We start from the raw sequence: 144,179 nt of genomic DNA on the forward strand, positions 1-144,179 counted from the left end.
AACATCTCTGTAACCGACGATATGTTCCAATAGCCGTAACTACGTGCGCAATCCTGTACTCTATTCTTCGATTATTACATTATCGAGTGCAACTTATCACAATATTAACTTATAGTGAGTAAAATCAGATCAAAGGTACCAGGGTTACAATTGTGTACGCCACACGCACGTTTGTCTACATACGACTCATCAGTAGAGCTCAAATAAAAAATTGGAAAGCCAAATCAAATACGAAGTTGAGGGGCATCAAAAACCGAAAGTTCCAAAAAGTTGTGCTAAATAAGACTAAGGCAATCAAGACCAAGCGGATAGATAATTCTTCGTTTATCAAATAATTAAACATCCTATCAACAGTTAACGATCGGTTTACCAAGTAACACGACCGAAATTCCCAGTGAAAGAAAAACTGCTTATCCATCAGAAGCACCAGAGTTCATCCCCGGTTTATGATGTGGTTCATGTTGATCAATCCAGATTTTTTGTGTAATGATTGTTCATTGTTGCTTGTCGTTTTGTCGTTTTGCTTCTTGTCCATGGTGTTGTGTGGAGTTTGTTTACGATTTTTGATTGCCTCTTTGGTATCTTCTTTCTGTTTTTGTAAACAAATAACTTCCCTGAAAACATATATCCAGTGAATGATTAAGCTTTGTCACTTCATAAAGTACTTTTCAAACAGATTAAAAGTAGTATAACTGATTGTTTATCAAATTTATTTTTCCATTAGCACCAAATTCACTAAAACAAGTTTGCAATTATTGCGGAAGAAATATATATAAAAAGAATTATCTTAACATTTGTATATTAATGGCATTGTATGAGGATACATAACCCCATTTCCTTTTGAGACTGCAATACTTATTGTTAAATTTATGTCATAAGATTATTGTTTCAATCTTTACTCCCACATCTTCGTTATTTTATGTGATTTATTATATATATCGCCGTCCGGAAAGAATTTATTCCCAACCGTAACAATAACAGAAGCACCTCGAAAAGGAGTTAAATGAATTAATGTATCAATATTTTTTTCAAAACAGTTCCTTTTAAAAAAAAGGCGCTTGATTTTTGGATAATGGAATTCTATTAACACATCATTTATCAAAATACATCAAATCATTTGCATCATATTAAATCCAATTAAATTTAACATCATACACTAAAATACAGTGAGTTAGGGGTCATACAATATGATTAAATCTCATCGGACTTCTTCAACCTTTTACAAGCATTCTGTCACTTTAGTCAAAGACTTATTGTTTTTAATTGTAGCTACAAATACCTTATTGATGAAGAAGGGACGTGTACTTTGTATGTGATTCTACAAAAAAGAAAAACAGGGCCTTCAAATATAACAAGTCGAAGAAATACAGACAACACCATTGTCAAAAGAAAAACGACTAAAACACTTATTTACGTATTTACTCATTTTTTTGATCAGCATAAAATTCGCTGAAAAGTTTGCAATTATTGCAGGAGAAATATATAAAAAGAAGGATCTTAACATTTGTATAAATGACTTGTACGAGGAAATATAATCCCATATCCTAATCAGAGTGTAATATGTATTGTTTTAGTTAATATCATAGGATTATTGTTTCAATCTTTACTCCCACTTTTTCGTAACTGTACTTGATTGATTTTATATACCGACGTCCAAAAAGAAGTTCTCCCTAAGAAAACATATAAAAAGTAAAAAGGTGTGATATTTCAAGGAGAAAAAAATCCGTAGAAGCTAGTAACTATATGTCATCGTACGGCCTTCAACAATGAACAAACACATGTTGCATAACTACGTATAAATGAATTTATTTATCAATATTTTGAAATTTGATTAATATTTTCTGTCAACACAAGGATATGACTACTGAGTAGGTGATACCCCCAGTATGAGACGTTTATTGCCAGTGGTATTGACACAGTGGTTGTAAAAATCATCAAAGATTCCAGGCTTTTAATAAGGTACCGGGGCCTTGGTGGCCGAATGGTCTACGTAGTCCAACTACTGTGTCACTAGCCTGTCAACACTGGGGTTGTGAGTTCGAGCCCCTCACGTGGCAAGTGCACTCTTAATTGTCTAGGTTTATCAGTTTTCCTGCCAAAGGTCGGTGGTTCTCTCCAGGCACTCCTGGCTTCCTCTATCAAAGAAAACTGACACGAAATAGCCAATAGTGCTAAAAGTGGCATCAAAGACCAATCAATCAATCAATAAATACCAAAGAAGCGCGTTTTGTTTAATTCAGACTCATTAATGGCATAAAAACAGATAGAACATCAATTTAAGTACGAACTTCCATAAAAATGATAACCAAATATTTCATACAATAATGCCAAATCAAGTTTCGGCCATCTATGTCTTGGGTTCGAATTAATTAAAGACTTTCTAATAATTCAACATTTAGTTAACAGCTAATTTACATAGATTGACCATTTTAATAAATTAACGGTACCAAATTTACTGCACCAGGTGCCCATTTAGACAATAAAAGTATCTTCAATGATGCTCGAGATAAATCAAATTGAAAATTCAATTCCTTAAACAAAGCAAAAAAAAAAAGACTCCAAAGATGTGAAAATTTTATAACGGGAAATTTCAATCGAACAATATCCGTATTTTTATGTAACTACCGAGGTTCTGGCTACTGGGCTTGTGATAGCTTAGCAGACAAACAGTCCACCAACGCAGTGATATGTCATGTCATCACAGGAGTGATGGCTTTTGAACTGATGATACCACCAGGTTCAAAACGTCTACCAACAATGACATCAACCCAGTGGTTGTGAAAACTCGCCAAAGATATCAGGCTTATAATTTGGTACACAGACACACTTTTAAATTACGTCTCCATCAGACTAGTCAGTGGTGCCAAAATGAAAACTGATTAAAAGCCAAATCAATATAGCTGTTGTGGATAAATGAAAACGAAAAATCGAAAAGGTTTTTCCAAATCTAACAAAACACATCTTTACCTTAAGGAAGAAAGGAAGAAAGGAGTTATGACTATAAACAATCATCAAATATTTCTGGCATTTGTGACGTTAGATGACATTTCCGTCTACATAAAACTCACCAGTGGCACTCGAATCAAAACAGTTAAGAGTCCAAATCAAATACCAAGTTAAAAAGCATTGAAAAAAAAACCAAAAGTTATATCAATCTTGCTAGGGCCATCTTAAGTTAGATGTAGAAAGACCTAAGTTTCACCAATAATTTAACAGGAAAGACAGTTGTTGCTACCTAGGAAAGGATTTTTAATATTTTAGTTGAAATCATTCCCTCAAAAGCTTTACGGACTCCAGCTTGATTTAGATAATTGATAGAAATATCTTTGCAACAAGATGACAATAGATAACTTCCGCTTGTCGCTCCATTTTCCTGAAACCAAATATAACTTACCATCGCAATTGTATTGCCACAGGTAAACGCTAAGTGGCAATAGTGGAACAGAATCAGTTTACCATTGGTAACCTGGGTTCACCAACGGTTTTTTGCTTGTATTTGTGTTTGTCTTTCCTGAGTTTTCTGTAGACAGTGTTTTGTGAACTGTTTTTATATTTTTTTCCTTTTTTAAACTTCATGTCAAAGAGTGTTTTGGCTCTGCTTTTATCAGTGACATCTGTCGTGTTACTCATATTAACGTCTGATCATAAATCATAATTAACAAAATAACAAAACCCGTGTAAACCCTCTTGGCTGCATATTACTTTTAACTTGACTGAGAGACATATATAGTCATATTGAAAGTACATTAGCACCAAAGTAAGTTTTACAAAACATTCTTGACGTAAAGAACATGTACTAAAGAACATAAGAATTAATTTCATTATTCTTTGCATTAGACTAATCAAAGTTATTTTTAATTAATGTAGAGCTTTTATTTCAAGGATAATTAGTTCTTATAGTTTGAGTTGTTTGTTATGCATGAGATAATTTAACCATTTCAACAAATAAAAGTATGTAAAGCCAGAGCCAATCTTTATAAAATGAATGAAGAAATAATCAGATAAGATACTTTATTACTACAAACATGTTGATTTTACCTCCTGAATGGTATACCAATTAAGTCAATAAATAATGATTAAGTACCAAAATGACATAAAAAAGGGCACACTGAAATGTGAGAAAGTCATGGACAATACATGATTTTTTAACAGCCTAGAAAAATAGTTCCGCATTTTTTATGAAAGGAATAGGTTTACGAAGGATTAAAATTGTCCCTAAGATTTTGATGTTTTTTCTTAAACGGACCAAAATGCTACCTTTTTCACAAAGATTTGATATAATAGAGATTATCAAAATTTTATATTTTCAATAATCTGGTTTAATTCAATCAAATATTTGTGTGGGTGTGTAGGTGTTGCAGCCTTTAGCTCATTGCCATATTTGGCATGGCCATAGATGGCGCTCACAGGTGTAGGGTAGGCTCTATATTGACTTGCTCAATCGTTCGTTTTATATGATTGTTAAATGGACTGTTGATGTATGTTCTATAAAACCAGGTTAGATCCACCATTTTCTACATAAGAAAATGACTGTATCAAGTCAGGAATATGACAGTTGTTTTCCATTCGTTTGATTGTTTGAGCTTTTGATATTGCCAATTGATGCGGGACTTTCCGTTTTGAATTTTCCTTGGAGTTCGGTATTTATGTTGTTTTACTTTTCACACAGTTTTAGCTGCTGAATCCCAATTATTGTCACATTAACCTATTGTGTTTGTTTGGGTTGCTCACCTAATTTTGTCAATATAACGGAACCATAAATGAATGTCATACAAAGTGGAGGTTAAGCTATAAAACCAGATTTAACCGACCATTTTTTTTAAATTCCTGTATAAAGTCAGGAATACGACAGTTGTTTTCCATTCGTTCCGTTGGTTGATAAAGTCTAACGTTTAATTTTGTCAGTTTTTCCTGTACTTCCTCTTTCTCTTTTTTACTTGTAGTTCGGAAATTTTTAAATACTTTTTTTGGTTTTTTTTGTATTTTTTCATCAGACTGGTATTTGTAATTTCTTGACATATGGTTTTTGACTGTTCCCTTGTTACATGTTACTTTTTGAACTTAGAAATTGTAATTTGGGGTCAATTTAGAACTCATTTTCAGAACAAGTGACTATTTGAATCCTTCCCATTGTTAATTTTCAATACACATGTAGTGTGTAAAAGCATTCCAATAGTACTTGCATGTGGAGTATATGTCTCTCAGCTGATACGATGTTACTGTGTTACTGTTTGCATAAATGGGTCGTATACAACCAACCTCTGGCATCGATGCTATTTTGTATGTACAATAGGCTTTATTATTTCACAAGTAGATCAGTAGTGAAATAGTAATGGTTACTTGTTTAACGTACCTTAACTCCTAATATTTTATTTCTCCTTTGCCTCCTTAATTTTGACTCATGAAGCGTTTTCAAAAATTGAAACTCAGTGAAATCTAATAATCACCTTTCATTTACTACTTTTTGACATTGATTGTCAATGGTGGTCTACGAATTCTTTCAGGGGTATAGTTAAGACAAGCTTACATAGTAAAGTGTTACATTAAAGAGTTCAGAACGGACAACACATGTTTATTGTATAACCTCTCTTAGGTACGCTCGTTACCAAAAGTTTTGAAAGTAAGAAATGTAAAGCGTTTAAGGGCATAAAAAAATGATTCTAAAAAGAACAGACGGACATAAACCATCAACGGTCAACTTCGCTTGAGGATAGTGAAATATAAAAAAAGGAGATGTGGTTTGATTTCCGGTGAGACAGCTATTCACCAGGGTCAAAATGACCTGGATGATATAAACTATATATCACCACTCTACTGATTTAAAAACTACCAAAACCTGCAAAAACTTGTGCCAACTCTGGCTAATGTCACCATGCCCGTAACGCACATTAGACATAGAAAGTCACAGAAAAATAAGGAAAACATAGAAACTTGTAATTCAGATCCTAATTCCACATACATTAATATTTGTCATATATATAAATAAAGAAAAATATATCAACTGTACGTATTGTTTCTTAAGTTGGCAATGACTTTCAAAAAAGAGGCGGAATTAACCAAAATAGTACTAATTTTGAAATGGTGGGTTTAACCTGGTTTTATTGCTAGCTAAACCTCCTACTAGTATACATGATAAAAATCGTGTGAGCTACCAAAGCTAAGACACATTGTTGAACGTGACAATAAATGGGATTCATCAGCCAAAATTGTGTAATCATACATCATAGATGTACAACACAACTGACTTAACAAATCTAAAAAAAAACAAAAAAACACTATAGATATACACAACAACTGACTTTAAAATTCCAAAAAAATAAAAAAATAAATATGACAAAGGCAAGGGATATTAAAAATAAAAAGTCGAAGATATACTGACAACGCCATAAAAAACGTAAAACGACAAAAAGACAAACAGTCTTAACTTGTGAATGTTTGCCATAACGTCGATGTCACTGCTGGAATGGATTATGACTTGGGCCGATTCGAAGCTTAAGATATTGATTCGACACTTGTAAAGGATCAGATGTTTACTTCTGTTTTTCTTTTTTTTTTATGTCGACGGGTTGCTGTTTCATTCGCATATACCAAACATCTCCATTTATAAATATTATCCGCGTGTACAATGTTGTGCGTTTAATGATTGCCGATGTTAAAACTGTAATCTATTTAAAATGATTATATTATGATAAAAGCTTGTGGTTGTTATGTTGAAAGGAAATTAATTTGTCGTTGTTAATAGAATTCGCAAAACCTGTCTTTTTCGGCTGTTGGTCCATTGAAGTGTAAATATACTTTATGTCTTTTTTTTCTGACCATACAATACAATAGTGGGGATGTCATTATTTATTTTGAATGACAAAGTTAGCTCTGCATTCATAATTACATCAGAATTACAAATCGCTACATTTACCGATATTATTCCGTTGCTAAGCAAAACAATTAATTTCATTACATATTAGCAATTTATTGCTAATGAAGTTGTTTTCAAAACATTCCAAAACTATCATCTTCTTAATCTGATCAACTAAACTTAAATAACCATAAAGTGACAAATAAAAAAGATTTTCTTTCACACATTTTGATCACATCACTGTTTGTTAGACATCAGAAATAACGTTATAAGAATTATAGTTACGCTCCATCTGTTCAATACGTAAAGCGTCTATTTGATCCTGATCGTAATTTCCGGAATGATAATCGTCATAATCACTTTTGAGCGTAGTGGAAGATACCTCCTTTGAGTTCGGTGTACCTCCATTTGAATATTGGTACAAATTAACCATTTCGTCGCCCTTGCTTAATTCCATATCATTTTTGTTATAGTGGTTAACATTTTGATGTCTAGGAGAACCATGAAATGATCCTTTGAGCTCCGAGAAAGACGTATTCATCGAACACTGTCGTCGATGTCCAAAGTGTCGTCGTCTCTGTCGGCACTGACACTTTATTATTCTACAATATGCATTTTTAAATTCTTTGCTTGAACAAGCGTATATAATCGGATTTATCATAGAATTACAATACCCAAGCCAGAAAGCCACTTTAAACAAAATCTCCGGAATATAGCAGAATTGACATAAGGCACCTGAAAGAACAATATATGAAAAATCATTAATTAGCTGAAATCAATCAACTTCAATATAAAGTAGATAAATGGGTTTTCAGTGCCATTTTAAAATATCAAAATTGTTTAATGTAGGGCACGTGCGCATGTAATACATCTAAACACTAAGTAATATTTTCTATGCAAAAGCTCAACAGACTTATCAGGCTTATAATTTTATACGCATGACGAGCATTTCTTCTACATCAGACTTATCGGTGACGCTCGATTTAAAAAGATTGTCAGCAACATCAAAAACGAAGTTGTAGAGATTTAAAACCGAAAATTCCTGTTAATGACATAAATGATGTTTCAAATTGTTGAAAAATATCTAAATTTACTCAGAATGATATTTGAAATTGAAATGTCTTTTAAAATGATATAAAAAAATTGACTAATCTACAGAAAGGAAAAAAAATCGATAGGAAAAAAAACCCCAACATTATTCATGATACACAAACGACACGATTTTTTTCTGGTAAACTCTTCATTCATGACATTAGACACTAACCAGGGGGAAAAATGCATGAAAATTGTTGAATAGTACGAAATTACGAAATGGAATTGAATATGACTTGAAAAACAGATTTTATAACGATCAAAGGAAAATAACGACGAAAAGACAAACAACAGGATAGGAAACTACATGGAAAACTAAAGAATGAGCAAATTGATACCAAAGATAAAATCTTGAGAATAACAAATTTGTGCTCCAATTTTGGAACCGGTCTTATTATTCCTGGCAATTAGACATTTGATAAATTGCAATTGGGGATGTTATAAAAAAAGAAAGGAGAAATGTTTGAAGAAACAAAAACAGAAAACGTATATATCTGTGGTCGTCTGTGATACAGAATATCCTGAATGGTCAACAGAGTCAGATGACATCGGTTTAAACGTTTGAGCGTTTCGTCTACAAAGGCTCACCAGTTGCGTTCGAATGAATAATGTTAAAGACGAAGTTGAAGTGCATTGAGGACCCAAAATTCAAAAAGATTTTACCAAATAAATCTAAGATAATCTATTCCGTAATTATTTTTATTGCACAAAATGATGTACAAATATTCTGAATCCTCAAGTACATACAAATGTATCAAATACAGGTATATCATGATTTCATTATTTTTATTTGCATAATCAGTTAACTAAAATAAAATATTCTTCCCACGCATTTCTATTATAATGCTTTTTCTTCCCACGTATTTCGTCAACACAGCTTTATATATTGTTATGCTTAAGAATCAGAAAAAGATAATTCTTCAAACATGACTGCAAAATCTCACTAAGAATGAAAAGATATTAAATTACAAAGCGTGATTATATATCGATCATAATTACAACAACAGCTGAATATCATCTCTAATGGTAAAGTCGATCCACTACGAATTAGCGAATGTTGTAATGACTGTATAGGAATACATTTTCTTAAATGTTCATTTTACTCAAATCTGAGTTCATTCATTAGTTCTTCAAAGTAACCAAATATACTAATCCATAATGTGGCATTACTTCGTTATTTATTTGGCCTTTTTAACTTTTTTTATTCGAGCGTCACTGATGAGTCTTTTGTAAGGGAAACGGGCGTCTGGCGTACACAAGTTTATGCCTTGTATCTATGATGAGTTCGTATGGAATTTAGGCAACAGTAGTTTACCGATGTTCAAATCTCATAAAACTATTTAAAAGACAAATCAAGGATACAAACAAAAACTCGTATGAACTGTAAAAGGAGCGAAACCGAATGCATTGATAAAACTATTAAAACTAAAATAAATTTCACTTTGCAAACATAAAAAATAAGTAAAAGGCTGGTCAATGGAAAGGTTTTCTATGAAATGTATGACAGGGGTTCTCTTCAGACCACTTAACTTCATGATCAAAATTTTTCTATTGACTAACAAATTTTATACATATTCACAATCCTAGTCATGTTACATTTACTCTATTGATAGGAACCGATAAAAAGAAGAGTGTGTTTAGATTTCAGTAATTGTAAACTAGTTTTGATTGCTACTCACTAGTTTCATAGCTTATATATTGGTTCAATTCAATTGCATGATGCTTGACATTGATTTTCAAGGTCATAAATGTAAATGCTGCAGTCATAGATTAAGAACTCGACTATTAAAGCATATCCCATTCAATTTTTTTTAAGTTAATCTATAGTTATGTGAAGTTATCAAAATAATGATATTTGGGCCTAATTCGCTGCAGAAATTACTGTTGAGTCATTTATATCTAAGAACTTTCCTGACCTTAACCTCCAGCAAATCCTTTGGTTTGTATAACAAATTTCTTTAAAAGAATATGAATAACAAAGATTTGGGATAAACGTTGAAGTAAAGTAATTCAACATCACTAGGAATGTTGAAAAAAAAAAGTTTTCAGCAATGGACAAGTCTATACAATATGTCTAAAAGTAAGCAAGTGTTTTTCTTATTAAAGCTTGCTTTTTTTTAAAATTAATAACAAAAAGTGAGTCAGATAGCATTATACGGTAACGTTAATGGCATTAATGAAAAGCAACAGTATTTTACCGAAATAAAACTCAAAGTGATCATTTGATGTTCTTTATTCTTGGGTTGGTTCAAAATAAAATGTCCCTTTTAAATATAGTTGAGTTTATCGTAGGGTAAGATGTACTTTCCTTTTCCAACGGTCGTAAGACGAGGAAAAGAAAATAATTGATATGGATGACAAGTTAATTGAAGGTAGATAATACAAAGACTGCAAACCGTGAGTCGAAGAACGACACCATAAATGTTCAAATTGATGACTTCAACTTTACAAATTTGCAGCTTTTGGTATTCTCCTTAGCGTACTCAAACGCACCATGTTTTTCCTTTTGATTTTAACACAAATACGTAGTTTGTTATCCATTAAACACATTATTTGTCAAATTAAGTATAAAAATTCAATCATATAACGTTACGTAATGTATCTCTTTTCCCTCATCATAGTATAATTATACAATATTTTACACCCACACTTCTCAGTACAGTGGGTAATTTGCTTTATGGATGCTGTCGTCTTAAGAAGGAAGCAGTCTCAGACAAAGTTTCCTGTTAAATACCGAGGTAATGTTCAGAAGTGGAATAGAAATTTATTTCCTAGTTGTCAGAAAAAGGCATTAGTAATATCAATAAAGTTGGCAGCATGGATTCTGTTAGGTCATAATGTATCTAGTGAATCACACTTGATATTTGATAATTCGTGTTTTATTTCACTTAAGTCATTTACTCTTCACGCGTTACTTATACAAACATGGCTTTAAACATTTTGGCTTTGAGCGTTCCTAATAAATTTAAATCGAGGAAAGCGCTTCTAACACATAAAATTTATAATAGAAAGTGTTACTTTCAGTTTTTGTCTCTCACAAACAAAAATTGATTTTGATCCCCGGTGTTTTGAAGTGCTCATGTCATACAATCTTTTTCTGTGTGATGTATTGCAGATGATTACTTGTCTTAAATCTCATTCATGTTGCCATACTGGATTCTATTTGACATGTTATTGTTTAAACGTGACAAGTTTTAAGAAGGTGAATAAGTATTTACTTAAGGATGTTGTCAGGTCAGGTTTAGGAATTGTTGTCAGGTGTTCGAACTCCTTGAATTTTTTCCTGAGATACAGGGTAAATTATTTTGCCCCATATCACCCACTTTTCCTTTCATAGAAGACTTCAATAGCTCATAAAAAGAATTATTTTTTCTTATGATTTGAGAACCAAATAATGCCAATGCTAAATATAAGGCAAAGGTCCGAGTCGTTTTGATCCGTCATTTTTTAAAAATCAAATATCTCAAAAAAGTGTTCCATAACCTATCAATATTTTTTAAACTTATTTTGTTCCTTTACTAATGCTTTTCTGACTTATAGTATCAATTTTAAATTCAAGATTTTTTTAATTTCACCTAACTACATCCTTAACATGTCCTTAGAAACAATAAAATACTTGAAAACCTCAAATATCATATAGTTAAAAATAAGGAAATGTGATATGATTGCCAATGTTCAAATTAAGTGGATGTAAGCAATTACAGGCAACCGTAAGGCCTTCAACATAGAGAAAACTCATACCGTTTAGTCGGCTATTAAAGGCCCGACCTAAAAAATATGAAACAATTCAATTGAGAAAACTAACGGCATAATTTATAACAAAACAATTTACGAAAAACAAATATGACAGACATGAACCAACGAAAACCACCGAACTACATGCTCCTGACTTGGGACAGGTACACAAAGAATGTCGTCGGGTTAAATATGTTTGTAAACGCCCAACCCTCCCCTAACCTGGGACAGTAGGGTTATAGCACAACATAAGAACACAGTATAAAAATCAGTTGAAAAGGGCTTAACTCGATACAAAGCAGAAAAAAAACATCTAAAAAAAACACACACCAGACGTGGCAGGGTATTTAGACATCATTGACAACAAAAAAGACACAGAAACAGATCTGAGCGTACTAGCAGTTACTGACAGCTATTTCAAAGCCAATGAGAACTAATAAAAAATCATGTATCTAAGACTTAAATATCAATCAGTACACATCCAACATCTAAAGAGAATAGTTTAGATTACTGTTCCGCTCCTTAACAGTTGTTCAATTCTTTATTTTTCTTCTATAATAACAATAATTTGAAAACAAAAGTGTTGATTCTTTTTTTAGATAACATTCTAAATGCTAGCTTAGGACTTGCTAACCACAGATTCTATTTAACAATAACTCTCTGGGACTTATGCAAAACTTATGAAAGCGGATTATCAATCTAAAAATCAGTAAGATGTGGTGTTTTATCTTTTGAACCAACCAGATGTAGTAATTTCTTCGTACAAATAGTTATCAAAGGTACCAGGATTATAATTTAAAAAGCCAGACGTGCGTTTCGTCTACATAAGACTCATCAGTGACGCTCAGATCAAAATAATTATAAAGCCAAACAAGTACAAAGTTGAAGAGCATTGACGACCCAAAATTCCAAAAAAGTTGTGCCAAATACGGCTAAGGTAATCTATTCCTGGGATAAGAAAATCCTTAGTTTTTCGAAAAATTCAAAGTTCTGTAACAGGAAATTTATAAGAATAACCATATAATTGATATTCATGTCAACACCGAAGTGCTGACTACTGGGCTGGTGATACCCTCGGGGACGAAACGTTCACCAGCAGTGGCATCGACCCAGTGGTGTAAATAGTTACCAGGATTATAATTTAATACGCCAGACGCGCGTTTTGTCTACATCATACAAATATCAATAAAATAATAAAGAAAGGCGGGAAAAAGGAAAAAAGAGGATACCTTGACCAAAATGCTTGCTTATGGACGTGCATTCATATAATCAAGTCATAATTCAGACTGAAATAGATCATTTCTATTCATTTTTCCTGTGGTCATTATCTTTGGTGAATGTCGTATCAGGGATAATGTGAATGTTATATCTGAAGCTATTTAAATTGCATGGAAGCGCAAAAGATCAACAAATACTTACAAAATTTCAATTGTATTCTTTCAATCAAAACAAGTTTAAAGATGAATTGTGTTTATGGTACATGTATGTATGAATATCTGCAATGTTTGAATGTGAAAAAAAATATATATAAATTTCTTGCCGTAGGTTAATTTATATTTTTCGTTTTTTTTTACAGCAGTTTAACGAACAGTCATTAGTGTTGGAAAAGGTTTTTATTAAAATATGTAGCTGTTCAAGGAAAAATAAACTGTGAACAAAATAGGCATGGGGCTAACGTAGGAAGAGTACGAAAGTTGCAAATGTAGACGTTGTCAAAACAATGTGATGCACGAGTTAATACAGTAGCATTTTATCATTGTAGCTGTAACCATGCCTTTTATTTACCATCAATGTATCTATAAAAAAAGTAAAATCTGTTCAAAAAGATAGTTTAAACATGATATTATATATTCAAAAAATACAATTCTAATACAGTTTTGACATTCATATGGTGTAAAAAACTAATTGCGTATTTACAAAATCCAGAGCGAAATTTTCAGTGGTTTTATAAAATTCTTAACAATTTTAGGGATAACCCAAATTAATAAAACTGCTAATTACTTAACAAAATCTCTGAATATTTTTATGGATTTAACCAAATTGATTTTTTTAAAAACTTGATTTTACAAATTCACTGTAACTTATACACATGGTAACCTCACGGCTTATAATAATTGATCCACACCATATATGACATTCTTTAAATCTTTTGAATAGAACAAAATAACAATAATATAGATATAAGTGATGTTAATGATGTTAATTCTTTAAATCCAAAACATCTACTCTAAAATCATCAATCATTATCATTACAAAATGTTGCACTAATATTAAAAAAGTTCCTGATAGCTACAAAGATATAACAAATATAGTCATGTTGGTCATTAATACCGGGTACCTTAGAATCGTTTATAATTAACAACTTAAGAGAAGTGTTAGCAAAATCCAAAAATGTCGCATTTCCCAGCTCGTCCACTGGGAGAAACACTTAATGTTTCTGATGGACATGGTAAAAAACTATTCTAGAAAAAAGGTTCAGCGAAAACAAGATGAACCAAAACTTGACACTTTATCAGAACGGATAAAACAATGCTCGGTTATACATTCAGAAGCTCATTGAAAAAACTACGATGTACCATAAGCACACCTTTTCCTAATCCTTTCGAGGAACAAAAAAATCTTTTTTTGGAATGCTAAATAACGTGTAATTTATCTGGGTATCTAACATATATCGTTACAGTACTCACGACATTTCAAATATAAAAAAATTACAAATCCGTTAACGTTATTTTGTCATTTTGGTATTAACATAAAGAAGGACGATGAAAATCATTTATTTATTCGATTGTCACTGCAGAGTCTTTTGTAGATGAAAAGCGCGTCTTGCGTGCAAAATTATAAGCCTGGTATATATGATGTGTTTTTTCATATAACCAAAACTGCTTCTTATCTTGATCCTCTTCTTTGATATGGACAAAGATGAACGGCTTAAAACTAAATTCAATGGCAAAGAAATAACTTGGCAATACATAATTAGTTTCCTTTAGTTTTGACACGTCTCCAATGTTTGTTTTAAGTAAAGACAAAAGAATTATCGAAATCCGTGTCTGATGCAGTAAAATTGATACCGATAATGTTACTTACTGTATCCTATTCCCGATTTTGAGTAGGTGTGAATTCGCATGGTGGGTAAAACACAGACGAAAGATACCAAAAGGGCATTCAAACTCGTAAGTCGGAAATAAACTGACAACGCCATGGCAAAAATACGAAAAAAGACCAAAAGACAAACAACAGTATAGAAAACACAACACAGAAATGAGGGTAATGAAAGCAAAGCAGGAGAAGTTTACTCTTTCGACGCAACCGGTCTAGCTTTTTTTTTGAGTTTAAGAGATTCACGCATTGTTTTTTCACCTGTATCTCAATATTCTAAATGGATTTATGAAACTTGAAAAACGGTAAATAAGTATAACAAAAGTACCAAACTCCAAGGTAAATTCAAAAAGCGGAAGTTCATAAAAACTGACTGTTGTTGCTTCTTACATATTGGTATTCCAATGACAAATACATATAAAGCAGTGATTTTCATTGCATTTGCATAATTTGGAAGAACGATTATTGTTAATGAAAGAACGCTGGGAAGTAGATATTGAATACAAAATACAGAAAAAGAAATCCGTATTTATCTATTTCATTTACTCGTATCAGTTATTTTAGGTCCTTTTATTGATAAAGTGCATTTATTTTTATATTCAAACAGAGTAAGCTTCGAAACAATTGTTTCGAAAACAAGTTTTTTTAAACAAGATATCGAAGATTATATGTACTCTAACAGATCTTTGGAATTTCTTAGTATCCACAACTGATTCACGCCGCCCCAAGAGTAGGAAGTTCCACAATAACTTTATAGCCCGGCTTTGATTGCTAACAAAATTGATATAAGTAATTTAGAAAGAGGTTTCGTGAAGCACTTACAAGACCCAACACTATAATGTTGTCTGTATGGAAGGACAATTATGAAATTTGGGTATCCAATACAGTGAAGCAAGATTCTGATCTTCATCTTTGGTTGCAATAGCAAAGGAACATAGAACAGACCCATGATTATTCAGGATTTCCTTCTTGGTAAGTGTCGTGGGGAAGTACGTTATGTTTCAAAGATAATTGTTAATACTTTCCTCGTTTATCAAGCAGTTTTTGTAATGTGATTTACACACATAAATTATGTTGTTTGGGTTTTTTTCTACGGGGTCAACAACATATTTGCTATGGATATAGTACAGGTGCTTAGCAACTTTTGGGTCTGTGAAGTTCGATGTAGCATGTGTCTCCATAGACCCATTAAGTTGTTTAATTTTGATTTGTATCAATGACCTCTTATCCTTAATCCATTTGGAAGCGTATCTACGTCTCCTTTTTCGCGTTTAGTCAGTTGCCAGGCATTTTTTATCCTCGGCTGAATCCATCAGTATTTTGAAGCTGTATTTTCAATTTGCGGACTAAGGCCCACGATATTTCGGGCCTTTGGATTACACATTTATCAGAAAAGTATTCAATAACCTACGTTGTCTGGACAGAAACCATATTGCATCTGCAAACTATAGACGCAGCATTGTGATAACCTCCTTCAACAACCGACCGAAACCTTAGTGTATTATATCATATATTTTTTTATGTTCTGCAAACAATATCAGATACGTCAAGGTCATTCTAACACTCTTTATTAAAGAGTCGACAGAAACCCCTTGAGTTATCTATAATATAATCTTTTCTGTTTTGTAAAATGTGTGTTTTCTTTCAAATCGTTTTTACTCTTATTAAAATATGATTGTTTACTGACCAGTAAATCGGAATGAAAAATCACCATGAATTTCTTTCGGGTGTCTAGTTTAAACATTTTGATACTGAGACAAAATCGTTGGAGCCATTAACATTATATTTAACAAATCTGAATACATTGAAAATAACATTTTATAAATTAGGTGCGTCCAAGGCTCCTTACTTGATTGACTTTCATTAGGAACGCACAAACCAAAAGTATTGAAAGCCAAAGATGTATAAGACTTAAACACATGAACAACTATATATGATTAAAAAAGTATTACAAAAATACCGAGCCCCAATGCAAATTAAAAAGGTGGAAGTCAATGAAACCTGACAAAATCAAATGCTATCAATCAACGGAACATGTGAAAAACATCTACCATGTTCCTGACTTGGTACATATCAGATACAAAGTACGATAATTTGGCAACATCTATCACTATTTACTCAGCGGTAGTACAATCAATGAAGACTGAATTGAAAATGCCATAAAATCAAGGTTAGAAATTCCGCTAATGAAGACCCAAAAATTCTAACGAATAAAAATTTGTTGATTAGAAAAAGCAAAACTCAACACAATACATCATGTAACCACAAATACAAGCTGCCGATTTAACTAACAAGATGAAATGTAAAAAGACAAAATGTCATTTTGTCTTTTAGCATATTACAACAATATATTTGATTATCAGACTTGAAACATTGACACTTAGACTACTATGTTTGTTTTTTACGTGTTTAATTTACAACTGCCATTAGATTCCATTATTTTATTATGAGTCCACGTGAAATTTCAGATTATTTGCAGACCCCGTAAAACTACATCAATTAAATCTAATTAAATAGTTTTAGTACGGAAATTACAAAAAATATCTAAACTATCTAATTAGTAAGATAAATTTTCATCCATTTCTAGACTATTTCATCAAATTCCACCACTCCATTGAGGTGCGGTTTCATTTAATTATTGGTTAGTTTTAGTAATTTATACATTGCACGAGTGATTTTGTTTATAATGAATATTCTACACATTTTTCTGCTACCGACATTAACTTAAAGGAAATTGTTTTTTGAAATAAAACAAAGACAAAATGCACAGTAAATAAATGGTCAAAGTAAATAGATGATAACGAATTACTACTGTCCTAGAATTTATCTTGTACTTTGCAAAGCCGATTAATAATCATGGTGATCATTTTACTTGTTTTTGCTATTGTAAGAGTACAAAAAAGGTGTTTACAAGTATTTGTTGTTACAAAAGAAATTCAATTTACAAAATAATAGTTCACAGCAATGCGTGTAGGTTTAACAACAAAAGTGTAATAGAATTGATAAAGGCAGACATTAAGTAGACAACTATGTATACCACGTTTTTATTCACTTTAAGCACTGTAATAACCTGTTATGCTACAAAATACTGTCTCATTTTTTTTTCAAGATTGAATTTCTTTGTGATATTAGAAAATATGATGGGTTTTGTTTCATGATAAATGTTTTCACAACTTAAACGGCAATTTCACATGAACTTGCTTCTGATAAAACAATGTTATACTGATAAGAAGCTACAACAATTCGCCAATAAAGTCAGAAATGATTTTACAGAGATACCTGGCTTATTGTTTTGTAGAAAAGACACACGTTTTGTCTAAATGCACTCGAATAAAAAAAGCTTAAATTAAAAACCAATGCAATGTCGAAAAGTGTTGTCAACAAACAATCAAAACAATATATAACCAACTTGGGTTGAAACAGTTTTGGCTTTGATTACCCTATGAACCAAATAATAGGAAATAATTGGCTAAAATAGAATTTGAATACGCTGAACAATTATTATTTCATGATGTAAAAGGTTATTCGTCATGAGAGTATTCTTTATGTAAAAGCATACGAAGTTCTTCTTTTTTCAAGACCTCCATAAATCAATAGTATCATCATATTTCAGCTTACGGCCATCTTTGAACATGTAAAGGTTCCTAATATGTATTGGCTACATAAATCTTTATACTACAAAAACAACCAAGTTTAAAATATCGTATCAAAGCGGATTTTAAGTGATCTACATATTCCTGCCGTTTTAACTATGTAAATTATGAGATCTTAGACCATTAAGATAATATGATGTTATGACCTTTTCCCTAAATCATAATTTGATCATATGTTTATTATGACGGGTTCATATTTTGATTGAATTGCTAAATTTTTACAAGTGTTTGCATCTTCAAAGCATGTACATAAAAGTAAAGGCAATTATAAATACCAGGAGATCCGTAATTGAATAAGGCAATCTATTGGTTGCTATCTGTTGTCCTCCATTTTGTTTTCCTTTTATTACTTTTATATAAATTAGGACGTGTTTATTTTTGTGTGTTAAATTCTTTAAGATTTTGTAGTCCTAAGGCCTTTTATAGCTTACTATACTGTACGAGTTTTGCTCGTTTTCAAAGACCGTACGGTGACATATTTAATTTAAGTGCCCATTTGTCTAAGAATCAGGCAGTGGTGAAAACATGACAAACAAAACCCAACTCAAATTTACATTAATTTAAGTTCAAAATTTAACGAGCAATACGACGGATACCACATGTGGAGCAGGATCTGCTTACCCTTCCGGAGCACCTGAGATCATCCCCAGTTTTTGTTGGGGTTCGTGTTGCTCAGTCTTCAGTTTTCTTTGTTGGTTTTTTGTGTGCTTTTGTTTGTTTGTCTTTTTTTTTAGCCATGGCGTTGTCAGTTTATTTTCGACTTATGAGTTTGAATGTTTCTTTTGTATCCTTCGCCTCTCTTTTTCTTGTTTCCTGTTCTGGTATTTAAAGATATAATTTGGTTGAAATGTACTAGAAATTAACAATTAAGGGGAGCTAACTCCATAATTTGCTATCTTTTAACCAAAAGTTATCTAGAGATTTCTCGTATTACCAGACTAGCAGATACGAAAAACCTACAATTACTAACTCAGGACAATGTTAACTTCAAAATATGACGGTAAGGTCAGCGGGTTTTTTTCAGCCATGTTTTGAAATTCTTCTAAATTGCCTTCATCTTACAAAGACTGACACGTAATCGAACATAAGATTCATTGGGACAATACTTTTATCAACATCAGCATTGGTCTTGATTCGTCACTTTGATTATAAAAAAATGATTCTTTTTCTTCTTCAGTTCAAGTTATTATTAAATGTATTGAATGAAAAATGATAAATGGTGTCAAATCAATGTCATGAATATTGACAGTGTAATTTCTACAAGTACATTGTATTATTGTGATGATTATCAGTGTCTATAAAATTCAATCAAGTCGCTAGTCAAAAAGTAAACATCTAACATTAGATTATGATAACATTACTTCACACTACATTTCTAGCAAAAATACGGATTGATTAGAAATTATTTATATCTGATGTCTCTGTAAAGCCGGATCGTTTTTATGTCATGAGCATAGAAATTTTTCAAAAATTTTCCTTATTGATAAAATATTTTAAACTGTACGATGACATGTTTTATATAAACAATGGAAAAAGAAGTGATTAATGGGTAAAATATTAAAAATTAGAAAGAAAACATTTGACCAAATAAAAGGATTATGAAATGAAATTACTCGTGTTATCAATAAAACCGGAACATGTGACCAGCTAGGTTTTATTTGTATTATTTTTCCAAAATCAACTGCTCGTTCACGTTTTAAGTCAGCTGCATATATTTGGAAGCATGTTGATAATGTATTTATATGACCTTCCTTACAGAAACAACTGACGATAATTTGTTACAGTCCTGTTTGGTCATTTTCGACATTGATGGGTAGAATAATGATATATGGACGTGAAATCTACAACTTGTACGACAGTATTATCAACTTCAAAGGCATTCTAAAAGAAATTGTATACGAATGCTTCAACAAAATATAAAGATTTACTCTGTGTTCAGGCTTTTTCTTTCAATATAATTAAACTTATGGGTCACGGAACCTTTTTTCAAGCTACATGCTGTGCAAATTTGAACGGATTATACATGTGTAAATTGAAGGAAAACTCATAACTCTTATAGCATTAACGGTACCAATTTTAGTCCACCAAATACGCATTTTGCCAATAAAGCTACGTGCTGTGCACGACTGTAGGGATTATTTATGGAAATACGACTTGTGTGTGAATGGAAGGAAAACTCATAGCTCTCATAATATGAATGGAACTGATTTAACTGTACCAGATGCGCATTTCAACAATTAATGTCTCTTCAGTGACGCTCGAGGCCAAATATTTGAAAAATGCAAAATAAAGGCAACAGTAGTATACCGCTGTTCGAAATTCATAAATCGATTGAGAAAAAACAAATCCGGGTTACAAACTAAAACTGAGCGAAACACATCAAATATAAGAGGAGAACGAAGACACAACAGAAACACTAAAATGCAACACACACAGAAACGAACTATAAGATAACAATAGTCATTTTCCTGACTTGGTACAGGACATTTTAAGAAAAAATGGTGGGTTGAACCTGGTTTTGTGGCTAGCCAAACCTCCCGCTGTAATGGCAATGTTAAATATAACACTAAAAAGACAACATTTCATGACAGGACTACAATACAAATAAATGGAAGAACATACAGGACAGGGAAACACACAAATAAACAATACAATAGAACATTACGACAAGCTAATAGTTAACAAAGGTGCCAGGTCTAAAGATGAAGAGCATTGATGACCCAAAATTCCAAAAAGTTTTGCCAAATACGGCTAGGTTATCTGCCTGGGATAAGAAAATATTTAGTATTTAGAATAATTCATATTTTTGCAAACAGTAAATTTATAAAATAAAAAAATGATCATATTATTGATATGCATGTTAACACCGAAGTGGTGACTAACTACAGAATAAAAACGAATACGTAAAACAACCTAGATCAGCAAATACAATCAGCATAGCCGACCAACGCATTGTATGTCAGCTGAAAAGATCGACGCACAAAAGTGACGTCACAGGTAAATTTCTAAAAATTTCCAAAAAATAGGATAGAGTTCAAGATTAGGTTTGTAATACTGATATTACATGTATTTAATAACAATGAAAATAACAATACTTATTTATATAAAATTGTGTTAGTAATTAGATAATTAATTGTATTATCTAGCTATGTCGGCGTTTCTTCTATTTCAAACTGAAAACCAAAAACATAGTGTAAGTTTAGTTGACCCAAACTAAAATATTATAAATGAACTAGGTGATAAATTATCTGTACACTCACACACGAATAGAACAGAAAAAAGTAAGAATTACAACTACAAACAATAAGACATTTGACAATAACAAATATAACATCAAAACTAAATACAAGAATTTTGGATAGCAAAATACCGTGACACGAATTCACACTCAGCAAAACAGTCACAATCGGGAATAGGTCACGTTCGGTACTTAAAAGATCAGACGACGTAATGGCAAACCACAATCTAAGACAAAACCATTAAACAATGAAGAGCATATAAACCAAGAAGAAGAACAACAATGAATCAATGATTTGCATGAGGAGATATACTCCTCAATTCAAAATAATTTCCAAAACTTTGTAACAGAAAAATTCTAATAACACAATATCGGTATTTTTTTGCCAGTACTAAAATACAGGCTACTGGGCTCGTTATACCCTCGAGGACAAACAGTTCACTAGCAGAGGCATCGACCTAGTGATACTAATAACATTTGTGGTACATATTTTACTGCACCAGATGCGCATTTCGACAATTCTCGTGGATAAATATTTAAAATCGAATGTTATCAAGATATGAAGAGCTTATGAACCAAAACGGACAAAAAGTAAAGTCAAAGCCGGGGAATGACTCAGAGCATTGCATGAGGAAGATGTATACCTCAATTAAAAATAATTTTCTAAATCTAACAGCAAATTTTAATAACGCAATATCCGTATGTTCAGACCTACCAAAGTACTGGCTACTGGGCTAGTGATACGCAGGGAATTACAGTCCACGAGCAGAGATATCGACCCGGTGATAGTTATAACATTAACGATACCACTTTTACTGCATTAGATGAGCATTTCGACAATATTTTTTTTCAATGATGCTCGGGATAATCTTTTAATGTGCTTTCAGAATAAGAATGTTTTCGTTTTCTGCCACGAAACATACTAGGCAAATTTCCTTAACATTGCGTTATAGAATTTAATTATCTGAGTTATCTCCCCATGTATAGTCAAGCTTATCTTTTTTTCACTGTTATATTTATTATTTGATTCGCAATGATAAAATGAATAACACAATTGTCCTCGAATTCGATTTGTTTTCTGCTTTTTTAAACACAAAGATGACAGAAGACACCCGATCTTCATTTAATTACTCTTGTAATTTTAAGTGAATATTTGGAACATGATGCTTTCCCGAGATACACTTGCTCAGAAATTAATCCTACTGAGATAATTCTGAGTGAGATAAGTAAACAGCTCAAATTAAAGCAGCACGTTCACGCAGGTAGTCAGCTTCCTAAATGAAAAAGTATATATATGAACTACTTATTCACTCTGAAAAAATATATTTCTTCTTTTAGTTATTATAACAATGATATGTGTTAGCTTGCAGAAGACTGAAAAGATATACAACTTAAGTCATTAGATGTTCAGGACAACGTACATAACAGATATATAAATGGGCACAGACTTTTTAAAAGGATTTTTGCATGCAACTTGAGCAAAATGAGGGTTCTGTGGTATTGGCATACAATTAAAATGGGTAACAGAATTCGTTCAATGAGTATAAACAAGGGAATCTTCAGCACTTCATGAAAAATTCACCAAAAAGGCAAAACTAAGCGTAACATTGTGACGGCATTGTGCATTTTGCGTCAAAACCCTATTATTCGACGGTTTTTTCAGAAAATTTAATTTGCTATTTCTACGAATGTAAAAAAGTTACTGTTAAGTTCCACATGTTCTAGTTGCTTGTTAAATCGCCAATTGCATACATGTTATCTCAAATTAAGGCAACTGTAGTTAACCGATGTCAAATCTCATTAATCGATTAAGAAGCCATATCAAGAAACCACACAACATCTGATGTATTTCACGAACTTCAAAAAGAACGAGACCTGATGCGTAAACCGGGATAACGGCTCATGCTATGCATACAACACCCGCTATGCGAATCCTCAATAGATCAAATTGTCACATTCGGGAATTAAAAAGTTTGATTAAATTTAGTCTGCACCGTGTTTTGAAATTGGAAACGCTATATTAATGTAGATTGTTAATATGGTTTCTGTACAAATATCTAAATGATTTGGCCGTGTATTTTTTTCCCTTGAAATTAGTCTTTCATGATTTTTTAACGTTGTTTCAAATATCCATTACATAAAAATGTGATGTCGCCTTTTAAACTGCTTTTATAGACAGAATTACTGTGAAGTGATTGAATATGAACATATTTGTTTTTTTATGGAATTTCAATGGTATTGAAGTAAAATTTGAACGTTTTTATAAAACTCATCAAAGATACTTATAATTTAGCTAGATTTAATCATAATTCAACTGTAAGTTACCAAAAGGATTATTTTATTTGACAAACATGGCGAGAATAGCAGTTTTGACAAGAATAATCCCCATACTCCAGTCATTCTATTAGCGCATTACAATTGCTTCAAGAACCCTTGCTTAAATAAAAACCCAGTTGACTATAAAATGCAAGAATGTTTAATTGTAACAAATACAATACATTTCCTGGTGTTAATGTTTTGTTCACCCACCGTAGCACCATCTATAAAAAAAAACATCATTTACTTCGTTGCAGAGTCGTTCTACTTAATCTTTATTGTAAACTGACACATTAGACAAAAATGAACAATGTTGTTTTTGTAAAGTTCTAATTCACCGGTCAACATGAGCAGATTGCCAAAGACATACGATAGAGAAATATTTTGTAATGATAAAAACGATAAAGTGATGCTGTCTATCTCAATATAAAACTCTTCTTATCACGACTGATTTAATTTGTTCTTAAATAAGATAAGAATAATTCCTTTCATCTAAATATATTCGCCTATAAAACTGTCATTTGTCAGACCCCGATAAGTTCAAACTTATGGTCATTTCCCATTTATATTCTTAGGTCATATATTTAAAGAGACGTTTTGTCAGAAATCAAATAAAAAGTAACTATTTACGGTCAGACTTTTTATCGCACAAATGATTTCTGAAGCAAGACTGATTTATATCATAGCAATTTCAAGCATTTCTTTTGTAAAACTTTCTAAAGGAATCCAAGTTTATGAGCAGTGTCAAAATGAAAAAAAAGATGTCATGGATTTTACTCAGTAATGTAATCAATGTTAAACATTCCTAAAAAAAACAGACAATATGTTTTTTTTTTTCTCAAAGAAATAGTTGTTAATTTTGTCAAAACAGATAAAAAAAAATCGTATATGAAACTAAAGCTGAATGAGATAAGTAATTCATATAGTGTCTTCAAATGATAGGGCATTCGGACAATCAAAAGTCACAAGTCAAATGTCAGACGAGATAATGGGAATGAAATAACCCCAAAGAAAACCGACAAACACCAGAAAACTAATGGCGAAGCAACTCGAATTCATCCTAAGCCAGTGGTGATCTCACTTAAATTGATTGAAAAAAATAATAACAAATTACGTTCCTCATGATGTTCTAAAGTGAGAATCATTTTTAAGGCGGTTTACGTTAGACTTTTTTCTAGTGTTAATAAATCTTAATGGAAAATATGAACTTGACACAAACATTGAACAAGGGGCAGGACAGAATTGTTAAGCAAGTCAAACGATCTAAACATTATATAATAACTATACAAAGCCAAAAACTTAATACCTCTTATTGAAAAGTGTGTATGTCATATTGCATATGATAATAATCAGATTTAGTTTTTATTATGAAGTTTTCATGTTATAGGATTATCTTTCCTAATCAAAAGAACTTTAACGAATCTAAAACAAGAAAATGCAGATAAGAATTGCCCGTCGTTTGATAATTGGTATCATTTGCTTGCTGCCTCACTGATGTATACCCCACATCTTATTTTACCCCAGCCAGTTTTATCAAAGGAGGTTATTAGAATTTTTTCTACGTGATCATTTATGTGATACTTTGTTTTTCAAAATGTTTCAGACCGAATCTGCTTTCAATCATCACAATGAATTGATATCAAAATATCGTAACGAAACTGAACGACGAAAAATCAGAAGTGATAGTAAAAGAGAGGCGATAGATACCCAAAGGACATTCAAACTCATAAGTCGAAATTAAACTGACAACGCCATGGCAAAAAAAAAAGAAAAAGACCAAAACACAAACAACAGTGTACAAAACACAACATAGAAAACCGAAGACTGAGCAACACGAATTAATATTTCAATTGGTCTTTCGGGTCATTTAAGCTAGGAGACATCGTTCTACAACTAAAGGGAAATGCTATTTATTTAAACATACATGCCTGAGGCTGTCAATAGAATAACCATCTTACACTAGTAAATACAGTATAATATTTCCCCGTAACGTTACGAAATTCAATACCATATAAATACAAGTTTGGATTCAACCTAATAAATCACTCGTATCTTCTCGAAAAAGAGAGACAGAAGATATCAAAGGGATATTCAAACTCATAAGTCGATGAAAAAACTAAAAACGCCATGGAAAAACACCAAAAGAGACCAAAATGACAAACACCATTATATGAACCGCTTTCTTTATTATACAGATCTTTTTATTTTATCTGATAAATTATATTATGTTTCCTGTTTAATTCTTACACTCAAATACATGCATCGATGAACCTTAGATTATTTCAAAGCTCGTCAGGTCGCTGATAATAAAGCATCCTATAAATGTATGTACAAGACAACAAGCTCTCGTCTACTATCCAAAAGAAGACCAACTAAATTTAATGTAATCAAAATACTATATATGAAAAGCCACATTAACTGTTTTACTAAAAATTAATGAATGTGACCTACCGAATTAGACTTATTACCGGGTTTGTACTAATATGAGCAACACGACGGGTTGCCACATGTGGATCAAGATCTGCTTACCTTTCCGGAGCAACTGAGATCACCCCAGTTTTTGGTGGGGTTCGTATTGCTCAGTCTTTAGTTTTCTATGTTGTGTTTTGTGTACTGTTGTTTGTCCGTTGGTCTTTTTCTTTTTTGGCCATGGCGTTGTCAGTTTGTTTTCGACTTATGAGTTTGAATGTCCCTTTTGTATCTTTCGCCTCTCTTTTAAAGGCTTTTTTTCTTGTTATTGAACCAATGTTTTGTTTCTCCTTGATTTACTTTTGCTTGCCGATTAATTTTTGATGTTCGGAGGTCACAATCAAACCAAAAATATTTCAGAAAATATTTCAAAACCGAGAACTATTTTTAAGAGTGATTTTGCTTTAATTAATCTGTATATTATAAATACTTCTTCAATACAAAATAAAAACATAATCATAATTGATGTGCTTTTTTTGATGGATAACATTGTTGAGCAAGAATAATTTGGATATTGAACATGGTGTAAAACTGCATTTAATTATAATTGTATTGTGCGTGTGCTTCTTTATGTGTGTTTCTCATCTTTTCTGGCTTGAAGATTGTGAAAATTTGTCATGACGCAAAGCAAGTTCAAAACTAGATATGGTCTTGGAAAACACAGTTCAAGAAACGTCATTCATGTATTTGGCTTCAATAATGTCGTTAAAATCTGGAAAAATCTGTCGTGCAAAGCTCTTTCCAATAAATACAGCCAATTATTAATTTTGTGTACAAGATAGTTTTGTTTCCTAAACAAAATACCTGTCCCAACTTAAATGCCTTTTGGTTTTTTATTGTATGTACACATTTTGAATATCTTAAGATTCCATTTGAACTAGTCATTTTCATTTTTTTTACACTTATATTAATAAGAAGATCGACAAAACTCAATTTGTTTTTTACTGGAACAAAACAGATAAACGTTTAAAGTTTAAAACAACGTTCATTAGAACATAATATTGAAATTTGACACTTACGGAACAACTTTTTATTTCTACTCTTGAGACTCAGTTGATGCTACCAAAATTATGATTTTGATAACCCATTTCAATTAGAATAAAAAATAAAAAGTGTTCATTTGCAAAGCCGGTTTAAAGGCGAATAAACCTTACTTCCAGAATATCTTATTTTCATACGTTGTCATTCGTTTAATTATGTTTATCTATGCCTAGTAATTTTCAAGTTTCTTAACATTTCAAACAGGCACTTAACTGTGAACATTTGTCAATAGTGATATCTCAAACTTTATCCTCAAGATCCTGATTAAATGCTATTTTGTCAATAACGTTATTTGAAAAGCATAAGCCTAGCAGTTATTCCGAAATTTAAATTACAATTGTCCTAATGATATTAAAGACCTTTCTAAAAATAATTTTCAATTTTCAGTGTTCAATCCTTAGTAGTCCTATATGTTTACAACCTTCAATGTAAGTTTTATGCTGAGCGTACAACAAATTTAGCATTAAAATTCATCTGAGAGGTCCGTTCTATTTTGTTGAATAATATTCATTTGAATATTTTCATAGTACAGAAATCACTTAATTGTACTGTGCGGTTTTGAACTGTTACAGATACAAACAGGGTTGATAAGGAACATATAAAAATGCACTTTGTCATAATGTTGCATTCAATAACAACAATGTCATTAAATCTAACGTTTGTACACGATACTTTAAAGGAGTAGATCAACTTGATATGAGATGGACAGGGATTGGGCTTTCTTATTCACATCAGACAGGAATTTGAGTGCTTGTCAACATTAGACATGAAGGTATTAGACGTTCTTTTTAATGCTACACAAAGTGCAAACGTTATTCAAGAAATACAAATTATGTTGTTCGACTCCAAATAACTTGTAAGTGAATAATTGTCGCAAGGGTAGTGTGCCAATGGTGTATATAGCTCATATAGAGTGCAATGATAAATAATAAACTTCAATGAAGTTTGAAAAACTGTGTTTGGTATCTGGACCGGCCTTTTCATTAGAGAAACATTTTTTTACTATCAATTGTATTTATTTCCTGTCAATTTACGTATCCTAGAAGCGTTATTTCATATTCTAGACAAAATAGTTTATTTCAATTAAAGATAATAGGAAAAGTTGATATAGTCAGCAAACATACGTAGTAGATACATAAACTAATACGAGGTTGTCACAGATAATATTTCAATAATAATTGTAGAAAGGAATTGATTCAGTTTAAGCATAAGGAGATATGGTATGATTGCCAATGAGACAAGTATCCACCAGAGTTCACATGACTCAGATATAAGCAATAATAGGTCCCCCTACAGTCCTCAACAATATAGTAATATAAATTTGACCAAAGCTTTTAAAAATAAATTTAAGATTGATTCCTGAAAAATCAACCTAACCTAATACGATACAATGTCACATCAGCATCAAATGAAGTTGAATTACTTAACAAAGAGACCAAATACGATTTCATAATAATTTTGTTTTATCTTATTGATAGGTGATTAATGATTTCTAAAATGGACAAGTTTTATCTTTGCAATGCCTGTCTCATTATCTATACGAATTTCCTTTTTAGATTTATCACCTTCAATTTATAACATTTGCTCACGCATATCTTGACTTACATCTAGAAATTGACAATGCGGTTCGGTTGAGAACAAAACTTTACGACAAAAGAGATGTATTCAGCTTCCCAATGTAACTTTCTATTTCTATGTAGCAACATTTCAGCAGCGCCTGCATATGGAGTATATATCTCCAAGTTGATACGATATTCAAGGGCTTGCATTTCCGATCATGATTGGCTTGATAGATAGTTACTGCTCACAAGGAAGCTATTAAACCAAGTGATACCAGTGGTGAAGTTGAAATCATCCCTTCGTAAATTTTATGAACGCCATCACGAGTTGGTTGACCGTTATGTTTTATCTTTTTCACATATGACGACGGATATGTTCTAATTGTCGTAACCACAATCCCGTCCTCTTTTCACCGAATGTGACCTACCGATTAAGATTTATTACCGGATTTGTTCCTACACGAGCAAAACGATAAGTGTCACATCTGAGATCACCCCGTTGGTGGGGTTTGGTGTTACTCAGTCTTTGGTGTTCTATGTTGTGTTTTGTATACTGTTGTTTGTCTTTTAGTCCTTTTGGTTTTTTTTTCTGTCATGGCGTTGTCAGCTTATTTTCTACTTATGAGATTAAATGTCCCTTTGGTATCTTTCGCCTCTCTTTTAACATATTGTTGTAGATGTCGTATCTAGTACATAATCAGCTTCACATAATTAATACTTATTGATAAAAAAAATTACAAATGTAAAGACTACGGTTACATTTTCGACCGTGTTTTACCATGGTCTCGGCAGTTCCTTGTCAATTAAATAAAGAACGATTATGTAAAGTGACAATTATTTACAGCAACAAGATGACTGTTATTACCAATTAGTATACCTTAGTCTGTTATTGGTAATACTAGCTTTTGATTCTTGTCAAAGTCATCTACCTACATAATGTTTCGGTAGATTTTATGCGATTTACAATAAATGATTTGATCATTTGTCTTAATGTTTGCATTAATTTGCAGGTTGTAATGGATTGGCAATAGATGATGTAAAGGTCTAAAATTCGACATTACGATCCCAATGATATACATGATATAACAGAGAAATTCTTTACGCATTTGATTAAAAATATAGAGTTCCTATTTTCGAAGAATATGTCGTTTAAAATTATATGGAATTTGTAACAGAAGGGTCAGTGCTTCAATGTGTCATAAAATTGAGAATGGAAATGGGGAATGTGTCAAAGAGACAACAACCCGACCATAGAGCAGACAACAGCCGACGGCCACCAATGGGTCTTCATTGCAGCGAGAAACTCCCGCACCCGGAGGCGTCCTTCAGCTGGCCCCTAAACAAATATGTATACTAGTTCAGTGATAATGGACGTCATACTAAACTCCAAATTATACACAAGAAACTAAAATTAAAAATGATACAAGACTAACAAAGGCCAGAGGCTCCTGACTTGGGACAGGCGCAAGAATCCGTGTACATCAAATAATAAAGATCTTTTTAATACCACCATGTTAGAAATAAGTGTCTCTCCTGCGTTTAATATAGTATCTATTTTTTATTTAACTAGAAATTACTTTGTAGGAATGATGAATTGGGGCAGCTTTTCAACTAAATATTTCATCTAAAGGTAACACAATATCATATGACATATCTCCGGATTTATTAAATTTTTGGCACACTGTACTTTGGTTCTAGTTACATCGAAATATAACATATAAAATGGGGGTCACCATTTTTGGTTTTTGTTTTCTAATTTTGATAGGTAAATTTCAATTTTGTCACCAAATTTACATAGATAAATAAGAAACATACCTTTGTTTAGCTTATATTTTTAGATTTTTTAATGGACGATTATGTTCTTATAGGTTGCACTTTGTAAATACAGCTGTTTCACAAGCCACGCCTATGTTGGTGAGATATATAATATTCATAGATATTTAATTTTGGTTACGTACTGGTTCCCAGATATGATCTCTATATTTCATCTCATAGAGAAATAATTTGGGAATGTAACCAGTATAAAAACAGATGGTAGCGGCAATAATTGAATTCTGAGAGACACCCAACACTCCACTGTAGGAATAGTACAGAATTTTAGTATTAGTTTAAATTCTTAGAAGTTCGGGGCATATAAATGTTGAAAATATGCGGCACAGCCCTATGTTTTGATCTTTGAATAAAAAAGTAGTGCATATCAATTTTCCGTTCTAGGATGTAATCTTTTACGAAACTTCATAGTTAAAGTGGCACAGCTTTAGCCGCAAAGGGAGTTCCTATGGGAAATTGCATTGTCTATATTTACAGAAGTGCAACCTATATACGGGGAAGCACTAAACACTAACATAATACCTAGGATTGTAAACTGAGTCCATGCATGTATATAAAAAAAAATAACATATGTCACCATCCTTGTTAAAGATAAATCGCTCAAAAGTTGACCTGCACGCTTAGCATTTGACATAAAACGCGTGGCATTACTGAATACAGAATAACTTTATTTTTACTCAGAAGTATTCGGCGCATTCAGGGAAAATTTGAATTCTAAACTGAGTCGTACATTTCCTATTATTCACCGGGAACTGCGTGCAACATGAATAAGAATTCTTTGCAACAAAAAAAAGCACAGTCTATTATGCAAAATAAGAACAGATATAGATTAATCGTATAAATGCTTACTTATCAATTAGAAAAAAAAAATTAAAAAGTGAATATTCATGTATCAAGAATAAGAATAAGGTAATAAGGCCAACGAAGTGCGATAAAATCTCTCTGCACTTAATGCACAATTAATGATGTCTTTTAAGGTCATTTTACTATTTGATGATTTAGCGATAAAATACAGCTTATATGTATATGTCTATGTATGGACATTCAAAACTCAGACGTATGTAATCTGGAGATTTCGTTGCTAAATGTATACGTGTAGAGAAAACAATTTTCAAATTATTCATTCACGATCGTTTTATCGTCTTGGAATTTAAAAGTTAGTCGAAAAACTATAGTTCTGTCTTATTAAAATTCATTCAGATCATAAAGAAAACTATTTTGTGCAGGACAGTTGGAGCCCTCATAACTAATCAATATCAAGAGCTTGACATTCAGAGCACATTATTGTAATCAATTTATACGTATGAATAATAAATATAAATTAATGATATTATGTTCTACACAAGACCGCAAGAAAACAGGTTGAATTTCGCAGTAAACAATTCATTTGTCATTTTTTGCCTTGATTTCTGGTTGACAATTGTGAACTTTCCATTTTTATGTAGCAACATTCTAGACGCATTCTTGTTTAGTCTTTCAGTCAATTTTATTACTTATCACTGCGGTAAATTCAGTTCTGTTCATACAATTCGCTTGCAGTCAATTCCGTACTATCCGTACTGTTCAGTTGCTTGTTAGACAATTCAGTATGTTGTTGATGTGAACTAGTAAATTACAACTAATGGACAATTTGATAAAGACTGAACAGATCTTATTTACTGCAAGCTAATTGTCTGAACATTACTGAATTTAACCGCAATAGATAAGTCTGCAAATTAACTGAAAGACTGAAAACGGCTATATAATTTATTGCTCAGTCTTTTAAGAGCTGTTCAGATCAAAACGAACATTTCAGTTCAAAAGTGGTTTATTAGTAAAGAAAGCTATTAAACCAAGGGTTTTTAGTAGTAAATCAGTTTAATTGAAGTCTGGAGCTGGCATGTCAGTTAACTGCTAGTAGTCTGTTGTTATTTATGTATTATTGTCATTTTGTTTATTTTCTTTGGTTACATCTTCTGACATCAGACTCGGACTTCTCTTGAACTGAATTTTAATGTGCGTATTGTTATGCGTTTACTTTTCTACATTGGCTAGAGGTATAGGGGGAGGGTTGAGATCTCATAAACATGTTTAACCCCGCCGCATTTTTGCGCCTGTCCCAAGTCAGGAGCCTCTAGCCTTTGTTAGTCTTGTATTATTTTTAATTTTAGTTTCCTGTGTACAATTTGGAGTTTAGTATGGCGTTCATTATCACTGAACTAGTATATATATTTGTTTAGGGGCCAGCTGAAGGACGCCTCCGGGTGCGGGAGTTTCTCGCTGCATTGAAGACCTGTTGGTGGCCTTCTGCTGTTGTCTGTTCTGTGGTCGGGTTGTTGTCTCTTTGACACATTCCCCATTTCCATTCTCAATTTTAATTTTATTGATGTCATCCCTTTAAAACTGTTAGAACGCAATTATGAGTTGGATGTCCGAATATCTGTTTGACAGATGACGACGGATATGTTCAAATTGTTGTTACAGCAACCGTCCTCTTTTGCTCGAAAGTGACATCACCGAATTAGATTTATCACCAAGATTGTACTTACACGGCCGATGTGGTAGAGGACCTTCTTACCATTCCAGAGCACCTGGGATCACCCCTAGTTCTGTTTAAAGGGGTTCTAGTTGCTCTTGCTTTAGTTTAAAGTGTTGTTCTTTGTGCCTTTTTATTTTTATACCAGTAACAGACTCGTCTATACTTTGTATTAATTTTAATTATATTCGATCCTGAGGGTTAGAAATTTTACATGACCGATGGTTTGTGAATTTGATGATGTGTTAGGGTTATATAAGAGTCAATTACTAATCCGCTATTGTGTGATACTCAAACAAAAATGATTAAATTTCATGCTTCGAAGAAAAATTTAAAGCACTTTGGCAAAAAATGGAAAACGACCAATAGACAAACAAAGGTTTAAAATAAGTGTTGCCAACAAATCAAAAAAGAATGTATTGAAATTGTTTTTGTCAGGACCATGGTTGTCAAATCAGCAAGTGGTCTCATGGAGATTGCGTAGAATGATTTTCCTGAAGGGTTGGCTAACTGTATTGACAGTTATCAAAATACAGTATATGTATTTTATTGTTGTGTTCCCTATTGTTGTTGTTATATATTCCATTAAATAAATTACTTTGCTTAATTCTCTTTGGGGTTTATGATTTTTCTCACGCATTTAATTTGCTTTGATATTAGTATGCCTCTCTAGATGACAGAATATTAACAGATCGATATTCATGGTGCATTATATAAAGGTTTCACGCAGTTGTTGGTTATTCTATGATTTTTTTATTCTTGCGTGCATCAATTGCACAAATGTCATGCTTGATAAGGACGAGAACAAATAATCTACAAGTACAATTTGTAAGATATGTAAAATGGGTCGACTTAGAAATATGAACCACAAATGTGAAACTTGAGTATGTTATATGGAACATGAATTTTTCCTTGAAATCGGCAACCTGCAGACCCCCCAAAGAGTTGTTAAGGATTTTTTAACAAACAAAAAGTGTAGTACTCTCCTTACATAGTGCATAAGATTTGACATTCCATTCCAACGTCACCATGTCATATCGATACTGATTTTGAATTTGAGGCAACAGTATTTTACCGGTGTTCAAATATCATAAATATATTAAGAAGGTACAAACAAAGGTAAAAAAAAAATAGTATGATGGAGAATATATTATCTTACCTCCTATACATTTCTAGGAATATGATTGGTTAAAAGCAACCGCGTGGAGACCGTGTATATTTCATATTAGGTTAGTAGGCGGGGCTTATTTCAATACATGTTTAGTAGTGGTGTTACGTCCCTTTATAAAAACAACACGGTGTTGAGGAAAAATCTGAAAGGTTTCAACAGACGAAGAAATTGATGATAAACGATTGAAATAGATTCATAAAACACATTTAAAGGTAACAAGTTGTTATTGTTGGCATTTGTTTATGTATAGACAAATGGAAGTATGTTCTAAATACTAAGTATTGAAGACTTAATCACTTTGATAGGCCGCTAGTCTAAATACCACATGTGAAGATAGTCGGTAATATAAATTCGTTACACGGTGTGCTAGTGACCTAATACGAGATATATGGGATCAGTAAATTCCATATGGGGATTCGAGCTTCGCTCTCACGACGAAATAATTACTAGTAAATGCGTAAATGGTATTTTTAAATGGTGCAAAATGCATGATTTTATGAGAAAAGGGTAATGGCATATGTTGTTATATGGAATGATATATGGGGTAAGCTAGAATAATTTAATGTAAAAGTCACACGAATCAAGGACTAACATTGTTTGAATACATGATAACATTTAAGATATACAATACTGCTATGTAAAACTACTGTTACTATAATTGCTGCTAATATAGATTTCCTCTGTAGTCTGATCCAGAAGTCGATACTACTTCAAACCTAGGAAAAAACTTATAATTTACTTGAGGATGAACTAATTAATTGTTTTTTTGTTACGGGATGAAATGATGTTACACAGTTTCGCCTGTTTTTGTTATCTAATCTTGAGTTTTCCTGATGAGTCAAATAAATACCATATATGTTACAATCAAGTAAAACATAACACCTGATCTCTTACAGATGTAAGATTGCTTTTAGTCATTAGATTTGATTATTAACAATACAGGCATATCTGACTAACCTCGCACATAGTAATTTCTAGAAAAACCATTGAATAAATCCGGACGTTTGTTTACACTTTCTAATCATTTAACATTTTGTCATAACATGATTTTTTTTCTAGTTTGCTACACGGTGTAAGTTTTAATCATTGCTATAGGCCGGACAATGACATGTAACTGCTTACATTTTTCTCATTTTGTCTTTGGTGTATATTTTTTTATTTGCAACAATACCACATCACCATATTTTTATATCGTAATAGAAAGTAAAGCACAATTTTTTTGTTAAACAAGCACAGACATAATTAGAATCATTTTTTTTCCTTCAATTTTTTAAATTAACAAATATTTTAAACTCTAATGAAGTTTTGAAATCCTAAATTTTATGAGTATAAATCGGAAATCGGAAATTTGACAGCGACAGCACAATTACAGAATTTTTACTACACATGATTCCGATTTTTACACTGACTAGATCGTATATAGGAATAATAATTTTATTTCAAAAGCATTGGTGTATATTTGCGTATGAGAAGACGTGATTTGTTTTGATTTATAAGTTCTCTAAGTGGGGTGATCTTTTTTTACTGACAATTTTAAGAGCATTGTCATCGGAATATTAGGGGGGAAATTTAAATAGGTCAGATTGAATGTAAAAGGTTATATGGACTCACAAAACTAGATTTATCGACATGCCTTGCCCATATCATTATACAGTGTCATAATGCTTTTGTCCATTTCGAAATTTTGTGTTAATGACAGATTTCTATTTTTCTTTGTTGAACACTTTCACAGCTTGTCGAGACACCAATGGAAGTACTAAAAACTTGAAAATTTTGCAATTGCGCTAGTCATTTGTTTATTTTTTTGAGAACGTTTGTTATTAGACGTTTAACCGTATCTTTAAAAAATTCAATTTTCCAAGAACACACAATTCCTACTGAGAATTAATTTCAAGGGATACTTTTCACATTGTCAGATGACTGAAATATTTAGGTTCGTTTTATATAGTCATCAAAATATCTGAACACTGATGAATGTCACGCAATGAAAATGATTGAATACATGCCTTATGACAATGGAAAGAATGGAATGTCTTGTTCCAAACTTGGCTAAACACATATCCGAATGACAATGCAGAAAAGTCTGTTTATTGGGGATACATAATATCAATTTGGAACAGTTCAACATGCACAATACACACTAACAGTAACATAGACATATAATGCTCTCTTGACAGCATTTCGGAGGAAACATGATTTTTAAATTACACTGAACCCTCTTTATATTGAAAAGATATAGATTTCTGGTGTCAGTACTGCAAATTGTCATAATTATGATTCAATTTTATCTAAAAAGTGGCAATCAAAGTTACGATTTCCGTCTGTTACGCCTTTGTTACTACCTTTATGCATTAATTTGTTTAGCACATGTTTTAAAATTAAATTGTAAACATTTTATCGGAAATCTATATCTTCTGGTCAACATATCCTTGTTACTTTAATATATATTTTTATTTGTATGTAGAATTGTAAACCTTTGAATTCCGAAGTATTGAATTTGGTTCTGTTATATGCCTAAGTTGAAATTATTCGTATAAGTAAATATGTTTTAGCTGTACTTTTTATGTGTGTGTCATTAAAATCAAGGTTTTATTTAATTCATAATCTGTTTAAAACTTCGTTTACATAATAGTTTTAAACAGAACTCGTTATTTTAAAAACGTTCACATAACGCACGTTGATTGTATTTTTCTTAATGTTGAATGTAGTCATGCCACACAATATCTCATAATACTTAAACTTTGAAAAGTGCAATTTAATATTTTGTCAAGTTCGATTTTCCCTTTTATCTTGTAAAGCCACAAATTATTTATTGAAGTTGCGTTTTCCTATTTGCATGATTTGCTATATTGGCATTATATCTTATTGTATCATTTTATAATTTGACATGAGGAATGATGTTGGTTAATCATATTCATTTTATTACGGGAAAGCCAATATATAAGTGAAAATAAGTAAAAATGCAAAAAAAAACAAAAAAAAACATGATGAACGATTGATTTATTAAATATCAATTGATATTTAGATGAACATAAATATTAAATCAAGTGAGACAAATCAATTTTGAGAGCATTGTCATTGGAATATTAAGGAGGAAATTATAAATAGGTCAAACATAATTTGTAGGAAACGACAGGGCTGACTACAATAATCATTATGTTAAAGAACAATTTTATATAAGGATACGCAAAGTATTATGCAATGTGTTTAAATAAACTTAAACGACTGCTGAATTAGTTATAATCCTTGTATCTTTGCAGTGGGGTAATCGATATAAACCATCCACAGAGTCTTCTTTACGCTCCATTAGAAAAATAACTCCATTTAATACCTGAGCATAAACATCACCTTTAATGTAGAAGAGAGACGAAAGACACCAAAGGAACAATCAAACTCATAATTCGAAAGTAAACTGACAACGCCATGGCAAAAAAGAAAAAAGACCAAAGACAAACAACAGTACATAGAACATAACATAGAAAACTAAAGACTGAGCAATACGAACCCCACCAAAAACCGGAGATGATCACAGGTGCTCCTTGAGGGTAAGCAGATAGATCCTGCTACAAATGTAGCACCCGTCGTGTTGCTCATGCAAGTACAAACCTAATGATAAGTCTAATTCGGAAGGTCACATTCGGAAAAAGAGGACGGCATTAGGGTTACGACAATTGGAACGTATCCGTCGTCATTAGTGAAACTGATATTCCATAACGGTCAACCAACTCGTGATGGCGTCCCTAAAATTTATGAAGGAATGATTTCAACTTCATCACTTGGAACTCTTGGTTTAATAGCTTCCTTGAGAGCAGCAACCATCTACCAAGGAAATCATGAAATAAAATGCAAGCCCTGGAATATCGTATCAAATTGGATATATTTACTCTTTATACAGGCGCTGCTGGAATGTTGCTTCAAAGAAATGAAAAGTTCACAATTGGAAGCTAAAATCAATTCTTTTGTCGAAAAGTTTCGTTTTCAACCGACCTTCATTGTCAATTTCTAGATGTAAGTCAAGATATGAGGCAGATTTTTTTTTCTTTTTTTAGGTCATGGTTTTGTCGGTTTGTTTCCTTGTTAGGAAAATTGGTACGCATAAAAATAAATGAATCCAAATAAAGCACGATTTCGTCTTTAATGCAATTAATAAAGATTTCCAAAGATTAAAAAAAAAAACTATTTTAATCCTGCAAAAAAAAAGTGAAATGCAAAATTCGTGCATTTCGACAGGACAAAATACAAGAATTGTATCAGTAGGTGTTTTAAGCAACAAAGGTACATGAGGGCAGAACAGGTCACAGATAACAGACTTATAATTTAGTACGCCACAAGCGTTTTGTTTATAATATTTATCAGGGGTACTTAAAACAGTTTGAATTACAAATCAATAACGAGCATTGAAGGCTGAAAATGTCCGAACAAGTTTAACAAATAATGTGTCGATTTCAGTTGTTCTTCCTCATAACTCTGTTTGAGCATTTTCATAAACCTGACGAAATATACAGTAGTGGATGTAAGGTTCGATATGAACAATTTATAATATTGAACCTTTCATAGTGATTATGTATTTCAAATTAGTACAAAAGACTGACAACTAGTTGCAACTAAAGTTCAACGTTTACAAAATAGTCAGACAACTGGAAAATATAGTCATTAAAATTACATAAATTCACATGATAGACAGCAAACTGCAAAATATACATATTAAACAACATTTATACAGTTTATTCAATTTATAATATTGAACCTTACATAGTGATTATGTATTTCAAATTAGTACAAAAGACTGACAACTAGTTGCAACTAAAGATTAGGTCGACGTTTACAAAATAGTCAGACAACTGGAAAATATAGTCATTAAAATGACATAAATTCACATGATAGACAGCAAACTGCAAAATATACATTTTAAACAACATTTATACAGTTTATTCATGTCAATTCCTCATTATTTCGTCGCAGACAGCAGCAATTGAGTGTTAATTGCTGGATATCAACAGTGAAAGCAGAATAAAGTGTATAATTTGCACTATTACTGGAATCAAGCATACAAGAAAGAACTTAAAAAATTTCTTAAATCGAAAATCCATTTTAAATGTACAAACTGATAGGAATTGCGTTAACTTCAAAACAATATATATTACGTCGATGGTAACCTGATTTGCATGACTCACCATCAGTGCGAATATAAACTAAATAGAAATGTTCTGATAGGGTGAAGAAAACCAATCTGTAAATTTTCGAATCAGTTGACTGGTATGGTGGCTTAAGATCTTAGATCACAAGAATATGTCTTTCCATAGTTAAAAGACGTCGTTAGTTCAACCAATTCTTAGTTGTGGCCGTCATCTTAGGTAGTGTCGATTTCAGTTCGTCTTTCCCCTTATTGCCAATGAGACAAGTCTTAACCAGACTCCAAATGACGTACACGTTAACAAATATAGATTATCGTACGGTCTTCAACAATAAGGAAAATGCATACTGCATAGAAAGTTATAAAAGGTCCTCAAATGACAAATTTGAAACTATTCAAATAAGAAAACAAACTGCCTGATTTATGTACAACTGAATTAAAAGCTCCTGATTTGGGACAGGCTCATACAGAATGCCGTGGTGTTAAACATGCTTGCTGGCGCTTAACCCTCCTCCTTACCTGGGACAGTGGTGTAACAGTACAGTATTAAAACAAACTATAAAATATAGTTGAAAAGGGCTTAACTCGTCGGATCGATACAAAGCACACAAAAAACGAACAAAAACACAAAAGACACAAAGTACAGATCTGAGAGTACTTGCAGTTACTGGAAGCTAGTTCCAAATCAATAACAACTAATAGAAAAATCATGTATTTAAGACTAAAATATCAATCAGTACACCTCAAACATCCAATGAATTTAGTGTTTAGACGTCATTTACAGTCATACAAATAAAATAATAGGCGTAATGGACATTCGATCGAACAGATGGCATGTAACTAAAAAAAGGAAAATTTGATGATGAGAAATATAAAATTGTCACATTTGAATTTGTTTTTACAGTTTTGATTTAGAAGAAAAACCGACATGGTTAAAAAATACAAATAATTACACAATTACTTACACAATTCTATATTTATATTATTGTAATGGTTAGAAAATACATAAAATAACACCATTACAACCTTAATCCCGATTTTATATTCTATTTTTAGAAATTTGCCTGTGACGTCATTTTTGTGGCGTTGATATATTCGCTTGCCGCACGGTTCATAATTCTATTGTGGTGTAAATGGGAGGTGTCCGTTGTTATTCTGTGGTTTACATGTTGTAATGTACTATTATATTATTTATTTATGTACGTCTCTGTCCTGAGTATTCTTGCGTTTAGATGTAATGTATTCCTGTCACATAATGTTGTCATTTTAGCGGTATTTTTAACATTGCCATATAGGCGGGAAGTTTGGCTAGCCATAAAACCAGGTTCAATTCACCAATTTTTCTTAAAATGTCATGTACCAAGTCAGGAATATGGCAGTTGTTATCAAATAGTCCGTGTCTATGTATGTTGACGTTTGTTTTTGTAGCAGTTCAGTGTTTATGTTGTTCAGTTGTTTTCCTCCTATAGTTAATGTGTTTCCCTCGGTTTTGGTTTGTGACCCGGATTTGTTTCAGTTAAATCGATTTATAACTATTGAACTGCGTTATACAACTGTTGCCTTTATTTGACACATATCCTTATGTAACGTCCATCTGTCTCAATATTCAAGAAAACTCATATTAATCATAGAAAAATTACTACGCCAAATGAGATTCAAGCATCGCTTACAAATAGATTATTGAATGCAGGAAAATTATAAATATATCAAACATGAAGCTAATTTGGCAAGATACTGTTCCTTTTTGTCTCGGAAAAAGTTTTGTATGAATGCGGCTGGGTATGAATACAAAATCAAAAATGAAATATCAGTTCACTAAACACGACAAATGTTGTCCCGCAATTTCTTGATATCATTTTCAAGATGTTAGATATTTGTAAACTAAACTAGAGAGTAGGAACTAAAATAAAAAATACTTTTCGAAAAAAGGCGCTGTTTAATACATTTTTTTACAATTGTGGAAAAGTTGACAAAGTTATACTTTTCAAATTTTTTAAAGATACAGATTGAAGATTTTGAACTAAATTTTTAGAATTTAAGAATTCACATGTGATTGCAATTTACACTTTTCTGGTAGTAGAGTATACATAATCACAATATTTTTTATATCATCATAGCAAAACTATTTTGAATATCGAGACGACCCTGTCGTTGTTTGTAAGGATTTTGTTATATTTTGGTATCCAATATAAATGGAAGTATTTCGTTCGTTTTACTAATACAAAAGGAGACCATATATATTTTGTGTCTTGAATAACATGGTATAATAAGCGTTTTGGTAGCTCTTCAGATATTTTTACTCATATAAGGCAACAGTAGTTGTATACCGCTGTTCAAAAGTCATAAATCGATTGAGGGAAAACAAATCCGTGTTACAAACTAAAACCGAGGGAAACACATCAACTATAAGAGGAAAACAATGGAACAACAGTAACACTGAAGTGCAACAAAACAAACGCCAAAGCAACATACATTTTTGCAATATCTATGAATTAAGGATAGCCATCTTTGAACAATTTGTCTACACTCTAATATACATCGATTTGTCTTCACTATTCTTTATTATGAAGTTCATATTGAAGCTAGCATTTAAAAAAAAGCTGCTTAGCAACAGCCAAAAACGCTTTAATTAAGATAACTACATGTTAAATAATTATATTGTTGTACAAATAAGTGTAGTCATTCAAATGTTAGTTTACTAAATACTGTAATCTATGGCGTACGTTATTATATATTTATGATATATGATCCTGATATTTCATAAATTAAAACGTTATATAAAAGTAAAGTCAATGACTTAAAATTGCAGAATGTAATTTGGTGCTGATGTCGAATTTCTTCTCCAAATGATACCAAATTGTAGAGTTTTGACTCTATTTGTCGTTCATAGTTTTTTTAAAGTCCCGGTTTGCACATAAATGAGTTCATAATACAACAGAATAAGATACTATATGGACAAACAGATACTACAGGTCTTTCACATGTCGGAAAGGGTTCAACTCTAAAGTTTCAAAATTTGAATAAAGGGTGGCCAGAAAAGGTCCTGTTCATATACCTTGGCCTTTGAAACCACCACGTATAATTTCTCGACAAATATGACAAAATTACAATTTAAATTAGATATGCTTTTTACTTTTTGTGGTGGCTATTTTGCTCTCATATATAGTATGGAAACAAATTATTCATAAACGTGGTGTTTCCATTACATGATTTGTAATATAGGCATAATATTTTATTGTATCAATTTATGATTTCACAAAACGAGTTATACCGGTAATCTTTTTTTATTATTTCAATGAAAAACCAATATATATGCTTGTCAAAAATGTATTGAAATATATAACACTTGATTTATAGAGGATTTTACAAAATGATAATAACATTTAGAAAAGTATGAATTTCAAACAGCGAATGGGAATGTTCGGGACATGTGAACTAAAAGCATTACCGAAAAAACAGATAAAAATTATATGATATTGTCTAAAGAGTCTAAGAGTGTAAATATATCAGACAACTTCTATACCAGAATAGGATATAATCAACGATACGAAGCTTATAATTAGATATACGTTCCATCTACGTATGACCAACCAGTGTCGATTTAACATCATGCTTTTTTACACACAGAATAAAGAAAATTAATTTTAGTAACTCATAACTTCTCTTAAATTTCAAATTGACAGACAAAATATATTATTAAATTTCATGTAATACACAGTTTTGTTATGTTTTGAATGATGATTGTCCTTAGAATAATAGTTCGACATATGTGATATATGACGAGCTCATACAATATATGTAAATGAAAATAACACTTGATTAATTTCATGCGTTTTAAATGCTTCCAGGATTTACCTTCATCAAGAACGCTCAAATCCAAAGATGTATAAGATCTAACACGTGAAGAGCTATATGTCCAAAAGAGACGAATCCATAATTGGTGATGATGATAGTGGTGGTGCTGAATACAGTTGTGGCAGGGTTTGCTAAAATCCCAACCAGTGTTTTGTCAATGGGTTTTTGTAACAAACTAATGAAAACATCGATTTTAAGCATTATTATCAGAGATTTTGATATGTACACATCGATTAAAACTGTTTTTTTTTTCTTTTTTGGATTGGAGTTAGCCAGACTTTGATAGTTGACAAAGTAAAATGTCCAAGTTTCCGATATCGTGAATGTTTGAAAATCAAACATAAAAAACAAAATATACAAAATCCGTATCATAATCATTTGCACACAGGATGTAAGTGACTTATGCGATATAAAGTATCAGCTTAAAGAAAAATTTTACGATTTTTTTCATATTTTCATTTGCCCTAAAAACCGCAATTTTTATACGTGTGCATGCAAAACAAATTTCTTTGTAGAGGGGTCTAAATACAGCACAAACAACATTTTCCAAAAGACCAAAAAAGTGAAAAAGTATATATTAACAAAACGCATTTGACTAGCAGGTCGAACAACGGATGTTCTTAAACCCTGCTGACTGCCATGGCGAATGCCAAATAAACGGATCACAGATGTAACACAATGGATCTTAATTATATTAATTTAATACCAAACAGAAAACAATAAACTTGCGGAAAAGATGGTATACCGCAAACATGAGGTGCAAAAATTTGTACACCATATCCGGATTTCGACAATTAATGTCTCTTCAGTGATGTTAGGAATCGAAACGGTATTTGGAAGGCCATATAATTTACCTCAATTTGGGATTGACTCGTGAATTTTGAAGAGTCGGAATAGGATGAACGGATCATATAAACCCGAAGGCAAATATAATACAAGCCCAAACGAAAAAATATAAACAAGTCTAAATTGAAAACAACGTTCAAACCTATGATTGCGTTGGATAAAAACCGCAATTTTTATACGTGTGCATGCAAAACAAATTTCTTTGTAGAGGGGATATATATATATATATGGTCATATATATATATCCCCTCTACATAGGACATATATATATGTTCTAAGAGTTTGATTGCAGAAATGCCGAGAATAGGGGGTTCAAAATATTATTATACAATGTTTTTGATTAAATGAACACGGCTAAATAGATTATGATATGCCCCTGATCATTTGTCAACTCCAATATAGTGTAAAACATTTAATGTAATTGAAACGTTGGCTTTTTACAAGACTGGGAATTGTCATAGGAATGTTCGTCACATCGTATGATATTGAAAAGTACAAAATATTACTGCTATGTCTTATGTCTTAAAATTTTAAAAACTTTACAATGTGCTTTACGACTTACATGTAAAGTCTTTTAGTTATTATAAATAATGGGAAATAAGATACGTAGTGTACAACCAAGATGAATTAATCGAAGAAAAACTACATACTCAAAAGGAAAAAGATAAAAAAAGAAAAATAACAGTCCACAAAACACTTCACACAAAACGGAGTATTGAGTAACACCAGCCGGACTTAAACCAGGGGGTAAATTCAGGTGACGAGGAATGGTAAGCAGTTCCTTTATTTTATTTTACTTGAGAATAAGGTATGAAATATGTATTTTAAATAAATGTTACACATATATATATATGTATATTGCAGTTTGTGAAGCGTGGCTTGCTGTAGAAGAGGTCACATACATTTCCGATCATAATATTATAACCTTCAAGTGTTGTATGAAAACTAATGTCTTAGTTTTAACGTCAGTTGTGTGTGGTTTGCCTATTTATAATGTCATTGAAAATTTGAAAGTTAAATTTTACCATTCTCAGGTCAATGAATGTTAGGGCATGTATTATTTTTTTATCACACTATGTCTTTTTAAATCAAATGGGTCGACACACTTTAAACTAGCACGCATTTCAAATTGTAATTTTTGTGACATCTATAGAAGCATTACGTAATTAAATGTATTTATTCCTGCAGTGGTATCAATTTATTTCCAATCTGGTTTAATTAAGATTATAATTGAATAGCTGCACATTGAAATCAAATAAAAAGAACCGTCAATTAAATTCAAAGGCATACAGGAACCTGACAAAAGAAGAAAGTTTGGGATAGAAAGATCCCTATAGTCATATCACTGACGTAAATGGTGATAATGTAGTTTTAATTCATAATTTAAGAATTGCTTATTTTACGTGCAACACAGTAAGGTCTTTGTGTCGAGGTAAATTTATTGAAGTCCTACCGCCACACAAGTCATTTAAAGTACAGAAAGATATATCTTCATATCTCATAATTTGGTGTTTATCATTAGATATAACCAATGAGATTAAGCTTAACCAGTATTTGAAAGGAAAGGATGTAAATTGCACTATAACAAGGGTCAGATTTTGTTTATATATGATTTATGTCTCGTAAAGCTCCAATGTTGGAAGAAACAATTAACGACAAAAAAGTCCTATCGAAGTTTGTATACATTTAATCATGTTTTTTTTCAATATACCAAGTTTTGTTGACAATGTTTAACTGCATGACTTTAAATTAGATTTGGGTAAACTTCGGAAGAGCTGAATTTGCAAATTAAGGAGTTGTTGTTCATCAATTTTAGAAAAACAGAAAAGCAATAAAGAGTTATTATTCTTAACTTAATTTTGAAGAGAAAAGTGTTAAAATTTTACATGAATACGAAAAATGTTACAAATATTACTATAGAAGATATGTGATGTTCTATGTTTGTTTCGTATTAGTAAATGAATGTCATATTTTACCTGCAACTATTTTATGATCTTTTTATCTAAAAAGTGCATACAGATATCAAACATGAATATTGTAAAATATGAATCAATTCGATGTGGAATTACTTCAAATTAAAAGTATAAACTGTTTCGTTTTTTTTTTGTTTTTTTCTGTTTAGCAAAACCCTTTTTATCTTAAAGATATCGATGTGTTTGATTTCGAAAAGCCAAATTGAAAGTTGAAATCTTAATATATTTTCAATGCAAATTTTGATAACGAATTTTGATATTTGGTTTTTTGTTAGCAAATTTCTAAACTGGAACTCTGTTTTGAATTATCATTTTCATATTTCGTTGAACCAGGCATTTTAGTTTTCAGAGTACAATTTTGCTTTCCACGTATCGAAAAAGGGAAAACAGCATTCTATTCCCTGTAATATATTTCTTAACCTATATGGAATTTCTGCGATGTTTATTTTAAAGGATCAGTAAGAAAGGTGAGGATTTCAGTTTTTTAGAAGTGTAAACTTTTATATAAGTAACACACCTCGATCCAATCTTAAAAGTTTTACATATGTAAAAAAACTATACAAGATGATTGCTAATTAGACTACCCACGAGATCCAAAAATACGATGATTTTATAGATGACGGGTACGAAGTTTATGCGTTTCTACTTATCACGGCATGTTTTCGATGTCTTAAAAGAGAGGCATAGGATAGCAAAGGGACATTCAAACTCATAAGTCGAAAATAAACTGACAACGCCATGGCTACAAAAGAAAAAGACAAATAAACAAACAACAGTACACAAAACAACAAACAGAAAACCAAAGACTGAGCAACACGAACCCCACCAAAAACTGGGCTTGATCTCAGGTGCTCCGAAATGGTAAGCTTATCTTGCTCCACGTGTAGTACCCGTCGTGTTGCTCGTGTAAAAACAAATCCGGTGATATGTCTAGTTCGGTAGGTCACATTCTTTGGAAAGGGAACGAGATTGTAGTTACGACAATTGGAATATATCCGTCGTCAACTGTGAAACAGAAAAAAATGAGAACAACACGTAAAAACTTAGTGCGTCCGAAGCCGAATATTTGATAGCCAAGGATGTATAAAACCGAAACAGTTGAAGAGCAATATAATCAAAAATGACCTAAAATTATAGCATAATCCTTCTAAGGCCAACTTTGCCTGAGGAAGTTGAAACCTTAGTTTCTTTAAAGATTTAAAATTTATAAACGGGTAAATTTAGAAAGGTTTGTAATTAATCATGTCAGTACCAAAGTACTGACTAATGAGCTGATGATACCCTCGGGGACTGATAGTTTACCAGCAGAGGTATATATTCCATAACGGTCAACCAAATCGTGATGGCATCCGTAAAATTTACGAAGGGATTACTTCAACTTCGACACTTGGAACCATTGTTTTAATAGCTTCCTTGTGAGCAGCAACCCTATATCAAGGAAAACATGATAGCAAACACAAGCCCTTGAATATCGTATCAACTGGGAGATATATACTCCGTATGCAGGCGGTCCTGGAATGTTGCTTCATAGAAATGGAAAGTTCACAACTGGGAAGCTGAAATCATCTCTTTTGTTGTAAAGTTTTGTTTTCTACCGACTCTCATTGTCAAGTTCTAGATGTTAGTCTAGATATGAGGCAGACTTAACTGTATCTTTTGCATCCTTCATCTCAAGGTCGATGGGATAGATGCGTCAACATAGTCTGCAAATTTCGAATTATTTAGTGAGAGAACATCATCTATATAGTGGAAGGTACAATTAAAGGATACTGCTAACTTCTTTTTTCTTTCTTTCTAAGAAGTTCTTGTATGAAGTCAGCCTCATATGAATAAAGGAACAAGAAGGCAAGAAGAGGAGAATTATATACCAGTATAGTTGGGACTGATTGTGTCCTATTTCCGATTGTGACATTTTGACTGAGTGTGGATATGCAATTCGGGTAATGAATTCATTACAGGAAACCTTTAACCTGTCGATGCATCAGTTGATGCATTTCCCTCATGTTTGTTTGTTGTCTTTATTTGTCTCCTCCAGGTCGATGTACGTAGGTAAACTACTGTCGCCATAATGAAAACAAATATATGGCACAGTGCGACCTTTAACAAACCTATACTGTATATTAAGCTATATAAGACCAAGGCATGAGAAAATGTAAAAGTTCAAAAGAGAAAATCAAGACCTGATTAACACTAAAAACCACAAACGAAAAACAAGACAGACGGCAATCGTCAATGATCATCTAATTACATGCTCCTGACTTTGGACAGGCACATAAAGAATATAAAGTGTTTAAAAATGTAGTGAGCACTCATCTTCAACTAATCTTGGACAGTGGTGTTATTTTATAACATGAGGAAAACTGTAAAAATTAGTTGGAAAAAGCATGACTCATTAGTTCTACAGTAAGCACAGATAAAACTCCTAGGGACTGGTTTAAAGGTACTCGCAGTTCTTGAAAATAGCTCATGAAAAATTTCAGGCTTATGATTTAGTAAGCTAAACGCATGTTTCGTCTACCTAAAACAGTTGGAACGCCAAATTGAATACAAAGGTTAAAAGCTTTAAAACCAAAAGGCCCGAAAAATTTGTACCAAATACGGTTTAGGCTATTTATGCCTAGAGTAGAAAAAAACCTTTATTTTTCAAACAATTCAACATTTAAGTAACAGTAGTTTTCAGAAAAAAATTATATTCTATTTCAACACAAAAGTGATACTACTTTGGTTTTCTGCTAATCGGCACATTTCCGATCTAGTGATATAGCCATATAATACCAATATAAATAAGACCGTCCATCAGTTGTCAATTGTTTTGTTGAATAAATTCATCAAACACCAATATCCAATGAAGATCGTGTCTAAGTTACACTTTTTTGTATCAGTTTTCAGCATTCTAAAATTATAAATTGAATTTGGGTTTAAACTTTTGACCGGCAAGTGTTCACAATGAAATGATTCTTTTTATTACATTAAATCCTTCCTTTGCATATAAGAATAGGATTCTTTGAAATAATTTGTATAAACATTCCTTAAACGACTATTTTATAGATTCGTATTAATCTTTGATCCAATGTTGAACAAAATTATGTATTCATTGGATACTTTTTAAACTGAAGTTTTTTTTCCTAGATTTGTCTGTTGTATTTTGATATACAAAAATTGAATGTTTATTTATGCAGTATTTGTCATGCATCAGCATGTATTCCACAAAATATTAAAGCACAGTGTACCTATAGTAATCCGCTGGTTATTTATATTTATAAAAAAAAATAAAAGAAGAATTGGAAAAAAAATTGTGACATCACTAAATTGGACTTGTCCATGATAATCTATGATACGGATTTTAAGTAGCAGTCAACATCAAACCATCTTAATATCTAGTCATACAACGAAATATTTGAATCAAAGAAAACCCGTCTCGGGGGTATCTGATGCAGGTTATTCCAGAAACATGTTTCTCGAGGGTATCTGATGCAGGTTATTCCATAAATACGTGTTTCGATGGTATCTGATGAAGGTAATTCAACAAACGTCACATCATTACGCTTTATTGCATGCATAACGTCTATTATATAGAGTTTGCATATACACACGTCTTTCGATTTACACAAAGCTAAGTACTAACCAACTAAACCCAAGCAACCACTGCTAATTTTCAGACCGAGGGAACCACTTAATAAATAATTCGTATACATAGTTAAAAAATTGGCCTGAGAAAAATGATACATTTCGTCTGTTAATCTAAAGTTCTTAATTTTATGTAATTGTGCCAAAGCTTTGACGAATTTCTTCAGGCAAAGTTAATTCAAGCAGGCTTTGTATGTTATATTTAGTTAAATTTGTTTCATTTGGTGTTATTTTATTTTTTTTTTTCTAAATGGTTTTTCTGACTTTATGAAAAGGTTCAACTACGATGGTTTAACTCTTCAGTCGACAAAACTGGGTCCAGTTTTTCAGTGAAATGATTACACATTAGCTGTACAATTTTTACTGCATAAGATGCGTATCTAGGCAATGAATGTCTATTCAGTGATGTTCAATGTCGAAATATTTGAACATCCTTACCCTCACACAAGCTTTGATGTAATAATAGAACAGAATAGGACTAAACATTGTACTTAGTATAGTCAAAACCGGACAGGAAATCAAAGTTGGGCGATGAAATGTAAATGTTTAAGTGATCAATAAGGTCAGTCATTATGCATAGTTGAAACATGATGATTAAGATTGATACGTGCAAGCTGAATAAGAATTAAGAAAACCTATCAAAGAATAATCTTGCATTGGTTTAACCTTTTTATGCCTTTTTTATCGATCCCGTATAATAATTTGCGGGAGCTGGTTTTACAATTCAATATCTTTATTGTCAATAAGAAAATCAAAATGGTCATAAAATGCTAACCCAACTATCTATTAACATAAAGAAATGCAGACCTAAACAGCTTAGCTCAAGATTATCATGAATTATTTGTGAAGTTGATACGTAATATTTATCAACAAGGTCTTGGTATCTTTCGATGAACTTTTTTAGAAAAAGGACGCGACGTTCTTTGACATAACCCGGGTTCATTAACTTTCTGCTCAGACACTTGTGGCGTTTTATAAAGCAGCTGCAAGCACTTGAATACCGTATGAGTTAATAAATGTATACCCCATATAAAGGTGAAGTTAATATATTGCTGCTTAGGTGGGGAAAATTTATAACTTCAAAATTAAATCGTCTAGTTTGTCATAGATTCTGGTACTGAGATGACCGCTTATGTCAAATTCGAGGTAAAAGTCTAAATGGGGCGGAGGAAGCTGTGTCTGTTGTTTCTTTAATTTCTAGTTCTGAGGGATATATCAATAGAACCCAATTAGAAAAGTTTGGATTGTTAATGAAAAGAACATCGTCAATATATCTGAATGTGGAATTAAACGATCTGGCTTCTTTGATCTTCTTGTTTTTGACAATTGTCTGAAGGAACTCCGACTTATATGAAAATAAAAAGAAGCTGACAAGGAGAGGCGCACAGTTCATTCGAATAGGAATGCCGACAATTTGTTGAAAACGTCTACCTCCAAATTCAACAAATATTTTGTCAATAAGAAACTCCAGCAAACTGATCACTTGTTGCTTGGTGTAGCATGTTTTACCTTTTTTAGTCATTTTTGTTCACTATTACAAAACATGTCGTATGGTATCCCAAAGCAATAGATTTATAGCGTATGCTACTATTTTATATTAAAAAGTATTGTGGATTATTTTTTACAGACGATTTTTCAATTTGACATGGGGAATGGTGGTATTAAGGGTTGGAAAATCAAAGGTTTTAATAGAATTAATTTCAGAGGAATTTTCCCTACAGATTACGCTTAAAAATCACAAAGTTATTCGAATATTCGGAAATATATTGAAGATTATAACCTTATTGGTACAAAACATTTATGTATTGTTTTCATATAATATCATAACTTTGGTTTACTAGAACTTTGATATATGATTCTTGTACAATTATATCAATTTTTAGGTCTTATGATAGTGTATATTATTGATTTCAATATCAACTATGATAACATGTGAATCGGTCATTAAGTAAAAAAATAAAAAAGATCAGATGGAAAAAAGATAATTCAGTTTAATATTAATTGAAATAAAACCCCAAAAAATCGTTAAATGGCCATTTATGACAGAAAATGTAAAATAAGCTATAAATGATGCCATTTACGATAGATTAAAAAATCACGCATACCGTGGAGACACCTTTGTACCGTAATGCTATTTTTTGTAGCTTGTATTATTTTTTTGTTGTCAATGGTCATTCAACTATTGTTTTACCGACCATGCCAGAGCTTAATAGCCAGTCAAATTCTTTAAAACCCATCGTAGTAGTAGCAACTATTTTTTGATGCATGTTTATATTCAAGTGGATTGAAAAAGTGGATTAAGCCATCGTTAATGCCAACATTTCTGGATTAAAAAGCTTCTAACGTTGCTATGTTTTTCCATGCTCCCTGGCTTTCAAATTTTGTTTGAGAGTTCCTAATGAAAGTCAATCCATAAAAGCGCTTCGGAAGCACAAAATGTATAAAGTGTAGTTTTCATCCACACATAACAAATGATTTGTAGAGTCTTTTACTGCAGTTGCAAAATGTTGGAATGATATTGAGATGTATTTTCTTGAATGTTCAATAACATCAACACATTTATTCAATTCTTTATTATACTAATACTTAGTGAATGGTAATTCTATGAAGTATAGCTACAAAAGGTTTAAATGTGTGTCAAAATCTTTAGGAAATATTTGATTAATTTGTAATTTTAATTCTTAGATTCATAAGGTGAGAAAAAAAAACCTAATATTTGTACTTATTTGTTTTTAAAAAAAGATTTAAGTGTTAAACGAGAACTATTCTCATTTTGTTTTCCTTCTTTTTAAATTATTTTTCTTTTGAGTCATATAATCCTTTACTAAATAAGAGGAGTTTGAAAAACCTTTCGATTGAAAAAAATATATATACCGTGTATTATAATTTCGAAAAGAGCATGACTTAAAAGTTTGATCTTCTGTATCATTGTTTTTATTTCCACACTACATTACGTCAATTCTAGTGCAAAACTTATTTATTCATTTAATATACAAATTTTAAGTATCAGAAATTTACTTTCACTTTTTTTAATTCAGATGGTTGATCAAATAACGTTAAACAAACAACTAATACTCGTCAACGATTTCAAATATTTTCTGTATAAACAATATCAATTCATTTCCTGCAGCCCCGGACTTTCATGAAGAAAAATTTCTAAAGCATTGTTAAAGTCTTGGAATTCATAACTCAAGTAAACAGGTACACACACATGTTTGAGATGTGTATTTTATTGTGTGTCTTTTTGTGTTATAATGTTACACCACTGTTTCAGGTTAGGATGAAGGTTGGCGCCTGTTAAAACGTTTAAACCCGCTGAATTTTTATGAACCTGTCCTAAGTCAGGAGCCTGTTGTTCAGTTGTTGTCGTTTGTTGGTGTTGTTCATAAGTATTTCTCGTTTCTCGTTTTTTTATATAGAGTAGACCGTTGGTTTTCCTGTTTGAATTGTTTTACTTTAGTCATTTGCGAGCCCTTTATAGCTTGCTGTTCGGTGTGAGCCAAGGCTCCGTGTTGAAGGCCGTACTTTGACCTATAATTGTTTACTTTTTACACATTGTGATTTGGATGGATAGTTGTGTTATTGACATTAATACCACATCTTCTTATTTATATTGGCATTTAATTTGCACAATATTATTGCCCTTGTGACACCATGAACAAAGGAAGGGATTGAGACTACGGATAGTGAGACATATTCTGGAAAATCTGCGCCAATCATATCAAAATTTTTGCGTGGCTTACTTTATTTCAATATTTGAAACCCATGTTACAACAAGAGTTTCTGTCGAAAAATCCTTGATAGGAAACTCAAGCCCTGGAATATTGTAATCGGAGCAGGCTATGATAAATTTTAATATAGAGGATTGGAAATAATCTCCTTTGTCGTAAACCAACACACGTTTCCTTGTGTAGATGAACGACAATATATACAACAGATTTTACTGTATCTATAACTTCAAGTTCAAGGGGATAGATGCTTAACACAAAAAAGACTTTATAGATTTAGTGCGTTCGAAGCAATTTCTGGATTTGTCTTCTAAGGGAACGATCAGGCCAAGGATATAAGTTTGAAATAACTCTTTGTTTGTATCAGAGTTGTTGTACAAATACCATTTGTTCATTCATAAATCAAGATATCTTTTTCGACGTTGGCCTTTTTTCTGCAACTAAATATGATTTATTCTTTCAATTTGTCATTACGTTTTGAATGCTAAATTTTACAAAAAGAGAGTACAGAATCCAAATGTTTATAAAATATTTCACAAGGACAAATACCACCTTTATCAAGAACGCTCAAACACAAGTATATAAAGCCAGGGACAGATCTTTTGATATTTTTTAGAATCAGCATCTGACTTCCGGTCACAAGTCGGTAATTCTGGTACCCCCGTTTTTCTCCACTAATAAAAACTGACCACCTACAGTGATGAAAATAACACCAAACACCATCAAGTAATCAGTCGATCATAGCAGATTCAAACATTGCATATTACACTGTGAAGCCAGGATTTTGTAATTTTAATATTGCAATACTAATGCTTAACATATAAAAGAGAACCGAAAGATACCAAAGGGTCATTCGAAAATGTAACTGTCAGACGAACAATTTTCGTTTGAACGTCTTTGTATTTGTTCGTGACACCTATCACTGTTAATAAGAAAATAATGAGGTAACGGCTGAAAAAAAATCCTGTTAATTCTATATTAATGATGCTTTATTGGAATTACAATATAAGATTAACATGACCTTGTTATGCAACGAAACGCTAATAATAATGATGATTAATTGAATGTCAACGCACGACATGGCTATATGAAATGGTACTTCATTTTATTTAAACATTCGTCTAAATTAAGGATTCGGATTAAATAAGAAAAACTTAAATTGTTCCTTGGTCTGCTGTCTCGAAAAACGTTTTTATGTAGTATTCAAAGTTTCAACTGGTATTAGATATGAATTTTTTTAGGAATTTAAATTGTATCCATAACTTAATCTTAAAAGAAAGAAGATCGGTCCTCGTTCATACTGTTTAGAAAATTACGACTTTATTTATAACCATTTTATTGGCTTATTTTAACAGAACTAGCATAAAAACTTCGAACATAACAAAGGAATTAAATAAATAAAAGTACGTTTCTTCCATAAAAAGAGCCAGTCTGTATGTATTGCTTCATTCATCTAAAGATACTCATGTTGTTTGTATGATTACGGTCATTAAAACTAATCAAACAGACCGAAATAGATTTAACTGAGTTCGGATATCCGATGTGTATGTTAATGTAATGTTACTCTTTGTGCACCTTTGAGAATATATAAGATTTCAATGTGATTTTATCAATAAAACAAATTAGGAATTAGGTAAAGAGATTTGTTATAAAAGAACACAAAAATGGTGTTGAAAAGGACACATGACACAAAAAAGAATGCTTGAAAGACAGTAAAACAAACAAGAGAAGAAGTGAATCTAAACATTTAAAGAAAAGAGTCTTATACAGTAAAATCCGGATTGTAAGAAATAAATGAAAAGATAAAGTACCAAACCTCAAAAAGTAAAAATCTAGATTCCAAGAATTGGAATTAATGTAAAACATAGAAGTTGGAAAAGGGAAATAAAAGGAATACACCTGGTGAATAGAAATAACAAAACCAAATAGTAAGCAAGTCTGTATAAAGGCTATTGTGGAATGGTAAATACAAATACACTATTCTATGAAGGAACGAAGATGCTGAATGAAGCAAAAGATAGCATTTACTTCATTTGAATATAATTTAATTTTTGATGTAACGCTTTTTATGATTGGCTGAAAGTTTTTTTTCTGTCTATCAGCTCATAGAAATAATTTTGTTATGTGATCGTGACGTCATCAACGTTTTTTCATGAATTACTTCTTAAAAATGGAATTTAGAATTAAATTATAATGACTGTAATATTTTTTCTGTCTATTCAAAATAACCTCATAAATGTTGTACACACTTTTAAATAAACTGCTACGCGGGTTATTCAGTGTTTACCACATTTTTGAGTCATTCATTAAAGGTTCGTAAAGGGTCAATTGAGATTGTAGCGTTTTCAATATTTTTACTTCTGTCAACAAAGCCATAACACCTTTGAGAGATAATCAATTAAAACTTTTCTTTGAATCGTTATCAAAATAAATGGTTAATTTAATCTGATGTATCAAACCCAGATATAATAACAAAAAAGACATTTTAAGAGACTCTTAACGCCTGATTACACGGATTTAACTGTACTTTTGGTTAATAAAGGGTTTTCAAATTTTTAATGAAATGCAAAAAAAAAAAAAAAAAATCTTTCTTTTTAATACTGCTAATGACAAATAGAAACTTTATGCAATCAACAATGTCTGCAAACATTATTTACCAAAAGTATTCCAATATTGATTCATATATCAATTATTAGCATGATTAACTTTGTGGTGCTAAAATGGAAAATTTAATCTGTATTTGTTTTTTGTTTTTTTTTCCAAAGAGCCAATTTTATACATCTCAAAAGTAAAATGATATTCAATAGGTTTAAATAACTTTGAAGCATATTACTAATATAACATTTATGCTCTTCTATAGCAATGTTATGGCTGAATAAAGGTATAACTTATCATTAAGATATAACACATAACCATAAACTCAAACATTATCCAGTCTTTCAACTGTAATTTGCCAAAATCTTTTAAATCTATAAAATCTGCATTTTATTCGTCTTTCAGCATTACATTTTTTTTAATAAATAAAACGTTAAGATTATTACTGTACATATTTGAGAGTAATTTTGATTGGCATTGATCTCAAAACTTTTACGAAAATTAATATAAAATCAGGAGATGTGGAATTATGGACAATGCGACAACTACTAGTCTAAACCAGAGACCAAACGACGTACATGTTAATAAGTAAAGGACACCATACGGCCACAATGAGCAAAACCCACACCGCATTACAAGCTTTAAATGGCCCCGATAAGACAGAATGTGAAAGAAAGCCAAACAAGAAAACTAACGGCCTCATTCATGTACAAAAGGACAAACGAAAAACAAAGATGAAATACAGTAACAAACGACAACCACTGAATTAAAGCCTCCTGACTCTGGACAGGCACATAAAACAGAAGGTGGGGGTGTTACACATGCGTCCTGGCGTGTAATTTGTGAAAGTTGAAATTTAGATATTATCGAAAACATTTCTTGCTACACAGCCACATATTGGTCAACCAAATCGTGATAACGAAGTCAAACTTGTCAAGTTACGATTTCAAACATTCTTCCTCATAACCCTGTTTAAAGCTTTTTGTGCACACATGGTTCATTTATTCCCTTATCATATCATCATACGTAGGTGTTATGTATCAACTGAGAAATAAAATATAACAAAAATACCGAGCTCCAAGGTAAATTCAAAAAGTGGAAGTCCATAAAATCTGACAAAATGAAACGTTATCAACCAACGAAACGGGAAGAAAACAGCTGTCATATTCCTGACTTGGTACAGACATTTTCCAAATATTTAAAGAACTGTGAAATAGGAAGTTTACAATGATGATATTGAATACATGTTTTCCATTCATAATGATTTGGTATCGTCATATTGTCAAATTACAGAAAGAAACCCAAATATGAACCAGAGTTATAACTTTAGATAGCGGAATATGAGTTGTGAGTGATTGAGTGACATCCTCAAAATATATAAATGCGATACTATAGAACTTGGAACGATCAATCTATTTTGTGAGGGTTATTAATGAAGTTAGCTTCATGTGAATAAAAACAAGACGTTCTGTAAAGAAGCACAATAAATACCCATTGGACTATAATTGACTGTTTGTTGAAATATTGATGGCCAAAAACAGACATATGTCTTGTTGATCAAAACGTCCAGCATTTTGATAATACAAGATCCGACTTTTCTTGTTGGAAATTGTGTGGCTCATCCCAAAGTCAAGTTAAATGAAATGATGAAGTCGATCATGAGGAAACAATATATTTTAATAAACAAATTGAACAATAAATAATTTTAAAAATGTTAATCCAATCATTTTTTTCAAAATATATGTTATAAAGAATGATGTCTCCGTAGATATTTAAAATAGCACTATACTAAACCTTGTGGTGATGCATCGCTGTCTTATTATCTATTTCTATCTGAATCAAACCATATATGTTCATAATATCTTTAGCTTTTAAAAGGGGAATAACGAACAGAAATAGAGAAAAGCATTGAAGGTTTTCTGTGCTTTATAAACTGAAAATACAACGAATTTGGATAACATGACAGTCTTCGTAAAATCTTGAAGAATAATGATTAATAGAAGGTAGTTGCACGTCGGGCCATTTGACATGCAATTACTTTTTTAATACATGTATTGTATGTTACTTCCTTTATTTCTCATCAATAAGTATATTTTTAATGGTTGACAGCTAAAAATTTATGCGTTCTTTTCTGTCTTAAAAATAAATTTCAATGATTTATTTTCAAACTGCGAAGCTGTAGAAATAAGGAAGGTAACTAAGAGGTAAAAAAATCTAATTAGAATACATATTAGAAATTAGAAAATAAGGTATATTACTAATAATCATTCCAGTGTGATTAATCTGATGTTGTGTAAAATATCTTCTTATCTTTAGTTTAGAATATTTTACTATATCATTTAATTTTGGAATCCAGTTTAATAAATTCTTTGAGTTTTTGTTATGTATTTGCTTTATTAAAGTTTTGTGGAAAAAATCTTTTAACATGTTCTCAAACTTAAATTCAATTATTATCAAAATTTCTATGGGTGTCAAAATAGTGGGTAATAGTTATTTTAGGATGTTCAGATCTCGTTAATCCATTCAGATTGTACAAATTAAGTCAAAACAATCCTGTTGGAGTCGCATGGATTTTAAACGGAGAGAGACAGGGTGCATCGAGAGTGTATATGTAATATCATTCATCATTTGCAAAAAAACAAATATTCTTCTTCGAAAAGAATCTTTTTCGCGTGTCCTATTCCCAATTGGGACAAAAATAAGAAGATATGATATGATTGCCATTGAGACAACTCTCCACCATAGACCAAATGGCATAGAAGTTAACAACTATAGGTCACCGTACGGCCTTCAACAATGAGCAAAACCCATACCGCATAGTCAGCTATAAAAGGCCCCGAAATGGCAAATGTAAAACAAGTCAAACGAGAAAACTAACGGCCTGTTTTATGTAAATAACAATGAACGAAAAACAAATATGATATACAGCAACAAACGACAACCACTGAATTACAGGGTCCTGATTTGGGATAGGCACATACAGAATACAAACTATGAGTCGTTATGAGGCATTCGCGCTTGAAAGATTGAACTGGAAATGACTTCTATATAAGTTGGTGTTTGATGCATTGTAGATCTTAAGTAAGCCAATCGTTTTCCAGTATATATGCTCCTTAACTAAGTAAGTAATGTGATTGAAAAGTTGTTTCTCATTTGTTCCAAAAATATTCTTCGATTATCACAGCATCATTTGCGTTAAATAGTTTTTAATTGAATTCAGACGAGATTATATTTGATCATAAAGGATCGTGTTTTGTTTCAAAGATTGAGCTAATAATAGGAATTAATCCTTGACAACTGTGAATATGACAGATGACAGATTTCAATTACTTTGACAAATAAGTTCGAAAATGTCAATTTGTTCAGAAAAATCTAAAAGCTCAACAGAGCTTATGTTTTCTGTATATACTAATATTCGTATAAATAAAGCTTTAAACTTGTACTGAAACAGTTCTGGTTCTCTTTAACACAGCATGTTGGTTAAACAGCATGTTCTTCTTATTTGGGTATAATCCATATTTTACGTATTTAATTACAATAAAATTTTAAAGATACCGAAGAAGAAATAATGAAACATAAATTGAATCAAAGCAAACAACACCAAGACCGACGTTGTAAAATAGAAGAACACTATTCTGTGAACAGGTATGACGATATAGAATCAGAGCATGATATTTTATTTATTCAGTAATTAAACATATTTGTTGCATTGATCCTTTTGCCTTATATACTTTAAATCAATTATGCAAATATGCAAGTGGGCGAAACGTGAAACTCTTTACAAATTCATGCTCCGATGACTTTAATACAAATTAAAAAAACAAGACTCAGCAGGTCTAAATAATCGGGTAACCTTTTATTCAAACACTTAAAATGATGCTTGATTCTGGAAAATATGTTGTTTTAGCAGGAATCCCGCAATCCTTTCACTGTTCTTAGCGATACAAATATCCAAAAGATCATTTGTTAATAATAATTCTTATCTCATCGTGCCATATGAGTAGTACACGTTTACATCATTGGAGATTGCATGTTGGTCTTAAGATGTCATAACATATGGTATAAATTAAAGTTGATGTGCAATATATGTAAACGAGACAGCAGCCAAAACAAAAACAAAAGTAAAACAGCATAGACATTTAGAGATTGTCAAAATGCCTGCAAAAATGCTTGATTTCTAAACCGTAAGACAAGCTCAAAGCTGGCTCGAGTTTCTAGTGGCACCAGTTGATCTTGACAAAGAAGTATTCGGTGATAAGTCGCATTCACTGATATCACAGTGGAAGAAATAAAGACAGAATATTGGCTACGACAAGTGAAATATATATAAATGGTCTTCTGTGAATCAAATATTCCATAACGGTCAAAATTATGCAAAAATTTCCTTTTCAATTTACTATATTCTTGGGTGTAGGAGTTCTTTTATTGTGAAATTTCATTTCATTTATTTTATCGCCGTTGTTTTTTTCCGCCTTCTGTATATCAGAAGTTTTTATCGACAACCTCGCGGGATATGGAACCAAAGCCTTAATAGGATAGTATTACTAAAAGCGTAATGAACTATGTAATTTAAGTCATCCGGTGCCCAGGCAGTTTTTGATGCGTGTGGAGAATGTGTGGTCAATTGCGTCCAGTTATCGACTGATTATTTTGAAATTAATAAGACTGCTATAAATAATTTTCAGTGATTTTTTTTAACTGAAGAATCAGCGATAATTTTTCCTGGGGACAGAGTCGTTTTGACACTTTTTATAATCTTAAAAATGCTAAAACTGCACGCAAAAACATTCTTTTTGATAGCTCTAGTATGTGGTAATTTTGTTTGTTTGTTCAATTTCTATCTATTAATTAGAAACATCGCAGATAATGAGCCTTCGTTTTGATAGAACAAACAATAAAGCTTTTGAAGTAATACCAGCGATATTATTTTGGTAGTCTGGGATATACAAGTATATTTAATCTCTGTTTACCGGTAACTTTCCCAAAGTTGATCATATATTACCGTTCTACAACACAAATACCGTAAATGTGCTATCTTAATACTACGAATGTCATATAGATTTTCTTTTTAAAGAAGTTGAGTTATTATAGTCCAATTTCAAAATTGTAAAAAAACAAATATGCAGTTTTTTTTTCAGAATATGATTGTGTTTGAGTACTTGTTCTAAGAAAATTTTAAAAATGTCGACGGTCACTTCATGTGGACAAAATACTTGTTTTGTTATATCTATATCAATGCTCATCTTGTAAAGGCTAACAGTTAGGAAATATATATAATATTTAATACATCTGTATTGTCATCTCATATTCTGTATGTTTAGTGTCTGGACTATTATTCATGATTTCACGTGAAGTTTCAAAGAATGAGTAGGAAAAATATACGATCATATTTCTTTTTAATTAACGTGATTACTTTTAATGGATAATAATATATCATTTTGTCAACATTATAAAAATAAGATGTGGTTGGATTGTCAATGAGACAACTATCTACTTTGGTCCAAATTATGAGGATAAAAGCGACTATACCATATATGTATGTATATTGAATTCGTCTATGAAATTACATTAACAGTTATGTCGACGAAATTGCTAGGTTATAAAAGTATCATAGGCAATGGTTTAAAAAGATTTAACAGTTTTACCTGTCTTTTTTAATTCTGACAGGGTCAAAATTGGAAAGATGATGAAACTGAATATAAAAGTGTTCAATTTAAAAATCCACGTCGACTTTTCATGCATCGAATGTCTCAGAATATAAGAAGTCAATAAAGCAGATAGATACAAAGAAGCTAAATATAGGTAGGAACTATATATTTTTTGTTATATCTAATATCCATTCCGTCTAAGTTAGTTCCGCAGTCTTCAATTTCTTACAAGTGTATTTCATGTTTTTAAGGCAAACAAATTGAAGCCCTCTGTTGTTTTTTTTTGTCATAACCCAATATGTTTTGTTTCTCGTTTCCAAGCGTCTGCCTTATTTGTTTTACGTGCGTTATTTTTAGGCTGAATTAGGCTATTTGTTTTATATTTTGAATTTTTTATTAAACATATTTAGGATAACAGATAACGCCATGTCCATCACATCAATTTACTTATCCCATGGTCGGTTAAATTTAGATAATTTCAGAAGTAATTTAAAATTTGCTAGCTGTTGAAATAGGAAATCTCAGTCGGAACTCTATGAATTAAAGATAAAGACTTTAAAAAGTTTTATATAGTAGTTTAAAATAAATCACTTGCGATGGAATTGACTGTGCGCATTGCCATCGTATTTAAAACATTAAATCGAAGCAGACTATATGCGTTTCAAGGCGAAAAAAATTGTTCTATGTTATCCTTAAAAACATTTACCAGCTGCTCTTCACAACAGTCTAAGTCGTATCACATGTCTTCTTGAAAAACATCGTCTCTTAAAGATACATCTTTATATATCAATGACACAGCTAGATTGTCAAGCCACTAAGATACACATCTAGATTGTCAAACCACTAAGATACACATCCAGATTGGAAAGACTCTAAGATACACAACTAGATTGTAAAGACTGTAAGATACAAAGTTAGATACATGAAGTAGAGACACAACTAGATTGTCGTGACACTAAGATACAGGCCGAGATTGTCAAGACACTGAGATACACAGCTTAATTGTCAAGACACTTAGATATTCGCAGAGATTGTCAAGACACTGAGGTAGACATCTTAATTGTCAAGACACTAAGATATTTGTAGAGATTGCCAAGACAATAATATATACAGCTAGATTGTCAAGACACTAAGATATACAGCTAGATTGTCAAGACAATACGATACAAAACTAGATTGTCAAGACACTAAGATACACAGCTAGATTGTCAATACACTAAGATACAAAGCTACATTGCCAAGACACTAAGATACACACCTAGATTGGCAAGACACTAAGATGCATAGCTAGATTGTAAAGACACTACGATTCACAACTAGAATACCAAGACACTCAGATACATACCTAGATTACCAAGAAACAAAGATGTATTATAACTAGATTGTAAAGACAAGTCTATGATTCACAACTAGATTGTAAAGATATTAAGATATACAGCCAGATTATCAAGACATTAAGTTACACAACTGGAATGGCAAGATACTAAGGTGAACAGTAAGAATGTTTTGATACTAAAAAAAACCCAGATAAATTTGAAAATGCACAACCAGATTAAAAAGCCTACTAATTTAAGGGTAAAAAAAATCATTTAAACGGTAATGGTTGATGTTAAAGCTGACAAGTACAAAATGTAACTGTTTATTTGTTTTTATTATTATAAAGCGGTGTATCTTTTAAAAATAAACTGTGGTTTTGATTAATCTGCTTAAGTTTTTTTCAATCTAAAAGTGTCTTCAAAATCGTAGGACGTGTATCATGATTGAGTTTTTTTTATATATATACAGTATAGAGAAACAAACACTCAAGCAATTGACCTTTATTATGGAGTTGTGCTTACCAAGTATGTATGGAGTTGTGCTTACCAAGTATGTGTAAACAAGCTCAATAATGTTTATCGTATTCTATATGAATATCGTAATAACAAAATAAAAAAAGGACTCGCGCACTTACAAGAAACGGTTCTTAGTACAAAGTTTAAATAGATTACGGAAGTGTTTGTTTAAGAGCAATAGTAATTACAAAGCTGTGAATGAATTATTTACCGAGATTTCCAAGCATAGTAACATGTCATTATTGGCCTTTGAAATGTTTAAAACAATACTAAAATGTAATTTTCCGCGAAATTAAACATAACACTGTCGTAATCGTTTATGTAACTATGCAAGAAAGTCATTAACTATATTGGGAGTTCGTTCATTGTATTTGCTAAAAAAAAATAATCAGAAACCTAAAAAATAATCCTAAAGTTTTTGTTTAATGTATAAATTTCGATCAGTAGTTGTAATGAGTATTTACACCTCTTTGAATAGACCTAGATTTTAATTAAGCATGAATATACATGCATGCTGAGGAACAAACTTAATTGTGTAACGCAGAATTAAACATACTGAAAGATAATCTGTATCAAGTCGTACAACTTTTATGGCAAGTAGTTATTATTTTTTTTAAATTTTATATGCTACAAAACAAAGTTCTTATTTTCAGTGTCGTACCTTCCGTAATATAATAAATCGTATCAGCTTTTAAGGATATTCATCGGATTAACACGTCTATAATAAGATAGTTAGGAAATGAATAATTATACAACTGATTAGTATTTACAATACTAGTATCAATGGCATTGTATGTCTTTTGTTGTTTTTGGTTTTTTTAATTAATAATGTGGTGAATTTTGTCTTGTCATGTTCAAATACATTATCGCTGCACTCATGTGAAGCTGTATTCTTTGATTTTCATTGACTATAGAAGAAAAAAATCAAACTATACTTACATTGTAGTTTCGCTTTATTTATTCAAAGAAATACATCTTAGCAGAACTGTATATTTGCAAAAATGTTTGCCGATCGACCCAAGATATATGTGCTGACCAAATTTTAGGTGATTCAAATAACTTCGAAACAGCCTGTAATTCATTGGTTGTCGTTGGTTGCTGTTTGTCATATTTACTTACGTATATTGTTTTGACATGTCTCAGGTCGTTGGTGTCACATTTTGTGATGTCGGGGTCTTTGATAGCTGACTATACGGTAGGGTTTTTTGTTAATTGTTGAAGGCCGTATGATAACTATAGTTGCTTAAATCCGCTTCATTTGGGCTCTGCTTGATAGTTGTCTCGTATGCAATCATGTCACATCTCCTTTTCATTTATTACGAACTGTTCCCTAATTTCGGCAGTTTTAAGGACATTTACTAGTAAAAAAAAGAGAGAAAAGATACCAAGGGAGCATTAGAAAATCATAATTGCTATTAAAAGACATTACCATAGACAAAAATAAAAACAACGAAAGGACAAACAACTATATATATATAATTAAACATGACATAGAAAACTTAGCAACGCGAACCTCACCAAAAACCGGGATGAACTCACGTGCCTCGGAAAGGTAAGTAGTCCCTGCTCTACGTGTGGTACTCGTCGTGTTTCTCAGGCTGGTAAACATTCGGAAATAAGTCACTTTCAGTATTGTCACAATCGATAAAAAGAGAACGACAAGTGGAACATTTCCGTAGTCCTATATGTGACACAGATACTCCATAACGGTCAACCAAACCATGATGGCGTCCAAAAATTTTCAAAGGGATGACTTCAGCATTACAACTTGATACCCTTGATGCACTAGCTTCATTGTAAGCAGTAACCCTATATAAATGGCATTGTAATAGGAAAGGCAGGCCCTAGATCAGCTAGTAGATATATGTTCCGTATGCAGGCTCTGCTTGAATGTTGCAACACAGAAATGAAAAGTTCAAAATTTTGAAAATCAAAATCCTCTCTTTTGTCGTAAAGTTTCCCTAATTGTCATTTTCTAGGAGTAAGTCAAAATATGAGGCAGACTTAATTGTGTCGGTGGAACCGATTATTTAAAGTTCATTAGGATAGATGCAGTCAACATTTTCACCAATTATTGAATTATTCAGTGAAAGGACATCACCTATATTTTTCTTGATTATTATTTATTTTTATATGAAGTCTACCTTAATAGAATAAAGGATCAAACCGAAAAGCAGAGGGGCACAATTGGTTCCATTAAGAATGCGTTTGATATTGAAAATCATGTCCTCCAAAAGTAAAAAACATGTTGTCAACAAAAAATCCAGTATTTTGAAGATCACAGTTTCAGTGAACTTTCTGCTGGAATCAGAGTGGCTTTTTTAACAAAGTATTATGTGTTCCCTTCTAAAACAAGACATTCGATCTGCGTCGGCCTTTCTGTCTTTTAAACAAAGTTGGACATTTTTTTTAAATCTGTTTTTAAATTCGGAATGAGGAATGCTAGTGTAAAGAGTAAAGTAGTCAAATTGGTTGTTATACTATTGCACGAAGAGCGGGACTATTATTGTTTATATTTTAACAGATCTTTTGAATTTTTAAGTCTCCACATTGGATATATGCCAACCGTAGTAGGTAGTTTTTCAGTAACCCTGTATCCTGGTTTTGATTGTTGATAATGAAATTACTGATTAAATGATGCACGAATGTGTTCATGAATTGTAGCTGAAAGCAACGTGTTTCTTGTTTTTAACTATATCACTTACGGTAATACAAGTATCAAATATCAGTTTGTAGGAAATTGTGTTACTTGTCCGCGTTCATGTTCATTAATGTTTTTCTTGACTGGAATCAAATAGGCTTTGCGACATAACTTCATCATTAAAATCTTAACTAGGATTTTCAAAATATTGTTTTAGGTGTTGATAACTGTAAAAGAAAAAAAGGTGGTTTGTAGAGAGTATGTTTACTTTTTGTTACGATATCGAAGAGAATTTCCGTCATGCTAGGATTATTTTAACACACTGTTCGTGGTGTACCTCAACCTTTATATATTTGTCCACTTAATTTAACTTTCGGAGATGTTTATTATCTATATACTGAAATTGAGTACTAAGCCAAACTTGATTGACCAGCGTTCGCGTCTACGCGAGTCTGATGACGTCAACACATTTTGGTTAACGTTTCTTTTGTATAAATAAAAGAGGTATTATCAAATGATTTTTCAATATTTTTCTCTAGTTCAAATACAAATTGCTTTGTGGACCCATTTTACGGGCATTACATTTGCGCGCATTTGGGGATTACATTTTTTTTACGTTGGCGCAAATTTGGTTTTTTTTTTAAATTTGCGTGCATTAATTTTACAGGTAATGCAGGTAAATATAAAGATAATTCGTAATAAATGTGTCGATAGTTATTAATTTTGAACATATTTTTCATTTTTCATTAGATATTATTCACATTGAGTTCTAAAAAACATATTTTAAAGTGATCATAAGAAATCCTAAGAAATTGTAACTTAATTGCGAATATTGCAGGGGGATTACCATTTTGCTTCCAAACTAAGAAGGCTTGAAACACAAACAGTTGTACGTGGAAGTAAAAACAAAAAAGAGTATACGATGGTACTTTTCCGAAAATACCAGAATGCAAAAGTTGACAGAATTCAATCTCTTAAAGCACTGGGCTTCGAATATTCAGCTTGTACCGGCATGTAAATTCTGTACTTTTACTCTTTAGCTTTGCTTTATTTTTACATCTTTATATTTCCAGGAGTTTGTGCTTGTTCATAATAAAAGGACTTATCCTGCTCGAAACCCACTTCTACATCCTCAATGGTGAACAGGGGGACTTAGACTAATGGAAGGGTTACTTGTAAGTAGTTAAATAGATACATTGAATAAGTGTAATTTACCTTGTTTACTTGTAAAAAGAATGCGCGCAAATGTAATCAATAGCTGCGCGCAAACGTAATGATTTATTTACGCGCAAACGTAATGATTTATTTACGCGCAAACGAAATGATTTATTTACGCGCAAACGTAATGATTTCTTTTCGCGCAAATGTAATTCACCGCAATGACTTTGACAGCTATCTCTCAACATGCCGTCGCTGTTATTGCCATCGACCATGCTAATTAATGACAACATTGCTTTTAATTTTCAAACGGAAGCTCAAGTAGAATATTTTTGTTTAAAATTCAAAAGTTCTTTTGGAAATTGATTGCAAGACATACTTTTGCCAAAAAAAGAGTTATCATTCATGATGATTCGTAAACATAAAATTACAAGTAAAAAAAAACTTCAATAGAAATGTGTTATTTGTTCTTAAAGTAATCACTTTTGTATCTTCACAGTTTTTTTTATCAATGTTTCAAAGTATAATTAGCTTTCAAAAATAAATTATATGCAATCTAACTCAGTTTTTACTCCCTTTTTAAATGACCGTTTGTCAATTTTTGACTTCGAAGATGCACGGGAGAATAAACATTGAATTCTCTAAAAGCGTTTAGGTTTAAAGAGATTTCTTGTGAGTTGTGAGTTGTGACATTGCCAATCCTTGTGTAAAAATTGTCTTAGGTTTGACATCATCAGAAGTTTAATTCATGGTAATGTAAAAAAAAACCTGGTAAACATCTCCGGGAAAATTTGACTCTGAGATTTCTTTCATCAATGAATGTATACAATTATTTCAATAACGATTAAATCAAATACATGAACAATTATACACAAGGCCATCTTACGCCCGAAATATCAGTTAGCTAGAACTTACATTTTCAAATACTAGTTTAAATATTCTTAATAGTTTACATCTCTTCCAAAGGTCAATTTTGTGTTATTTTACCTGAAGTAATATTTTCAGATATACGATGTAATAGTACAATATAAAAAACTTACCTAAAGGTAAACAGAAAAAGAATGGAAACCAGCACAGAACAAATACACCAACCACAATTCCTAATGTTTTCGCTGCTTTTTTCTCTCTTTTAAACTTGGCAATTTTATTGGAAATATTCTGTTTAAAATTAGGACGAGATGAAAAATACATGACATGGTCTGAGTGACCATTTGTTCGACAAGGTACACTTTGAACAACACCGTGGCTGTTATGTCTTCCTATGTGGACCCGTAAAGTGATGGTCTCTTGGTCTTTAGAGATTTTGACACCAGCCATAAGGCAGCGAGTGTGCTTCACAGCTTCGCGGTATATACGGTAATATAGCAGCACAATTGTTATCATTGGAATGTAGAACGAAAACGCAGCCGAAAATATGACGTACCCCTTGTCGTCATTGACTAAGCATCTCCGGGAGTCAGGATCAGGTTCTTTCCTCCATCCGAGTAAAGGCCCAAGGGAAACGGCCGCGGATAATATCCATACGACCGCTATGACTATAAAAGCTCGTGATTCTGTCATGATTGATGAGTGTCGTAGGGGTCGGGTGACGCCAATATATCGGTCAACGCTTATTACGCATAGGGTCGTTATCGAAGCCGTGCACAATAAAACATCCACAGCAGCCCATATTTCACAGAACTGTCGCTCAAATGGCCAATATCCGAGTATTTCTAATGTAGCCGAAAATGGTAAAACTAATATACCTAAAAGCAAGTCTGCAACGGCAAGATTGACTATGAAAAAGTTTGTCGTACTTCTTAAATGGATGTTATAAAATACAGCAAGTAGTACTAAAATATTTCCAAAAATTGTCCCTATAATAATTAATCCTAAAACTATTCCAACAATCACAGAAACGTGTACTTCTAAAGTAGGAAATATAAATTCCTTACTTAAAATAGAAGCACTGGAGTTATTATAAAGACTCATTCCTCTCTTGAATGTGCTTCATTCTTCATTGAAAAAGATATTTGAAAAGTATTCTATCAGTTACGACTGACAATGTCATTGATTATTAGCGATTCATCCTAACATGCGTGGTACATGCCATCTACAGTATACAACTTTTAAGTAAACTGTACAGTTAATATATACATCTCAACAAAGAATACAAAATCATAGATAGTACGAAAATTTATGGAATTAAAACGTATTTATTTTATAAACTTCTTATACGTGTCGGCTGTAGTATTGATATTTGAATCGCATGTGAACAATCATAGCTGTCTATTGCTACCAGTAAGATTGGCATCAGAAATTGATTCCAGTGATATTATTTAAGAAAATCGGAAATAGATAACATTAAAAAGACTGTGAATATTTTAATTCGTGTTTAAGAAAGAGTTAGCAGCAGCTTTTAAAACCAAACAAGTAATAACAAGTAATCGTTACGGATGTTTACTTCAATTGACTAGAGAAAATATAATAAATCTATCTTATCCGGTTGATTTGCTAAACCTAAATGAAAAAATACATCACTTCTTAAACCATATGCACAATTTAAAGCTGCTTTAGAAAGCATAAATATAGTGAAATAACTCAGATAATTAACATATTAATACAATAAGCTAAGGGATTTACGTCAATATGCCGGCAAACAAACTGTACTATATATATTGGTTACATTGTTGCAATAAAGTGGTTTTTATTCCTTAAAATATCCGGTTATGACCCGTAAATTGCCTTGTCTTTTCAACCTTTGAATTACACTGAATTACTCATGACACATTAAGATTGTGGCGGGGTTAAACTTGATTGAAAGTGCTCACTCCCTACTTTGGTAACAGCGCATTATAAGAAAAAGGTGTAACTATCAAAAGGACTATAGACACAAAGAACTTATCTAAGAGTACTGACAGTGTCTTAAAGTTAGTTCACATTCAATTTCATCTAATAGATTTTACCATTAAGTTGTGGTCACATTAACTTGAAAGTATAGACGCTCATTGTGGTCTAAACTTTTAACAATATATGCCAAAATAAGGGTTTTGACCAATATATTGCGGTTAACTTAACATTGGAATGTGATAGTGCGAGCGTGGTTTTCTATGTCCATATGATCTAGTTCTATTATAAATTTAAAAAAAAATAATTTATCAAAAGTTTTGACAATCAATGATATTTGTATTCTTAGTGTTTAAGTTGTTAAGTTGTGAAAACGTTACATCTAATAAAATCTGAGTCACTCAAACAATATAATATCGAACCACCTAAGAAAAGTAAATGCTTCATAAGAAAGAGCAATATAAAAACACCACTCGGAAAAGAACAAAAAATAAGGGAGAATGGAAGGACACCATGTTTGATTTATGTATGGAGATAAAACCGTGAAAAATTCTTATATCAATTTGATTTATCTTTTTACTCTGAATTCTATAAAGTTTATGTATAGACTTCTGTATACTGTTGAAATCCGTGTGCACACCTGAAGATGCTCTTTTTTATGTTATTATTTTACCTAACGAGTATTGAAATTCGAAGGCGACATGCTAACTGTTGTAAACAGACTTAGTATTTCAGTAGATAAAAGATCTATTCAGAGTGAGTTTTTGACATAAAAACTTTTTCTTATTTACTAAGAGCATATGGTCTGCTATATTTTATCGATAGAATCATCTTAAGTTGAGAGCGTCTGTAAGAATTCATCTGACCTTGACCTTTTTTCATGAATAAAACCAATGTTAGGTTTTCGTGTTTAAGTCTTTTTTTCTGTTACTACGAGTGTTAGTTCAACATTTTTTGGACTTCATTTTATATTTTAGTAATGAATAAAAAGTTTTCAATGTCAATACGATGCAACAGTATCTTACAGATGTTCGAAATTTCATAGATTTATTTAGGATATAAATCAAAATTCAAACAAAAAACATTTAAAAACGGAAAAATCGAAACGTAACGAGACCGGATGTTTCAACAGGCTATGAATGCATTTACCGCCATGCATATCCACACCACGTGATCCACACTCAATATCACAAGTGGGAGAAGGACACAATCGGTTATTTATAGATCAGTGATTCGTGTATTTTAGATGGCGAAAAATGTCTCCTGTGAGTTGAGAAATAAAAACACCGTATCGGTCATCCTATTCGTCTATTCAGTAAAATTGGTATCGTTAATGTAATTGAATCAATATAAGGCTTACAAGCCCGCCTGACAACGGTCAAATACATTGATCACATTTCTATATCTCATTGATTCACATCTATTTTAGTTGTAAAACACTTTCATAATATTTTCTCATTAATCATTTGGTTATATATGTCAAAAACTTTTGAGAATTGACCAGGGGTTTCATATTGAAGGTAAACACTTTCAGATAATAATCAGACAGGAGAAAACTAATAGCGTTGCAAAAGTGCTGAAAGTGACAATTAAATGCGTTTTACTCGAAGAATTTTATTCTCTTTCGATAAATATGACGTGTTTCAGACGTAAACTTCGTCGTGGAAAGCACTTGCGCCATAGCAGATTTACAAAAGTATATTTTATGGATTCTAGAAAATGATACAATTGTCTACTCAAGGCCTTCAATAAAGTACAATGCACATCGATAAAAGAAAAGTACAATGTACAACTATATCCTCAGTGACTGAGATCATGTTCTGTTTCTATTGACTTTACCACTGATTAAGAATGGATTTGGGGTCGTCCTACTACAATGTAGCTTTTTAGTGTAAAGTTCTGTTTTGTTGTTTATAGAAATATGGAGATGAGATTTGCTTATTTAAATTTTTCGTTTTTCCTAGCTTTTGTTTGTTATTATCAATTTAATGGTCTGACAGTGTAATCGATATTTTATTCTGTTTCATATTCTTCTTTCTTGTATAGATGCTAACTGTATAACAAACAAAAAATTAGCGAGAATGACACCATCAAGATGCTTGAGTTTTTTTTATTGACACCATATTTGTTACGTTTGGAGAATGTTTTTTTTTCAAACAATCGACATTCCTATGTGAACAACTTTTCTCCTCTTCTGTCCGACTTGGTTTTTCATTTATATAAAGCAGAATTTCTTATAGGAGCTTCACTGGAAAAATGAACAAGAGCCTGCGTATGGAATATATATATAAAATTTGATACAATACTCCAGAGCTTGTGTTTCTTATCATGATTTCCTTGACAGATGGTTGCTGCTTACAAGGAAGCTATAGAACCAAGGATTCAAGGTGGTTTTTTTGAAGTCATTTCTCCGAACGTTTTACGAACTCTATGAAATGTCTGTGTCACAGATGACTTCGGATATTTTCGAATTTGTCGTTACTGCCCACAATCCAATTCTCTTTTCCTTGATTGTGACATCACCGAAGAAAACTAATCACTGAATGTGTAATTACAATGGGTATTTTGACGGGTGTCACTAGTGGAGCAGGATCAGATCACCCTTCAAGAACACTTGAGATTCCCCCAGTTTTGGTGGGATTCATGTTGCTCAGTCTTTAGTTTTCTATGAAACGTTTTGTGAACTTGTTTGTCTTTTCAACGTCTCTTGTGTCTCTTGACTTATCAGTTTTTAAAACCTCCTTAGTATCGTACGCCTCTTTATGTAGTATTCATGACAATCATAAAGAAATACATTCAAATTCCATGCTGCAAGAATGTGATAGATCGTACGCATGTTCAGCATATAGTTTCAGCTATTTTACTTACACTCTTTATTGAAGTTCAGGTTGACGATTTTGTATATGTTAATGGTTTTTTTTTATTAGAATTTATGATGTATCTTATATCTTCAGTTTTTAAAGTTATGTAATTTAGCTAAAACTAAGTTTGAAACTTTGCTTTATGCCCTAAACAATATAGATTGTTGTTTTTCTTAACTTCTGAAAACAGCGTACCTGATTAAACTTATTCAAGCAACGCCAGTTGTGTCTAATTCTAGAAACACCTGTTATGCGCACGAACAGCATACATGTTTTCCTACTCAGAAATTGCTTCAGGTAAAACCTTTTGTTATGTATCATCTCTTTCCGAACCTTTATATATTCCTGATAAACGTGTCTAGCTCTCTATTTGACTTTGTACTTCGCACCCCCCTGAGGAAAATATTACAACATTTATGTCAAAGTATCGATGTAGAATTTTAATGTCACACAATTCTCGAGGGAAGACGATTATTTTATAGTAGTAAAATTCCTTGTCAGTTAACTGAATTACAGAAAAATGCAATTATCAGTACATGGTGTATTGCCCGCTTACAGGCCAATGCCATGGAACAGCCTATGTAATGTTATAGTTATAAGAATACAGAAAAGAATATCAGAAAAGGTAAAAAACTTATTTATGCTTAAAGAGGCATTAGTTACGAGATATAGAAAAATTAAAATATGATTTTATTTTGTGTTCAATCATTAATGCAAGTGATATAGTGAAATACTAATTCGCTTTTATAAGCAATTTGGTTCAATTTTGTCAAAATAAGATAAGAAACATTGGTGATGAATTACTCACTTGCAAGTGCAAGTGAATAATTCGACCTCATTGAATCCGTATTCATGTGACCTTTAATTTAACCCCTTAGCTGGAGATGGGTTACGCATGTATTCAGCTATTTAAAGGTAAACATACTTTTAAACCTATAATATGAAATCAAACAGACCTAGAAAAATCTAATTACACGTGGACGCTATCTGTTTATATTTATGTTTATATAGGGTTATTTGACCGTCGGCAGTCTTCGGAGGTCATCTCGATAGTTAATTAGATGACGTCTAGACAAAAATGCACACGAAATGTTGATACATATTGTCGAGTCCATTCATTGTAAATTGTTTATCTTAGACTTTTTGTAATTTGGATATAGGTTTTAGGATGTTATAAATCAAATATGAGAATTTGAGTCAAATCGGTGAAGATGAATTTGACAGCTAATGCCCCTTTAAGTGTGGAATTTGGAATAAGTCTTAATCGTCTAATTAACGTATATTGTATTTAGTATCAAAGGGACATTAGCTTCAAATTCAGGGATGTTCACTGATTTGACCGAAACTTTCATATTTGTTTTATAACATACTAACACGAATATCCAAATTACAAAAAGTCCAAAAAGAAACAATTGACAATGCATGAACGCGTTGTAATGTATCAGCATTCCGTACGTAATTTAGACTAGATATAAACATAGTAAAAATATGAATAGAAAGACAGACAAATACATGCAATCATATAAGGACGATTTTTCTATGTCTGTTTGATTTCATGTAATAGATTAAATATATAAATATGTAAATCATGGTTCTGACATGGTAAGAATGCATTTTTGTGTGCTGGATTTGTCAACTAAATTGATAAACCCTGTGGCTCTCATGTGTAATTTTTCAACGTAATTTATTTCTTTTTAATGAAGAAACACGCTGACCACATACTGAACACATGCGGCAACCTATCTCCACAAAAGGTCAAGTTAAAGGTTGCATGAATACGGATTCAAGTAATTAGGTTTAATTTATTGACATGCAAACCAATAATACATCAACAATAGTGTTCGAAAAACTAAGGATTTTCTTATCCCAGGCATAGATTACCTTAGCCGTATTTGGCACAACTTTTTGGAATTTTGGGTCCTCAATGCTCTTAAACTTTGTACTGGTTTGGCTTTATAACTATTTTGATCTGAGCGTCACTGATGAGTCTTATGTAGACGAAACGCGCGTCTGGCGTATTGAATTATAATCCTGGTACCTTTGATAACTATTTAGCTTATTTTGACGAAATTGAAACACACTGACTTCTTATGGCGATATATTATTCTTATCTGCTTTTATAAACAAATCAAGTGAAACAAATCAAACCATATTTTATTTTTTTTGTCTAATTCTCAGCTAATACCTCCTAAATGTTGTATCGATTTCAACGCAGGATTAAAAAAGAGGGACGAAAGATACCAGAGGGACAGTCAAACTCATAGATCGAAAACAAACTGACAACACCATGGCCAAAAATAAAAAGACAAACAGACAATTAATAGTACAGATGACACAACATAGAAAACCAAAAGTTAAGTTATGTAGATTTAATTTAACGAGTATATGATCAAGTTCTCTGAATCTATCGAATAAAAAAAAACGGCTTTTTTTGTTTAAGATGTAGATACTAACGGCCTCTAATTAAATGTGAACACACTTAATAACTTCCTTCGGCATGAATTCTTCCTGCGACAGGAAATGAAACTTATTTCCACCATAAACATTAAATTAATAAGTCTGTATATTTGACTGGTCAATGTCTGTAGGTCAGTATCATTTGATATTTGAGGCAATATGAATTTAAGATTATTTGAAATGACATGTATCGATAGACAATAAAGAAACAGACTAGTAAGGTACTCATTCAGTACTGAAATAAAATACAATCTTCAAGAAGGCGTCGGATAATTTGATAGCTTCTAGAATATTGGGTATAAATAGCTATAAATAGCTATATTATGCATGTACATAGTATTATGTACATGCATAATACTATTCTATTGTTATAGATATCTATTCATTTGAGATAACCACTTCATCAAGTTATTGTTAACTCTTTTCTTTGCGAATATTTATTCACATTATTAACTTGTCCAGTTATTTTTCAATACACTTATAGTAATTGCATCTAGATTAGTGATTAAAAAAACGTCTGGTCTTGAACCGCACGCTTTCAATCAAATGCACCAAACATCGAAAAATGTGAGTTTATAGATTTTACTAAGATATTCACATGGCAAAAAACAAACAAAACAAAACAAAAATTAGAATTAAACAATAAGACATTTTTTTTAAAGAAAAAATTTTATTTTGTCTTCTTTCTAATAGATGTTATTTACTACTCAACAATGTCCTTAATAAGAAACTGTATTAGTCGCCATAAAAAAAGAGTATAATATAAAAACGATTTCTCAATAGATCTGAATTGTACATGGTGAAAAGTGTCAGAGAACTCGTCATTTGATAAACTAGATAGTATATATGCCACATGTTTGATTTGATTCCTATGGTGTACTTTCATACTGCTTATAAAAATCTCAGTTTTTAGATTTTGTTATACTTTTTCTTAAAAGAACATGAATGGTCAAACTAAAGTTAATTTTATTGATAGAAATCGACAAGATAATGTTTGGTTTAGAATAGAACCACTTTCCAGATTTGACTTATGGAACATTCCATTAGTAGTGTAATAAATCTAAATTATGATCAAGGGAAGTACCGATTGATTATTGATTAGATAGAAAGTCACCAAAGTCGTAAAACACTATATGTCTTAGTTTTTAACCGGGTTTTCAGAAAGAAAAAAAAAGATGATGAAAATGGTGTGAAGAACGGCGGAAGGGAGACTGCGAACAAATTCCGTGCAGTAACTTATAAACCGTTCAACCAATACTTTTCAAATTTTAACATTTTGTCTCTGATTAGAAAATGAAGGTCAAGTTCGATATTGACAATTTTTATTTTAACTGTTCAGGACATGTGATAGTTGATAAATTGGAAAATAGATGCCGGTACTTGCACATGTTGGAATGGGAGGAGTGTTGAAGTACGGAGTTGTTTGGTTACCGTCTCATTCATATGTAGACATTACATCTACCTATATTGATTTATGAATATCCATAAATGATATAGACACTAACCATATCTCTACCGTTCACGATATATTCAACTTAGCCATACATTGTATCAGTGGGAGGATGTAACAAGATGCATTGTATTAATTATATCAAAGTGTCAGTCTAGAAATGACAGAGGAAGTTATTTCTCACCATAGAATCCCAAGACACCAAGGTACATGACTGCTAGATATTATAAACAACATGACGAATAGTTGTAACCTTTTCTTGCATTGTTTATGGAATGACATTAGAAAATCCCTCAGTTCAAGGATGTTAATAGTACATTAAGCTTTAGAGATAGTAGATATATGTCACAAGTTTCGTTCAAACTTACAATATGGTATTTAAATATTCAAATTAAAAGCGACACGAATAACGGCAACCACTGATGAGTTCTATTGATGGTGATGGTTGTGGTCTTTGGTTTTTAACATTCAAATACATGTAAAAAAATTGCTCACTATGTTCTGTAGCGTTTTCAATTTGCTAACTTACGTCTAAACTTCATTTTTGTTATGTTTTGCTTGAAGGGTTTCAACGTTTGCCGACAATCGCTGTAACGTGTCTTTATACATTGACTTTTCGGTATGTATGGATTGTCTTTTTATTTCATACTTTCTTTGGCTATGCTTTTTTCTTATATTCTGTTGGCGTTATACTGTAAACGCCTTGGTTGTTAGTTTTGTATTGCGTTTACTACTCCCTATTTGGTATTACATCTGTGACACTTCTGGTGCAGCTACTTGTTTTGCTGAGTCTACCATTTTAATGACTGCTGTGGCAGTCCTGGATTCGGATGAGCTTACAGTTTTCATTTCCCCTTCTTCTTTTCAAGATGCTGCGCGTTTTGTCGCCTTGTTGAGGTTGAAGGGTAACTTTCTTTTATTCCATGGCTTTGTTTGGTTGTGTCTCTTTCTTTATAGCAGGTTTATCAACTTGATTCATTGTCAGTTTGACTGATATAGTGATGGAATTGAGTATGAAGGTCCCCAGACAATAATTCCCTTTCTTACTCTACACGAACTCCATCAAAAACTGGGGTGATCTCAGGTGCTCCGGAAGGGTAAGCACATCCTGCTCCAAGTTAGAAACAATTATATTGTGGTTCATTTGATATTTTGTGATTCACCTGAGTATACAAACAAGTACTTTCTCTCTCTCTCTCTCTCTCTCTCTCTCTCTCTCTCTCTCTCTCTCTCTCTCTCTCTCTCTCCACATGATCACCGGTGATGTATGTGAAAAAGAGTAGTGCATTCTTGGTCAGAATTTAGAATAAACTGCAATAGGTGGAGAGCAATACTTAAAGTCAAGTATCAGCAATTGTTTTTATTTATTTTATTACATAAAAATACTAGATAGAATACATCGAATTAAAAGAACAAGATCCCATTTGTTATATTAGATGGATGGAATTCTGATTTCGATCAACATAAACAGCTTTCAAATATGATAAACGAAAAAGATCATGCTGTTTGAAACACAAAGAATTGATTAGATGTCATTGAATTGTCTTTGTGTGATTCTGATATATAATACAATAACAATGACCTTGTAATTCAACAATAATTATCTTTTGTTTGCATTCCCTTAAAGAGGCATTAGTTACGAGATATGAAAATAATTAGGATATGATTTTTTTCTTGTTCATTCATTAATAAAAGTGAAATAATTAAATGATAATTCGCTTTCAGCACCCAATTTGGTTTAATTTTGTCAAAATATGCAAGTAAATAATTCGACCTCATTGACCTCATTGAATCCATTTCATGTGACCTTCAATTAAACCAATTAGCTAGAGATTGCTTACGCATGTATTAGTCGTGTTCAGCCATTAAAAGGAAAAGAATGTCAACATTGAAAGTGAAACAAAGGTGAACCATTTCGTTGACTGATTCGATCCAATAAAAACTCATTCTTAAACAGGTAAAATCGATGATACTTATTTTTCTAACCTATAACATGAAATCAAACAGACCTAGAAAATTTCAATTGCACGAGGTTGCTATCTATTTATATTTTATAATTTATGTTTATGTTTATATCGGGTTATGTGACCGTCGACAGTCTTCTGAGGTCATCTCGATGATTAATAAGATGGCGTCTAGACTTCAATACACACGAAATGCTGATATATATTATCGAGTACATGCATAGTTAACTGGTTTTTTTTTTTAGACTTATTGTAATTTGGATATACGTTTTAGTATGTTATAAATCAAAATGAGAATTAGAAACAAATCGGTGAACATGAATTTGACAGCTGATGCTTTAAATATTTCTAAAATGTTACATCGGGGCCTTTAATAGTTCACTATATGGTATGTATTTTGCTCATTGTTTTATCGTAAAGATTTCTCTAAACTGCATTGACAGTATTTATCCGAAAACTGTTCAAGAAGGACATCCTTAACCAAACCAAACCGATGTTGGAAGTAAATCTGCATACCGTCTTTCGGATACATTTGTGACAAATTATATGAAAACCAAAATAAAATATAAGGGACTTTAAGTAGGTATACCTGGGGTATGGGAGACAACTCTTACACACGTATTGGAGGTCATTTGTGTGTTTAAATCTAGCAGTAATTGAAGCAGTGTTTTTCTCTGACTGTTAATGACGTCTTTACACTTAATCCATTTGATGTTGGATGTGTACTGATTGATATTTTAGTCTTAGATACATCATTTTTTTTAGTTGTTATTGGCTTTAAACTAACAGTAACTGCGAGTACTCTCAGATCTGTACTTAGTGTCCTTTTTTGTTGTTAGGGATGAGGGATGGATAAATACCCTGCCTCGTCCTGTCTGTGTTTATGTTTGATGTTTTTCTGCTTTGTATCGATCTGGTGAGTTAAGCCTTTTTCAACTGATTTTATAGTTTGTTCTTATGTTATGCTGTTAGCCCACAGTCCCAGGTAAGGGGAGGGTTGAGCGCTCACAAACATGTTCAACCTCGCCATCTTCTTTATGTGCCTGTCCCAATCCAGGAGCCTGTTGTTCAGTGGTTGTCGTTGGTTCATGTCTGTCTTGTTTGTTTTTCGTAAAGTGTTTTGTTTTGAATTAGGCCGTTGGTTTTCTTAATTGAATTGTTTCATATTTTTCATGTCGGGGCCTTTTAAAGCCGACAATACGGTACGGGTTTTCCTCATTGTTGAAATCCGTACGGTTGCCAATAATTGCTTACATCATTTATTTGAACTTTGGTGGATAGCTGTCCTCAACTTATTATTATATTCAAGCATTTATTTTTCACATTTGACTGTGATGCAGTAAGATCTACGAAAACCAAGCATTAGATCAAGGAACTACATTTTTAAAGCTTCAATAGTCAAAAGCTAAAAAAGGAAGAAAATTACCATCTGAACATCCATCTTAGTACAAGATAATGCTAACATAAAATCTACATTAGTACAAAGATAGTACTAAGATAGCAACAGACTCTCAAATCATTGAATTTAAATAGCATCTGCTTACTGATGACAGGGCATTTTGTAGTCTGGGGAGTGTTCCTAAGATAGGAAGCTTGTACATAAGAAAGAAAAAGAAGAAAGGTTATTCGTCCTATCAGAATATTTCTGTTGTTTTGAAACTGTACTGCAATTATTATTCACTACAAACCAGTAAAAGTCTGAAATGGCCTATATCTGTACTCGACTGTACTGATTTTAACTCGACCAGTCTGAATTGGTCTGAATTTTACTCGACATTACTCGACCCCAGTCTTAACCATACTCGACCGTACTGATTTGTACTTGACCCTTATCTTTGCCATTGAAAAAAGTCTGAACTATTACTCGACCAGTCTGAAACAGTCTTAACCCATTCTCGACCTGTACTCGACCAATTTTTCAATCTAAACCATACTCGACCAAAGGTCTGAACAATACTCGACCTGTCTGAACCATACTTGACCAAATAACCTCTACTTTTTTTAGCTGTTAAATTTCATTTCTTTTTTTCTGACATGATAACAGCCACAATAAAATAAAGATATATATAAAAAACATATTTTTACATCCTTACATGATTCTCAGATTTATCAAACAGAGATAGTTAAATCAAATTATCTTATATAATAATTTAATTATATTAATTTTAAGTTTTAGAGTTTTGTTAAAAAAAAAGGTTCTTTTACCTAAAAAACCACACCTTTACTGAGGGTAATAAAACCTTATTAAGGTGCTTCTTGGTTGGCATGTGGGGTTGTTTTTTTTAAATTTAATTTTCCTAAATTCCTAAAGAAAAACTACATGGTTACATACAATAGCTATATAATTATCATTTTAATGAGTTAACAACAACCAAAAAATCACTGAAATTGTTTAACCTTATATTAGAAATATATCTATTCTTATTATAATTTGGGATATATTACATATAATATATATCAAAAAGGGATAAAAAAAGTTAAAAAAATAAATAAAAAAAAATTTCTGAATAGTGGTAAAGTATAAAGTAATACCTCCTGCTTGGGGCAAACTCATTAAAAGATCACACCTGGTCAGAGAGAATTAATTTCTAATTAACATTCAGTAAAAATTGCAACATCCTGTAAAACTTAAATCGCAAGGCCTTTTGAATTCACTAGATAAGTAAGTTCTTCTTGTATGCCATGTCTTTAATTTTGACGAAAGTTATTTAAATTTTATTCAAATAAATTTTTCCTGCAACTTTGGAACACATTTCCTTTTTTAAATGGTGATCAAGGATTGCTACGGAAGTTCTATTATGATGATTATAGTAAATTCTTGGTTTTACAAAACAAAGGTGTGATCTTTTAAATTTATTAAGTTGCTTTATATACTATTCTAAATATATTTTAATAAAAAAAATGTTCACTGCATTATTAACTAAACTCAACTGACACCATAAATCTATACATGGCTTAAGTAAATGGTGAAAATTGTCCAGTAACCATAAAATATATCTGAAACATTCAAAAAATTTTGAATAACATTGAAAATATTAGTCACAATTCAGTTTTGAGATTATTGGATCAGCTTGTTTTATTCTTATTTTAGAGGTGATATATATATATGTAAGTGTTGATGAATATGGTGTTGAATTTATATTATGTTTATTTTTAACATTTTGGTTTCAATGCCATATTGAATACATTTTAAATATCAAATTGTTGTTCAAATTTCTAGCCAGGGGAAATAGCTGTTAAAAACAGTTCCTAAATTGATGAAATACAATAGATAGATACAAAAAATATGTCTAGGTTGGTTAAGACTTGGTCGAGTATGGTTCAGACTAGGTCGAGTATGGTTCAGACTAGGTCGAGTATGGTTCAGACTAGGTCGAGCATTGTTCAGACTAGGTCGAGCATGGCTCAGACGCAAATAAAATGGTTAAATACTGGTCGAGTGTGGTCGAGTACAAGTTCAGACTGTTAAGTATTGTTCAGACTACAGTCGAGTATAATCAAGTAAATTTCAGACCATTTAAGACTGGTCGAGTAAAAATTAGTACAGCCGAGTACAAATGTAGGCCATTTCAGACTTTCAATGGTTTGTAGTGATTTGGACAATACAATTTTTACTTAAGCACATAAAAATAATGCAAAGAGAGACTGTAGAAGGTTTTGTAGGAGTTAAATGAATGTTGTTCAAACATTTTCCTTTCTTCTTGTGCCTGCAAGCAAACTTGTTTGAAGATTTAGAAAATTTCAAACTCTCAAATTCAATCAAAGTTTGCGATTTTCATGGTTTATAAAAAATTATTATTTTAGCATATTTTGGCAGGAATTAAACGAAATATTTTTTTTCAGACAAAGTTTGAATAATAAATTTGTTATTTGAAATGGTCAGATTTTTCGCCTTATCAATAATTAGAAACCATTAATTTACATTCAGGCTACAGATATTACCATGACATTTCATTTTTACTTTAAAGTATGTTTCTACTACGCATTTGAACAGCCTTATCAATAATTAGAAACCATTTATTTACATTCAGGCTACAAATATTACCATGACATTTCATTTTTACTTTAAAATATGTTTCTACTACGCATTTTAACAGTCATGGGTATTCCTAATGAAGACATGTGCAAAAACACACAATGATAAATGCCTACCAGTGTTTTCGCCCGTTTTTTAAAGATACCCCAAAACTGGTCATATTCAATAAACCCTAAACATAAAATGCAACGGCGAATTTCAACAAGACTTTGGCAATTAATGCATGGACCCCTGCTATACCAATGGTGTAATAAAAATTAAACGAGAGGAAAATTTTGGGGTAACCAAGGCCTACCCCCTTAAACAAAGCAAATATAAAATTGGGAACATTTTGGAATTTATTTTTAATTTTCAAATAAGTGTCCCAAGTCTTATTTCCTAAGGAAAAGATATACGTTTTGAAAATGAAAATAAATAGAATTTTTGTTTAATGACTATTTCTGAATCGAATTTAAATAAGGATCATATTTCAAGTATGTGCCTAAATAGGAAAAATACTAGTTAATAAGATGCTATAAATAAAGTTCGTTTTGGTGCGACCTGTCTTCAAAATTGATCGCCGAATACTGAAGAAAAATAGGAGGGGTGTATTTTAAAATAATGAAATAAAATGCATTTTTCCGTTTGACTTTGTTCAATGAATTTTGGTACACGTCACGTCTCCTCAATTAATCTTCTTCTGAACATATTCTTGAATGAAGGTAATAGCACTTAAATGATACTAAATAACATTCAAGTTATGATTTGTCATGACCAGTTTTAACATCAAATGGAGCTAATATAAAAATAATAAGATATGATATGATAGTCAATGAGACAACTCTCCTAAAGGTTGCACTTTGTAAATACAGCTGTTTCTCAAACCACGCCTCTTTTGGGGAGATATATAATATTCATAGATATGTTAATTTGTTAACGTAAGGTTCCCATTTATGATCTCTGTGTTTCATCTCATAGAGACATCACTTGGGAATGTAACCAGTATAGAAAAACATGGTAGCGCCTAAATTTTAATTCTTAGGAGGTCCAAAAATGGAGGTAAGGGTAGTATAAAATTTTAGTATAAGTTTAAACTCTTAGAAGTTCAGGGCATATAAATGTTGAAAATATGCCGCACAGCCCTATATTTTGACCTTTGAATAAAATAGTAGTGCATATAAACTTTCCGTTCTAGGATATTATTTTTCACGAAACTTCATAGTAAAAGTGTCAAAGTTTTAGCCGCAAAGAGAGTTCCTATGGGAAATTGCATTGTCTATATTTACAGAATTGCAACCTACAAAGACAAGTGGCGCAGAAGATTGGCAACTATAGGTCACCTTACCGCCTATAATAATGAGCAAATACCCATACCACATGGATAGCTATAAAAGGCATCGAAATGACAAAACATGAACGAATAAAAGGAGTTTTAAGGTATATGTGAATGAAACAGCAACTCAAAACGACAAAACATTACCAAAGGGCACGAAGAGGCCAATATACAGTAGCCAACATTAGAGAGATATCTACACAAAATGTCAAGCACTAAATCGCCCCAAATCTATACAAACTTGTGAATACATTTAAGAAAAAACGATTAAAGGTCTGCCCTTAAAACCGAATTTTCCAAATAACGTAAACACTCAGCAGAAAGCCGGCAAATATAAAAAGTAAATAATCTAAAAACAACTAACCTTTTACTGCTAAAAGGTGTACTGTGCACTTTTTATATTCAAAAGAAAAATTACGGCCACCATCGCCTGAAAATGTCCTTTACATATAAAATGATATTAACCTAAAATAACTCTCCAAAAACGTTCATGAAAACTGCATGAAGGCGTCTTGTATAAATAGAGTTATTATTAAACAAATCAAACCAATATATGTTAGCCATAATGCATAGGGGTAAAACCTGATTTTCACACAAAAAAAAAACGGGATATAACACCTAAAAAAAAAAGAACGACCCCAATCAGATATACTGTGGTTGTCTGGATAATCGGACGTTGATGGAAGACCTTTGATTGTTTTGTTGAGTTGATTCACATCATGTATTGACTTTTAGAGCTTTAAATATTGTATCTATTGTTGACGACTATATGTAGCTCACTGGATGTCTTTTGATTAATGTTGTCGATGAGGTGCTGTCTTATAAACATATGTCGTACATTTTCTTGGATTCGTCTTTAATAATCAAATTCGAATAAGCTTTGACGACTTAAAATTTTGACTTGAGAGGACAAGGAAGGACGAAGACAAAATCATGCAATATAAAATGGAGGGGTTAAATTAATTTCATGCAATATATAATTTAAAAATATAGACAAGATTATTAAGTCTTATTTTATCAGGTCATTGCTATCTATGAATTTAATTATGTAATTTAGTTGTACTGTTATTGAATTTGACTCGCGCAGTGTTATCTGATGCTGTCTAGTTTGAAAGATATCCAGGGTTCTTTTCGTGATTCGTATCGACTATTTATTAATTTTTTTCAATAAATACTTATCCACTACTTATTATTTTATTCCAGATTTTGTTTGTTTATTGCTAACTGTCATACAAATATACGATTTGATGCTAAACAATCTTGTTAATCCTATCCCATTTCTATAGAAGGTGGCTATATTAAGTAAAATATATCCAAGTTATCTGTTAACATGGATTTCATTTCAGACATGTATTTAATTCATTGACTATATAAACAATTTATGACACTTGAAATGAAATAAAAAGCTACCTTTTCAATTAGAAGTAGAAAACTTTAAGTTTGTTCAATCTATTTCCTGATAAGTTTATTGTTTCTTTGCGACGAAATATTAGTTGAACTTTTTAAAATAGTACAAGTGTTTGTATTCATGAATGTTGGATTTTACTTTACGAAGAATAAAATAAAACTAAGCTGGAAATGATTTAAAAAAATATATGATAGAAGAACAACAGAATTGAATATTTTGTCTTGAAACGTGTTCGAGGACAAACAGTGGTAGGATAACTTGCTATAGAATGTGTTAAACTTTTACAGAATGTTAGGTCAAACGTTTTATTTAAATTCGATGTGCATCATTTACAGATAACATCTCTGAAGATCCTTTAAATCGACCACATATTACAATAGAATACATTTAAGACAAACAATACACGCATACATAAAATACGATATCTCGCATGCATTGTAAATAAAAAGACAAAAACACATTACTACAGTAAGCAGATACATATACAAAATTAATCATGAAACTAAAGTAAAAAAGCAATTAAACTATCTGCTTGCACAGCATTAGCAAGTTCTGTCAATTCATGTAGAAATAAATTTTGTAAACTAACAAATTCCTCCCTGGTCTAAAATAATTTGGCAGCTCATTCCTTAGTTTAAAAGCATGATATCTGCAAACTATATTATTGAATGATACCAAAAACAGATCTATTTAGAATTTCTTTGCAATAAATATGTATTTTAGAATTAAAAAAAATAAGATTACATCACACCTTAAAAACAGATCGTGAAACACATACTGATCACTCTAATCGTATAAATCTACAGTTAGGTCAACACCCTTTTTCGCAAAGAGCATAATCAAATTTGTTATCAATTGTTATACTACAAATATTTTATTGCCCAATGATAATTGAAGTGCATCCAAGTCTAAGAGTGTGTTCATCCAATTTTATCAGTCTATGAATACATTTTGATATCATTGGGGACGAATCTTCTCAATTTACGTACAAAGATATGGAAACATTCAATTTACTGCTGCAATACGAGTTTATGATATAAATATACATGCTGCAGTGCAACACGTTATTATTTGAAGTATACTGCAATTGCAGAAAAGGGATAATACAAAATCATTTTGCTCTAGTTTAAGCAGACATTTTTGAGGCAGTTGATTTTAATTGAAAAAGGATTTATAAAATAAACCTATTATATTCCATTCCATTTGCATTGTGTATATAAAAGAATGAAGCTGTATAACCAAAAATATCTATAAATAAAGAAATGATTTTGACAAGTTGCTCTCATCTTCTTTTATTGTCCTTTTTGTGCTAAAATAGATGTTATCGGTTCTCTGACTTTGAAATCTTTTTGTTCCCAGCACTTAAACCCAAGTTCTATTTTGAGCGTCACCAATTTTTGATGAACGCAAAGTCCAATGTCATCCCCTTCCATTTACATATCGCATTGCGAAATTAATCTTGAATCAAAAGGAAGAAAATGATTTTTGACATGTTGCTTGTTACTATTTCAAATTTTTCGTTCCAACCAAAGTCATTCACAGAAACGCATTTTAAGTCTTTACTCACGAGAAAAAAAAGAACTGAAACATAAGTTTTATTGTGTCATGAACCCATTTAAAAAAACATAGCTGAACTAAACATCTGAACTATTGGGTTCTCAATGCTCTTCCTCTTCGTTCTTTATTTGGCATTTTTAACTTTTTTGATTCGAGCGTCACTCATGAGTCTTTTGTAGACGAAACGCTCGTCCGGCGTACAAAATTTAAAGATAATCTAAGTTAAATCTATTTGCATGTTTTCTACGGTCAGTGCGATATATTGAATACATCGTCTCAATAAATAGAGTTTTTTGCTACCAATATGGAAAAAAGTTAAAATAAATTTCTTCAAACAAACATCTTACTTTGTGAAGAACCGCACTGATTCCAAAAACAGCGAGGAAGATTTCATCATATGCTGAACATTATGATCGACAACATACACTTATTTGCTGAGTTTAGTGGATAAGTCAGGAACCTGATGTTCAGTGGTTGTCGTTTGTTGATGTGGTTCATAAGAGTTTCTCGTTTCTCGTTTTTTATATAGATTAGACCGTTGGTTTTCCTGTTTGAATGGTTTTACACTAGTCATTTTTGGGGCCCTTTATAGCTTGCTGTTCGGTGTGAGCCAAGGCTCCGTGTTGAAGGCCGTTTTTGACCATAATGGTTCACTTGTACAAATTGTGACTTGGGTGGAGAGTTGTCTTATTGGTACTCATACCACATCTTCTAAAATATATTATATTTCAACAGTCTAAAAATAACAGCATCATGCATATTTCTTTATTTTAACTTTCAGATATATTGTTAATGTCGATATTCCCGATATTGACATATATGAACGACTTCAAACTATAATCTATGACAAACGTGATGATTTCAACTTTCCAATTCTCAACTTTCCATTTCTCAGCAGTAACTTACATGCTATGCATGATATGCATTAAAATGCGTTAACATGTCTCAATTGTAACGATACGCTCTGCATTACCACACGTTACATACATTAGCAGTGGTTAATATGCCTATATATATGTATATGCCATTTTGTTATTTTTTTGATAACATAGGTTTTTCTATAGTCATTAAGATTATACCACTTTGTTGACTGCTGTACCCCAACTGTTGACATTGTAACCTATAATGTCTGTTTGTTTTGCTCACATATTGTTGTCAATAAAATGTAGATATATGCAACTGTCATGCAAGAGATAGGTTTAGGTATAAAACCAGATATAAGTCATCATTTTCTACATAAAGAAATGCCTGTGCCAAGTCAGGAATACGACATATGTTTTCCATTCGTTTGATGTGTTTGAGCTTTTGATTTTGCCATTTGATAAGGGACTTTCCGTTTTGAATTTTCCTTAGAGTTCGGTATTTTTTGTTATTTTACTTTTTGTCAATAACACAAAATCTACTCCAACAGTGTTATGAATTCGTGACATGTTGGATGAGTTTGAATCCGCAATTTTTATACGTGTCCATGCAAAATGTTTTTGAAAATGTTGTTTGTGCTGTATTTAGACCCCTCTAACAAGAAATTTGTTTTGCATGCACACGTATAAAAATTGCAGTTTTTATCCAACGCAATCATAGGTTTGAACGTTGTTTTCAATTTAGACTTATTTATATTTTTTCGTTTGGGCTTGTATTATATTTGCCTTTGGGTTTATATGATCCGTTCATCCTATTTTGACTCCTCAAAATTCAAGAGTCTATCCTAAATTGAGGTAAATCGTATGGCTTTCCAAATACCGTTTCGATTCCAAACATCACTGATGAGACATTAATTGTCGAAATCCGGATATGGTGTACAAAAACCTTTGCACCTTTTGTTTGCGGTATACCATCTTTTCCCCAAGTTTATTGTTTTCTGTTTAGTATCAAATTTATAATTAAGATCCATTTATTACATCGGTGATCCGTTTATTAAGCAATCGCCAATGGCAGTCAGCAGGGTTTAAGAACATTTGTTGTTCGGCCTGTTAGTCAAATGCGTTTTGTTAAAATATACTTTTTCACTTTTTTGGTCTTTTGGAAAATGTTGTTTGTGCTGTATTTAGACCCCTCTAACAAGAAATTTGTTTTGCATGCACACGTATAAAAATTGCGGTTTTTATCCAACGCAATCATAGGTGTGAACGTTGTTTTCAATTTAGACTTGTATATATATATATGATATATATATATATATATATAAGAAGATGTGGTATGATTGCCAATGAGACAACTCTCCACATGAGACCAAATGACACAAGAATTAACAGTTATAGGTCACTGCACGACCTTCAACAATGAGTAAAATCCATACCGCATAGTCAGCTATAAAAGGCTCCGAAGTGAGAAATGTAAAACAAATTCAAACGAGAAAACAAACGGCCGGATTTATGTACAAAATACTGAACGAAAAACAAATATGCTATATGGCAACAAACGACAACCACTGAATTACAGGCTCCTGACTTCGGACATGCACATACAGAATGTGACGGGGTTAAACTAGTTTGCTGGCGCCACAACAGCGCAACATAAGATCACGCTATGCAAAAAAATAAACGAAAAAATAATATGAGAAAGAGCAAAAAAACGACCACTCAATTACAGGTATGTATATAGACCAGTTTTATCAGTTCCTTTTGAATCAACCATTTATCTTTTGTGTTGGGACATCTTTTTTTGAATTAATTTTTTGTACATATTTTCGGAAGGGAATTGAATATATGAAAAAAATAAAATTGATTTGAAAATTGTTAGATCCCAACACCACCACAAAATATAAATGGCCGGTGCCCAAAGTACAAGAAAAACTATAAACTGATTGCTTTAGTGCAAGAATACCGTCATTTGCGACGTGAAATGGTGTATCGTTTCTAACATAAACGTGCGCACACATTATATAGTGATCAAAGTGGAATTTCACTGTTCTACAAATGATATGCTATGTGTTTAATATTATAGCATTGCTGAAGATAAGACTTGGTTGGGAATATGAAATGATACATTTTCAAGCTTTATTGAAAATGAAATTTATATCATAAAATACAAAAAGTAAATCATTATGGGAGATGTCCGTTGTTATTCTGTGGTTTACATGTTGTAATGTACTATTATATTATTTATTCATTCATTTCTCTGTGTTGAGTGTTCTTGCGTTTATTTGTACTGTATTCCTGTCACGTAGTTTTGTCATTTTAGCGATTTTTTTAATATTGCCATATAAGCGGGAGATTTGGCTAGCCATAAAACCAGGTTCAACCCACCATTTGTTTTTGAAATGTCCTGTACCAAGGCAGGAATATGGCAGTTGTTATCAAATAGTCCGTTTCTATGTATGTTGGCGTACGTTTTTGTTGTAGTTCAGTGTGTCTGTTGTTTCGTTGCTTTCCTCTTATAGTTGATGTGTTTCCCTCGGTTTTATTTTGTAACCCGGATTTGTTTTCTCTTAATCGATTTATGACTTTTGAACAGCGGTACACTACTGTTGCCTTTATTTATTTAAGCTGGATGTTTTTAGATTTTTTTCATTAAGATAATATACAAAATATATATTATAAATTCTTTAATGATACTAATATAAAAAATTGCCAAAGATCTATTTATACATCACAGATAGTTAAATTAAGAGTATATTCCATTTTAAATTCCAATCATTGAAAATGTTTGCAAATTGTGTAGGACAAAAAAGTATGAAAAGTTTTTGAATCTGCACATTTAAAAGTGTTATTGTAAAGTATTTGCAGAGATCTGAAAAGAAATAACGTTATATTTTCAGGAATATGACAGTTGCTTCCCATTCGTTTGATGTGTTTGTGCTTTTAACTTTGCCATTTGATAAGGGAGTTTCCGATTTGAATTTTCCTTGGAGTTCGGTATTTTTGTTAAACTTATTTACGCATGATTGCCTATAATTGCTTACATCCACTTCATTTTAACTGTGGTGGATAGTAATCTCATTGGCAATCATACCACATCTCCTTATTTTGATATTATTTGATATGTAATTAAATAAGACTGACTTTCATTACATTTGTATATGACATAATCGTACTTATGAATTCCAATATATGAACGATATTAGTTAATCAAGTGATGACAAACGAAACGAACGTCTTCAGTCCATGCAACCAAAATGGTATTAACAGGGAATAATTTTGATATCAAATAAACACATCGTAAATCATATTTTTGACAGAGATACACGGTGATCAATATTTTTTTTCCAATGGGATGATTGTAGAGATTGCTTCAATAATTATTTTACAGCGCTGGAAGAAATTTAAAATTAAAAATTATAAAAAAATTAGTTCTTAATCTATTTTGTGAATCTTTCTCAGCAAAGTATTTAATCGAAGACATTATTTAAAGTCTGAAAAAAACATGTCCTTGACAAGTTTACTATATTTCTTTGAAGCGTATTTATAATTAAAAAAATATGCTCCTTCTATGAAAGGATTAAACGTAAACATAGTCTGCCCGACTTAAAATTCTCTTCATTTGTCAGAAAGTCTGTAATAAGAAATATATTCCTGTTTGATTAAAAACATAATTGATTCAATGTGATTTAATGGTAGGTTACCAATATTATTGCACATAGCACATGATTTTGGGCCATCTATGTCGTGTATGCTCGAGACCAGTTTGGAAAGTCAAATACAAAAAACGTTTGATGACCAACACAAGCCTAATGGATCTTCATAGAATAGAAAAAAAACTGTCACGTTTTTTTTTTAAAGTGTTTGTAACCTTTGATCGAGTAAAATTACATATCTTTAAAAGTACAATTTGTGAATAGTGTTATGTTTATCACGATACTTTTTCGATAGAATGTTAGCGAAAACGCGAATATTGTACCATGTCAACACCCCAGCCCCCCTTTTCCATTCCCTTTACTGAAATATAAAAACGTACAAAAAATCCTTTAAGGGGAGACATTAGAATTGATTATACCGATAAATATATATAAAGTAAAACAGTAACATAGTGTTATTAAACGGGTGTTTTCATATTAATCCTGTATTATGTCATAGTACAGTCGTGATGGGTCGAGGTTAGCTGTATGAATCGTGCCAGATAGATCAGTTATGGGCCTTCAGAGAATTAAAGGTCTATGGAGAATCTATCTCGATACAGAAAAAGACAAAGAATGTCTCCTTTCAGATGGTCTTGAAATTCGAGGCAAATCCAATTCTATATACTCTAGAAATCCAAGAGTTCGCATACAAGAAAATTCAACAGATGTGAAAATTCGTATTAAAGATGTACCCTTCTCGGCTGATGATGGACTGATTTTGAGAGCCTTAAAGGGGCACAATTGTGTAATTTTGAAGCACTTAAGAGAAAGATTACGCTACAAAGGCATGATAACTAACTGTCAAACTGGTGACAGAATAGCTTACTGTGAAGGTCCATTGATCTCTGCTATTCCAAAGTCTATTCCAATTGGGAAATATAGAGCAACAGTTATTTACAGAGGTCAACAAAATGATAACATTAAATGCAATAAGTGCATGGAACTTGGACACAAAACCAAAGATTGTGAAAATGATTGGAAGTGTAGAAACTGTGGCACAGGCAAAATGAATGCACTAGTGAAATGTTTACTTAGCAGGATCACGAAGGTGCTTCGAGCACACATAATGAAAATCTTTACGAGCCGGGCGATGGTAACACAAAACAGCAAACAGACAATAATGAGAATCTAGATGCTATGCAACCAACTGAGAATGTAGCATATGCAGAAAATGATTCTGCTTCAAATACAGTCACTTAAGATGATTCAATAAAATCACAATCAATTTTGGCTGAGAACCTGAGCTCGAGCCCTATAAGTGAACAACGAAATGATTTTCCTCCGGTAGTGAGACCGAAAATAAAACCAGCTCGCAGGGAAACGAACCAACCCTCACATACATCCAGTGAAGCTACCAACAGAAATTCCCGTGTCAATCACAAATCACCAGTTTCATTTCAGGTCCAAATCAGTCTATACGTAGAAACCAACATCAAGATACTCCAGTCAAAACAACAACAAACAGTGGTTTAGAGAAGTCTCCAGTGACTCATACCGAGAAACTACATGACGGTGCCAGCAACAACACAAGTAAAAGATCAAAAACAACAAAAACCTAGCTTCTGTAGCTATCATTGAAATTAACAATAAACTATTTCGATTTAGTTGATATTATTTTTATCATATAACAAAAAGAAAAAAAAACAATGTCACTGTATATAATACTTTTCAATTTTTCTTTTCTCATTGCTTGTATATATTTAGAATGTCGTCCACTGCATTCAAACTTTCTGGTTTTGGTAAGTGATATTCACTTTGGATTAAAAAGTAAAGAAACTGTAACATACAAAGCATTTAATTGGCACCAAAATGCTTTTTTTTTCAAACAATCATTATCAAGCATACTGTTAAATATTTCTAATAAAGCTACATTGATAAAAATCAAATTTTTATTGATCTGGTTACATTTCATTATTCAAAAACAGTCAGAGCCGTCTTATCCTAAAAATAAAAATGAATTATTTTTTCCGCTCAGGAAAATCACAATTAACTTATCAACATTGACATCATCACCTTGTACCAACTATACAATTGAGTTGAAAATGGATAAGCGCATATGTATGTATATAAATATTGTTCTTTTTTAAAACTTGATTTGAATATGTATTTCAATATGAAACGCATGTATAATTCTATTTGTATTTGTTTAACAAACACTGAGTGTGCTAAAATATGTACTCAAATTATGATGCACATGTCAATGTCTGTTTTTGAAGTCACATGGATGACCCAAATAATGACCCATGGGGCTAAAGAAAACAATAGATTTTACTTATCTTTGAATGTAACTTGTAATTGTATGTTTTTAACGGAAACAAACTGTGCTAACACTTTACTTGTGAATACATGTAAAACCATTCAAACGAAATATGTAGGATGGCTATTTCATCCATTTTGTGAAAGGGTTGTACATACAAATACAGGTAAAAAATTAACACTGTTTATAAACATTATTTACAAAGATGACAATAGTAAAAATTGTATTAATTATAAAAGAAACAATTTGAGTTTCAAATATAAAAGAATAATTAATAGCTTATGCCTATTTATAAGACAAAGTGAAAGTCGATTTAAAGATAAATGTCCTAGAACAGAGGATAGTGATAAAAATAAAAAAATAAAAAGATGTCTATTTATAGTCTCGAGCTCTGTGAAGGTCTACGTAAGAGTGACCTAATTGTACTCACTCAACGGGGATTTACCTATGTTTAAATACCCGTAAACCGTTAAATGTGTTACAGATAAATTAATTACTCACCGACCATGGTATTTAACAAACATCTTCATATCTGTACGGTTAATTGTAAAGGCCTACAACAACCTGATAAAAGAAAAAGATTGATTGAATGGTCAAAATCACAAAAATGTTACATTCGTCTTATGCAAGAAACACACTTTACAGATAATTTGATAAACAATTTATATACTGAATTTGAAGACAAACTTTTACTAAGTAATGGTTCAAGTAATTCAAGAGGTATTGCCATATGGCTGAAAAAAAATCTAAACTTTAAAATCATTGATTACTATAAAGATAAAGAAGGAAGACTTTTACTTGTCAATATTGAAATAAATGATACTATAATAACAATAGTTAATATTTATGCACCAAACAATCCAAAAAGCAGAATTTTTTTTTTAAAACTGTCTATGCACTAATAGAAGAAAAAAGTTTGGGTCAACTTATTCTAGAAGGGGATCATAATGAAATTTTATCCCAAATTGATTCAAAGAGTAAAACTAAGCAACAAAAAATAGAAAAACAGTTCATACAGTCCCTAAAGCTCAATGATGTGTGGAGAATCAGAAATTAAATAAAATTGAATTTACATGGAGCAGAAAAGATAGGTCCCTGTCAACAAGAATAGATTATTTTTAATAGCTCCTGAAGTATTCGAAAACTGTGTTTCATGTGATATTAGACCAATAGTATTACAATACACAGACCACAACTGTGATCCTTTAAAAATCAATCTAAACAGAGACCAAATAGGAAGAGGATACTGGAAAATAAACAGTTATGTACTTCAAAATGAAGACTATGCTGAAATAATTAGGAAAATAATTTAAAAATTTAAATACGAAGCAAAAATGTTTGAGACTTTAAAGAAATTTGGATTTAAAAAAATGTCATAAGGTGGGATCAGACAATGTACTCTGATATTAAAGGATGCATTTTTAATAATGGGTGGGTTTCTGTCCGTTTCAGGGCATCTCGCGGGATCCGACAAGGATATACGTTATCATCGTTACTATTTGTTCTAGCTGTAGAAGTTATGGCAATAAAGATAAGGGAAATTAAAAACTTAAAAGGACTAGAAATAAAACAAGACAGTATAAGTAATACCCTGAAAATCTGCCAATTAGCTGACGATACTACTCTATTTTTTCAATCAAAAAACGATGTATCTCTAGCAATTAATTTAATAAAAATCTTTGATCCTTTCTCAGGTTTGAAATTGAATAAAACAAAAACTGGAGGGATATGGCTAGGCCAATTAAAACACAATCGGGAAAAATTTGAAGATATAAATTGGTGTACTGCACCTATCAAAAGCCTTGGAATTTACTTTGGTTACAATAAACAAGAATGTCAAAAACTAAACTTTGAAAAACAACTTTTAAAAAGTAAAAAAATAATATCTGATTGGAGTAAAAGAAATCTCACTATCATAGGAAAAATAGTTGTCATCAAATCACAGGTTTTGTCAAACCTAACATATGTTGCATCAAACACTATTATTCCTAAAAAAATGTTGCAAGATTTTAAAACTTTAATATACAATTTTATTTGGAAAGGTAAAAGAGATAGAATAAAAAGATCCACACTTTCAAATGATTTTTTGGAAGGTGGACTTAAGATGACAGACATTGACGTTTACATAAAATCACTGCGTATCAACTGGACTCTCAAATTAAGTGAAAATAAAAATGATAACTGAACAATTATTCCCAAATTTTACTTCAACAAAATGAAAAAAATCTTCTTGTATTTAAAATGAATTTAAAGAATATAAACGACATTGATAAAAGCAAGTTACAATATTTACCTGACTTCTATAAACAACTAATTAAAGATTGGATAAGTGTAAAAGGAGGTAATACAAAGTATCCAAATTTTTTTTTGAAATTAGAAAAATAAGTTTTCTGGGGAAACGATAATATCCGGTTTGATAGAAAATGCTTAAACTTTGAAGATTGGATAAAAAGTGACATTATTAATATAAATGATATCAGTGATGAACAGGGTAATATCTCTGAAACTATCATCTTATCTAAACTTAAATATAAACAAAATTGGATAAGGCAATATATATGTTTAAAAAAGCAATACCAATTCATTGGAAAACAATTCTTCGTACTGAAGATTCTATCAAAACTAAAAGTTAAAGTTGTAAATGACTTAAAAATTATGCACAAGACAATTACTCCTTTAATGAGCACAAAAGAACTCTATAAAATATTCACACTGAAAGAAAGTTGTGACAAACCAAATGGTTTTCTAATGTGGGAAAAACTATTTGAGAAAAATTTAAATACTAAATTGAAAAATAGTTTTGTTTTTATTTTTCAATATCTCACTGATAATAGATTGAAAATATTTCGATGGAAACTTATTCACTACATACTGCCAAGTAATGAACTTTCAAGAAAGTGGAAAATTACTGATGACAACTTATGTAAGCATTGTTAAAAAAAAAGAAGACTATGAACACTTTTTTGTCAATTGCTCATTTAATAATGACTTTCTGAAAATAGTAATGAAATTAATAAAATCCCTTGGTATTGACAAAGACATTATAAGCCTTGAAAATTAAGTAACAGGGTACAAAATTGAAGATACAGAATACTTTGACATCAATTACATATTAACTATAATATCCTTCTCAATATACAAAGCACATTATGCCTCAGAAAAGAAGACAAAAATAGTAAACATTTTAAAAAATTTTCACTAAGAAATTTCAGAAATTACTGAAATAGATAATTTTAATATCAAAAAATAATAATCAGATAATTCTAAAAACAAATAGATTCATTGCAAAGAATCAAATGAATCAGAACTAATCTATGTAAGAAGCACAGAACATTGTGTACAAAATTGTTACTTGTACACAAGCCAAATATGGTCATATTTATGATCAGGTTCAACCATGCATGTCCAAAATATGTTTGTAAGCATGTTCAGCCATGCATGAGTCACCACATGTGAATTATACTGTATTTTTAGATTTTAAAATGTGTATTCACAAACGTTAAAAAGAATTGTAACGGTATACATGTATCCGTACGTTTATTAATTATTGTGAAAAAATAACGTCTCAGATGAATGTTATAACTTTACTTACTTGTGCATTATATATACATTTCGACATAAACAAGATCAGTAGATAACTAAAGAATACTTCTATACTTACCAAATGCAATGAAATAAGTTAAATCCTGTTGATAATAATAATATTTAGACGACACATATCTAAGCTATATCCGATAGCGCACATCTTTGAAGAAACAGAACTGTGCCCAATATTAATAGAATACGAATCACACCGATAACGGAGTTGATTCCGGAAAACTAAGTCATATATAAAAATAGAAAAAGAGAAAGAAAAAGAAAAAAAATTAAGATATGTATGTGTAATCACAATAATTTATCAAATAAATTGGGAAATGAATTATGTTATAAATACTAATATTATGAAGAAATTATATCTTACCAAATAATTCTTCCCTTAACTATTAGGTAAACTGACATGAGGGATACTTAGTTAAAAGCTGTAAACTTAGTAAATTGTTACAGCATATATGCAATAAAGATATTGTTACATTAAAAACAAAAGACTTCTTTAACATGTATTTGCAAAGATTCGAAAGGCCCTTCTTCTGTAAGTTCGGTATAACTAAACACATGTGGCCCATTTAAAGCGGTGCATATGCAAGAATTAAATAATACCACGTGGAGTAAAACAGTAAAAGATAACACCCAATCAAAAAAGTTATAATGAAATCATCAATAAAATTGAGAATGGAAATGGGAAATGTGTCAAAGAGACAACAACCCGACCATAGAGCAGACATCAGCCGAAGGCCACCAATGGGTCTTCTATGCAGCGAGAAACTCCCGCACCCGGAGGCGTCCTTCAGCTGGCCCCTAAACACATATGTATACTAGTTCAGTGATAATGGACGTCATACTAAACTCCAAATTATACACAGGAAAGTAAAATTAAAAATGATACAGAGGCTCCTGACTTGGGACAGGCGCAAAAATGCGGCGGGGTTAAACCTGTTTTTTGAGATCTCAACCCTCCCCCTATACCTCTAGCCAATGTACAAAAAACAATCGTACAACAGTACGCACAGTAAAACTCAGTATAAGAGAAGTCCGAATCCGATGTCAGAATAGGAAACAAAAGAAAATAAACAAAATGACAATAATACGTAAATAACAACAGACTGATAGCAGTTACTGACATGCCAGCTCCAGACCTCAATTAAACTGATTGAAAGATTATGTCTTCATCAAATGAATATCAGGCACAATCCCTCCTGTTAGGGGTTTAGTATTATGCCGTCATAAAATATATGAGAAGAACATAACCCGTGTCATGCCAACAACTGGTTTTAGAATAAATGTGTTTAATTCCGATGCAAAGACCCTATAAGTGAATCAATATTAAAGCCAAAATATGCAATCTTTAATGACCTGACAACAGTATCGTAACTATATCCCTTCTTAATAAGTCTGTTTAAAGGTTTTGTTAGCTTTTGAGGTGAATACTGACATTTTTGTGCTTTGTAAAGAATATTACCATAAAAGATTGGATGTGAAATACCCGAACGTATGAGATGTCTGCATGTTGAGTTATATTTACGAATGATGTCCTTATACCGATGATAGAATTTAGTAAATGTTGTGACTAGTTTATGATATCGAAAACCCTGGTGTAATAATTTTTCAGTAATACATAAATTTCTCTCGCTAAAATCTAATACGTTGTTACATACACAAGCGAATCATACAAGTTGAGATATATAAACACCATAAGATGGTGACAAGGGAACGTCACCATCTAAAAATGGATAATTAACGATAGGAAATGAAAAATCATCTCTTTTATCATAAGTTTTTGTATTAAGCTTCCCGTTAATGATATAGATATCAAGATCGAGGAAAAGACATTGGTCATTGTTAGTATTAGCTTTATTTAAAGTAAGTTCAACAGGATAAATATCTTTAGTATACATACTGAAGTCGTCATTATTGAGAGCCAATATATCATCCAAATATCTAAAAGTATTGCTAAATTTTTATATCAGATGTTTCGATTGGTCTTTGCTGATTTTAGTCATAAATTGTAACTCATAACAATACAAAAACAGGTCCGCAATAAGTGGTGCACAGTTAGTCCCCATTGGAATTCCGCTAACTTGACGATATACGGAATCCCCAAAGCGAACAAAAATGTTATCAAGTAAAAATTCAAGGGCAGATATAGTATCAAAGCATGTCCAATTGACATAGTTCTTTTGGTTATTGCTACTAAAAAATTACCTAAAAGAGTTTGAACATATGTATTCGCATTCTGACTTTTTTAATGCCCATTTAATTAGTTAGTATTTTAATTAGTATTTGTATTTGTATAATTACACAACCTTTTTGGATAGTTTAAACCAGCTGTAATAGTATATTTTTTTTTATAAAAAAATAGTTTTACTGATAAACTTATGAATTTAAAATATTATTTATAATGTACATAATATCTAAAGTTCTAAGGATTGGATGACACGTATAATTTTATAACATGAGCGTCACTGATGAGTCTTTTGTAGACGAAACGCGCGTCTGGCATAAATACAAAATTTAATCCTGGTATCTATGATGAGTTTATTTACAACCACTGGGTCGATGCCACTGTTGGTGGAGTTTTAATTCCCCGAGGGTATCACCAGTTCAGTAGTCAGGCACTTTTGTGCTGACATGAATTATCATTGATATGGTCATATTCATAAATTAACTGTTTACAAAACATTTGAATTTTTGAAATACTAAGGCTTTTCTACCTCAGGAATAGACTACCTTAGCTGTATTTGGCAAAACTTTTAGGAATTTTGGTCCTCAATGTCTTCAACTTCGTACTTTATTTGGCCTTTTTAACTTTTTTTGGATTCGAGCCTCACTGATGAGTCTTTTGTAGACAAAACGCGCGTCTGGCGTAAATACAAAATTTAATCCTGGTATCTATGATGAGTTTATTTGCAATTGGATGAAGGGTTTCTGGTGGGTCATTTTGTGCTGAGTTGTTGTCTGTTTATTTCGTTTGTGGTTTGAATTCTGTATTTTTGGTACAGTTCACATATATCTTATTTGTCAGTATCATCGAGTAACTCGTGGTTCGTGTAAAGGGGTTTTGTTTCATGTTAGTTGTTTTCATGTGTGTTTACTATTTGATCTTACATGATCTTGCCTTATATGTATGTAAAAAAAATCAGCTACTTCATTTATATGATGTTAAGTTTAAAGCAACTATATGCACAGGATTTTTTTTTATACACAGTTTTGATTTAGAAGAAAAACCAACATGGTTAGAAAATACAAATAATAACACCATTACAAACGCAATTCCATTTTAATATTATTGTGATGGTTAGAAAATACATAAAATAACACCATTACAAACTAAATCCAAATTCAAGGTTCTTGTACGTGTTTATAAATAAAATAAATCTATTCTATTTTTAGAAATTTACCTGTGATAATATAAACGTCACAAAAATACGTCACCTTTTGTGACGTTGATCCATTCATGTGATGTGCAGTTTATATTTCGCTTGTGATGTCCTTGTGTACTGTCGTAAATTCATGGGAAGTGTCCGTAGTTAATCTGCGGTTTACATGTCGTAATGTACTATTGCATCATTCAATTATGTATTTCTCTGTCCTAAGTGTTCTTGCCTTTGTTTGTACTGTATTCCTGTCACATAGTGTTGTCATTTTAGCGGTATTTTGAACATTGCCATATAAGCGGGAGGTTTTGCTAGCCAATAAACCAGGTTCAAACCAACATTTTTTCTTACAAAAATCCTGTACCAAGTCAGGAATATGGGGCAGTTGTTATCAGGCAGTCCGTTTCTATGTGTTGGCGTTTGCTTTTGTTGTAGTTCAGTGTTTCTGTTATACTGTTGTTTTCCTCTTATAGTTGATGTGTTTCCCTCGGTTTTAGTTTGTTACCCGGATTTGTTTTTGTGCAATCGAATTATGACTATTACACAGCGGTATCCTACTGTTGCCTTTATTTACTAACTTATCAGTTTGGTAAACCGTTAAACATACCTGGCTATGAGAAACAGCACAAAAATAAACATACAACAAACAAAAATTCGTAATCCCTTTATTTCCTTGATAAAATATCTCTGCTAATGAATTCCGTTAAAGTATAATCTCTCTAAACTGATAATTAAGGCAATGTGGTGAAAACAGATTAAGTTAAAGTCGATGAACTGGAATCAATTTGACATGACAATTTGAAGACAAGATTAAAGCAACCTACGTTCATGATCTTACGTAATTAGTTACTGTAACAGTTCATTTCCCTAATTATCCTTAATGTCTGCTACACATTCAATGAGCAGACAGAGATATTTGTTAATCAATTCGGTCATATGTTAAATAAGTTTGGATATGTCGAACTTTTAACGCACTCAACTGGAGCATACAGATATGTACTGCCGGTGATATGCTCATATAGAGAAGGCTTGTGTTTTTCCAATAATTACCTTTTGTTGTTTGGACCTACCCAAGTATGTATATATTTATACCTGCTGCAGTCAAAGTCGATTCTCTTTTGAGTCATTTCCCATTCCATCCACTTTTACTTCACGTTATTGTTTTATCATTTATATCTTGTTCATCGATGAAACCTTTTTGGTGATGTTTTAGCGTAAATAACTAACAATCATTCAATAGATTTATAATTCATGTCTTGTGTGGAGATGTCATATGGGTAAAAATATACGCATGACATATGTTATTGTACTTGACCTATTTTGTTGACTGATAAATCATAAATATAGATATCGCAATATTGTTATCTTTTCATTAAGGACATGTACAAGCGATGTAGAATAAAAAAAGTCAACGGAAAGGTATTAAAAAGTATATACCTTATAAAGATGTGTTCTACTGATTCATATTATTAATTTTCTCATCCTCTTCCTTGTAAAGCTTTTTTTTTACACATATTATAAACACAGGAATTCAAAATACAAAGGAAGTATGTCTCGTCTATAGTCACCATTACGCGTAAGTCAAACACTATCAAGTGAGTGTGTCACAAATTACAAAAAAATAAGATTTTCCTACATGTTTCGATTCCTATCATAGAATTTTACTATTACTGATTTATAACCGTGCATGGATTTGACTGATGTTATGTTCTAAAGAGAATTGTCCTACTCCTTCGAAGTACCTGCTGCACTTCTATTTTGAGTCTTAGGTCTGTTTTTGTTATTATTGTTTTTTATGTAAATTATCTGCATCTTCTATGGTGTTTTGTTTGGGGTTTTGTTTTATTCTATATCCCCGCTTTCTGTCTTTAACCTAAATTTGTATGTTCTAAAAAATGAAAACAAGTTATAATTTCATGCGTCCGACCGTCTTTTCTAGATTTATATTCATCTGGAACGCTCAAAGCCGAATATTTGAAAGCAAAGGATGTTTAAGAACCTAAACAGTAGAAGAGCTATATGATAAAAAAAGGACCTACAAAATGGCCAAGTCCATCTAAGTTCAACTTTGTCTAGGGGAGTAGAAACCTTAGTTCCTTTAGTTCCTTTATAATAAAAAAATTTATAAACAAACAATTTTAGAAAACATTCTTATAAATCATGTCAGTACCAAAGTACTGACTGTACCGAAGTACTGACTACTGAGCTAAATAGATTTATGAGATTTAAACTACCATCGGTATTCTACTGTTGCTTCTAATTTAACCCTTTCTTTTCTGTATTTTGGACTGTCATTATATTTTGCAATAAGAAATAAAAAAATACGTTATTCTGCTTTATAAAAAAAAAACCGATTGACAGTATGAATTTAAATTTGAATCACGTTGATTTGAAATATGTTCCTACCGCATCATATGATTACAAAAGGGGTTGAAAAATGACATTTTCCGTTCATGACAAACGCTAAAACTCTACGAGTGCAGAAATTATATGTCTTTTGGATAATTCTCGGCTACAGTTAGTATGTTTAAAAGCCATTTTGCATTTTTCAATGAAGATTGTAGACGTTTACTGAATAGAAATGTCTTAATATCGCCATTTCAATATAATAAAATCAACAAAGCGGATATATTAATAAAATTTCCAACAACTATAACGTTATTAAGTGACGATAATTATCATCCTCTGAAATAAAATCAGATCGCTATAAACGGAATGAAATTACATCACAATTTAAACGGAATGACTTAATTACTCTCCAGATTATCAAAATGACATTAAATAAAGCATTTCTTCGTTTATATTCATTAATGTCAGTCACAGAAGACGAAAAAAATGTGTCTTTGGTAATTGAATTATTGATGCTGTAATTTGCCTTCCTGTACCTAATTTTATGATTCTGAATGTTTTGACCTCTAGCAGAAAGTGTCATCAAGATATGTCATTTCCGCTTTGGGCATCCGATTCAGTAGATCTACTACATCTACTGGTAATGGAGACAATACAGTTTGTTGTTTCTCCTACCTCCCGCAGCCGTAAGCCATTATGTTCGTCATGACAAGTAAAAATATAATGTTAAGTTATAATTGGTGATGTCATGATATATAATTGTTTGAAGGCACTGTAGGTACTGTAGAAACGAAAAATTAAACATCTTGTTAATAATCTGTGATATAGATTTTCGTGAATGGTATAAAACTTATGTCTGTTAATCTGTCAAAGAGATTGCTTCATTTTTAACATAACAAGGTCTTGGTTTATAAGCTTCATATTTGTGTGATAAAATTATTACCAAATATGCGAATGCTACGAATGAATAGGTTATAATATAAATACCGAACTCAAAGGAAATTCAAAAAGAGGAATTCCATTAACACTGACAAAAAACGAACGTTGACTTGGTAAAGGTAAAATGTTGATAGAATTTTGATGAATACAATCAAAATTTCATTATGGGGTAATTGGAAGAATTGTACAGTAAATGTATTAAAAAGATATAATCTCCATTCCGGTTTTGTTTTTGAAAGCAGTTTCTCGGTCTTAGTGACTGGATTGACAAATAACATGAATGACAAATTATCTTCAAATAGGCGAGTCTATGATCGGGAATGTTGGTTAGGTGTTATCAATATAGTGGATGCGTAAATCACAAATTTATCAACTTATTCTAATTGTTTATGTGAATTAAAGGAGAGCTGAAACATCATCCAAGTAACGTAACAAAGACAAAGATGACATTACAAACATCATTTGATCTCTGATGGAAAGTTGTCTAATTTGGAATCATACAACATATTCTTATTCAATATTCAGAATGCAGCATGCATATGCTTCTGTGGTACCTTTGGTTTTTTTTAGTTGAATCCATCTATTAACGTGCATGACATGTGAGGACAATATTTTTGTTATCAAAATACATCTTAATTCGATATTATTTTTGTTTACAGTCTAATGATAATTTGACAATCTTATGAATAAATAAAGGATGGAGTAAAAAGAAAATTAAAAAAACCATTAACCCACATTGTTCTTAGAAAAATGCCTGTTCAAAGTTAGGAATATGACAGTCGCTCCGTTGGTTTGGTTTTACCAGCTGTTATGGACTTCCCCTTTTTTGAATTTACCTTGGAGCTCGGTTTTTTTGTTAATACATTTTTATATTGGAAACCAAATATTTCTGATAACAGCATCGGGTGGTACTTTTTGTTACCCTTATATTTTTCTAAATCCTTAATTGCGTTTAAAATTCGTCAACAAATTACGTCCACATACAAAAACAGTCCCGTTGTCATGTTATAACTGGAGACCTTGGCATCGTAAACAATGAACAACTTGAGAGTTGTTGGCCATATGCCCGAAAAATCCCCAACCCATCAATTGGAAGACTAACTTGTGGTAGCTAATGGATGCAGTTGAAGACTATTCCAGAAAATAAGTAAAGCACAAGTCAGCAAAATAACTTGTTAGTTATCTAAGTTAATCAAAGCTTTTCGGTCATGCATTCATCAGTGATTTCAAAATCTTTGATATACAATAAAAAAAAATAGGATTTCTTACACTTCCTTGAAGTCCGAAGTTGTGGATAGTTTATCCTCTCTTGTCGACAAATATGTTGTTCAAGCGGACAAAGCCAAAAACGATATTGTTTTAAAATATATATGGACATATAAAAGTCAGACAAACAATGATCTAATACTCTAGAAAATAACATATTAAAAATTTGTAAATTATTCTCTATACATAACGGGAATAAGAAAAAAATATACCACACGAAATAAAAAAGTTGACGTTTAACTTGAAATTTACGATAGGATGACGTACTTAATTATCAGCATATTATCTCGTATTCATTACCCGGTTTGAATTTTGCTCATTGTTGAAGACCGAACGATGGCATATTGTTGTTAAGATTCTCGAATACTTTGGTCTCTCGAGGATGGCTGTCTCAAATGCAATCAGACCACATTTCCTGATTTCAAAACTAGTATCTTTGATAAGGTTCTTCGTCAGTTTACAAGCTACACACTCATCAAAATTGGCATTTTGCCGACTGTAAAATTTTCATTGTTTCAAGATCATTTAACAAATTTTTAAAAAATCGGAATTTGCTGTTGATGTTTAGTTGTACAATTTTTGAACAGTTGGCTCCAGGTATAAGATTATTATCAGTAATTTATGTGTTCATTCACAGTGTCGGGTAGGTAGGAAATTCGACACCAAATCTTGTAACAATATTAGCTTCAATTGTCATAAAAACCCAGCATGAATCTTTTAAACCCAGTATTACATCAATAATTCACATAAGTATTCCTTCCTTTTGCGCTTCTAACGCATGAAATGTATAAAGTGTTGTTTTCAATTTTAACAGCACTGGATCGATACCGCTGATGGTGGACCATCAGTCCCCTAGGGTATCATCAACTCAGTAGTCAGTACTACGGTTATGACATAATTTCTAACAAACCTATCTAAAAATGTCAGATAATAAATTAAGAAATTATTAAGAAACTAAGGTTTTAACTTCCTTATGCAAAATTGGCCTTAGATGAATTTGGCAATTATTTTTAGCTCTTCAACCGTTTTGGTTCTTATACCGTTGGCTGATAAATATTTTTTTTTTGTTACAAATAATTTGGATACAAAGTTTCTGCGAAGAACTACGACGAAAAACTATTAATACAATTATATGCTATCCTTGACAATACACGAGACTTTAATGTAGTTTTCATCTCTCGTGTTGTTTTCCTTGGATCTTTGAAAGACAGGTTCATAACCTGTTACGGATATTTCATCATTACTCTCCCGATATCATTATCTGATGAGTATTAAGGAAAATTGTTTATATTAGAAAGCAAACCATGATTTAATCATCTCGTGAGATAGAATAAATTGATTTTCTAAAGTGTTGATAATAATAACAACCAAGAATCAAGCTTTGATTTTTTTCTGTTGCTGTCAAAATATTCTACGTAATGGTAATTAATCATACGCAATATATATGAATTAATAAAGGCTATCAACATACTTTAATTCATATTCTCCGATTTCCAAAAATATACTTATCAATTAGCATCGATTTTCTTTTAGGTAATGTGAATGACAAAGGTTTTGTATGCGTGTGCCATAAAACGTGCTAAAGATTGGTTATAACTGAAATAAAATTTCTGGTGAGCAAAATTTATTCAACCTCAACGTTAACGTTTCGATGTTCGTCCTGTTTTCCACGAAACATCTTTAAATTGTATGGTTACTAGACATCGTTTTTGTGAAAAGTAATAATCATTTAATTAAAAAAAAGCAATAATACATAAAAACAAAAAACTTTGCAACATGAACCCCACAAAATAGGAGTAGATTCAGGTGCTAACAAAATCAGGGATGATCTCAGGGGCTGAATATGTCCCAGTAGGAAACAGCGACAATGTTGCAAATCAGACGGTCATTTTGAAATCAAAAGTTCTAAGATACTGAAAACATAACGACTGTGAGTTGAGACGACACAAACACATAGTATAGGTAAACGTTAAATGTAGGCGGTGTAGATTTTACTAGTTTTTCCTGATATAACCTACTGTAACAGTTATTGTGTTAAGTGCTCAGCCTCATTATGAAGTGAATCTACTGTTAACATGAACACGTTAAAGTTATATCTGATATATGTAATCAATTTCCAATGAAATAGACGGCGTTTTACGGCGAGAAATTGTACGTTGACCATGGGAAAGCTGAATCGTCTAATTTGAAGTCGTTTGAGAAAGGTCCAGACAGGAAGCCGAACTTTCAGTTGTATCCTTAACTGTATTTCACTGAGATAACTGGATCACTGATATGTGGGTTTTTGCGTGAAAAGACACCAGTTATTCATTAGTGAGTATAATTAAAACGATGAACACATTCCTTATTGTCTTTGATTTGGCATTTCTTTAGCTGAAACGAAGAGTTTACCATTTTTAAATTTAATATTATAGTTTTTTTTTAAGTTATTCTGCTACAACATTGTCACATGTAAGAGTGGAACGCGGGCTAATAAAAAAATTAATATTCTTTATGTGCCTGTAATTCAGTGGTTTTTGACTGTCATATTTAGTTTTTTTTTTTCGTTTATTGTTTTGCATTAATCATGTCGTTCTTTTATCCGTTAGACGTGTGTCCCATTTTGTCATGTTCGGGCTTTTAATAGCTTATACATTACTGTACGATATGGGTTTTGTTGGTTGTTGAAGGACGTTTGATAACCCAAAGATGTTACATCATTGTCTTTTTTGTTACTGGTGGATAGGTATCTGATTGGTTATTATAAAAATTAGTTCTTCTTTGTTGTGTAAGAATTCTGCATCATGATTACAAAAGCAAGTCGTACAGTAAGGCAGCACAATAACAGATTTACAATATTTTTCGGACTCTAAATCCGAGTGCTAATAAGACTACCTATCATACAGGTAAATAATCGAGGTGATCTCAAAATAATGTTGACCCTAATTGATATAACATAAATAACCATGCTCTATTTCTGTATTGGAACGGGGGTCGTAAATACGGACAAGACAAGTTGAGTTGAACGGAGGTTTCAGAATATTTTTAACCCAATAGCTAAATTATATCGGCGGTTGTGGAGGCTTACATCATATTAGCCCATGCAAACATTTTTCTCCGAATTTCACAACAATCGTATGTTAAAAACCTACAGCCATATTTTTATTTGTACCTTTCATTAGATTATTTTTTTATTATCCACATTTTGAACAATAAAAAAAATGATAAACCTCGTTCTCACGTGCAATGGTTCTTATTTATTTCTGTCAAAAATAATATATATAGATGACAAAATGATATTGCAGTTCCGGCCAGTTTTATTTGTTTGTTGGTTTGTTTGTTTATATGGTGAGGGGGTATTTCACTTAATCTGAAAGTTAAGGTAAAGGTAAAAGATACCATTTGCTTGGTAAAGATATCAAATATTCTTGGAGAAAAAATTTTAAAAATATTTTTATTTGAAAGATTGGCCATTGTATCAAACCTTTTTGGGTGCTGGCTTTTTACTTTCTACCTACCAGTGAACTGTAATTTAGTATTCCGATTTGAATTAATTCTAATGATTATCCTGCATTTAAATCATAAACGTGTAGAGGTAATTCCAATATTTATTCTATCATATTAGCTTACAAATGGTTGAATATAGATCAGAAAATAATGTTTTCACAGAAAACATCTGATCGTGCGAGACCCTCATCGGTAGTCAAGGTCGTTAAAAACGCCCTAGTAGTAGCATAACAGACAGAGGATTTGTGTGGCTCATTTTTCATATACATGAACAATGAGACTTATGAAATTTCAGTCAGTCGATCAGTACTCTGTAGCTCTCGTGATCCTTCTCCCACAAATCAAGTGAAATGGTGTCCAATGTAAGCACTCTTGTCTTATATTTTAATTGTCGATACTATTTTAAAAGAAAAGGCTAAAACGGAGCAGCAAACGATACGAAGAAAGACTGATGCAAACTCAAATGCTTACAAGGACCTGAGATTAAATAATTAAACTATGGGAATTCAAAAAATAATAATCCCACAAGTTAATGAGATGAACAGTTAAAAAGGAGAGTAGTGTTGGTTCTTTGGGTAGGTGATTGGTTGTGGTTTGAGATAGAAATTTTTTTTAGCCGTAATAAGGTTTTAATATTAATATATTATTTTGAACCTTTGACAATTCTTCCCCCTGTAATCCAGATTGATTGATGATTGATTGTTGGTTGCTAAACTTCCAGTGACAAATATTTCATGCATGTTCAGGACGAGAACAAAATAACAATAAATACAATATAGGTAGGTCCTGTACATGAGGGCGTCTGGGATGAAGGTAGTGGAAATGTTGACTGCCACTGGAAAATGAAGGTATATTGGACTGATATTTTACCTTGCAACAGGCTATCTACGCATATCTCAATGAGTTGTTTTGCTTGTTCTTACGTGGCACTATCTTAAAACGAGGAATCAGATTTAATGTCCCTATTCTAGACATGGACGAGTACTTGTACATGACTCACAGCCAAAAGAACGCCCCACTTTTGGCAAGGGTTTTACTGCCGGTAGGAAGGAGACCATAGAATTTCTTTGATTGTTTAAAACCTAACAAAATGTAGCTTAAAAGAAAGAGTGTAAGATATTCAACAGACTCATAGCAGACTAGCGAATCTCCGATTAACACAGTTTTAAGGAACATAATACTATAAAGTTATATCGAAGCATTAAACACTCAAATACACGTTATATTAAGGACAAGTTAAATTAAAATAAATCTATCAAATTAGCAGGTTCTACAAATTGGGTCGAACTTCATGAAATGCGGAAAATTTCGGCGGGCATTGGAAAAAGCTTATGTTGGGCAGAGGTATAATATCATCTCAGGATCAAATAGTAATTGCTACGGTTCTTTTACGAGAAGAGATCGCAGAACTCAACCGACTATTTGATAATACCGTAGAGAAAAATGAATGACATCACAATTATTTACCTCAATCAGTACTTTTGAAAAATGATCTAAGCCGATATAGGATATACAATCTAGTGTCAACCTCATTTTTTTTTTTGCATTGTTTTGGGGTTCCATGCTACACCCGGATACTATAGGCATTTGAGGAAACTCATTAACACAATATCAGCATTACAGACGACATAACACGGCTACTAGACAAACTAATGTTTTTTATCGTATCAAAAAATAATTGCCATTCCTGAACGTAACATTTGAAGTACTTCGTTTGTTTATACTGTAATCATCTCGATAAAAAGAGGTAAGTAGAAAACGTCATTAATGTTATATTGACAGCTGTTTATGAACACACAATATATCATATAGCAAAAAAAAAACACAACCATGTATAATGTCCTAAATGCAAATTACTTCCCAAATGCATAAATTATGTGCTTTCCAATTACAGTATCAAATCAAATAAAGGCAACAGTAGTATACCGCTGTTTGAAATTCATAAATCGATTGAGAAAAAAACAAATTCGGGTTACAAACTAAAACTGAGGGAAACACATCAAATATAAGAGGAGAACTACGACACAACAGAAACACAACATTAAAAACATTAAAATGTAACACACACAGAAACGAACTATAATATAACAATGTCCATTTTCCTGACTTAGTACAGGATATTTTAAGAAAAAAATAGTGGGTTGAACCTGGTTTTGATAACCTTAATCAAAAGATTTATTCAACTAAATAGAAAGATCAGAAGGCCATACATTTCCACTTTTTGCTGACATTACCATGATAACTGGATAAAAAGATTGCAAGAAATCCAGTGAAGAAAAGTCAGAATTGTAGAAGAAAACTAGAAACTATTTTTGCTAGGATTTTCCTCAGTTTTCAATCATGATAAATTAATATGAAACTCTTTAAGACATTAAATTTGAAACAAATGTGGTTTTTTTTATGTCTTGCGTGTATGTAAAACTGTATTTATATGACATTGTCAATATTTATAAATATGAAACGTGTTGTTGACGTGTTAATGGATTGAGTAGTATGACTTCTAATTTATTCAATTTTTTTTTTAAATTTCAAAAAGTAGTAAACATAATAAAATTCTAAGTTCTGTTTAGAGGGAAATGAGTGCTTAACTTGGACATTTTATTCATTATTTTCGAATCATTGCAAATGAATATTTGATCCACTGTCTGGCACAGCATGCAAAGTTGGCAATTTTATAACAAATTTATAACTTCTATGTTATTTAAAGAGAACGAAATATATGTATTGTATACCAGGAAGACTTATATCAGGAAGTGTTTTTCAACTTCATAATGAATTGGCCTTTCAACTGTTTTGATTCGAGCTCCTCTGATTAATTTTATGAAGTCTAAACACCTTCTCGGTAATAAACAATAAGCCTGGTAATTTAGAGATAATTGAAAAAACTTTTCGTGTACCAGGAAATCTTTTTAAAATTTAAGTTCTCTTCAACTTATTTATTTAAAAAGTTAAACAAAAGACAATTTTTTTAACACCAGGAAGATAAAATGAAGAAATTTTGCATTACGAACACCAAAAAAACTAGTTATATATCTTTATATATATATATCCATATATTCTGTTTAATTGTTGTCTTTCACTGAGAGAGAAAAATGAAATATGAGAGGTGAATAGCTTAAATGTTTTCAGTTTATATCGGTAAAACACGTCACTAGTTAACCAACTTTGAACTGAAACGGTAATTTTGATCTGAACAGCGTTTAAAAGAAAGAACAATAAATTGTTAAAATATCTTTAGTCTTTCAGTCTATTTTTAGACACATCCACTTTGTTAAATTCAGAACTGTTCACACGTTTCGCATGCAGTCAATCAAGATCTCTTCAGTCTATTTTCAGACTGCTCAGCAATTATTACTTACATGTTCTCATGAACATCTTACTGAATTGTCTGAAAGGCTACTGAACAGAACTGAATTGACTGCAAGCAAATTTTCTGGACTGTACTGAATTTACAGCAGGAGAAAAAAGTCTGAAAATTGACAGAAAGACTGTACTTGACTGAATAATTTGTTGTTCAGACTTTTCAGATGGTGTTAAGATCAAAGTGACCATTTGAGAATTAAAATTCATTTACTTGTGTTTGCTTTCGAAATAATAATTCATGATAAATAAGGCGACAGTATTTTACCGACGTTCCAATCTCGTAAATCGTTTAGGAAAAGACGAATCAAATGCAAACGAAACGCGTGTCTGGCGTACAAAATGTCAATCCTGGTATCTTTGAGGAGATTATTAAGGAAGTTCGTTTAGAGTGAACATTCAATAGCGTAACGTTTTAATTGAGATATGCAAACGTCATACGATGAAGCAGTGGGTATGTAACTGCTGAGAAATGGAAAGTTGACAACTAAAAATTTTAAATCATCACGTTTGTCATAGATTCTAGTTTGAAGTCGTCCATCTTTGTCAATATCGAGGAAAAGTTCGTTTTGAGCAATTCCTTTCGAAAATCAAAAGATACCATTAATCTATCAAGATCACTTTTAAGATGATCTAAAAAAAAATTAAATGGCTGTACTTATATTATGAACGTTTTAAAAGTCTTACTTTTAACTTTAAGACGTGTCCATTGATACCCTCATAAGATAAACAGGCTCACGTAGAGAGATGATTTGCTACAATATGGCCTGTGATAAGTTCTCAATATGGATTTGATAATTTTCGGACATAAGTGAGGTTAATTTTAAATTCGCACAAACAAATGAGTAGAAGGCCATATTCAAATATGCGCATTTCGGTGTAATAATGATATCAAAGTAACGTCAAATAGGACATTTCTTTATTTAAGTGTCCAAACCATATTCTCTTTTTAAAAATTAGTCAATAATAAAACATAATCCTCAATTTATTTTTCTTATTTCATAAAGTCGTCTAATTTTCCGATGGTGTCCTATTCTCTTTCTTGATATTTTGAATTAGTCTGGACTCACATCAAGGGTGATACGTACATACAGGAGACGCTCACTTTCGCGACAACCGGTCACGCCCTTTTGGGTTATGCGATAACTTTCAAAATGCATTTCAGAGATTTGAACGTCGGTTAAGTACTGTTGCCTTTTTTTTTAACAAATCTGAATGTTTGCCTTTGCAGGGACCATCAAATGGCTCTGGTGATACATCCATAACTGAGTTATATAAACTGAATATATATAATATTATACCGATGTAAAAAACACGCTCATTTAATTTCAAAATACAAAATATGAGTTCTGGAAATGTACAAAACACGTTATCATCCAAAGTTAAGACAAGTTGTAAATACATTTTACAGAGACTAACAAATATCTCTATAGACAAACACAACTTAATAAAAAACCGAAGCTGAGTCAGTAATTTGCATTAATTCCTATTGTTGTTTTCCTTTATTTATTGGCAAAAAAAAAACCGATAGCTACAATCACGATCCAAATATACACATTTAAAAAGACAACAAGAAGGAAGGTATAGGATTTCATATTCAGATTTGCAATTAAATATTCATTGATTTATCCTCACCTTACCATGAACTGAAGAAGGATTATTACAGGGTTTATTTTTCTATTAAATTTACAAGCTTTAATAAGAGAAATAAAATTAGAGGGATAACTCGTTCAATACAGAAAGAATGCATTAAAAGTCATGTTGGTAATAATCCGCACTAAATCAGCAAATCATATATAACAAAATTAAAGCCATTCGATAACCAAAGAAAAACATGAATAACAAAAAAAAACACTGGAATAAGTTTAACACGTAAATAATCAATAATCAAAAACAAAACATGCAATTTTTCATTAGATATCTCATGCTTGAAATTCAAAGATTTGCAGTTTTCTAGTAATTATATGTATAAACTCCCTTTTTACTCATTATTTAATGTATTTTTTTAAAGCAAATGATGTCATGTAAACAAAACAGTATTTAAGTATATTTAACAGAGAGGTGAAAGATACCAAAGGGACATTCAAACTCATAAATCGAAAATAAACTGACAACGCCATATTTAAAAAAGAAAAACACCAACGGACAAACAAAAGTACACAAAACACAACATATAAAACTGAGCAACACGAACCCCACCAAAAACTGGGGGTGATCTCAGGTGCTCCGGAGGGTAAGCAGATCCTGCTCCACATGTGCCATCTGCCGTGTTGGTCATGTTAATACAAACCCGGTAATAAGTCTAATTCGGTAAGTCACATTCGGGAAAAGGGGACGGGATTGTAGTTACGACATTAGTAACATATCCGCTATCATCTATGAAACGGATATTCCGTAACGGTCAACCAACTCATGATGGCGTCCGTAAAATTTACGAAAGGATAATTTCAACTTCACCACTTGGAACTCTTGGTTAAATAGCTTCATTGTGAGCAGCAACCCTCTATCAAGAAATCATGATAGGAAATACAAGCCCTGGAGTATCGTATCAACTGGGAGATATATACTCCGTATGAAGGCGCTGCTGGAATGTTGCTACATTAATATGGAAAGCTCACAATTGGGAAGCTAAATCATCTCTTTTGTCATAAAGTTTTGTTTTCAACCGACCATCATTGTCAATTTCTAGATGTAAGTAAAGATATGAGGCAGACTTAACTGTATCTGTTGTATCCTTTATCTCAAGTTCGATGGGATAGATACGTCCAACATAGTCACCAAATTTTGAATTATTTAGTGAGAGAACATCATCTATGTAGCGGAAAGTAAAGTTATAGGATATATACTGCTAACTTTTTTTCTTTTTTTCCTAAGAAGTTCCTGTATGAAGTCAGCCCCATATGAATAAAGGAACAAGTCGGCAAGCAGAGGGGCACAGTTGGTTCCCATGGGAATGCCAATTGTTTGTTGAAAAACACGTCCTCCAAAAGTAAGTTGTCAATCAAGAAATCAAGCATCTTGATAATGTCAGTTTCAGAGAATTTGTCATTTTGCTTGTTGAATATTATTACCCGAGGGTATTTTTCATTTTTTTTTAGATTAAAGGATTCCTCTATCTTTATCATTTTTTATTATGTATAAGTAAATTAAAATATTTTACAATTTTAATTAATTTGAAAGAAAATACGAAAGACAATTAAAGATCTATATAATAAAATATTGGGATACATATGTTATTGTAATCAATCCAACGAAAATATATAAATCCAGTAATGTGGTATCCTTGACATCACAGAAGACGTAAAGCAGTCTGCATCATTTCTGATTTTCTTTGGTTCTTTGAAAGACAATGTTATAAACCGGATAGTTTTTCTCGATTTTACTGCATGAGTATTAGTGGTATCTCTTAAAATTTGGTAGAAATAGAGTTTCATGATCTCAATGGGTGACAGAAATTCATATTCTAAATTTTTGTTATCAGTATGATAACTATCAATAATTAGACTTTGGTTTTGTGTATTGTTAACAATTATTATGTAAAAAGTGATTTTGGTAATAAATCAGACTGGTTTATAAGAATTTATTAAAGATAGAAGCAACCTGTTTTATTTTGCATTCATATTTTCCGATGTCCTATAATATACGTATCTATTTTCATTGATTGGTGATTGAAATGGTTTTGAATAATGGTCTTACAAAACTTGTTTATAAGTATACACATACTTGAGTTAAATTGAAATAGTGGAGGCAATACAAAAAATTTTCCAAATTTGACTATTCGATGTAAGGCCTGTTCTACACAAGAATGCTGTTTACCACATTAGAGAAATCGTACTTATAAAGAGAAAAATTCAACAAAACAAAAACAAAAGCATAAACATCATATAATATTGTCATTTGTGTTCTATTAAAAACAATTAAGAGACCAATGCTGTATAAGAGTTTTAATGCTGCTATACTATCAAATTTAGTCAGAACCATACTTAGAAATGTTTTCAGTACACTTAAAATGTAAGACAGTATTGCTCACTCAACCTCCTACTGTAATGTCGTAAAAATAACTAAAAGATTGAACAGTGCTATATTCGAACTTGGAATGTTCTTGCATTTTGATGAAGGTAAATCCAGAAAAGCGCTTCGGATGCACAAAATTCGTACAGCGTTATTTTAACTTTTCATCAGGAAGTTGCGTAGACTTTATTTACTAACCGATTCAGTTAGTCAGTTATATAAGTATACTACAGTATTGAAATTAAGAATGAGAAATAAAGATACACTAAACGATAAACTTAACCAAATATATTAATGCATTTTTTGGTTCATCATCAGTATTTTATTCTTTATATTTCACATATTAGTAGATATGAGATATATGTTTCACAGATACACTGTCGTTGACAATCATTGTATATATGAAATAGAAATATTGGGTTCATTCGTAAGGATTGATTTAATATGTTCTTTTATTTAATGACAGCCATTCAATTTTGATATTTAGGGACTGATACACACATTTGTTAGATGTTAATTGGAAATATGTTTTGATTTTTGTATAGATGTATGACCTATTCACAGGAGTAATATTTAATGCGGTTTATTGTCTTCAACCAGTAGACTCAATTCTTCGTTAATTAAAAGCATAAGCATGATTTCTTGTCGACATTCCTTGATATCAATGTATTTCTGAATATAAAAATAATGATACTGGTCAAAAATGGGTGATATAAGGACAGTTCTATGAACGAAATTTGTTTAAGCCAATTTTATTTTAGCAAAATGCAAAGCGTGCATCAGTTTTGAAACAATATGCGATTATTATCTTGCTTTGGTATCTTAAATATATTAAGCATGTTACAATAAAACTTGACTTTTGCAGCAACACAACATGTGTTATTAGTATAGAGATCAGTACTAGTATAATCACCTTTGATTGATATTAACATTCATGCAAATGTACACTGAAAATAGCATTCAAGCACATGACCAATGATATTAAGCTTTAAGAATGGGCACTGAAATTAAAATATAACCACTTAAGCACTGGAAACACGGACCAAGTCTCTTTCTTATGTGAAGTTCATAAAATTGCTTAATTTTCATCGGTTTTGTTTATTCAAAATTACGAAATTTTAATATCGGTTTACTACTGTTGACTTTTATTTTTCATAAACTGGGACGCTGAAATTAAGATTTTACCAAATGGAAACTAAAATAAATATTTTACCACGTGTACACTGAACCTGCTGAAATAAACATATAGCCACCTGGATACTAAAATCAAAATTATACCTAATTGCCAAAACAAAAATTCCGATCACATAGTGGACATTGAAAATTATATTTTACTAAACGGAAGCTGATATTTAGATTTAACTACATGGGAACTGAAGTAAACGTTTTACCAAAATGACACTGACATTCACATTTTATAAAGTGAACACTGACATTCATATTTTATCAAATGGATACTGAAATTATCATTTTACAAAGTGGACACTAAATTGACATAAGTAAAAATGAATACCGAAGTTAACATCTTACCACATGGACACTGAAATTAACATTTTACCACCTGGACACTGTAAACAAATTGACAACAATAACACTGAAATTTACATTTTACTTAGTGGACACTGGATTTAACATTTTACTAAATGGATACTGAAATAACCAGTTAACTACAGTCACTGAAATCAATATTTAACCATACTTAATTTTTGTTAAGCAGTTGAGCTGTTATTTGCCTACACTAACGAAAAAGAGTATTACACTGAATTGGACTTTTTGATGCATGATAGATGGATAATATAATTTAACAGGGAAGTTTCCCATATCTCCATAAATGTACATGCGCTATATCATTGTAATTACATATAACAAAATGGGATACCAGCCGACAGTAACCAACCATGAAGCTTTGGTGGGTTATTGTCTGCGAACTGAAAACTGAAATATAAAGCAAAAAATAATCATTTACCTTCTCAAAGACAAATAGAAAAAGCATCTTGCAAAGTTCCTTAATAGTTCTTTCAGATATATTGATGCTGTCCAATAACTTGATAACTGATTGTGTTCTATTTCCGATTGTTACATATTAACTGAAAGCCGATTTGCATGGCGATGCTTACCCTGTCGCACATGGTTTTACTCCTTTTTCAATTCATGTGATTTCCGACGTATTTTTTTATTACCTTGATTTGCCTCTTCTTAATATATATTGAACATCAGTAAACTACTTTAGCCTTAATTTTCAACAAATTAATCGTGATTTTTATACAAACTATAACAATATAAATTTAAATTCACTACTGTTTAATAAAACAAAGGCCTTAAGCATAACTTAATAAAATTCTTGAAATCTCAAATGATTTATTGAATGGTGTTTGCCAAATATCAAATGGTAGAAATTTCATGCAATTTCCAGGAAGAAAAACAATTATACAAAATTCATGTTGGTAGATTTGGCAAAGAGAAGCGACCTAGATAAAGAAATAAAAATGTCTGTCACCGGAAAGTTATGTTTGGTACAAATGGTACCTACTTACATTTAAAGAGTTGTCACAAAATCCTTTACTGCAGATTTTTCGAAAATCTCACAAAACGGGATTTCGGGTTTAACAGCTACGTATTTGTATATCAGCACGGCTAAATGAACGTACCCTCTAATGTTGTTTCCTATTGCCATATGAGCGAAGTTAACGTGACTATATTTCTTTGATTCAGCAAATAAGTGGCATCTAATATCTTATATAAGATATGAGACTTCGGTCATGTATCATTGATAGATAATATGCATGAACTAGTGGTTTATAACGTTGGTTACATCTTAGTGTGAGACAAGAGTTATATACCGATGCGTCATTGCGTGATATCGTATCCCAAATGTCTTCGAATGGCACATGAGTTTACCCCTAGGAGTCAAATCGTTATTCTTTTTTTCTCTTTGAAGTGTTGTGAACTGTTGTTTGTCTTCACGTCCTAGGTTTTATATTTTCCCTATCTGATGATAAAAAAAAAAGATCTCTCACCTTGCTATGTTTAATGTATTTTTCGCTTTTACTCAAATATTTTATTTTCACATCGTTTCAAGTTACATGCTGGCACTTTAATTAATTTTTCCCCCGCAAACATGGTTGCAGTTGGAACAAAATTCCCCCTTTGTACTGAATAGAAGTTTTACAACTTTAGAATAGATCATCCTATCTTTCACGCCGCGAGAGACACATCTAACGAATTAGTGCAATATCAGATTCTAATCAGAATGTTATTGTCCAATTAGTATCTTATTACTTTAAAGCCAGTTCCATGTGCCAAACTGGTACTAAAATGTCCTAGACATTTATTCACTCCACACCTGATTATATCGACAACAAAACATAGCTACATGACAAAACAAAAAATTAGAGGACCACCATAGGCTTTGTTGCAATTTTTTTTTTTTGTATTTTGTGTCAGATACTGCATTGCCCTTGTTGATAACAAATGTTTCTATTGATGACATTAGTATTTAATGACATGCGATATACAGAAACAAACATTTTCGTGAATTTCATTGAAAACCCAAAATGTCTTCAACAATAATCAGGTGCCTTTAATAGTATGTCAGGCTGTACTTCGCCCTTTATCTGACAACAAATATCTATGACATAAGTCGTATCCCATTTATCAGTGTTTACTGGCCACTAAATAAACAAGGATAGAGTATATAAATAAATCACTTATTTCTTTTGCTAAAGTTATAGAAACTAAAAATCGAGATAACAGTAACATTGTATTCATTAAAATCTAATCGTGTAAACGCAATTGGCATCTAATTTCTATCATCGAAAGTCTGTGATTATAAAGAAATTTATCCATTCTATATATCTTTTTCGTAGAGTGATCAAAATAACTAATTTGCGTATTTCAGGAAGAAAAACAAGACATCGATGAAAGATTTTTGTAAATAAAAGAAGAAACTAATTGCATAACAAACTCGGAAAAACAAGTTCTTTATCATTACTGGAAAACACATTTAGAGAAACTCAAGTCATTCATTTGGATTTAATTGTGTCTTTAAGAATCCGTTTACCTCGAAAAGCAATATTTCAATATCTCAAAATCGCACAGTCAAATAAGTTCCGTCAATTTATTATTACAAAAAATAAGTTTTGTTTTCAGAAGAAATTACTTTGATGCAAAAGGAATAGCTAAAAATGTCTGCTGTGAAAACGCTGCATTTATTTGTAGATTCAGATTTTTTTATGGTTTGAGCACCTAACTTATAATAATTTTATTCTATAAATATAAAATTTCTTTAGCTAATTGCAATGGTATACCCTTTTTGAATATTACCCATAATGCATCAAATTATGAAGATTGGGGGGGGGGGGGGGGGGGGTACAGAGAAAGTGCTAATTTTCCTCTGTATTCGATTTACTCTCCATGTTTTCAAATCCCAAATTGAACTTGAATATAAAGACTTTAAACAAACAATTCTACATATTTCTAATATCAAATGACATAAACAAACTGTATTGTATTTAGATAAAAGAACATATAGGGTATGTGTAACCTGCAACACATTCAAAACCGAATAAAGCATTAACAGGTTAACCTATATCTTCAACAATACAATGTTCTCATGTCAAGCTCCAAATGACTCAAGTACCTTGCTACTGTCAAGTACTTATTTATCTCCCTTTTATTATTTTTTGAATTGTCGGTTTTAATGCTCTTCAACTTCATATTTGATTTTGACTTCTAACATTTTTGAATCAAGCGCCACTGGTGATTCCTGTGGAGACAAAACGTGCGTCTGCATACAAACTTTTAAGTCTGGTTTCTTTCATGATTAATTTCAATTCTTATACTTTGTACTTCTCTTTTATATATTGAGCCCTGTATTTTGTAGCAACTACGAATCTTTTATAGAATAGTATTCCTAAATCGTTGGTTGCAAATGACCATAAATGATAAGTACAGTTGGGTTTTTTTTAATAAAGATCTTAATGCAGAAAGTTAATAAATTTTAATGCAGAAAATTCAATCTATTTGTGGTTATTTTAAGTTCAATATACAACTTATGATGTCGTTTTATGGTATTGACTTTTTAGCACTACAGACAATTTTACTTGACTCAAAGAAGAAAAAACCTTGTTTTAAAAGAGAAAAAATTCAAATACCTATTTACTTCAATTATTTCGGTTCTTATACATCCTTTGCTTTCAAATATTCGGCTTTGAGCGTTCTTGGTGAAGGTAAATCCAGAAAAGCTTCGGACGCATGAAATTAATAACGTGTTGTTTTCATTTTTTACAGCACTGGGCCGATACCTCTGCTTGTAGACTATCAGTCCCCGAGAGTATCATCAGCTCAGTTCGTCGGTACTGACATGATTTAGAACAAACCTTTCTAAAACTGTCCGTTAATAAAATTTAAAATTATTAGAAACTAAGGTTTCAACTCCCTTAGGCAAAGTTGACCTTAGATGGAATTGGCTGTTTTTACGGCCTTTTTGGGTAATATAGCTCTTCAACTGTTTCGGTTCTTATACATCCTAGGCTTTCAAATATTCGGCTTTGAGCTTCCCTGATGAAGGTTAATCCAAAAAAGTGTTTTTGATGCATGAAATTTATAAAGTGTTGTTTTCATTTTTTATTATTTAATTTAACGAGTTTATTATTAAATCATAAACAACTGCAGTAAATTTATCTATAAGAGATGTGAAAACACGTGGAACTATTTTAAGAGCTATCGTTACTGCGGATACAACGAGCAAGCTCAAGAGGAAAATGTCGTTTAGTCATATGCTTTCAACTTCAAAAACAATGAACTACTTTTCTGTCCTGATATTTGATATACAAAATAAGATATTCACACACTATACAAAATATTAACAATGTCCGTACAATGATCGATACAAAGAGAAAAGGGATCATAAACGCTTTTGTCCAGTACAGTACAGGATATTCTTCTGACTTAGGAACTTGCTATAGAGGAGTTATTTATTTTCGTCTGCTATTTTCTTTTTAATATGTATACCCTTGCTGAAATAAAATAAAATAAAATAAAAGTATTATTTTTTCGATAAATCTAATGTGTATAACATGTTTAAATCACAATTTGTTTTGGCCCATGACATAGATGACCTAACCCCGATCAATATAAATAAGAAGATGTGGTATGAGTGCCAAGGATACAACTCTCCATCCAAGTCACAATGTATAAAAAGTAAACAATTATAGGTCAAAGTACGGCCTTCAACAAGTACAACAGGCATCAACCGTCACCCTAACCTGAAACAGTAGTGTGACATTACAACATAAGCACACATTAAACATGTTTTGTTTTTAATGTTTTCAACTGTGTTAAGCATTTTGATATACACTAGGTCAATGCCTGCAACTGCTTATTGTATGCATACACATAGTGAATAATGCATGCAAAGCAGGAGACACTTACTCTGACGAAGCACATTGTCTCGCTTCTTTTAGAGTTTATGCGATTCCTTTAGTTGTTAAGTTACCTTGCTTTGACTTCTGAATTGATTTTTATGGACAGCGATAAACTTCTGTTGCCTTAATTTTATATGATAAGTTTTAACATCCTGATATGGTCACTAAATATATCTTGTCATCTTTGGTTATGCTGTCTTTTTGTCTGTAACATTCTATGTAGAGTTATCCTGAATGAGTGAATGTAAAAGACCATGAGTTGATTATGTATATGTCAATTGTATCATGCTATTTCATCAGCAGTCTTGCATTATTCAAGATATGAAGCGTTCGCATTCATTAGTATTATAACTCTTTGTTACAATGTAACTACTACTACTAAAACTTAATTCTTACTGATGTAGAAAGGAACGATGACACATCATATTATGTATCTGAATCATCATGAAAAGAAAACATTGAATGCACAACAGAAAATTCATTCTGATATTGTTTGTTAATGTTACTTCATTATGATCTTTGTCCTTTTTTAATTTTGTACCTTCGTGAGTTGGAATTTTCTAGTTTTGGTGAATTTTACTTTTCTAATATGTACTTATGTAACATTCCTATTTTTGTTTGTTATTTTATTGTTATAGGAATGCAATCTATCCAAAGTGTGTGCCCCCTTAATACATTGTTCTTAAATGTGTAGTTATCTAACAAATACAGCATAATGTGCTGTGTTGTTGATATGATATGTTGTATTGTATTGTTTGTGATTTGTACAATGTAATTGTTGGGATGATCAAGACTGATTCTGACTAGTAAAAGGCATTACTATGGTTATCCTTTTATGATGAACATTCTGAAAGCAAAAGTGACACAAATGTGAAAAAAAAAATAACAAAAATACAGAACGGAAAGTCCCTTATCAAATGGCAACATTCAAACCTCAAACACATCCAATGATTGGAAAACAACTGTCATATTCCTGACTTGGTACAGGTTAATATATATCAATCTTAATATAACAATCGTTTTAGGAATTTTGTTGTGTGAATTTTAAACGAAAACGAATGCAGAAAAGTATATCTCTATTTATTTTATCAGCTTCGTCCTTAATATGCCCAAAATATTTGTCATCTGACCGTAAGCAAGCAGAAATCAATCAATTCGAATCAACTGGAAATATGTAAATAAATTTTGTTTAAACTGCGTCAATGCTTTAGTTTCAAATACCTGAGTCAGGTATACTTTCGAATGTTAAATGTATACTACCAAACAAATTGTATAATTTGTCAAAATAATACTGTCGAAAGATCATTAAAACGGCTATTGAAGCCCAACAGTTATATCTATCCAAAAATCCATTTGCAGTCGTTATTATAAGATAAAAATGTGTCTCTTGTTTAATGTGTCCTTTATAGTAATGTCATCGTCACATTCATAATGATGTGTTCTAGAATTAAATTGGAATTCTGAAATTATATTTTCCTTGATTTATGAGAACTCTTGTATTACTGTAAACGCCATTTGATAGTCATATAATTGCTTTTAAATTTGAAAACCAACATTAAGCAGAATTGTAAAAATATATAATTTTATGGAACATATATAGTGCAACTAATTGAAGCTTAAGATTTATTACAATAGATTTACACACATAGTTTGAAAATAAAACAACAAGATACTAAAACTTATTTCGATGATGTACTATGTATGTATTTCTCCTTAGCGATTTAGATACTAACGACTAGTAATCAAGTGACATACGTAAAAACAAACAAAATTTAAAGCTTTCACTAAAAAGTACGCTAAAACCGTCTAAACTTAACTTAAACTTAAAGTTAATGTTAACATATATGTTCATTGGTCTCTGGTGGAGAGTTGTCTCAATGGCAATTATACAGCATCTTCTTATTTTTTTATTTAAAGAATAATTGTAAAAGACAAAATATTTTCAAATTTAACAAATTGCTGCAAATTGTAAAAATGTCGGCTATAAAGTTGAAATATGACCTTTTGTATCTGTCAATTGATGTATTTCGTAACAAAGTGTTTAAAAAATTCTATGAAAGTTTAATACAAATTTATTGTTAAAATAAACCTCGAGTGTTTGTGCTCCTTGTATGTACCAATGGTTATTCCATTCGAACTTACTCTTAGATTAGGAGGGTTAAGAAGAAAAAATGTTCATGTACATGTTACCAATCAGGAGCTCCTTTAATGGTTGTCTCTAGTCAAAATGATTTTTTTTGTATTTGGGATTGCATATCTTTAGTTGTCACTCTTAACGGCTCATATTTGGTCCTAATTTATTGCTCTCTTAAAGCTAACCATACATGATCGAAAGTGTTATCTACACTTGACAAGCAATCAGAGCACAAAACTATGACAAATTTAGTATTCTTTGTAAAATTTTGATCTTCCTTCTTTTGTATAATTTTCATAATATTTTTCATTGAAAATGTTTTGATCCATTTAATTAAGAAAGCTTCTCTGAAACAGTTTGCTGTTTTTCAGTTTCATTTTATATAGCAAGCGGATGTATATGTGTATACTCCGCATAGCCAAAGAAACTACCAGATGAAATGTAGCCCCAAGAGATCGTGTGCGTCAACGAGACTCTAGTGTATTACAATACATCTATAATGAGTTTACTTATGTCTGCTTACTTTGGCTCTGCTTTGGCACTGCCAAACGGACGGCCAGCCTAATATGCCCCATTGTTTAAATAGTAGTATAAGAGGATACCATATCTTACAGAATGTGAGCTGACAATTTTCTTGGATAATATTATTACCATAACTCTTTCCGTTCGTCCGTCGAGTATATTTTCGTTACATATTTCTCCATAAATTCTTATCAGAAGGTTTTTTATTTGGTGAGCTGATTGATAGTGATGAGTTCATGTTCTCCTATCTTTTATTAGGGTGTGCTTAGTACGACAATTAGTGCAACACATTGTTGGAAGTAATTTGCACTATACACAGAAACTGTACATATACAAGAAAAATAAATCAAATAAAAAACAAAAAACAAAAACAAAAACCAGACGCAACACAAGAATTTTTTACCAAAAATCGTCGTTAAGGTCACCTTTTTGGTAAAAACACAAACACGCAACATATTCATTAAAATATTTAATTAAAGGCAACAGTAGTATACCGCTATTCAATAGTCATAATTCGATAAAGCAAAAACAAATCTGGGCAACAAACTAAAACCGAGGAAAACACATCAACTATAAGAGGAAAACAACGGAACAATAGAATCATTTAACTACAACAAAAGCGAACGCCAACATACATAGAAACGGACTGTAGATAACAACTGCCATATTCCTGACCTGGTACCGGACATTTTAAGAAAAACATGGTGGGTTGAAACTAGTTTTATGGCTAGCCAAACTTCCCGCTTATAACCACGAAATAGCACAAAACACACAGATACACACACTTAACAATAAACAGTATAATTTGCAATTCACAGTAAGACTACGTGAACAGATAAATTCTTTTGTCTTACCTGAAACTGAAGAAATGACCTCGCACTCTTGGGTCGAGTCCCTTACTACGAGACACTCGATGAAGTAAACACTTAGAAGATCTAAATGCGGGAATAATCTTCAAGAAACCCTCTACTTTTGTTATAATATAACAAAATTTCATGAATGCAGACAGCAGATTAATAAACAAAATATCATAAATTTCTGAAACTTAAATTACGTCATTTAAGATATATTGCCTCAAAAAAGCCTGCATTGCATGTGTGGTTGCTTTTTTCTTTTACATGAAACTGATGAAATAACCTCACATACTTGAGTCGAATTCATTACCATTAGACACTCGATGAAGTCAACACTTAGCAGATCTTCAAGAAGCCCTCTACCTTTGGTATGATACAACAAAAATGTCATGAATGCTGACAGCAGATTAATTAACAACAACTCATCAATTTCTGAAACGTATATTCTGTCATTTTAGACAAATTGCCTCCAGAAAAGCCAGCATTACATGCGTTGGTGCTTCTTTTTAATGATAATCAGCTTGATTTTTAAATCCTTCCAAACTAAATGATGACAGCCCGTTGTGTTTTAACGACCAGCAATGTAACTAATACCTAGTTACTTCAAAATTATGAATCTCGAGCAAAGTGGTTGTAATCAATTTAATACAGTGATGAAGACATTTCTTCCTTTTTTAGTGAAAATGTGTCATACTTGCTGATGTAATTTTTTCTAGCTGATACAATTTTTGTATTGACTAGTTAATATTTGACTTAGGAAGCGGATATTTTTATCCAAATTACTTATACGGTAATTGTATCTTATACAGCACATTCAATTTAGTCTTCCAATTATACAACTTCATTTTTGAAGTGATTTGTTTGTCTTGAAACTGAGATGAGGATAGGCGCTCAAGTAGCAAATCCAAAGATAACAACATCTACACTTTTTTTTCAATGTTGAAACAAATATACCCTAGATGGATTAAAGTTCAACAGTATAAACATATAAGGGAAGTGCTGAGGACACAGACCCTGATACAGCAGGCTTAGTGTGTGGAGGAATAATGACTGAAATTATCTCATCGCTACTTAAACGGTCACCATCACACATTGATTGACCGTAACGACGTATCTGAGTCTCAACTCAGCGTTGAATATAATCAAGCTACTAATGCTTCTTATCTACTTAATCGCAATGTCTGTGTATGTTATGCTTAAGTGATGTATGTCCAATGCCTTGTCACTTTTAATGTTCGAATTATTCTATCGTAATATTTCAAACGTAAAAATATGTTAGAGAGAGGCGAAAGGTAAAATTCAAAAGTTCATCCTCGCAACCTATTATATTTCCCAGGATTGACTTCTTAGATTGCCTTTTCTATTTCAAAGATAATCATTAGTATGGCAATAAAGCGAAATAAATGAATTTTGGGAAAAATCCGCTGTCTTTAAAGAAAGAAAAAAAAAACAGGTCCTTGTCTTTTATTTGAATATCAAATATTTTGATGATGTCCGGTCACTAAATAACCCATATTTTAGTGAGTGCTTGCATCTCATATAACAAAATGAACTTGACATTAAGGAGAATGATATATCCGATATAAATTCTGTTTTATGTCTGGGTTTTTCATGATATTGACACAAAAGAACGAATTAACAAACTTAACGTTTTAGCTCTTTCATTGTCGACATCCCAAATGTTTAGCAGTAACACACTCTTTGCCCATTCGTTTGGCGTTTATATATCTCACTTGATACATGATGTTCGTTCATGTTCACATTATACGGACCCCTTTATAGTGTTATTATCCTTGCGAAAAAAGGGTTACGACGGAAAACGACTCAAATCTACATTCTTAAATTGTAAGATCACAAATTCATTGAAAGATATGATGTGTCTTTGTCCCGACGCTAAAGAGACATGTTTTATGGTTTAATAAGATCTTTTATACTAAAAATAATCTAGAACAGACGTCTGATCTTTAGATTTAACGATTTTGACTAACTACCTTTTGTGAAATTTTGATTGAGTGTAAATTGGCATGGCAGATGATACAGGGATTGCAAGAGACACTAACCATTTCATCGAAACCGTTTTTATTCCGTTTTGAGACAAATGCGATTCCTTATGACTTTGATTTTGATTTGTTTATACTAAATTGCTTCAAGAGTTTGGACATCTGTAAACAATTGCTGGATATAGATAATAGATTTGTTCAATATTACATATGCTGATAATCATGAAATCAGATTAATAGATACAACCAAACGAGAAAATCAAATCTTTGTATCCGCGAATGAATCTAATTTTTATATAAGTAAATGGATGTTTTTCCCTTGTAAATAGAATAAAACAAAAAATCTAAATAAAAAAAAATATTGCAGCTTTTATGACTCTCATATCCTAAATGATGAGTTTGCAGTCACGTACGGTAAATTAAGGCGACAGTAGTTCACCGATTTTCAAATGTAAAATTGTTATGTTATGTAGACCATATCCTTTACAAAAGACGTAAATATTCTTTTACACCAGGAAGCAACAATACAAATCATAAAAGCAGACATTATAGTATATTAATGAGTCATTATTCAAACTTTACTTCTTTATCTGTCTGTTGAAATGGTATGATACCTTATAAAAATATTGCTTGATATGTTTTAGGGTGGTTTTATTTTACACGTTTTATATGTAAAAAATGTATGTTTCTTATAGAAAACAAAGCAGTAAAAGTAAACTATGATATATGAATTTGCCAGTAAGCAGTAAGTAAACGAAGTATAAACTGAAAAGTACAGTCACGATGTAACTCTTACTTATGCATTTTCGTTGCTTTTTTCGTGCTGTGAAGATGATTGAACCATTTATACGCAAAGAACTGATCCCTTATAATGTTATATCAATTAAACGGAAAATTCAGTAGCAAAATCATTAACTTTTAAAAAGAAAGGTAGACAAGTTGAGAGACAATTTGATATACTAACACGTATTTCGATCGACAAGTCGACAGGTTGAAAGTTTAAGAAATTGTGAGATACTATGGTTGACAAGTTGATAATTAAAGAAATTTGCAAATGTTATGGTTCGCAAGTCGTCAGATTGACAATTTTATACACTTGCAAGTATTGTCATTGAAAAGTTTCATGTTTTTGAGTTTTCGTTCTTTCTTCTAGTTAAGGCTTGTTGTCGGTTCATTGAAATATAAAAATTTTATTCAAATTGAAAGATGTGGTATGATTGTCAATGAGAAATCTATCCACCAGAGACCAAAACGATGTTGATGAAGGTCACCGTATGGATGCCAACATTGAGCAAAAGTCTTATCGTATATTACGCTATAAAAGGCACCGCAATACAAAATGAAAAACAAAATATCATAGACAGCGAGCAACGGCAGCCAATAAATTACAGGCTCCTGTTATTATTAAAATCAATTGGAAAAGGCTGGACTCATCAGATGATTGACACGAAGCACAAAGAACAACTAACAAAATAAAAAATACTGGAAAAGAGTTCAAAGCATAAATAATACTAATAGATAATTCGTGTCTCCAAGACTAGATTCAATTGGTACACAACAAATAGATTTAGCGCAAAAACGACATAAACCATCTATAAAACACAGCATAAAAAACTTAGACTGTGCAAAACAAACCACACCAAAATTGGGTGATATCAGCTGGTGCTGCAGACAAGTAAGCAGATCTTGCTTCACATGTGACACCCGTTGTATTGCTCATTTAAGTACACATTCAGTGAGAAATAAGTGTAAGTGTTCATAACTGTACAGGTATAAATATTCAGTTATGTTTTAATTTATTGATAACTAAATCAATGTTATCGATAAAAACAATATTCAAAGATCTCATTACAGTGTTTGTTTAATTCATGATTTGAATTCATAGTTCAGAGAATCGATAAGTTAACATGAATCGATTCTAAATTTATGGGCTATATACACAACATCCCTTTAAAAACTAAGACGTGATATCCCGTTTGTAATAAGCTTTCTACAGGAACAGCAAAATTTCCAACTAGATATGTGTATCTGTGAAAGAATCTAGTAAAGGTAACGAAATGCCTGTCTTATTAATTTTCAAGCAACATTTTGAATGAGTGTGGGTTTCCATGGCGGAAGAGGCATTCAAAGCACTAGACGCTTACCCATCCGACGCAACTGGTCTCGCTCCATATGAATTTCATGCGATTCTCTCATGTTTTTGTTTGTTACCTTGACATGTCTCTTCTAAATTCAAGATTTGAACATCGGTAAGCGACTGTTGCCTTAATTTGTAGTCCACTTTCTATAACTATTGTGTGAAAATAATGATGTTTTCAATAAATCTTTGTGTTCATGTTTGAATTATTGGATTACATATTCTATAAATATAAGTTGTGACTAGATATGTATTTTTTGGCTATGAATAGATACTAGAATATACAATTTGTGTACTTTTCTACTGCCATGTCCTTCTGTGCGTATTCATTGTACGGAATCTGTTTGAAGGATACACAATGGATGTAAGATATCTATCTATATGTGTCCACTCGATCGAATTGAATTAGATTAAACTGTCACTTATATACGCAAACCATGCTATGCACTTGAAATCTATATTGTTGATTTTTAGCGACTATCTTCGTATAAATATCAACATCATGTCTACACACTGGGATTATGAAAAGAAAAAATACAGCCAACAATTTGACCAAAGAGTTTCATACTGTACGATAATTTGGTATATTTAGAATATAACAACAGATCAACACAGCTTATTGGATTATCATTAACTTGATCGGTATCAGTTGGCCTTTCTAAAACAACCTAGTTCAAAAGATTGGCAGCCAAGTAGTTACAAATAATTAAGTGGGGATTTGGGGCGTAAGAAAAATAATAAAGAGCATTGCTCAAACCGTAAATGATATATTTTTAAATCTTTGTTCCTGAGACTCCTGAAGTTAATAGTAATTATGGTTTTTTTTATAAGCAGCTGGAATTGGTTGTGCACTGTAACAGAAAATATTGTCTAATTGATACATAGGTTAAAATATATTTTAAGTTTTCAGGAAATTTTTTGTGGCGGATTTTACAGAAGAGAGAAGAATTAGACCAAAATAAGCCTGATCAAAAACAAAACAAAACGTACAAAAAAGACAAAATAATGTCTAACATTCCATAAATCAATGGATTATGAGCATAATTTTGCCTTTCAAAATGAAATTTTATTTAATTCTGCCAAAAAAAATATTTGGTTGAGGACTTGTTTACGGTTAATTTCCTTACCAAAATTTTATATTTTGTAGAAATGGAGGGAACCAATATTGTAAAAATAAGATATACTTGCTCGGACTTCTCTTATACTGAGTTTTACTGTACGTATTGTGTGCGTTTGTTTTTTCTTCATTGGCTAGAGGTATAGGGGGAGGGTTGAGATCTCAAAAAACATGTTTAACCCCGCCGCATTTTTGCGCCTGTCCCACGTCAGGAGCCTCTGGCCTTTGTAAGTCTTGTGTCATTATTTATTTTAGTTTCCTGTGTATAACTGGAGTTTAGTATGACGTCCATTATCACTGAACTAGTATACATATTTGTTTAGGGGCCAGCTGAAGAACACCTTCGGGTGCGGGAGTTTCTCGCTACATTGAAGACCCATTGGTGGCCTTCGGCTGTTGTCTGCTCTATGGTCGGGTTGTTGTCTCTTTGACACATTCCCCGTTTCCATTCTCAATTTTATTGCTAATGAGACAACTGTTCACTAAGGACAAAATGTCGTAGGACTTAGCAACTATAGGTCACCGTAATGCTTTCAACAATGTGAAAAACCCACGTCGCATTTCAAGCTATAAATGGTGTCAAAAACATTTGCAATGTAAATATGAAAAAATAAATGTATATTTTTACTTTAATGAATTGACTACAGCTTTTTGCGCAACATCATTTTTATTGCATTTTATATTTCCTTATTTCAAATTCTGTTCCGATCCCAATAACCATATCAATTTCTGCAATAATAACATACTATTCATGACCATAACCATATACAATACAGAGATGTGATATGATTGCCAATGAGACAACTATTCACCAGAGACCAAATGACGTAGATGTTAGCAACTAGGATATTGTTCATATTGGTATTTATAAGTCTACAATATTTAGATTCTGAAAATGTTATGTACATTGTGTAAGGTGTCTTCGGGGACCGATTTAAATTCTTGGATATTCTGTTATCTGTATCTTAGTCAAATACCAGGAATCGTAGAAGAAAATAGGATAATTATCATCAGATTGGGTAATCTCAAGTAATGTTTATTATTTAACCGATTGTCGGAAAATCCATAAAATGACATTATAGATTTTATCGCGTTAGTGAAACGAGATATATATACTAATATCCTTTAACATTGATCATACAATGTGATTTTTTATCGAAAAAAAATAATGTTAAAAGTTTTCGTGAGGCATCGATGAAGTAAAAGAGAGGCGAAATATACCAGAGGGACATTCAAACTCATAAGTTGAAAATAAACTGACAACGCCATGGCTTAAATAAAAAAAAGACCAACAGACAAACAAAAGCTCTACATGTGGCATTCGTCGTGTTGCTCAAGTTAGTACCAACCTGGTAATAAGTCTAATTCGGTAGGTCACATTCAGGAAAAGGGGGACGGGATTATAGTTACGACATTAGGGACATATCTGCTAGCATCTGTGAAACGGATATTCCATAACGATCAAACAACTCGTGATGGCGTCCATAAAACTTACGAAGGGATGATTTCAACTTCACCATTTGGAACTCTTGGTTTTATAGCTTCCTTGTGAACAACAACCCTCTATCAAGGAAATCATGATAAAGTAAGGGTGTTCAGAATTTTATAAGAGGTATAGACAGGAAAATTATTTGATAGTCCATGTTTTATGGTAGCAAGTATTATATTCACTGCAGTGTATCTTTATGCCTGTGTACTAATTGTTCCTGTCAACCTTTTATTGATGATCACCTATCACTCAATAATCCACATCTAAATAAGTGCTTGAATCTCATATATCCAAGTGAACTTGAGATTAAGGATACTACCGAAACTAGTATGTCTGCCCCATATCTCTTCCACGATATTGACACTAATGGACGACTTGAAACGAGAGTTTATGACAAACGTGATGATTTTTAATTTTCAACTGTTGACATTCAAATTCTCAGCAGCTGCATACGGTCTGCTCCATTAATACAGTGGGAAATCTAGTGACAAAATATTACCTCCCCTGTAAACACCGAAAACTAGATCTTCTCAATGTTTCTCCCATTTTAGCAAGGACGCTATCAATTATGGATTCACGGGAAAACGTTTTAGTAAATAGTAAAAATAGAAATAAGTTGAAATAAAAACAAAACTTCCATTTAACTTCCTTAAGTAGCAAACAACGAGTACAGCAGGCTTTAGAAGCTTGATGTAAAATTGGTTTAAAATGTAGCTATGCGAATCAATTCCTGGAGTACCAACTATAATCTATTTTTCTACTGGTTGTATACCTCTCGGGAACATGATAATTATCCGTATATATATATAGCTAGATCAGAGAAAGTCGGGGAAAAAATTCTAAAGGAATCGATTGATATGCACCACAGATTGGCACTTTTGAAATTAAGTTACTAAGCAAATTTAAACAGACCTTATCTCGATGTAAACATCGAATTGAAAAGATCGAGAAGACCGCAAATACATGTACAAAAATCGAGACAACCTTTTCTTAAAATTGTATAAATAATAGTAGAAAGATACCTACTTTACAAGAAAAGATATCTTTAATTTCTTAACCTGCACAGACAGACTTTAAAATTTTTATATTCACAAATTCTCTATTGAATGTACATGTGACAAGAGCAGACCGGTGTGCTCGATAACTTAGGTGTGAAAAATAAGTATATTTTGGAAAATTGTAAAATGCTAAGGACTTTGTGGAACACTCCGAAAATTGGTGACCCGAAAGATCTTTAGATTTTGTATGTACATGATTGTTTCCATGTTTTATTTATCAATATATGCAGCAAAGATTGGTATTTTTATTAAATTTCAATTTTTCAAGCTTCTAATGCAATTTCTGGATAAACACTGAACATAAAACATCGTGTGTTTGCATGTATATTTCTAATAACACAGTTTTACAAATAATTTCTTTAAAATGTACAATCATTATTTAGAAATAACCTTTGATCAGTATCGTCACCGGCATTGTTTTATTATTGACTTTCTCGACTCTATCATAAGAAGAGTGGATTTTCTTTTGTTTTCGTTCACTAGATTTCCCACTGTGATAGATTTTACATATTTATGAATTTATCAAAGGTGGCCGAACACGTGTTTGTGCTTACTACATGTAACAATACATGTAGGTGTGTATGTTAAGGTGTTTTTGATTGACTGGTGGCGTAAGGACAAAATAATAAATATAAGATATTTTTGTTTGTCGATTGGTTGAATTAAGGCCGCAATGCAGAATATTAATAATAATAGAATATTGGTATGTTATAAGCACGAAATTAAATTTCGCGCGAAACCTTTTTCTTGTTAAATGTTTTTAATTATATTGGTTACTAGTTATTCGAAGCTCTACACTCGTTCAGCAAAGTTCGTTAAGAAGTAAATCTTCAAATGCATGTAAACCTTTGTAGACTATACGCTAATATTATCTTTTATCTTTGTAGCTTGCATTTCTGTAAATATAGACAATGCAATTTCCCATAGGAACTCCCTTTACCGCTAAAACTGTGCCACTTTTACTATGAAGATTCGTTAAAAATGATATCCTAGAATGGAAAGTTGATATGCACTACTATTTTATTCAAAGGTCAAAACATAGGGCTGTGCGACATATTTTCAACATTTATATGTCCCGAACTTCTAAGAGTATAAACTTATACATAATTTCTGTACTACCCCTACCTTCACTTTAGGTGACCCTCAGAATTCAAAATTCCCTGCAACCATGTGTAAATATACTGGTCACATTCCCAAGTTATGTCTCTATGAGATGAAACATATCTGGGAACCAGTACGTAAACAAACAAAATATCTAGGAATTATATATCTCCCCAAAAGAGGCCTGGTTTGTGAAACAGTTCTGTAGTTACAAAGTACAACCTATACTAACATTTATTCAAATAGAAAAATCTTGAAAACACTTTTTTTCTAAACAATAGTTATTTATCAAAATGTTAGCCCAAAACAAATCACTGCATATACTGTAACTTTTCTTTTACAGTACATTTTATAACCCCTAACCCTGTTTCAATTTTTAAAGAATTTGAAAACAAGACTTCAACTATTGTCAGCTTAACCTATGTGCATGTTTTCTGACATGTAATGTCTAGAACCTGTTTGAAACTGTTCTGATAACAAATTGAAAGCGTTTCAGAATACTATAAATGTAAAGTTTAGTAGTTATTAATTCCAAAATTCAAGATCATATAAAGTATCCAATCCTGCATCTGTCTCCAGTCCACATCTTACTGTATGCCTATTTATCAATAAAAGTTTACAGCTTCTGCCTCAAATGGTCATTTTAGAAATCTTGTCACAAAAATATCATCTCTCACCATATATCTAACATAATTTACCTGATATATGAACAAGTGTCTAAACAGAGCCATATATGCATAAGTTGTATATGTGAAATTACCAGTCTGATGTTGAAAAGGATGATTTCAACTTCACCCCTTGGAACTCTTCTTTTAATAGTTTCCTTGCAAGTAATAGTAAAAGTTCAATGATAAGTTAATATTGATATTTAAAGACTTTCGAACAAAAAGGGATTTGAACAGCCCTTTGTGTGAGGAGGTCTTTTAATGTCAATATTAACTTAATCATTGAACTTTTACTGACTTACAAAACGTCAAAAAAATAAGGAAAGTAAACAAAAAACCACTTGCAGAAGCCTAATTCCCCTGAATTGGACGAGTCTGAATATATTCAACTTAAATGATAGTTAAACAGTACTCAGACTGATATATACAAATAACAGTTACATAATTGCATTTGAAACGGACCGATTAAATGGCAGTACATCATTTAATTATTTATTTATTATAATTTTTTTAGCATTAAAATAACACCATAGAATAGTTTTATAAAATTAAGGGGTGAATTTATATTTTTGAATTCCAACTTTTCAAAACAACGATTTTTTATTTTATGAATAAGTAAATCAAAACCCTATACAGACCTTATTTACAACTGATTAATGAATGGTCTGCACAAAAACTTCTTGTAATATATATTTGATGTGTTTAATCTGTCAGTAATCATGAAATAGATTCGTAAAGACCAGACCATATGAAAACAGTAAGTAAACTTCGAACAATTAGTTATTTACAGCTCTTCTATAAAAGCATGCAAAGCAAACCTTTGATCAACTTGCTTGCTATGTTTGCTTGGATGTTTACAAACAATTGGTAGGCGGAGTTTCAGTCTGTTTTATATATACTGGGATTTGATTGGACAATAAAGATTGACATGCAATGAAGTTAATGTTTATTGTCCAATCAAATTCCATTATATAGTTACAGACTGAAACAGACTACCTACCTTTTGTTTACAAACATCCAAACAAACATAGCAAGCAAGTTGATCAAAGGTTTGCTTTACATGCTTTTATTGAAGAGCTGTAAACAGCTTGTTTCACAACTTCTAATCGAACAGACCTAGATGCACAAGGTCCTTCACAATATTCAGGTAAATATTCATTTTGGTTATGATTCTGTAATTTTCCTACACTACATTACATGCAAATTCAAAATAATTAGTGTTGTCTGTTCAGTCCAATTAATTAATAAATCTTGTTTTGTTTGGTTTTTTAAAATAAAAAAAACTATGCCTGTAAACTTCAATGAATAAAATCGTATTAAATAGCCTAAATGTAACATCTTTAGCATCAAGTTATGTAGGTTTGAGTGGCTCGATTAAAACGTGTATAGATGAGATAATTTCGCAAGGTTGATCATCATTCTTAAATTGACATACAATGTATTATATGAAAACAAACACTTTTATTTTAGTCGTTCGTCATTCCCTTTCAACGTCTAAACGAAGCATAAACAGCTTGAAAAAAAACTTTCAACTTTCTTAGTTTTATAATCGCCTGACATAATCATATATTATAAATCGTAATAAAACGGTAGATAAGAACCATAGTAAAGAAATATTTGAAAAAAAAATTATAAGTGTTCAGTTATGTAGTAAAAAAATAACCCCCCCCAAAACATAAACAAACATTTTTGCACTATTATTGAGTGATTTAAATGGAAATTTTACATTATAGCATTCTACAAGATCTTGATTTCGTGTACTATGTACATTGAATAATTTATGAAGTTGATTGATTGTTGTTTGCTTTACGCCCAGTGGCAAATATTTCATGCATGTTTATGACGAGAACACATAAATTTTAAATACAATAGTAGGTCTTGCAACAGGAGGTCGACAGTGCGGTTGGACGTGAAACTTGAAATACCACTGGAAAATGAGGGTATATTGAATAAGGACAAACATTTAGCCTTGCAACAGCAAGACCCCTCAAATAATTGGCGCAAGAGTTTTTAATTTGCAGAGAGCATTGATCCTTGAAATCTACTCTGAAGTCGTCTGTGAAACTGTATTGTTTATTGTACTTGAGTTTTTGGTATGGTATTCTATAATACCGCTCTCCTGGTTGGTCTCGTGGGAGTGTGTTCGCCTCGAGAGCGGGAGGTCGTTGGTTCGTCCGACCGGGTTAAACAAAGACGTTAAATTTGGTATTTCCCCTTTCAACGCTAAACAAGCGGCATTTATGAGTGAAAGCACAGACTGGTCGGCTCGGAGTCGGAAATGTGTCCGGGTAGGGTGAATTTTCTTCCTGCGAACGGTCAGCTTGTGAACTTACACGTTAAAAATCCGGCTCAGCGTGTCGGTCTAGTACAAAGCAGGGTTTATATATATATTATATTTACATGTGTTCGTCCTGAATATGCATTTAATTTTCCGCTGGACGTTATCCATTATCATCATTTAATTTACCGTTACAGTGAAGTGTTTGTCTTCTACTGGTTTATGTTACACCTTCTTAAATTCCAATGATCAAAATTAAAAAAGGGCAGGTGATATTTCTCAACCAAATACTTGTGCCTGTTGGGATATCTTTGACAGTAATTAATATTAAATCAATTGTGGCTGTTGGGATATCTTTGACGGTAAATATTTTTAAATTAACTCCGTATTGTTTTGACATTGGGCGGTTTTGAGCTTTTTGTTATACATGAGCATCTTTCTAATTACAAAATACTGTATGTTGACTCTTAATGTTTGATTTGTCTGTGTCGTTGGGTTGATGTCGCATTAATCAGGGACAGTCTATGTAGTTAGTATAGAAAGTCCCTGCATTAATGTATACCTTTATTTCCTTTTATTCAAAACCAAAGGATCGACTTGGGTAAAGAAATATTGACATATCTGGACTTCTTCCGTCCGACAGTATACCCTTGCTAAAGGGGTGCGTCCGTTTGGCTATTCGAATGTATAAATACGTAAATAACAAAACCGATCAGTAAGACAATATCTTAAGAATAAATGAAACGGACAAAATAAGTTGAATACTTATATAAGTTGTTGCCAACATTTGTTTTTTACCCATTTTTGCTTTTGTGACAACTATACCAGATATAAAAAAAAAGTTGACACAGCAAATTTTGTCACATAGACGAGACTGCCGTCGTTGTACGCTTCAATATATGAGTTATAGACACTCAATGAAGATTTTTTTTTCTGTTCACTCCCCTCCTCCTAGTTTGGCTGGATAGGATAGGATAAAATGTAACCCCTGGTGTGGACTACGTTATTTAATGTTAAAAAAATAAAAGCAAAGAGAAAAATGAGGAAAGAAATGCTAAAACAAACTTACGCTTAAAAAATCAAATTTAAATAAAAATCAAATATATAAAATTGGAAAACTGTTTGAGATAATTATCAACTGAAGACTTATGGTTATACATCACTATCACCCCCAGTTTTTGGTGGGTTCGTGTTGCTTAGTCTTTAGTTTTCTATGTTGTGTCATCTGTACTATTATTTGTCTATTTGTCTTTTTATTTTTGGTCATGGCGTTGTCAGTTTGTTTTCGATCTATGAGTTTGACTGTCCCTCTGGTATGAACTTTCGTCCCTCTTTTAATGAAGCTGATTAATTGATTGCTTCCTTAATGTCCAGTGGCAAATATGTCATGCATATTCACGACGAGATGCAAATTGGATCGACCTGAAGCAATTGATAACAATTTAAGAGTGACACTTTAATAAGATAGAGCGTTGGCTACAGGTAAAACGTATGCCGTACTAGAATAAAGTTGAACCATGATCAAAATCGGAAGTTAAGCTATTACCCCCTCTTTTTTCTTTACGGTAGACGAAATGCCAAAAAAAAACGACATGCATTCACAACCAATAACGGCCACTATAAGTAGATGAGATATGGACTTATTTTGTAAATAAATTCCTATTGCAGCCAACATTTCCCGGTTTCGGACAGGTTTGCGTTTCGACTCAAACACCGTCTGATTATTGACCGCAGATTATAAATCAATCAAAAGGACTTTAATTACCTGAAATTGTAAATTATGGTATTTCGCTGGCTGTTTTTCACGATCCTATTTTGGACCCCCTGATTCTAATAGGGCGTGTCTAATTAGTCATGCCCGATTAACTTTTAGTAAATTGAACCTCAACTTAAAGACCTACACCGGATTAATAAGTTCGAGGTACAATAAGTAAACAAAAGAGATCCTTTATGAAATGAGATCGTCCCAGGTATCTTAGATAATATATTTTGCGTTGAATAACAATGAAAAACGCACGAACAGGTTTGTAAGCAGAATAACCCTCTATCAAGGAAATCATGATAGGAAATGCAAGCTCTGGAAAATCGTTTCTATTGGAAGATATATACTCCATATGTAGTTGTTGCTGAACTTTTGCAACATAGAAATGGACAGTTCACAACTGGGAAGCTGAAATCATTTCTTTTGTCGTAAAGTTTTATTCTCAACGTACACTCGTTGTCAATTTCTAGATGTAAGTCAAGATATTAGGCAGACTTAACTGTATATGTTGTATCCGTTATGTCGATGGGATAGATGCGATTAACAGTCCAGAAACTTTGGATTATCGTATAGCGGGTTTTTTACGCGGATGTCAAATTTCGATATTTGGGGGGCAACAAAGTACATGAAACATTTTGGCGGTTTTTATTTTGGCGGATTCATAATTCCCAATAAAATATTTTGGCGGATACTGAAATGCTTGCAGTTACAAGTTCACAGGAAGAAAACATTGAAACATTTGTTTGCTGTAGTTCTCTTAAAATACAAGAAATTAAAAGAAATATTAATAGTAAAAATAATACATTGGTAAATGGAAACAATATTTGAGTTAAAATACATGTGTTGAATTGTCAAATATTTACAGATACGTCTGTAATTTACTTGTGTCGTGACATATTTTGATAGCGGAAGGTCTTCAAGATAATCATCCAAGGCGCCACAAATACCTGTTTGACGGAATCCACTACGGACAATATCCAGAATTTTCTTTAAAATCAACTTTCCGCGAAAAAAACCCGCTATACGGTATTTTGTGAACACATCATCTATATAGCGGAACGTAAAGTTAAAGGTAACGATAGCTTATTTTCATTTTTCCTTAGAAGCTCCAGTATGAAGTCATCCTCATATGAATAATATATCAAGTCGGCAAGAAGAGGAGCACAGTTGGTTCCCTTAGGAATGCCAACAGAGTTATAAGGAAAAACGACTGAAATGGGCTACTTACGTTTAACGGTCACCAGAACGATAGGGTTGACAGATTTGTCTGTGTCTCAACTCACAAGCGACATGTTTTCGCAGTCTTAAATCTTGAGATACTACAGCAGTGGTTAGATCTGTAATTTTACCGATTGTGTTATATTCCTGATTATGATATTTTGATCGAGTGAAGATATGCAAGGCAGGGGATTCGTATGCACATAATTATATAAGGAGAAATTCATCTTGACTCGCCGGTCTCACTCCTTTTGACTTCATGCGATTCCCTCAGTTTTTGTTTTTCCCAGATTTTGTTGATGAAAACAAATCTTGACAATGTATCTTTTGGTTGAACGTTTATTTGTCGGTGGAGTTTGGTGATGTGACTGATTAGGACTAATACAATTTGTAATTCCTGTTACCTTGTCTTATGTATTATCTAGCATTATTTTTTTTTTCTTCAAACAAATGTTTACCTTCATATTTAAAAGGATGATTAACAGGTAGAATAAACTGCCCCCCCCCCCCTCCCCCCCGCCAATTTTATATGGTGGGATACAAAGCAAAAATCAAGACAGAAATGTTAGACAAAGGCGTGTGTCCCAGGCAAGGGGATTTTTTTCCAGTGGCCTTTTACCATACGATATGAGCTTTGGTCATTGTTGAAGGCCGTATTGCGACCTGTAGGCGGTACCAATTGTGTCATTTGGTGTTTTACTGATAGTTGTCTCATCGATAATAATACCACATATCTCCATATTGTTAAATGGTGCCTTAAAAGGAAAATTACGTTTGCTGATCTATGAAATCTACCATCTATGTTTTGATTATTTTCATTATATTTTAATTCGCCAAGCTCAAACGAATATAAATAATTTAATAAATAAAACAACACATACATAGGATAAGTGTGCCTACAGGTGTAGCAGCCTTTAATATTAATTACATTCAATATTCTTCAAACTAAAGTCCTTCACTATAAATTCAGGCAAGCACTACCAATTCAATCATATAATAGTATACAATCAAAATCTATCTACAGAGGAGGAAACATACATATTAATATAATTTAATATATTTTTATACCCACATCAATAATAATCAACTCAAAAATGGGTGGGTGGATGGGTAAACTTTAAAATGAACTGCTGCTACGTAAACTATAGGCAAACTTCAAATAACTTTAATTTCTCAAACGAACCCCTTAAGTAATACTTAATCATGTTTTCACGAATCTCATGAGCTGCATATACCCGAAAAAGTCACATTGCGGGTGTATGCCATCCAATCATAACTAACATACACACAAACCATGTGCTTAGTATAAACACAAGCACGTGTTTATAGTAAACAATCACTTGACCGTTACTACATCATGTGACCAATAACTTTAATAAATATATTAACTATGATGATATTTATTGAAAGATTATAAATCACAGCTTTAACAAAATAATAAAAGAATTGAATATAAGAATGCAAAGTCAGAACTATAAAACTAACTCATCGTTACATGTGACTGCAGACTTTGCAAAAGACTTTCACCAAATATAAATCATGAGCAATCCAATTTCTCGGCTCTATAACGATATCAAGTTTATTTTCAACTGAGTTTAAATCAAGTAATCATTATCATTGGACAACATATAATTCTTAAAGCATTAAAAGACATAAAACAACACTATTTAATTAACACAAAACTTAACATTTTACATTCACAGAAAAAAACCCAATTTGATTGACATTTCTAGAAACATTATTTTATTAAATTGATTATGTACTGCAATGTCAATTTAGCTTCATGTATCCTTAATAAACTTGACGATGAAACTGTGTAAATCACAAATCTGATAAAAGATCTGTCAAATCGATTCAAAGATAGCAAACAAAGCAGCCATGATGTGAGACAAACCAAATGAATGTCTTATTCAGCACCACTAGTGAACTCGTGCATAGATCACTAGGTCATTTGACCAAATAGACCTTTCAATTAAGATAGCTAAATAGCCATTTCAACAGTTATCAAACCGACAACCTACAGCAAAATACCATCATTAAAAAAATAAAATATCATATTCCAACTTCCTGGCAATATAAATTTGTCTCTTTGACGGATGGGAATATTGATGTTATATTCAGATAACTTGTGTAAATAAGAGCAGCAATGAAAATATAGAACTAATACAAGGTCATAAAGAAACAATCCCACTTTGCCAGCTCAGTAATTTATTACATACCTTTCTTAAATTGTTCGTTTATAAATTTAGAATTTATTAAAAAAAACTAAGAATTCAACTAACTCAAACAAAGTTGACTTTAGATGGATTTGGCTATTATTTTAGGTCCTTTTGAACATATGGCTCATCAACTGTTTCCGTTCTTACACGTCAGTGGTTTTCAAATATTCTGCTTTGTTCCTGATGACGGTAAATCCAGAAAATCGCTTCGGACACTTTCATTTGTTTGCCCATTAGTATTAGGATTTCTGACACGTTTTGTATATAAATTCTTCTGTGATATTTCAGTGGTAACTTGTTTGAGTTTAAAAAGTTCTCCACCATTTATTGTAATGTATTGTGGTATACAGTAAAACTTTTTTCTTTAGACATAGTCATTTTAGTACATTTCTATTTTTTCTATAAATACTTTATAAATAATCATAATATCATATAAAATCGTATTGAAGTAAAGATGTTACACACGCTGTGTCGTGAAATTTTCGGAGAAAATCCGTTATCAATTCTTTTAATAAAATTTAAATGTGAAA

General features: G+C 31.8%; 1 protein-coding gene across 1 annotated transcript; it reads right to left on the reverse strand.

Moving 5' to 3' along the window:
* Positions 1–7,100: 7,100 nt before the first annotated feature.
* Positions 7,101–77,997, reverse strand: LOC127733721 (alpha-1A adrenergic receptor-like). The gene is made up of 3 exons (XM_052243036.1): positions 77,951–77,997; positions 68,646–69,538; positions 7,101–7,588 (listed from the first exon to the last, which is right to left on the reverse strand). Exons 1-3 carry the CDS (start codon positions 77,995–77,997, stop codon positions 7,101–7,103), a joined length of 1,428 nt encoding a protein of 475 aa, XP_052098996.1.
* Between the last annotated feature and the right edge of the window lie 66,182 nt (positions 77,998–144,179).

Source organism: Mytilus californianus, unplaced genomic scaffold (genome assembly GCF_021869535.1).
Source record: "Mytilus californianus isolate M0D057914Y unplaced genomic scaffold, xbMytCali1.0.p SCAF_3, whole genome shotgun sequence".
Classification (NCBI taxonomy): Eukaryota; Metazoa; Mollusca; class Bivalvia; order Mytilida; family Mytilidae; genus Mytilus; species Mytilus californianus.

Excerpts from the sequence above, each read along its gene's own strand:
- LOC127733721 (XM_052243036.1), bottom strand. The coding sequence starts at position 77,997 with ATGGTAGACTCAGCAAAACAAGTAGCTGCACCAGAAGTGTCACAGAT. Across the intron at positions 69,539-77,950 it reads GCACCAGAAGTGTCACAGAT|TAAGGAATTTATATTTCCTA; the intron begins GTAATACCAAAT and ends TTCTATTTTAAG. Across the intron at positions 7,589-68,645 it reads CTTTTTCTGTTTACCTTTAG|GTGCCTTATGTCAATTCTGC; the intron begins GTAAGTTTTTTA and ends TTGTTCTTTCAG.